The sequence below is a fragment of the Euleptes europaea genome, chromosome 14 (genome assembly GCF_029931775.1).
Source record: "Euleptes europaea isolate rEulEur1 chromosome 14, rEulEur1.hap1, whole genome shotgun sequence".
NCBI classification, from domain to species: Eukaryota; Metazoa; Chordata; class Lepidosauria; order Squamata; family Sphaerodactylidae; genus Euleptes; species Euleptes europaea.
The window spans coordinates 60702122-60844570 of record NC_079325.1 but is presented as its reverse complement, the minus strand read 5'-3'; the positions used below and the strand labels follow the sequence as shown (position 1 = coordinate 60844570).

The following is a 142449-nucleotide window of genomic DNA, read 5'->3' as shown; positions in this document are numbered from 1 at the left end:
TCGGGGCATCAGCACCAGCACTGAGGGCACTTGATGGCCTACTGGTGCCCTGGGGACCACCCCTGACTGCAGCTGTGGGTGGGCGGGTTGCAGGGGGTCGAGGCAGCGGGGGGGGGGTAGCCATGTAACAGGTCAGGTTTCCCAAGGCACCCAGTAACCTGCCTGATGCTCTGCAATGGTGCCGGTCAGCTCCAGCATTGTTGACAGATGTCCCCTGGAGGTGGTGACCTCGGCAGCCAATGTCCCCATCCACCGATCACTCTGGTCACTCGTCTCCTGCCACTCGCGCCTGGCCTCCAGGCACTCCCTCTCAATTGCAGCCCACACGGAGGAGAAGGTTGGGGGGATGGGTTGAGCAGGCCGGGGGGTCAGGGTCCTCCTTGGGGGCTCGTGAGGCAGCTCATGGCGGCGGCGGCCTCGCCGCCCTCCTCCTCCTCTGAGGAGTTCCCAGAGGTCACAGGTGTTGGCCGCCGGGCGGCAGCCGGCCCACAAAACCCTGGGATGGCCAGTGACTCCAGCACCACTTGCCCAGCCTCAGCCTGCCGCTCCTCGGGGGCCACGGCGTGGAGACGCTGGATGACAGGGTGTCAGATAGGGCTTCTGACAGCTCCGTTCCCAAACAAGATGGTTTCCCCGCGAACAAGATGGAGTTCTCCGTGCACTCCTCCCCCCCCCATTTTGCACATGAGCTTCGGCCAGGGATTTACAATTGTATTGGGACCCGCCCATGTAAATCCCCGATCTGATATCGGGTCCCGCGCACAAAAAGCTGAGAGTCCGGCCATCTCCTCCACTGATTGCTCACAATTGTTTCTGTCCAGTTTTACTTAAGTCGTTACCGGCAGGAAACAACTACATTGTCTCTTTGTTCCTGTAACCCTATTGTATCAGCCCTATATATGTATCCAGACTTCCCCAGTCATGTATTCCAGCCTTGCTCGTCTCTTTACTGAAATCACTGACTTTCGGAATAAATCGTTGAATCGCTGCTCTGTCTGGATTTGAGTTCTATTGCCTGAAACGCCGTGCATTTGCTGAAGCCTGACACAGGGGCAGTGAGGGTCATGGAAACTGGAGCCACACCTGCAAGAGAGGTGACCCATCACTATCAGGCCACCCTGCAGGGGACTCCCCTCCTGACCTACTGCCCCCCAACTGCATGGTCCATCCCAGTCTGGCCTGTCTCAAGGGGATGGGAGACATCCGGGCCAGGACCCTGCAGGTGTTGGCTGTCACCGTGGCAGCATGCTCTCTTGCACCTCTCGCCAAGAGGCCAAACCACCCTCATATGTGGATGCTTGGGAGAGGCAGATCATAGGAGAGATAGGCCAATGGAGTTGGCCAGGAGCCTACCCCGCCCCCCAAAAGTGTGTGCCGTGGTTTGGGCATGCTGTCCCTCTTAAGCATCCCTTCAGGGTTGACACCTGGGCTTTGGGTGATGAGGGTGGCGAGGATGAGCCGACAGCTAGGTGGTCGGAAGGAGGAAGAAGTCAAGGAGGCCCTGGTGGCTGGAGGGGCAGATGCCCTGTGGCAGCCAAGAGAGCCGCTCCTCCACTCCTGCCCGGAGAGGGGTCTGGGGCAGCTGCCCTGGGCAGCCCCCACTGGTTCACCACTGCTTGCTGAGGGGGAGGATGCCAGGGCGAATCCTTCTGAAGGCCGCCCCACCGCCAAACGAGGGCTGGCCGGCCAGTCAGTGCACCCTGGAGAAGGCACTACACGGGCGAGCAGCACACCCAGTGGGGGGGGGTTATCGCTCTGTCCTTTGTCTTGCAGGGTGGTAAGGCGCCTGTCTATGGGTCACCAGGATGTCGCCCAGGGCCACACCTGCTGGAGCCGCAGGGGATTTTTCTGCCAGGCTGGCTCCTTCTGTCCCCAGACCACCTGGAGTTCAATGCCCTGAATGCCCTAAAATATTACAGTCACATTTATACATATTATTAATGATTTAAACTTATAGTTCCCCTAAAATATTCTTGCTATGGCAACTTTGGAGAACTTGGACTTTTGTATTAGGCACATATCCTTATCAGTTTCTTTATCAGCAATCCATTTCCTGATATCTTTTGGGTCCCATTAATTTAAGATTTCCAGTGAAGGCAAGTTATACAATTGTAGGTTTGGTATAAGGACCTTATCCCAATGATTTTCCTTTGAATAGAACATATAACCGTAATACACCAATTTGGAGTTAGTAGACGTTCTCAGTTTTAGGTAAAAAAGTAATATTCTTAAATGTGCTCTCATGGCAACTGACGGCAAGCCTGCCTCAGCTCTAAGGAATGCTGCAGGTGCCCCAGGAGGCATTTTAGCTTCCAGAGAGAGTTCAGGTTTGATTAGATCTAGAACCCATTTATTTGTCTTTTTTGGTATTCCATGGTATCTGTAAAACTCTCCTCCAATACCAGATTTCAAAGGATTCAACTTGCATAGGGGTTGCATAGGGAGAGAAATTCAGCTCATAATGTGGGTTTAATGGAGATAAGGGATGTTTTCCTGAGCTCGTTTTAGCTTTGGCGTTTGGCCAACTTTGTGTTGCACTATTCATTTATTTTTTTACTTCCTCCTGATTCTTCTTATCTTATCTAAGTTCATTCTCCCACCTGTTCTGTAGGTTTCGGTAGTGAGCTTAGTCACTCCTATTTTGAGAGTGAGTTTTCTCATCTGTTAGGATTCCTAGCCTACTGCACTGATTTAATTCATTAAAGAAACTGGGGCTGCCAGCTGTAAGACAAGTTTGAAGAGTGTTTGGGAATGAGCAGTAGTGATGGGGGGGAGAATAGTTTAGCATACAATTCCATTTATTTATATTGTTTCTTTATATTTGACATTTTATATTTTAGTTTATATCTGATTTATATCTCACATTTATTTTCTTCATATTTGAGCATATGGGAAGAGGGGGAGGCAAGAAAAAAAAGGAAAAAAGAGAAGGAAGTAGAAAAGGGGTGGGTGGGAAAGGTGGAACGGGGAGAGGAATATAGGAGAAGTGAGGGGGGGAAACATGCCTACTTTAAATGGGTTGCAAACATCCCATAAATTTTTCTATTCTTAAGTTCTTCCATCCCAAGCAGCAGAAAATAGATGATCTATAGACCTTTCCAACTAGCAATAAATACACTGCCTTAGCCTCTGATGTCCCTGCTTCTTCTAAATTTAACAGTGAGGGAAAACCCAATTATTCTGAAGATGGATCCCGAGATAGAAACAGTCTTGACTCATTCATAAACTATGTATTAGATAATATTGTGGACTCAACTGTAATTCCTCCAACAGTAAGATCAGTGAGGGTTCAGACAGACAATCCTAGGATGATTGCTCAAAGCTCTTAAACCAATTTACAGATGGATATCTCTGTGAATACCAGCAACTAAGATTATAATTTATTAGCAGAATTATTATTTATTATTATTATTTATTAACAGAAACACTTAATTTCTGAAATGGTCCAAAAAGTTTGGGACTTTGAGATCAATGGCTGATAGTATTGATAAACTACACTCAACTTGTATAAGGAAGGTAGTAAATTAATGTGCCTCTGAGGAAAAAAGGAGGAAATAAACCATGTAATACTGACCATCGAAATGTAGACATAGAATTATCGCTAAGTGTCAGGAGCAGGCCATGAGGATGGTATGCGGTAGTGCGATTGTGCTGCCTCCAGGTGCTGTTGTGCTATTCTGTCCAAGGTCAGTCTATGCCCCGTGCTTAGTCTTCATAGATTCCCATACTGTGGGAATCGCCATGTACTCCTTCCTGCCTCTGGGAGGGGGGTTGCCTGGGTTACCAGTTATCTCCTTTTGCTTTTCCATATATGCCATGTACCTTGCCTTTGCCCCTTACTAGTGTCCTTTTGAATATGGCTTCTGAAACCTGTCGATTCTAACCAATAAAACTGCTTTCGTGGACTTGCCGTCTGCTGGAATCTGTTTATGGGTTTGCCGCAGGGCTAGAGCTTACATTAGAACACTAGTCCTATCCTTACTTGCTGACCTTGGCTGGAGCCCTGGAGGGTTCGCCTAGACACTCGTCTCCTCGGTTTGGGGCGCCGGACGAGCTCCCTGAGGACCCCGACTTACTGCATGCCATCTTGGAGGAGGCGCAGCGGATTTACATGGAGTCCACCAGGCTGGTTGGGCTGGTGATTGATCAGTGGCGTCGCTTGGCAGTGGCGACCCCCTGGAGGACTCAGGACACTGATCTACGTGCCCACAATGACCTTTTGGGACTGGATACTTTGCTGGAGGAGTCCCGGTTAGCGCAACAGGACTTTGCTCTGCTAACCCGGTTATTCGCTGAGCTTACGCTCCATGGAGCGCAACAGGAGTCGGCGGCCCCAATCCAGGGGCTCGAGTTCTGTTTCCCAATGGCGGGGGCTCAGGAGGGAGACATTCCACAAACTGTTCTGGATCCCACCCTATGCCGCCAAGAAGCACAGAGCGCTGCCGCCAAAACAGTCCTGGTCCTCATGGACTTACCACCAACCACGGCAACGGCGGCTGATGTCGAGAAGGTACTAAAACCTGAGTTCGGTCCTTCCTCTGTGGATCTTGCTCAACAGGTCCAACCGCTGTTGGGCCAACACAAGGAGATCCTAATGCTCTTGGAACAAGCGGCCGAACCGAGGAACAAGGGGGACCGAGCGCTCGCTGACCAGAGGTGGGCGGAGGAGCAACTGTTGGTGGATGCAGGCACCGCTTGGGCACGAGCGACAGCAGGAACTGGAGCACAGTCAAAAGTTAGCGGGGGACTGGACTGGTCTTTCCCCTCATTCTCTCCGGGCTCCCCAGAACCTGGCCTGCCCCGGGAGGTAGCGCGCCGGCAATGGCACACCTTTGCTCCTGATGTGCAAGAATATTCGGAGGTGGACTTGTATGCAGAGGAGGGCGACTGGAATACAAACTACCGAGTCAGCCAAGCCCGATGGACTGGGGGGGCTGAGGAGGAGATCCATGCCTTGAGATTTCAAAACCAAGAGCTGTTGGATCGTATGGCCTGTATGCAGGACCAAATGGACGTGTTGATGAATGAGTACGGTCGCCTACAGCAGGCTCAAGCAGTGCCTGCGCAGGCACCGGTCCCAGGCCAACAACCCCCTGGCTAGCAGCCTCCGCTACAGCCGGCCCCAGGCAACCTCCGGTGCAACCGCCTCCGGGACAGCTGGCCCCGGTGCAACCACCTCCAGGGCAGCCGGCTCCAGTACAGCCGGCCCCTGGGCAACCACCGGCACCACCCTCTGTGGTCCCTTTTGTGCAGTGGAAGCAACCCCGTTTGCGAGTGACATTTGATGGCTCCGCAGACGCGTTGCCCTGTTTTCTACACCAATTGTCTACACCAATTCTACACACACTATGTGACAATAAAGTATCAGCCTGTGCTTTTCCTATAATCAGGAATTGTCCCTCTTGGAAAGTCCATCTGGACTGTTAAAAATCAGTTGAGTTTTTTTATTACAGACACCAAAAATCTGGGTTGATTTGATCTCCATTGGCCCTCTTCCTTGCTTTGTTCTTCCAGAAAAGGTAGTTCTAACATTTAAAACCTCTGAAATTGCCAGAATTATTTTTAATAAACATAAGATGTTATTAAATATAGAATTCATATTAATCGAGATTTTTTTAAAAATCTACTCTCTTGGTGTGACAGTCTCATGCAATGGGGAGAACCAGGTATCTACTACTAACTAACAAGCATCCAAGGATACAAAAAGAACTCCCAGATGTAATTTCTGAGCCTCTGTTCATTATTTTTGGAGAACAGGAGAAGTGCCAGAAGACTGGAGGTGGGCAAATGTTGTCCCCATCTTCAAGAAGGGGAAAAAGGAGGATCTGGGTAACGACCGATCCATCAGCTTGACGTGTATACCTGGAAATGTTTTAGAACAAATCATCAAAGTCCTGGAGCATTTAGAAAGGATGGACATGGTTACTAAGAGCCAGCACGGGTTTGTCAAGAAGAAGTCATGTCAAACTATTCTTATCTCCTTTTTTGAGAAAGTTACTACCTTGCTGGATCAGGGAAATGCTGTAGACATCGTTTATCTTGATTTCAGTAAGGCTTCTGATAAGGTTCAACATAATGTTCTTTTAAAAAAATTTATTGTTTGTATTAATTTTATTTACGTATAAAATAATACAAAATTAAGAGCATCAGTAAATTAATAGGTATAGTAGAGGCATTAGTTAGAAAACTACATCAGAATTTAAATATTAGTAACTTGAACAACTAAAAAATCTGATTTTACAATATAAATCAAAATGGCAAAACCAAATCTCAGAATTCAAAAGGTACACAATATTAGTTACATCTTGGGATGTAGGCTTGATGTTTTATTCAATTCCTTTGGCACCAGGCCCTTCCTCCTTACATTTTTTTTCTTTTTTAATTAAGGGTTTTAGGGATTCAGAAGATGAGGGGGAAAAGGAAAACAAGGGGAATTTACTTCACTATCTTGTGGGATCCCTGTCTTCATTGTTCTTGAGCCCCATTATTCATCATTTATAACGTTCTACAATGATTACGTATAGTTCTATTTGGCTCTATGTATTCGGATCCAAAATTACCTTTATATAAGTTCTACTAATTAATATTAATGCTAGTAAACTTCCGATAGAGTCTAACATGGCTCTACTTTTACTCATTTATATTGACTAAAACTATCGTCTTAATATACCACATTCTACATTTATTTATCATTGCCCAGATTGTCTTCTGTTGTCTCCCTTTTCCATGTCATAGTCTTTGCATTTGGTTTATAGTCCATACGTTTGGTGTTCCACAACGAGCAGGTCCTTTTACTGTTCACAAGCTTATAGCCCAAAATTATTTAATTTGTAATCCACATATATGATTTATTTTCTTCCAATTTGTAATCAACAGGTTTGCAACCCAATATTATTCAATTTGTAATCCTCAAGTTGAATTTGTAATCCACCTTGTGTTTTCTCACTAATCTTTGGTGTCAGCCCGGATTCCACTCCAGCTTTATTGTTCCACATAATATTCTTGTTGACAAGTTGGTAAAATGTGGTTTGGATCCTATTACCATCAGGTGGATCTGTAACTGGTTGACAGATCACACCCACAAAGTGCTTGCTAATGGCCCTTATCATCTTGGAGAGAAGTGACAGCTGGAGTGCCTCAGGGATCTGACCTGGGCCCTGTGTTGTTCAATGTCTTTATAACTGATTTGGATGAAGGAACAGAGGGGGATGCTTATTAAATTTTCAGATGATTCTAAATTGGGAGAGGTAGCAAATATGGTAGAAGGCAGAGCCAGGATACAGGATGATCTTGACAGGCTGGAAAACTGGCCAAAACTAATAAAATGAATTTCAACGCGGATAAATGTAACGTTCTGCATTTAGGCAGGAAAAATCAAATGCATAATTATAGGATGGGGGAGGGTTGTCTTGACAGTAGTATGTGTGAAAGGGATATAGGGGTCTTAGTAGACCATACACTGAACACGAGGCACTGGCTGGCTATTAATATTATTTTTTTCCGGTAAGAGTTGTTGAACAGTGGAGTCAGCTACCTAGGGAGTTGGTGAACTCCCCCTCACTGGCAGTCTTTAAGCAGAGGCTATACAAACACTTCTCATGGATGCTCTAGGCTGATCCTGCACTGAGCAGGGGGTTGGGCTAGATTGCCTGTATGGCCCCTTCCAACTCTGTGATTCTATGTTTAGCCTGGAGAGGAGATGACTGAGAGGGGATATGAGAACCATCTTCAAGTACTTGAAGGACTGTTATATAGAGGAGGGTGCAGAGTTGTTTTCTGTTGCCCCAGAAGGTCAGACCAGATCAAAAGAGTTTCTGGCTAAACATTAGGAAGAACATTATGACAGGCTGAGAGTGTGTGTGTGACTAGCCCAAGGTCACCCAGGGAGTTTCCATGGCACAGTAGGGATTCAAATCTGGGTCTCCCAGATCCAGATGTATTTTTATTGTTATAGCAATAAAATGAGTTTAGGTTCCTAGCATTAAATCTGTAACAGAAGGGAAGTAGTAAGGAAGCTCTTTACTCTGCCTGTGAGTGACAGCCCAAGGAGCATATTGAACATGCAGTTAGGGTAAGAAGGGAACGGTGTGCACGAAGGGGCTGTCGTTTTACCACTGGTCTGGATTCAGGCCTAAAAGCACTGCCAAAATATCAACCATGGACAGGCTTGCTGGGCCTTCTACTTCAACAGGACACCTCCGACCCCCCCCCCTGCCCCTTCCTGCTGCTGCTCAGCTCAGCAGTTGGAGATGGGGGGAGGGGATGCAGCCATTGGTGTTGTTGGGGCCATAATGATGTCTCTTCTGTGGTGACCAGAAGTGATGTCATCACAGTTCCACAGATACTCTAGAAGTAGGGTTGCCAACTGCCAGGTAGTAGCAGGAGATCTCCTGCTAATTCAACTGATCTCCAGCCGATAGAGATCAGATTGCCTGGAGAAAAATGGCTGCTTTGGCAATTGAACTCTATGGCACTGAACTCCCTCCCCTCCCCAAACCCCGCCCTCCTCAGGCTCCTCCCCAAAAACCTCCTGCCGGAGGCGAAGAGGGACCTGGCAGCCCTAATCACTATGGAACTGGCAAGGCCCCAGCAGACTGGTTGTTAGGCTCTCATTGGTTGTTAGGCCTCCTGCTGGCCACCCTATATATGAAACCGGTTGCTGGACCAGATGGACCACTGGTCTGCTGGTTCTCCTTATGTTCTTAAATGTCCCGAAGCCCTAAAAATCACAGTAGGAAGGCCTGCACTGCATATGACACCTGGCCAGGTGTCTCAGCCTCCAGACCTCGTCCTGAGAACATTTCCACCCAGCCAAGTGGCTTTCCAGGAGAGGAAACAACCAAATTGTGTCTGTGCCGTCATCTTCCCTCTCTTTCTATGAATAGATCAATATTTTATTGTCCACCTGACTTAATTCTTTGTTAACTGCCACAAATTCCCAATTCATCAAACCTCCAACTGGTTTGACTCTGTCCTCTGACCTCTCATTCATCTCCCCTCAGCCCCGCCTGAGCTTCACCCCTGACAGGAACTAATGGCTCATAAAGATTCCCCCCGACACTGACAGTTAGCGTGATGAATGTTTCACGTGGCACAAGACGATTATGACCTGGTCTCGGAGGAAGAAGTTCAGGCCCTTTTTCAAGCAATCCATTAAAACAAAGGGAAAGAAAACTATTTTATATTTCATGCATTTTAAATAGGTCTGGGGTAACAAAAGACCCTTCTGGTTGGAGCAGCGGCAGCCGCCACATTTTGATAGGTAGGGGCTGTCACTTAAAATGCTAGTTTGGTTCCCCCTTCCCTCATGAGGCGAAGAATTGTGAGCCGTTTTTTCAGATGCTTGGGAAGAGATAGTGCTAGAGGCCTTTATTTGTAAATATAAAGTGAGAGAGGAATAATATTGGAACAGCAGCAAAACAGTAGAATTAGAGCCGCCCCCCAAGTGTCAGTCAAGCTCAAAACACAAAAAGCTGCTACTCCCAAAGCATTCTGTTCTATACATAGTGTTGTAAAATTACACTTTACACACAAGTCTGTCTAAACAAATCATAACTGTGAATGGTAAATATACAATCTTCAATTTGTTAATGCTCAGAGATCACCTTCACAGGTAAGAGAAAAGGTTGCAGGTCAAGTTTTGCTAGCTGTCTGGTTGGCTGAGGAAAATGGCCTTTCCTATTCAGATAGCCTGTTAAGAACAGTGGCCAAGAGAGCCAAAGACTTGCCTCCTGTGCCTCGTAGCCCACGCACCCCCGGATTCTTTACACAACCCTCTTTACACATGCCTTGCCCCCCACTCCAGCTGGATAGGGCCTCCTGTCACTTCCTTGTCCCTCCAGTCAGTAGTGGCATTGGCTTAAAAGTGTAAAGAAACGCTTGACCCAAGAAGTCCAGATTGGGCTTCTCCAGAAGGTGAGTGTTGTTGCAGCCAGGTCTGCCCTTGGGAGCTGCCCTTCCTCCTCTGTCTTCATCCACAGGACATGGAAAAAGACAGTCAACTGCAATGTTGTCAGGGCTTGCTGTGAGACTTTTGCAGAATGTTTCCCCTGGCGCAACAGAAGGCGGCAACAACAGGCAATGCTGGCCTACTGGACTGATTCCAAAGACTCACCTGTTAAAGCGAGGCTGAAACCAGGGCTGGTCCAATGAATCTAAAGCTAGACCTGGTGAGCTTCCCCTTGCTCAGCATCCCCGGGTGAGCTCAGTGGCTCAAGCTGGAGTCTGAAGTGCAGCAGGTGCTGCCGTGCTGAGCTGGCAATGCCAAGTCCTTGTTCTTCTCCTTGATCTGGAGAAGCCAAGAGGCTACCAGCCACCTGCCATTTTCAAGGGCCAAAGTGGTGTCCATCGCTTGCTTCCCAGGCCTGGAAGCTCACTAAGCATTTTGAGAACAGGCCCAACACAGGGGCAGTGGCAGTGATTGGGACTTTTACCCAGGATCCCAGAGTCACAAAGTCCACCCCTGCTTCTCTCAAAATGAGTGTTGTCCGTTTAGGTGACACAACATTTGGCCCCTGTCTGAAAGGAGGGCATCCCCTGCAGAATCACATCAGCTGGTGGGCTTGCACTGATGATGAGAAGGGACCCTTCAAAAGTTCTGGTCCCAAACCACTTCCGTTTGTGCCCAGAAGCAAGCTAGCAGCAAACCAATATCGAGCCTTTAACACTGGTGCGTGTGGCTGGGAGGTGTCACTGCCCATGTCCTCACCATCAGAAGATGGCAAGGAGGAGCTGGAAGAGGGGAGGGAGCTACCTGGAACAGTACAAGGCAAACCTCCCCCAGGCCAGGTGGAAGAGGCAGGGCAGCAGGGGCCTGGGAAGAGGGGAGATGGCTGGTTGTAGCTGCTGCTATTGGAGGAGAGGGCATTCCCTTAGGGTTTGAAGGACATGGGACATCGGGGGGGGGGCAGGCTTGACACAGGGAGCAGATCCAGATGATGGGGAGGGCCCTATAAGCTGTTGTCTGGAGATGACTGGGGTGGACGTAGGAGGCAGAGAGATGGGAGATGGCAGGGCAAGGGAGAGTGCATCTGCTTACGTGATACCTGTAAGCAGATGCTGAATTAAAGTTATTGACCAGTCTCCACTTGTCAGTGGAGTTCTTCTGGAAAGTGGCATGGACCTACAACCTCCCCCAAGTCTGCTGCACTCCCTAATCTGCATGTGGCTCCACGTCCATCAACCCCTCCTCCAGTGAGATGTGGTCTGAACCTTCAACCAGCCAGCTGCTTCGCCTCCATGTTTGGAACCAGGATGACGCAACTTCCTGACCTGCCTGGCCAATAACTTCCTTTTTCCAGTGATGGAGGAAACTACGAGGGCCTCAGCCATTCTTGACTTAATATTAACCAACAGGCAAGAATTGGTTGATGGCGTGAAGATGGTGGGGACCTTGGGGAAAGTGGCCATGTCCTTCTAGAATTTCTTTTGTAGTGAATGCCCAAGGAAGTTCGTAGCCAGATATGTATGTTAGTTGGACAGATTTGAATGAACTCAGAGACATGATGAGAGTAATTCCATGGGCAAGACTGCTGGAAGGAAGCAAGTCTATTCCAACAAGACAGAAACATGTTAGGGGACCGAAGAAGTCAATGTGGATGAACAGAGAACACCATGATGAACTAAGGAAGAAAAAGGAAATGTTCAAGACCTGGAGGCAAGGGCATAACTCTAAAGAAGAGTATCTTGCTACAAGAAGAATAAATTTCAGATATGTGAGGAGGTGGTGAGCTTCCCCTCTCTTGCAGTCTTCAAGCAGTGGCTGGACAAACACTTGTCAAGAATGTTCTAGGCTGATCCTGTATTGATCAGGGGGTTGGAAGAAGAAGAAGAGTTGGTTTTTATACCCTGATTGGGTCATTGCGTGGAGAGGACGGTGAGTCATTGCGTGGATCGGGTCATTGCGTGGAGAGGACAGGGGAGGCAGAAAAGGCAGAATTATTTAACTCCTTTTTTGTATCAGTCTTCTCCCAAAAGGGAATAATGGAGCAGAGGACGCAATAGGGGAATTACAGCATAGTATAGACACTGAGACAGTATGGGAATACCTGGCTACTCTCAATGAATTCAAGTCTCCGGGGCCAGACGAACTGCATCCAAGGGTGTTAAAAGAACTGGCTGAAGTAATTTCAGAACCACTGGCAACAATCTTTGAGAATTCCTGGAGAACAGGAGAAGTTCCCGCAGACTGGAGGAGGGCAAATGTGGTCCCCATCCTTAAAAAAGGGGGGGGGGAGAAATCCCAGCCTGACATCAATACCAGGTAAAATACTAGAGCAGATAATTAAACAGACGGTCTGGAAGCACTTAGAAAGAAATGCCGTGCTCACTGACAGTCAACATGGGTTTCTCAAAAACAGGTCTGCCAAACTAATCTCATATCTTTTTTTGCAAGAGTGACAAGTATGGTAGATGAAGGGAATGCTGCAGATGTAGTGTACCTTGATTTCAGTAAAGCCTTTGATAAAGTCCCCCATGATCTTCTTGAAAAAAAGCTAGTAAAATGTGGGCTGGACACTGCTACTGTTAGATGGATTGGTAATTGGTTGACCAACCGAACCCAAAGGGTGCTCGTTAATGGCACAACTTCATCCTGGAGAGGAGTGACCAGTGGGGTACCACAGGGGTCTGTCCTGGGACCGGTACTATTTAATATTTTTTATAAATAACTTGGATGATGGGATAGCGAGCATGCTAATCAAATCTGCAGATGACACCAAGTTGGGAGGGTAGTTAATACCCCGGAGGTTAGGGTCAGAGTTCAGAATGATCTTGATAGACTGGAGAGCTGGGCCATAAGTAATAAAATGGATTTCAATAGGGAGAAGTGTAAGGTACTTCACCTAGGCAGAAACAACATAAGGCACAGGTACAGGATGGGAGTTGGCTTGACAACAGTACATGTGAAAGAGATCTGGGAGTCTTAGTGGACCACAAACTGAGCTTAAGTCAACAGTGTGATATGGCGGCTAAGAAGGCCAATTCAATTCTGGGCTGCATCAATAGTATTGTGTCTAGATCAAGGGAAGTAATACTATCACTGCATTCTGCATTGGTCAGACCTCACTTGGAATACTGTGTCCAGTTTTGGACTCCACAATTTAAGAAGGATGCTGACAAGTTGGAGCGTGTCCAGAGGAGGGCGACCAGAATGGTGAAAGGTCTGGAATCCATGCCCTATGAGGAGAGACTTAGGGAGTTGGGTTTATTTAGTTTGGAGAAGAGAAGGTTGAGGGGAGACATGATAGCCATGTTTAAATATTTGAAGGGATGTCATGTTGATGAGGGAACTAGCTTGTTCTCTGTTGCTTCAGAGACTAGGACACAGAGTAATGGATTTAAACTAAGAGAAAAGTGATTCCACCTAAACATTAGGAAGAACTTCCTGACAGTGAGGGATGTTCGATGGTGGAATGCACTGCCTCGGAGAGTGGTGGAGTCCCCGTCTTTAGAGGTCTTTAAGCAGAGGCTGGATAGCCATCTGTCGGGAGTGCTTTGATTGTGGAATCCTGCATGGCTGGGGAAGGGTTGGGGTCACTGGGGATATGGGGGGGAGGTAGTTGTTAATTTCCTGCATTGTGCAGAGGGTTGGACTAGATGACCCTGGTGGTCCCTTCCACCTCGATGATTATGATTCTATTCTATGATTTGGAATTCTCCTCCCAGAGCCTCAAGTGTGAAGCAGAAGCAAAAGAAGACAACTCACCCAAGGAAAGGACCTGGGAGCAGCACAGCTATGGCCGTCCTCAGCAATTTCCTTGAGGAAAATCCTCTGTCCCACACACCTGTCTGGCTTCAAAGTGGTGGCCAGCCCCCCCCCCTCTTTGCTCTAGCCCCATTCATTTGGGCTCTTGCAAAAAAATCCACCAGTGAAAACTCAGTCTTTTCCTCTGAGGCAGTAGCCCACACAGAATCCATAACACTTACATGGAGAGAAAAGAAAGCTCCTACCACCTCACATGCTGCAGTTGCACCGGGGTGGGGGTGGGTGGAGGCATGAAGTTTTTGCACAGCAAACCCCCCAGTCCCAGTAGGGGCAGTCAAACCACTGGAACCAATGATGTGTGAGAATAAAAAAACCATCTGCCCAGGATAGTTTCATCCACACAATAACAGTGTCCAGCAGCTTAATGTTGGTGTTCCCTGCAGCAGTAGCAACCGGAGAAGAGCTTGTGCCAGAAACTGAGCTTTTCAAAGGACATGCTGGGATGCTGCGTCTATGCACAGGTTCCCACCCTTGACACCAGCATCCAGTTTGTGCCAGGAGCATTCAGGCAACCCACTAGACTAATCTCTGCAAGCTAGAGCAGCAAATGTTGGGGCCATTTGCACAGGGGTCCCCTCCACTCCCAAAGGTTTGTCCTCTTGTCCTCTGCATCTGGAAGGACATGGCTGCCTCTGGGCTAGGCTACTCCTGCTTCTGCAGCTTCTTGTCATTAGGGCTATTTTCCTCACAGCCTCCAACTTCCAAACAAGGTAAGTCCCCAGAAGAAGACAAGGGGTGGCAGAAAGGGCTGCCTGGTGGCAGGTAGTGCCTTCACTTCCAACTAGGGTTGCCAACCTCCAGGTGGTGGCTGGAGATCTCCTGCTATTACAACTGATCTCCAGCTGATAGAGATCAGTTCACCTGGAGAAAATGGCTGCTTTGAATTCCCTCCCCATTCCAAACCCTGCCCTCCTCAGGCTCTGCCCTCAAAATCTCCAGGTATTTCTCAACCGGGACTTGGCACTTCCAACACTGCTGACCAGAATGCAAGAGAAGGCAGGGAGAACTGGAGGGCTCCTTGGTTCAGTGGATGAATAAAATGGACTTGGCAAACTCTAGTCCCATGGAGGAGAAAAGGTAGGAGGTGAGACTGGGGGCCCCTGTGGAGCTCCAGGGCTCCCCAACTTCATTACAGAATCAGAGGTGCTTCTAAGATGGTGCTGGGAGTGAATTTTCTCTCACAGCTCAGCCCCCAAGGAACTGCTCCTTTGGCCTGGGTGGGGAAAAACTCGCAGGGGCACCTGGAGTCCCCCCAAGTCCCACCCACCGGGCCCTTCCCATGTTCAGAAGAGGCAATTCCATGCAGGTCCATAATGAAAGCCCCCTGTTGAATTTTCCAACTCTACACAACGGATCAGGGTGCAGGAGGCCTGCTGACCGGCCCCTCTGTCTCTGGTCACTCTCATCATCCAGGGCTCAGTGAGGACCCACCTAGACAGCGCTTGGAGCCAGGCAGTACCACAAATGGACACGGGGGGGGGGGAGGAGGCTGCTCTGGTGCTAGTTTTCAATAAGTTTACTTCCAGTTGCCTACATGTGCAATGAAACTTTCCCACCACAAGGGGGCAGCAGACAAGCAGCCTAGACAGGGTACCCTGCTGGCTGGAGGGTAGCATCCCTGCTGTTCAGTGGGGAGCTCTCTATGGTGTTTTATGCATGGTCACTTTAACCTCCTTTATTCCCCGTTTCAGCCAGGATCAAATTTTTTGGTATCTCATTCCTTGGAAGCTCAATGCTGTTTCAACGCAAAATGAACCCGGCTTTTCCCATTTCTCTTCTGGCCCGAATTAAACTGTTCATCCTGGCTCATTCCGGAGTGACAGAGCGTGCAAACTCTGTTCTCGGGTTGAGCTTCCCCGCGCCATCATGCCCCCACCCTTTTCCAACTCCCTCCTCAAAGCAGCATGCCGGTGGTTAAATAGGGGGAAACTGAAGACTGGCTTCTCTCACAGCCAATCACGAAGCACTGTGTAAAGAGGCAGGGATTCAAGTGTTTCCTGCTACCTTGGAGCTCTTTCTGAGCAAAAGAAAGGCTTTTTTAAAACGAGGCTTGGATTTCTCTCTCTCTCCTTCTTTCAGATTGCTGTTTTTTGCTTTTTGTTCTTAAAATGCTTTTTAATGCAGCAGTTGGGTTTGGGGGGAAGGAAATCTTCTCTCACTGGGAGCGCTACAAAGTTAGCCAATTACAGAGCAGCATTTAAAGGGGTGGGACTTGATTGAACTTGGGAGACTGCTTTTCTGTATTCATGCCTCCATCAGCACACAGTTTTGTCCCTGATCATTCAAGCCAATGCATACAGTTTCCCCCAACCCAGGTTACTTTAATGTGCGATGAACCCAGGTCCAAGCAGGGAGACCCAACCCATGCATAAAAGACCTTTGACCCAGAATCCATCCAGACAGCATCTTCTTGTCCTCTGGTGAGCTCTAAATAGATCAGATCCCAGAGCTGCTTTAAAAATTGAACGTGAATTAAAGTGGCAGAGGATGCCGCACCAGCTGGAAGTCCCACGGAATAAAATGGGAATTCTTCTGAGTAAACATGCATAGTATTATGCTGTAGGGCAGGGGTGGGGAACCTTTTTCCTGCCAAGGCCCATTTGCTCATTTATAACATCATTTGGGAGCCATAACCAGGTGCAGATCTCCCGGCATGGGAGGGGGGGGGGAGAGGCTAGGGTTGCCAGGTCTCCAGCCACCACGGTGGTGTACCTTCTTTGCGCAAGGCGGCTGCTTTAAGTCCCTGTTCTACGCCATTTTGTAGGAACTCTAGGATCCTAGGTACACCTGGAGAGAGCAGATCTACGTGTTTACACCTACACCATAAGATGAAGGCCTTCCAGGAGGTGTTGTAAATCCTCCTGGTGGAAGTCTTCCTAGACTCTATCATAGTGTCTACTACATCTGTGTTGTAACCGTGGTTTAGGAGACGGTTCCGCTCAATTTCCACATGGTTAAGTGAAGCCATTGAGGATCGGGGTGAAACAGGGACCCTGATGAAGAAGTTCTGAAATGGCTGGTAGTTCCCAATGTTGCTGGACCAAAAGCTCTTTTAGGCTGGGAAACCATGGTCTCCTCAGCCAGAGGGGGGCGATGAGAATGACAATTCCCCTCTCCTTCCTGATCTTTCTGATTACCCTCGGGAGAATTGGTATAGGGGAAAAGGCAAAAAGGATTTTCTTCGGCCATGGCGACAAGAGAGCGTCCATCGACTCTGCTTCCGGATAGAAGTACCGAGTGAAGAATTGGGGAAGGAGGTGATTGATTGCCAAAGCGAAGAGGTCCACCGTGGGGGAGCTGAACCTCTCACAATCTGAGTGAAGATGTCCCTGTTTAAAGACCACTCCCCTTCGTCCAGGACTTGCCGACTTAGCCAGTCCGCTTGTAGGTTGAGGACTCCCCTTATGTGCTCTGTCGAGAGAGATGTCAGGTGAGACTCTGCCCAGGAGAGGATGATCACTGCTTCCTGGTGCAGCCTGGATGACCTTACTCCTCCATTTGTTGAGATGCGCCTTCGCAGACATGTCTGTCCGAATTAGGACATGTCTGTGAAGGATGAGGTGTTGGAAATGCGAAAGGGCCAAACGTATTGCTCTGAGCTCCAGTAGGTTTATGTGTAACTTTCTTTCTCTGACCAGAGACCCTGAGCCATGTGGTTCTGGCCAATCGCACCCCATCCTTCTAGGCTGGCGTCTGTATGTATCTGTATTTGTTCCTCTATGGCAAACTGCACCCCTTTGCTGAGGTTCTTCTTGTTGCACCACCAGAGGAGGCTGTTCCAGAACTCTAGAGTTAATGGAATGGTCTTGTCCCTGCTCTGGGTGATGAGAGCCTGATAGGGTTGGAGAAGCCGTTGTAAAGGCCTCAAATGAGATCTGGCCCAAGGTACAGAATTTAGGCAAGAAACCATTTGGCCCAGTAACTTTACCAGGAACATGATCCTGCCCTGTTTGGATTTGATTGTGTTCTGAATCATGGATCTGATCTTCATAATTTTGTCGGGGGGGGGGGAAAGGATTATTAGGTTCTTTCGTGTGTCCAGGATCACCCCTAAGTGTTGTAGTCTCTGGGTTGGGGTCAGGTGGCTTTTTTTCTAAGTTCGCCATGAACCCATGATCTATCAGGACATGGACCACCCTGTCTGTGTGTGTCTTTGCTTCCTCCCTGGACCTGGAACAGATGAGGATATCATCCAGGTAAGGAAATATCTTGATCCCCTCTTGTCTGAAGAGGGCTACCAGAGTTACCAAGATCTTGGTGAAGACACGTGGTGCTGATGTCAACCCAAAGGGGAGGGCTCTGAACTGGTAGTGTCTTGTTGCATAAGTGAATCTGAGAAACCTTCGGTGGGTGTGATGTATGGGGACATGAAGGTAGGCCTCCTTTAGATCTAAGGAGGTCATGAAATATCCTACCTGAAGTGCTTCTACAATGGACTGTAAGGTCTCCATGCGGAACTTCCTGTAAAGGACAAATTTGTTTAGGTGTTTTAGGTCTAAGATAGCCCTCCAGTCCCCATTTTTCTTGGGGACCATAAAAAAGATGGAATAAATTCCTTGACCCACTTCCTTGAGGGGTACCGATTCTATTGCCTGTATCTGGAATAAATGGTCTATGGAATCTAGTGTCCTTAGATGTTTTGGCCTATTTAGGGGCTTTGGCGACCTTACAAACTTGTCCTTTGGAGTGCCGGTGAACTCTATCAAATAGCCTGATGAGACCACCTGGGATACCCAGGCATCTGTGTATGACCTTGCCCACTTCTGATGGAATTGTAAAAGTCTCTCCCACCCCCCCACCGGTGATGGCCTGGCATCACTGTTTTGAGCTTTTGGAGGACTTGTCTCCCTTGTTGCTGCCGAATTGTTGTTGTCCCTGTGGGGAACAAAAAACCCTTTTTCCTCCTCTGCGAAAGGAGCCTCTACTGTTATTCCAGGCTCCCCTTCACTGATCTGGTCTATAGCGTGCCATGGAGTGAGCCGATCTGAAGTTGGGGAAAGAAGAGGAGGACCTGCCATCCTTCTTGTAGGATTTAGGAAGTACTTTTTTCTTATCCTTGTTCTTCACAAGTATTTTCTCAAGTCTTTCCCCAAACAGTTTTCCTCCCATGAAGGGATAGGACAAGGTAAATGCCTTAGTTTTGAATTCATTCTGCCAGGGACGGATCCACAGAGGCCTTCTGACTGTGATGTTGGAGAAGGTGGCTCGAGCTGCAAAGGACATGGCATCCAGAGATGCATCTGCCATGAAGGCAGTGGCTTTTAGGAGTCTATTGAGCCCTTCCGAGATTTTACGGTTTTCTCCCGGGTATAGCTGGATAATTTTTCTAAGCCATACAATGGAAGCTCTGGCCATTATGGAGGTGGCTGCTGAGGCCTGAATGGCCAACATGGACACCTCGTGTACCTTTTTGGATAGAATTTCTGCCTTCCTATCTAAGGGGTCCCTTAATGGTTCCCATCCCATCCTCAACGGGTAGGTCGGGAGATTGGACAGCTGCGAATGGGGCATCTATAAGAGGGAGCTGGAAAAGGGTCATAGCTTGGGGAACCATGGTATAGAGCCTTTTATTACTGGCTGGAAATTGTCTGTTAGCCAGAGGTTTGTCAAACTCTGCCTGAACTAGGTTTTCAAAGAATTCTGGAAATGGAATTTCAGAAGTTTGAGGCTTGATTCTCGGGGGAAATTCTTTAGATCCCTTTTTTCTGGATTTAGGTTTGAATTCCGTGTCAGGGTCAGGATCCTCATTGAGGTCCAGGGCCACCAGCGCCTTATTCAGAAGCCCTTGACAATCCTCTGCTTGGAACAGTCGGGGCTGCTGCTCCTCCAAGATGACGGAGGCCTCCTCGCCGGAATCAAACTCTCCCTCCTCCCTGCTCTCTCCCTCTGACCCTACTGCCGCAGAAGAGCAATCATTGCGCGGGGGCCTGGTCTGTTCCCTGAAAGGGGCCTTCATGGCTGCCTTGGTATGCCAAGAAGTACCATAAGACTCCCCATTCCCTTGGCCTTCCCCACTGCCTAAGGGATAGGATTGGTGGTGAAGGAGGGGAGCTGATGAAGTATTGTATTCAGTCCCCTGTAGGAGGAGGGAGGGAGAGTCTCTTAACAGTTGCCGCTGGCTAAGCAAGCCTACAAGGAGGTCGCTGATTGAAGACGCCAACTTGGTGAGGACCTGAAGATTGGAGATCTGGTATGGTTTTCCACCAAGCACATGTGGAGCCAACTGCTATCATGGAAGTTATATGCCTGGTTTATTGGACCCTGCCCAGTCACCGAACAAATCAACCCTGTGGTATATTGCCTACTAACTCCCTCCAATGATGCGCATCCACCTGCTCTTTCACCGATCCATCTTGACCCTAGCAGTTCTCTTGCACTTACCACATGCTCCTGCATCACCTCCACCACCAGTCCTAGTAGAAAGACAGAAGGAATATGAAGCTGCCGAGATTCCAGACTCCTGCAGACAGTGGGTATAGCTGCAATATCTTGTACAGTGGAAGAGTTATGGACCCAAGGACCGCTCCTGGGCCTTGTCAAGAATCTGCATGCATCGGACCTCCTACGTCAGTTCCACCGGTTCTACCCACAGAAACATGGTCTGGCCCCATCCATGGGGCCCCTGGTGGCCAAGAGTTAGCTCAGCCTCTGTGGTGCTGTCACCAGTGCAGGAGGTACGCAGACCTGCCAACTGGCCACAGGGAAGGAGGCAGCAAGTAAATCGATACTTGCTGCTGCCGTTGGTCATGTGCAATCCCAGCATTCCCTGCTGTTTTAATGGCCCAAACACTCCCTGAAGCTGACCACCGCACTGTGCTTTTGGTGCAGATCTCAGCTTTTCACCTGACACCTAAGACCTGGAATCCAAGTGTCACAACGAACATGGAAGCAACCGTTCTTATGATACTACCAATGTGCATTTCTTCCCCTGCCCACACAGCCTTCTGCTGACGGTGCCCATGCCAAGAAACAACTCATAACGTCTTTTTACAAAAGAGATAAATGTACTGCCCCGTTCCCCACTCACCAGGGCTTCTGCCCCACTTCCGACATCGCCTAATATTTGGTGACCTGGCACGCCACCGCCCTTGATGGGCAGATTCAGTTCCAGCTCCCTGGAGCTGTACAGGGAGAATGGAGGGGGAAGCATGCTTCCTTTTCCCAGGCAGAACATATGGTACATTTCATAGCCTTTTGATTGCTGGCACCCAGCATGATGAATGTTTTAGTTCACAGCAACTGTGTGTACAAACGCTTGCACGCCCAGGCAAGAAGCTGGCATTTTTGACTGTTGGAATGGCAGAGGAACTTGGGAGAAACACCTGCTGTGGCCCACTTAAAGCAATTCTTACCATTGTCTAAGTCACTGGGGCAAACTGGAAGTGCCTGCCTTTTCCAGAAATACCCACTCGCCCTGCCCCCTTATCTGCCTTCTCCCCCATTGCAGCGGAAGCAACAGCTCTTTTGCCTGCTTGCAACATGTCTTGCTGTGAGCCTGACCTTTGGTTCATGGTCCAGCATTGTCGGCTCCAGCCAACAAGGGCCCTCACTGCCAGGACAGCGTGCAGAGTAATGCTTCCCCTGGCTCCTGTGCAGTGGGGGCACTCCAGCCCCTCAGCCTCACTGAGGTTGAAGCAACAGCGGAAGAAAAGTCCAGCAGCACCCGAAAGACCAATTGCATTTCAACAGGAGCTTTTGCCAGTCACAGCTGGGAATTCTTCTGGCGGAGAAGATGACAAAGGGTGGGGTGGGGCGGAGGCAGAGGACTGGCAGGATCCCTGTTATGAATCCTTCAAGTATGAATTCTCTATGGAAAGGGGAAAGGGAAGAGCTGAGATAGGGAGGTTAGGTGTGAATTCGGCCATAAATCAAAAGAAAAAGCAGCTACTCATGATGGATGATGAGAGAGGCCAGAGGTTTGAACAAATAAGCAAAATGATGAGGTAGTAAACAAAGAGGGTAAAATAACAACTACCCCGGGAGGAGGAGTCCAAAGTTTAAGTGAAAATTAATTGATATTGCTACACATTTATTGACTGAAAACATGTTAAGAGTAGCCAATTAAAATTTCTAAAAAGTGGGTTCCGGAGAGCTTTACTGGTTGTAGTAAGGAAGTCCAAGTCTCTGTTTAAGCTAGGATGACAGGTAGTGTTCAATTTCTTGAGTTCTAATTCAGCACTTTCCTGCCTTTGAAGTGTTTCTGTAGAACAGTGACTGTCAGATCTCTGACAGGATGTCCAGGGAGGCTTAAAATGCCCCCAGCCCAGAGCGGGTGAGGGAGGCTGGATGGGGTCAGGCCGAGAGCCCCCCACATGTGTCAAGCAACCTCCCTCATGACCTACTGGCTTCCCAAAGGCAAGTCCTGCACTTTGGTTAGTGTGAGCCGTAGAAAGGATTATTTTTTAAAATAAAGTACATTTGCAAGTGACCAGAACCTCAATGAAAGAGCCCGTTGGGGAGAAGACACTGTCTCCTCCGTTCCAAAAGCAGACCTGTCGCTGGGGGCTGGAAGGAGAGGTTGCCTCGAAAAACTGGCTTGGCTTTTCCTGTGGTTGGAACACTGGGTGCTTTCCGCCCCCCACCCCATGCTCAGAAATCCACGTGTGTCCCCAGCAGCCCCCCCTCAATTACAGTGCCACAGCTTTTGTCTAGCAACACAACCAAGCGGGGTCCAAGGGCAACACTGGGTGGGCCTCCAGGACAGGACCTAGGGCTGTTGCCAGCTCACCCGATGCAACACAGGGAGGCCTGCAGGGAAAGGAGGGGGGCTGCGGCCCGAGAGACACGTGCAGCCCGCAGAGCAGTTCCAGAGCGCGACTGGTGCACAGCTGCTCTCCCTCCTCAGCGTTGCTGCTTTGCATTTTGCCACCAGGCTCTCAGGCATCTTCAGAGGAGCCCCAGAGCCCCGCATCACCTCTTGCACCAACTAGCCTGATGGGGGGGGGGGGGGGGGCTGAGCACCAACCGAGCCCTCTGCGCCCCGGCATCTCATTAGCCCACAGGACTACCTGGCCAGGATCCTCAGCCTGCCATTCCCACAACCAGACTGCTGCACCCGTTGCCTTTTGACGCCACAGCCTCTGCTGCTGTGTCAGCCTTCTGTGGTTCTCACGTGGCCCCCACCAGCAGTGTCCAAGCAGCGCTGGCTGCCACAGGATGACTTGGTGGGCAGGCTGTCTTTCTCACGTGAGCAATGCTTCCTTGGGTGTGAAACTTATAGTCGCTCTTGCTTTGGCCAATGGACAGGGGCATGCTTGAAAAGGTGCCTTTCACACATGGCCAAAACTCAGTGAATGCTTTATAAAGTCATCACAAATGCTACTTCTTATGCAACTCTTGAGGGAAAGAGGTGCACTTCTGGCGCAAGCAGGTGGGACATTTTGCCCCCCGGGAGAGCCAGCAGAGAGGCTGGACTTCTGTGGGAGCAAAAGGCCCCTTCTGGGCTCCTTCTCTGCACATGGCTAGAGAAGCTCCAGCTATCACAAAGAATCTGTGAAGAAAGAGGAAGCTGTTCCCATTGCTCCACACTTTCCTTCCTAGCCACCCAGTGTCGTGATGTGTGGGGTGCGAGTGTCCTTTCTGGCCTAGTTTCGGAAGTTATGGTTGATGCCGCAAAGAAGTGGGGGGAAACCAAGATGGCGCCTCACACGTCTTCCCAGGCTGCCCTGCGCCTGCAAACAGCCTCCCAGGGACGTGTCGCCGGGCTTCCCCGCGGCCTCCTTTGGCTCTCGCACCTCCCCCACTCACAGCGGCCGAGAATCGCTGTTGCCCAAGGGTCGTTTCCCCACACGAGCTCCCTTTGGCGGTCGGGCGACACGGACGCCTCCCTCCCTCCCTCCCTCCCTCCCTCGCGGGCCTGCTTGTGGGGCTCTGTGGAGAGGAGGCCCTAGGCCCAAGCCCCCGGGGTGGGGGGTGGGGGGGAAAGGGCGGCCCCGCTTTGGGCGCTTCTGGCCCGCGTGACAAAGAGGACGGCCACGTCGTCGCCTCCCCCCCCCCCCGCCACGCCACCCCCATTTCTGCCCCTGAAGCCAACGGGCCTGGGGCCTGCGGGTCAGCCGGGAGACCGCGCGGACCTGCGGCCGGGCGCCAGCGAGGACCCCCCCCCGCCTGCCCCCGCGGCTGCTGGCAGGTTGGCCGGGGGCCTGTCGGGCGCCTCTCTCGGCTCCCTGGGCTTGGGCCCGGCCCGGGGCCCCGTGGCCAGCGCGGCGCCGGCCTCCGCTTCTCCGTGCAGGTCGGGCAACACCCGCCGGCCGCGCCACAAGGCCGCACCCCGCCCGCGCTGGGCCGCCGCCGCCGGAGGGGGAGGAGGGGGAGGAGGGGGAGAGCCCGCCCGCCCGCCCGCTCGCCCGCCCGCCCGCCCGCCCGCCCGCTCTTGCCGGCACCCGGCGGGCCGCTGAGCAGGGTCTGGGGCGCGGGCGGGCCGGTCCAGCCTCGCTCCGCACACTCGCCGCCCGCCAGAGGGAGCCGCCGGGAGGGGGAGGGGGAGGGGGAGGGCGCCGCCCGCCCTCCGTCCCCCCGTCCCCTCGGCAGCGAGCGGGCGGGCGGGCGGGCGGCGTGGCGGGCCACGCGTGAGTGGCGGCGGGCGGCCTGGCCTGGCCTGGCCTGCGCGCGGAGCGGAGCGGCGCCATGGCTGCGCTGGCCGCGGCGGCGGCGGAGGAGGCGGAGGAGGGGGGCTCGTCCGCCCGCAGGCTGCACGCCAGGTAGGCAGGCAGGCAGGCAGGCAGGCAGGCAGGCGCAAGGGCACAGGGCGGCGGCGGCGGCGGCGACGCCCGCGGGGAGCAGCCCGGCCTTGGCGGCGCCCTCCCTCCCTCCCTCCCTCGGTGGGCAGCGGGCGCCCGGGGGGGGGGGGCGCTGCGCTGGGCTTTGGGGCCCGGAGGCGGCCGGAGGCGCGGAGAGCTCCTGGCCGCCGCTGGGCCCGGGCGGGTGGGCGGGCAGCGGGCCACGCGGCAGCTGTCGGCCCCCTCCTCCCCGGCAGCCGCCACCGTCGGTGCCCAGAGCAGAGGGCACCTGGCAAGAAGGCCCTCCCAGCCTGGGGGGCCGCCAGCAGCCCCCCCCGCCCCCCCGCCCGGTCCTTGAGCAGAGGCGGCCTTTCCGCCCCGCCCCCACCCCTGGCCCTCCCGTGCCCCCGCTTCCCGTACGAGGGGCTCCGGGGGTGGGCGGGCCCCTTCTGTGCCCCCGCCGAGGCCGCCCCGTGGCAGGGCGGGGCCGGGCATCCCTCCCTGGCCTTCGCTTGCCTGCCACCTGTGCACAGCACGGCTGCCCAAGCGGCCAGGCGGCTCACAACGGGGAAGGGAGGCTGTCCGGCCAACGCAGCCGGGGTGGGCGAAGGCCCTCCTGGCACTCGGCAGCCATCCCCAGCAGTGCCCGGCGGAAGCGGGTGGAGCGGGTCTGGCGGCCCGGCCCAGGGCATCTGGCCAAGGGGGCTCTGCCGGTCCGGGGAACCACCTTGGTGATCTGGGCCTTAGTTACTTAGGACCTCAACATCATTTTAGAGATGACCTTAACACAATTATTCTGCAGCTCACAGGTAGATGTCGGCTTCGTTGTTTAGAAGGTACACACTGCCTTCAGATTAATTTCGTCGTGGCACCAGACCACTGAAGGATGATTTGGTGGTGGTGGTGGTTTTGTTATTCAGGCTAATTGAAGCAAATACCTGGGAGGTGAACCATCTCTAAGTCAAGTTAATCGTGGAGAATATTTGGGGGGTTAGTTTTGTCACACTGCATGAGGGCAGTGGTTGTCACCGAACAACCATTGAGCTTCAACTAGAACAAACAGCTTATGTGTTCGGGGTGGTTTTCCTCAACAACAACAAAATATTATTCTAACAAAACAAGCATATGTGTTTCTGAATGTTGTACTTGTGCCCTGACCGGGATTTTGTCAGACCTTTGTCAAATTTTGTCAGATCTTGGGAGCTAAGCAGGGTTGGCCCTGGTTGGTACTTGGATGTGAGACTACCGAGGAAGACTGGGGTCTCTACGTAGAGGCAGATGATGGCAAACCACCTCTGTTTTTCTCTTGCCTTGAGAACCCTGCATAGTGGGACATGTGTTGGCTGCGACTTGGCAGCCCTTTCCACCACCACACATACTTGCGCTACCCACCAATAGAAAAGTTTCATCAAAATATTCCTAAATAGGGTTTCCTTTACAGCTTGCTAAGGTTTCCCTTTCTCAAGTCAATGGAGGCCTTTCTCAGACTCTTATCCCTAACGAATTTCAGAAGATTACAGTCAAACCATTTCATTGGTGTTTCTACTGCCTGTTTCGCCTGCTGGGAAAACTCCTCATCCTTGCCCAGACTTCCTCCATCCCACCAATCGTCTATTCCTTCACTTTTAGAGAGAAGGAAGGGGTTGGCTCTGCATGAACAAAGTGGCCGAGAGGCAGTGATCAAGTCTGTTATCTCCATATGCTGAGTAAGAACATGATAGGAAGCCATCTGGCAGAGTTGTGACCATCTCTTCAGCGTCAGGGCCGCCACCGTGGGCAGCAGACCCAAGGGAGCTGGGGACATGAAACACAGGCTAACCTCCAGGAGGTGGGTGGGCCATAGTGAGGAGCACGTGAGCATCCGAGCCAGTGAGGACCCATCTCCACGGATCTCACCTCTCTGTCCTGCTCTGTTCAGCATGCATTCGGAGAGAGGCAGGGTACAAAGCAACCGGACAGCCTACGCAGTGGGTCCTTTTAAATGGCAGCTCTTGAGCTGCTCGCAATCCCAGCAGAGAGAGTCCTGACTTACGGGCTGAAGGCTGCTGTTCTGCAGTGAGCACTGAGTACAATGGTTGGTCCTCTAAACCAATCAGAACATGGATAAAACACCCTCTACCCACTTTCTCCACTCTGTTCATAACTTTATAAACCTCTGTTGCCTCCCCAGGAGGGAAGATAGTCCGGTATAGCGTCATCTTGTCAGATTTCAGAAAGTGTACAGGATTGGTTCATGGATGGGAGACCTCCAAGGATGTCTCTGCAGAAAAAGTCAAGCCACCTCTGCTTCTCACCTGCCCTGAAAGCTCCTTGCTTCCTTGCATAAGTTGGTAGCAACTTGATGGCACAGATGTATGTACATGTTGTATCCCTTCCCCTTGCCTTATTTTTCCAAGCTAAAAAGTCCCAGACACGTCAACCTTTCCTCATAGGAACACCTGCATGAGCCCCTTGATCATCTTGGTTGCCCTCTTTTGTACATTTTCCAGCTCTGCGATATCCTTTTTGCGATCCTACAACCAGAATGGCACATAGTATCCCAATTGGGGCTGCACCATACAATATTGGGGCTGCATTACAATATTGGCTGTTTTATTTGCAATCCGTTTCATAAGAATCGTCAACATGTAGTTTGTCTTTTTCACTGCTGCTGAAAACTGAGTTGACATTTTCATTGAATGGTCCACTATAACCCCAAAGTCTCTTTCATTTTTGGTCTCAGTCAGTTCAGAACTCATCAGCATATATATTTAAAGTTAGGATTTTTTGTTCCACTGTGCATCACTGTATGAACTTCATTTGCCATGTTGTTGCCCACTCACCTAATTCTGATAGATTCTCCTGTAACTCTTCACAATCCATTTTGCTTTTCACAATCCTGAATATCTTGTTATTGTCCACAAACGTGGCCACTATACTACTTAGCCCCAATCCCAAAATAATGTAAACAGTACTGTTTCCAATACAGATCCTTGTGGGACTCCAGTACTCACTTCCCTCCATTGCAGAAACTGTCCCTTACTCGGCTTCCTGTTGTTTAAGCAATTTTTAATCCTTAAAATGACCTGTCCTCTTACCCCTGACTGCTAAACTTTCTCAGGAGTCTTTGGTGAGGGACCTGGTTAAATGCCTTTTGAAAGTCCAAGTATATGATGTCTTCCAGATCTCCCTTTCCACATGCTTACTAAATTGCTTAACTCCAGAAGGACATTGAGGCAGGACTTCCCTTTGCTGGTTTTCCCTCGGCAGGCTTTGTTCCTTGATTTTAAAGAGCGGTGCTGCCCTCTGGTTCAATGGTAAATATGCAGAACTGAGTGCAGAATTTTAGTCTTAATTTGAAAAGCCGATGATTATTATTTTTTAACTGATGCAGAAATTAGAATCCTTTGGCAGGGTCCAGGTTGGTGCCATGCCTGGCATAACAAGTGGCAGACAGATGGAATGAAAGACGGGAGCGGGTCAGGCAGCTGCTTCTGACTGCCAGGTCCTCTCCAGCCCTGCCGTTGCAACGGCCCTTAGGAAATACTGCCCACTTTGCTGCATATTTTTCTGCATAAACATGAAGTGTAGGAATCAAAAGCGGAGATTTTAACATTTTGCCTACCCTGAAAGATCAAATCGAAGTCAGACTAAGAACATGCGAGGTTTTCCTCTGGATCATTTTCCAGGTTTTTAGATACTAGGATTATATTTTGGTTTATTTCTGCAGGATGGAGGCTTCCTGTTTGGAGTTAGCCCTTGAAGGGGAACGTTCCTGCAAAGCTGAGGATTTCAGAGCTGGCGTGGCCTTCTTTGAAGCAGCTGTGCAGGTGGGGACGGAAGATCTGAAAACACTGAGTGCCATCTACAGCCAACTGGGCAATGCCTACTTCTACCTGAAGGAGTACTCCAAAGCTCTTGAGTACCATAAACATGATCTCACACTAGCAAGGTAAGTGCCCTGCATCCAGGAACACTTCCTAACGGGAGGGACAAAACGGCATCTCTGGTATCCGTGCAGAGCTGACGCTGCTGTAGGCCAAGGAAGCTCTTTGTCTCGTGGGCTACCTTGCAGGGATACCAGGAGAGCAGTAGCAAAGATCAGCTGCTGCTACACATAAGGGAGGGAATGTTCTCTAGGACTCCTTCGCTTTGGGTCTCAGTCGTTACTTTGTTCTCTAGAAGCCGCTTCTGTCTTCTGCCTCCACAGAACCATCGGGGATCGCACCGGAGAGGCCAAAGCCAGTGGGAATCTTGGCAACACGCTCAAAATTCTCGGGCAGTTTGATGAAGCCGTTGTCTGTTGCCAGAGGCACCTGGACATTTCTCAGGAGCAAGGGGATAAGGTACTGGTGACCATGCATTTCCTTGGACCGTGGCAAGAGAAATGCCACAACAAACTCTTAGGTGAAACTAGCAGGACTCCTTAAATGTTGTGTTTGGAAGTCGTCTGCTTAGGTGAGGGAAGCTGGAAATAAACCCACTCGATAGATAGGACTGCTTGGTTTGGGCTTCATATTCCCTCCCTGGCCTTCTGGTTGTTTCCTGTCCAGCCTGACCTGTCTTGCAGGCGGGGGGCCGAAGGGTTGTGGTTGGAGGTGACCCGGGGGCCAAGGTGCGGGAGGGGGCCCAGGCAGCAGCAAGGCTGTAGAAGGCACAGAGCTGGAAGTGTTTCACACACATCTATTGAATGGGTTTTGACCTGGCCTCTCAGACAGGGGCTTCCAGAGTGGCCAACCAGAATAAAATACACACAGAACAAGACATTTTTTATATATATATATATATATATATATATATATATATATATATATATATATATATATATATATATATATATATATATATATATATATATATATTATTTATATTTATATATATATATATATATAAAATATCATTACTAAAAAGTAGCAGTTAACCAGTTGCTGATACAAACACAATGGCACAGTAAAATAATTACTGATTCAAGAAACAAGGGTAAAGGGGGGAAAACCCACATTATGTGTTGGTTGGTTTATTTAAAATCCCACTTTTCTCTCCAAGAGGTGGCTTGATGCAGCTAACAAAGACAGGTTCAAAAATCTGGGCATCAGTAACATTTAAAACCCATAATTAGTAAAACAATGAAAACAACACATCATAAACTGGAATCTGGCACATTTCACCAGAGTAGCTGCCAGGAGAATCTGTCTCCTTCAAGTGTTCTCCTGCTTTGTGGCGTTCTCTAGAGACATCCCAGGTCAGGGCCCCTTTGGCTTCTTTTGCAGGCCCGCCTCTGGTGCCAAATGTGTCACTGAGGGAAATGCTATCCGTCCAGTGGTTAACTCGGGTCGGTGGAGCTGGTGGTTTTACTTATGCCTTAGGGGAACCAGTGTCATAACCTGCATTCTGGCCCCGTCTGAGTATTCGACACACTTAAGACATTTAAAAGTTTTCAAGCCCAGTCAGCGTGTGGTGGGAGGGACCTGGCCATGGCCAAGCGGGGCTTGGATTAGTGGCTCCTGGGACTAGCTAGGCCTTCCTGCCCGTGTGGGTGCTGTGCGAAGGAGGTTGCCTGGAAACACGGCAGGTCACGGTTCAAGCCTGATGGAGCCTGATACAGCCCTTCTGTGAGGATAACCTAAAATGAAAATCTGTGTAGCCCATCCTTCTGCTAAGCCAGCTGAGCAACTCTTCTGTTTGTTTAGGTAGGGGAGGCCAGAGCACTATACAACATTGGCAACGTGTACCATGCCAAAGGGAAGCAGCTGTCTTGGAGCCTGCCGCAGGAGCCAGGGCAGCTCCCTCAGGAGGTCAAGGAGACTTTGGAAAAGGCGTCCGCATTTTACTTGTGAGTGGTTGAGGACCAACCCCTTCTCCCTGTGGTGAGCAAGAAGGGCTGTCAACAAGAGGATCTATCCTGTGGGGTCTCTGGCCAAGTGACTGGGACCCACCTCAGGGTGCCGTCTGGGGAACAAGCAGAGGTGCTGCTTTCTCAGGTTGGGAGGCAATCAGTTCTAACCTCACGGAGTGCTTGGTGGGACTTGAGATGCCGTTTTGAGATACCCGCTAGTCCCATTTCTTAATTCTCCAACTAGTGGCGAAAGCAAAATGTACTGATTTGAATAAAAACTCCAAATGCCCTTGACACGGCCTGCCGAATGTGCCGAGATCTGCTGCCTTTGAAGCGGTCTTCACTCCATGGGCGGGTGGCGGCCCCAGCCGGCCTCACCACCGTTGGTGCTGCGCTCTGCTCTGTTTTGGACACGTGGGTCACGACCTCTCCTCCCTTCTTGGTGTCCTGCAGGAGGAACCTGTCTCTGGTGAAGGAGCTGGGAGATAGAGCTGCTCAAGGCCGGGCATATGGCAATCTGGGCAACACCCAATATTTGCTCGGCAACTTCAGCAAAGCTGTTGTTTTCCATAAACAGGTAAGGCCTGGTAACTGATTGTTATTTTTATTTTATTCCATTTGTACCCCACACTCGCCTGACAAAAAGTATTTCTAAGAAGTTCTGGAAGCTTCTTTGTTTCAGTGATCTGCCCTCCCCCCACTGCTAGTTGTAGTCTAGTTACTGGTTGTTTACCCTCACTACCTGATGTTTTTTGAAGCAAATATTCATCCCTCCTGTTTACAGAGCTTTTTTTTTTTTAATTTCCTTGAGAGTAGCTTGGGGATGGGCCCTGCTCAAGACTTAAAAGCAAACCAGGAGTCTGGGCGGAGGTCGGGATGGAGGCTGGGGTGTGTCCTGCAGCCCCATCTTCTGGTGGGCCGGTGCTGCTGCTGAGCTTTCGGGATCAGCTACTGGGCTGATCCTGTGCCCCCCCCCCCACGCCCCGGCAGATGAGTGTGCAGTTGTGGGGAGAAGCTGCAACCTGAGGGGTTGCCCTGTTCCTGGACATCCCCTGCCAACCCAGCGCTGGGGGGAAAAGGACCCTCTGGCCATCTGTCGGGGGGGGGGGGGGCTATCAGGGTTGCATGTCCTCTGTGACACAAAGTAGTCTTGGGATGAGCATTCGTGTGAACAAGGCGTGCTTCTGGCCTGTGTGTACGTAGAGAAAATGCCCGCTGCATTCTCAATATCTGCAGCAAGTGAATAAGGTTTCTAGGTGGGGAGGGCCCCCCACAATTCCCCCATTTAGCTCTTTTCTCATGCCTGCTAGAAGCAAAATAACTTTATGCAAAACCAGCTTAATTTTGGAGCACTTCTCCAGATTGCATGAGTGATTGCTTTCCTTGGCACAGAATTTTTGTCTTCCTTTTTCAAGTGCTGAGTGCCCCCCCCCCCGGGCCTTGGCTGTGTGGGGCTTCAGTGGCTTTGCTGTTTGCTGCTGCTGCTGTGCGTGTATTGCGGTGTGGGGGGTAGGGAAGATGCTTCACTGGCAGATGTTGTGACTGCAGCTGAAGCCGTCTGCCTTCATCCATTTCAGAGACTTGCCATTGCCAAGGAGTTTGGGGACAAGGCTGCTGAAAGGAGAGCACACAGCAATTTGGGCAACGCCCACATCTTCCTGGGAAGGTTTGACATCGCTGCCGAGTACTACAGGTAAGCAGCCGGCACCCTTTTCTAGCTCTCTGCTAGGCTGCTCTGATTGAACCATTTGTTGGGCTGATTTGACTTAATATAGTCCATTGCAATTATGGGAGCAGCTGTATATTTTTGCCCTTCAACACAGTTTCGGGACCTATCTGTGTTACAAGCATGAACCGGCCGTGGCTCAGTGGTAGAGCATCTCCTTGGCATGCAGAAGGTCCCAGGTTCAATCCCTGGCATCTCCAGTTAAAGGGACTAGGCAAGTAGGTGATGTGAAAGACCTCTCTGCCTGAGACTCTGGAGAGCTGCTGCTGGTCTGAGTAGACAATACTGACTTCAATGGATCAAGGGGGGGGGGGGTGTCTGATTCAGCATAAGGCAGCTTCATGTGTGTTCATGTGTTCTCCAGAACTCTGGGTTCTGTGAAGAGGACAAGAAGAAGACAAGTATTCTCACAAATGTACAGGTCTGTTGGGGGAAGCAGTGGCATATGAATCTCCCTACTCCAGGTTGCTGCCAGAGCATCTAGGGACTCTTGTCTCCCTAGCCTCTTGCAACTAGGATTGCTCTTTGGACATCTGAAATCTAGGTGGAGACAGAGGAGGCCAGAACAGGAGCCAGGCCTGGAGGTGGGCAGCAGGCAGGGAGTTAGGCTGGGATGAGGCTCTGCTTTCCAGCACAGGTGCACAGAGCGAGTACCCCAGTCCTTCTGGGCAAGAGGTGAACGTGGGCCGGCTGCAGCAGTCGATCATTCAGGCCGGTGCTAGCTGTCTGGAAGAACAACTCTCTCTCTTTCCCATGCTGTGGGTGGAGAGAGAACACTGGACCCCCCATCCCCCACTTATATAGCTGGTATGCATGGAGGGCCAGGGGTGGTGAATGTGTGGGTCCTGCCCCCTCCCTTGCATGTATACTCAGTTTGTGCTCACGTGAGGCAAACTCATGCAGACAGGAGTGGGGCCGGGGCATGCACTGCACACCCACGTGCATGCCATGTACAGGGCTGAGGCAAGCCCCCTGCTTCATTTTCACCCGGGGCAGCACCCCCATAGGAATAAACTGTTTTTTTACAGGTGTGATCCATCCCAGAAGGCCTCAGTGGGATACGGCAATCGCTGTGTCGACCGTGTCTGAGCACTTCTGTCCTTCACTGTGTGAATGACCAGCTCTCCATGGTCCTGCTGTAGAAAAACGTAAACTTCAGGAAAAATCTTGTGTCCTCTCCACCTCCCTCCTGCTCCAAACCTCCCGCTTGCTGCGTGCCGCCTCCTGGTGGCGAGGAAGTGGTGGTGCCCAGTTCACTCATTCATGTTTGACCTCAGATGAGAAAATCCCAAACTGATGTAGAGTTGTGTGAATGCATTCCAAGTTTACTTTTCCTTTAGCAAACCGGAAGGGAAAATTCTTGTAGCTATATCTTTTTGACAGACTTCACAAGATGAAGCAGGTTCTCCAGAAGGAGCACAAAGCCCCGAGGCAGCTGCTTTACAGCCTCCAGAGGGCCTTGGGCTGGAGACCCACCTAAGGGACCCACCTGCCTTCTCATCACTGTGGGAGCTTCTCAGAGGACAGAGCCACTGGCCTCCTTTAGCATCTCTGCTGTGGATGGCCAGAGTTGGTCTCCCAGCTGCCGCTCACCAGGGGTCACGTAACCCGAGGGTTCCCTGAGGCCTGTAAAGCTGCTGAATCCGAGCTGGCTTCTCAGTCTGGACAACTCGCTGTTGGACAGTTTTCAGAATATCAGTCCCCACCTGCCAGTTCTGAAATTACTTGTCTCCAAACAGGAGGAGGAAGAAAGCTTTGTTAAGAGCAAATTACTTGAATACTGAAAAGGTGTACGTTAGGGTCAGTCGGCCTGTTGGCTGTCATTTAGATTTGGGCACATCCCCTTTAGCAGGCTGGGCACAGAGCCTGGCCGGAGAGGAGGGTGTTGTGTCAGAGGGGGAGTCCCCCCCCCTTCGGACTGGCCGCCCTCAGTCACCCTTTGATGCAAGGAGAGGGGTGCTTTTCCCCCAGCGTAATTCTCCTCCTCCCTCCCTTTCCACCATTCTTTCAGTCCGCTGACCAGACAGCATTTGCCACAGTGGTGTGTGTGTGTGTGTGGGGTTTGCTCTAGCTTCCTTGGCTGCCTTTCCTCCACTACCTCCATCGTGTCTGTTTTTCATCCAGGAAAACTCTACAACTCTCCAGGCAGCTGCAGGACCAAGCCGTGGAGGCCCAGTCTTGCTATAGCCTTGGGAACACATACACCCTCCTGCAGGACTACGAGAGAGCCATAGAATACCACCTGAAGCACTTGGCGATTGCCCAGGACCTTGAGGATAGGTGAGAAATACCAGATAGTGTACAAATTTAGTTTTTTGTTTTTTGACTGTATGTCTCTGTTCTACTAGGGGATGGGAGATCATCGCAAACCACCTCCAGTCCCCCACCCCCCCCAATATTTCTTATGAGGGATCCTTTCAATTAGAGGCATCCAGTCCTTCGGCCATCTGGCAGAAACATTGGTGTTTGGTGCATTTTGGCGACAGATGTCCTCTGTGTCCCTCTCATTCTTGTGACACCTTGGGCGTGTTCCCCTGTTGGCGGCTAGGTTGTTCTCCCAAAGGAATGGGTTCATTGCCTTCCTGTGGAGGGAGGAGGATTTGGTCCTGTGTGGTTCTCCCCTCCCCCCGGCTGCCTGCTTTTGTGATGGGATGGGGGCTGCTGACGACTCTTGCTCTGCTGTTGGGAGGCTGGCGGTGCTTGGGCGAATGGCTCGAGGCCCCCATCAGCTGATGCTCTGGGCCCAGCTGCCTGTGGACACCCGGGCTTTGCATGGTGCAGAATTGCTCTGGGGACTGGTGTCTGTGGTGACCAGAATCCTAGCTGGCTTCTTCTGGGTCCTCCTCTGGGAAGAATGCCCAGACCAGCAGCCAAATAATTGCCTCACCAAAATTAGGACCCAAATGATCACCTTGCTCAGATGAGGTCTGGAACTTAGAAAAAGGCTGACAGGAACTGAAGCTACCCTACAGAGAAGAGGCCTCTGTCAGTGAGCTCATGCCATTGTGAGAAAGGTTCGGAGGTGGGAAACGATGCCTCCTCCCCTCACTGTGAGGTTACACAGACCAGAGAGCCTTTATTCAGGGGCTTCTTTTCTTGATAAAACAATAGGAATGTTTCAGGCTTCAAGTGGCTCCAGCGCCTCCATTTCTCTCTGGGAACAAATAGAAGTTGGCAAATCCTGCCCATGTTTTTGGTGTTCAGTTGATGCTGACTCAGATTTGTGAGAAGCACATTTTCATATCAGGTCAAGTTGTATTCTTCTGGAAATTGTTTGATCCCAGAGTAGTCCAAGACTTCCCTTGGCAGAACATGATAATCAATGTACTTCCTTCCAGTGGGTTGAAAATGCTTGGCATCCTCTTTCCACATAAGCCCTCTGGTTGAGTGTGCCCCTGCTGTTGTTACTCTGGAGGCTTTTAGCCCCGCTTTCCCTGAGACTGAGAGCAGGAGGCCTTTGCTCCCCGGGATCCCGGTCTGCTCCACGCAGCATGGCTTGATGGAGAATTCACTCTGGAGGCCATGGAAACTCAGAAGAGAGGCGTTTGAACTAAAGGGGCTTCAAGGGCTTACTTGTAAAGCCCTTTCTGTTGTCTGAGAACGTCAGACCAGAACCAACAGGTTGAAATTAAATCAAAAGAGTTTTCGGCTAAACATTGGAAAGAACTTCTGTTAACAGAATGGTTCCTCAGTGGCACAGGCTTCCTCAGGAGGTGGTGGGCTCTCCTTCTTTGGATGTTTTTAAGCAGAGCTAGATGGCCATCTGACAGCAAGGCTGATTCTGTGAACTTAGGCCAGGGGTGTCAAACATGAGGCCCGGGGGCTGGATCTGGCCCCTGGAGTGCTTTTATACGGCCCGTGGAGCTGAGGCAGCTAGTCCCCCTTTCCCCCCCACCCGACCTTTTCTGAGCTTCCCGGGGCCACAGAAGTCGTTCACGTCTTTGTCCCCCTCCCCCGCCAAAAGAGCCAAACTCACTGCTCTTTTTGCATTCATTCAAGACACAGAAGCAGGCCCACGGTCCTGGGCATTTACTTGCGAGGAAGTCCTGTTAATTGAATGGGACCACTGACAAACAAGCACATCTCCCCAGGCCGTTTCCACTTGCCCTGTCACGCCTGCCAACACCTCGTCGCTGCAGGACCTGCCTCCCATGGCAGTGGCTGGGGGACCATCCGTGCCTTCGAGGACCCCACGGGGGGGGGGGTTGCGGAGCAGGCCTTTGCCTGGCTGGCGAGCTGCAGGGTGCCACACTCGCGCAATGCAGCCGGCCTGGTGGTGAGCGCAGCTCTCCTTCGCTTGCCATGGTTCACTGCTGCCATCGAGGCCTGTCTGCAGGTCACGGCAGAGCCGGCCCCATGGGAGGTGGCTTCTTCAGACTGGATGTGGGGGTGTCTGGGTAAGGGCCTGTGTGGCTGCCTCCAGGGGCGGCAGCAGCCGGGCTCTTGGAGGTAGGGTTGCCAGGTCCCTCTTCTCATCCGGTGAGAGGCTTTTGTGTATAAGCGCACATGTGTGTGTGTGCCGACGCACCCGCGTCACTTCCGATTTAGAACCGGAAGTGCCGCTTCGCAAAGGGCCTTTACCTCTTAGTTTGAGTGGTAAAGGGCTGCTTTGCCACTCAAACTAAGAGGTATAAGGCCCCTTGCAAGGCGGAACTTTCGGTTCTAAACCGGAAGAGATGCGCGCGGTATGCACGTGCGCATGCCCATTTGCCCGCCGATCCTCAGGTGGTCGGCAGGCAGAGGGGTCAATTGCTGGGGGTTTGCCCGCCACCAGCGGGCACCTGGCAACCCTACTTGGAGGGCAGGGCGGGGGCCGTCTTCCTCCCTGGTTGCTGGAGCCGTCTTCCTCCCTGGTTGCTGGAGTCACTGCTCGGGCCCTGTGCTGGGTGCCGCTGAGGGCTCGACTCCTTGTGCCAGCCAGGCAAGAGAGAGTCTGTGAGGGGGCGGCTTGAGCCCGGTTTCCCTCCTCCTTTCCCTCGGGGCACACAGGCGCTTGGCCGGGTGGCTAAAGGACAAGTGAGTGGTGGTCCTGCAAGCCTGTGGTGCTTGGGGGCTGGTTTTGCACTGGAGGGAGCCGCACCCCAAGGGAGGCAAGCCGGCCGAGGGGGGAGGCAGACCAAAAGGTGCCTCCCCCTCTGCTGCTTGTTGCCAATGCCAGGCGAAAAGGCAGCGCAGGGGGGGGGAGCCGGGCTGTCAAGGAAACGGCTCGGCGTGGGGGGGGGGCAGAACTTCCTCACAAAGGCAGCCAAGTGAATAAAAGCGCTGGAGTCGGGCAGGGGGGGTCATCAGACAATGGAGCTCAATGGGGGGGGAACCGGCGCCCCTCGGGTTCCTTCACCTGCCCCCTTCCTTGGTTCTGTTCCTGGTGCTTTTTTCTCACCGAACACGCCGAGACACCCCCCCCCGGGGGTTGGATCGGACAGTGGGGGGGGGGTTAAGTCCTTGCTCTTCGCCCCATGGGCCAAAAAGTGGAAGGGCTTCCTCTTTACGTGGGATACTCCAGCAGTGGCAGGGTGGGAAAGTGGTGCCGCCGCCTTCCCCCTCCCCTCCCATGGTGCGCACGGGCGGAGCGACCCAGCAAGTGCAGCCAAGATCGTTCCCCCATCCCTCTTTGTCTTTCTCTCCCTCTTTTTCTTTCTCCTCACTTTCTCCCCCACTTTCTCCCACTCTTTCTTTCTCCCCCTCTTTCTCCCCCTCTTTCTTTCTTTCTTTCTTTCTTTCTTTCTTTCTTTCTTTCTTTCTTTCTTTCTTTCTTTCTTTCTTTCTTTCTTTCTTTCTTTCTTTCTTTCTTTCCCTCCCTCCCTCCCTCCCTCCCTCCCTCCCTCCCTCCCTCCCTCCCTCCCTCCCTCCCTCCCATCTGTTTCACTCTTTCTATCTGTTTCTTTCTCCCTCTTTATTTCTCTTTCTTGCTCTCTTTCTCCCTGTCTTTCTGGACTGGGAGAGAGCTGCAGGCTCACCAGTCAAGGCAGCCAGTCCTCCCCCAGTCCAGATCTGGGCTGGTGAGTCTGCTGCAAGCTCATCAGCCAAAGCAGCCACCCCCCTGGTTTAAATTTTTTAACAAAATTAATGGCAGGGACTAGAGATACAAACTTCATAGAAGACACTTTCAAATTAATTATATTATTTTTTTACGTTATTTTTTACTTAAAATATAAATATACTTTACAAAATAACAATAAGACTGTTAAATAAAAGAAAATACTGTAAGAATGATATTGTTGTAAACTTGTTTGTGTTTTAAGTAAAAAAACAATATTATTAATTGACTTTGCCTGTGTCTTTTGTAAAGTTTGTATCTCCAGTATCTGGCATTACATTTTATGGTATTTATTTATGTACACATGGCCCAGCCCGACCAAGTGACATTTATGTCATACCTGGCCCTCCTAACAAATGAGTTCGACACCCCTGACGTAGGCAGATCATGAGAGGGAGGGCAGGAAGTGACGAAGTTGGCCCTTTCTCTGGGGCCCTGGCCAGGTGGTGCCGCCTACTGGTCACCCTGGAGGAGCCTCCTCGGCCTCAGACCATTTGGCAGGCGAGTCTGTGCTGTCCTCGCCTGCCGTGTCAGCCAGCGTGCCTTGCTGCAGCCTTCCCAGCTGCTGCCGTCTGCTCATGTCTGACAACCTCCTCCTCGGCCTCCACTCTCTCTTCCCTTTTCTACCTCACCGCCTGTGTGTCCCCACCCCCTCCACCATTCCCGAACTTACAATTAGCTCTGCCTGTTTCCGGCTCCGCCCCCTTCCTCTCCGGCCGGTGGCCTGGTTGTGCGGCCCGTCGGGTGCCCTCCCGGGCCTGTCCTCCCACGGGCCGCCCTGCCCGAGAGTCACCTCCCCCCTGGGGCCCGTCAACGTCCCCCTTGAAGCTCCCCCTGCCCGTTGCTGCTGTGCCATCCCTCTTTGACTCCCCTCTCCCTTGTTGCTGTGGGAGCCAGATGCTGGGGCTATCGGCGTCCATGCGCTGGCCCGCTGAGCCGCCGCTGCACCCCAGGCCACTCCTGCCCCCACCTCCCAGCCCTGACACGCCGGCCGGGAGTGTGCAGCTCTGGCCTGTCCCCACTCCGTGGCCGTCCACCGGGGGCCCGGCCCCTTGCCTCCACATCTCCCCGCTTGTCCATTCCTCGGGCCTGGAGGTGAGTGGGGCGTGGGGCCCGTCTTTGCCCAGCCGGGGAAGTCCTGGGTCGGGACTTGGGGACGACCCAGGACACAGTGTTTGGCTCTCGTGGCCCTTTCTTACATACCCACAGAAATGCCGATCCCCATTTTGGGGTCAGGAAGCAATTTTCCTCCAGGCCAGATTGGCCAGGGATCCTGGAGGTTTTTTGCCTTCCTCTGGGCATAGAACGGGTCACTGGGGGAGTGGAGGGTAGTTGTAAATTTCCTGCACTGTTTAGGACAGTGGTTCCCAACCTTTTTCAAGTCGTGACCCCCTTTTACAATTGCCAAGTAACCTGCGACCCCCGCCACATTTGCATAATAAAGCCATAAATGACATTTGCATAATAAAGCCATAAATGATTTTCAATAGGATAAAGAAAACACAATACAAATAGATTTTTCAGAATATAATTCCAACATAATATTTAATTAACTAATTTCATTAAATAATTAATTAATATTTAATGTGATGGTTGTGCTTGCATCTGGCTGAGTGTTTGTTAAAGCCAACGTCATGTCATCCTCAACATTTAGTCTGTTTCTTGTCTTTGAGCAAATAAATAGCAAATAAATATGTAGTATTGCCAACCTCCTGGTGGGGAGATCTTCCAGAATTACAACTGATTTCCAGATGCCATAGATCAGCTCCCCTGGAGAGTGTACTCTATGGTATTATACCCCACTGGGCTCCTTCCCCTCCCCAAACTCTGCCCTCCCTAGGCTCCACCCCGCAAAATATGCAAGAATTCCTCTACCTGGAATTGGCAACCCTAGGGATCAGGGTATGGAAAGAAAAAGGCAAGCTCAGAGCAGGAGAGAAGCAGGCAGGGATGTTAGAAGAGTTTTTTGAAAGGGAAGGAAAGAAGGAAGGAAGGGATGGAGGGAGGGAGGAAGAAAGGATGAAAGGAAAGGAAAAAAAGGCAAGGAAGGAGAAAGGAAGAAAGAAGAAGAAAGAAAGGAAAGGAAGGAGAAAGGGAGAAAGGAGAGAGAAAGAAGAAAGAGGAAGAAAGAAAAAGGAAAGGAAGTAAGAAGGAAGGAAGGAAAGAAAGAAAAAAAGGAAGGAAAGAGAGGGAGGGAGGCTCCCCCCCCACCGACACACACGCACTCGCGAGCGGCCTGGGGATCTCGAGCACACACACGTACATGGGGAGGGCTAGGGGGGACTCTCGGGCGGCCTCAAGGCGCCCTCTTATCCTCCAAGACCTGAACGGGCCGAGCCAGGGGAGCTTCCTCGGCCTCCCACACATCCCGCTGCGTCATCCGACCGACAGAGAGGCGAGGTGAGGAACCAGAGAGAGGCGAGGAGAGAGGTGAGGAGCCGGCCAACCGACAGCCGGAAGGAGCCGGGCTGCAGAGATGCGGCGGCTCGCTGCCACACACCAGCTGTAGCCCCGCCGCCCAGGGCAGGCCCGCCCGCCTCTCAGCTGGGCGGCGGGGCTACAGCTGGTGTGCAGCGGCGCGCCGCCGTGTCTCTGCAGCCCAGTTCCTTCTGGCTGTCGGTCAGCCGGTTCCTCACCTCTCTTCTCGCCTCTCTCTCTCCGGTTCCTTGCTTCTCTCCTTCCGGCTGTCGGCCGGCCGGTTCCTCGCCGGCATGGGGGCTGTCCCAGGACAGTGGCGGCGACCCCCAAGGGGGTCGCGACCCACAGGTTGAGAACCACTGGTTTAGGAGGTTGGATTAGATGACCCTGGAGTAGGGTTGTGCAAAAAAAAACAATTTGGTAAATTTCAGGTTTGGGTTTAATGGGCCCAATTTTTTCTGTAAACCCAGAATAAGCCGATTACTCATACTGGTAAATATGGGTATTCGCTCATTTCTGGGTTTACTGAAAAAATTGGGCCCATTATAGTCTATGGGGATTTCCCCCCGAAGCTCCTATGGGGGCATTTTTGCAGGGAGAGTCAACAAATTTTCAGCATGGCTGCAAGGGACTCTCCTTACACGGTCACTAAAGTTTGGTGAATGTTCGGACAGGGGGTCCAATTTTATGGGCCTGCAAAGTGGTTGCCCCCATCCTTCAGGCCTTTGTGAGCCGAGCTGTCCATCGGTTTTCAGGTTCAGAAGTTCAGTGTTGCCGAGGACTGGTGGAAAGAGCTGATTGGCAGGCTGGCGCCTCAATGTCTGGAGCTCCCTTCCTATCTGGGGCGCATAGCATGATGTCCATGCAAATTAGCTTCCAAACTGAGGGGAAAGGCTTAAATGCAAGAAAAATAAGTCACAGAAAACATTTCTTTTGGTGGCAAATTTATTTTGAACCTTTATTATAGTAATCAAAAATCTTATTTCAAGAGCTGAAGAGAGTTTATAATTCCAGAAATTAAAAAGCATGCAAAATACAATAAACCCCATCATCTCCATCCTACCTCCAAGAAAATGCGTACAGGTTAAATACCATAAAAAACTTTCACAAATACAACAGAGCGCTTCCTTAAAACTGATAAGGACAGCGCCCCCTCACCTTGGCAGGGGCCATGATAGAAAAGGAAGAGGCAATGCCAAGTGGGCCTGCTTAAGTGGGAGAAGAATCAGAAGGTGTGGCAGCCAGAAGACCCTCCAGGCCCTGATCTTGCCTGTTTTCCCCCCATAAATATGCTGCTCTAGCGAAGCGGTCATTGAGGTCTCAGTATGGAGGTTCTAGAGCTGCAACTGGAGCGTTGGCCTCTGGGACTGCTAGATCCAGGAAACATGGAGGGGGGTGATCTGTCAGGACAGACCTGTTTACCACCCTTTTAAAGAACTGATGGGGGGGGGCTATCCTGGGACTATGCACAAAATTCCTCCTATCTAAATGGGACCTGTGCTATTTGACACATGAGGATGTAGAATCACCTTCTGAGGCTTCCAAATGCTCCCTGCCCGGGAGGGGGTGCTCTGTACTTTCTCCTGAAGAGGTATTATCAAGAGTAACATCAGTCCCTCTTGGAGGGTTAAGTGGCACAAGAGTCTTCTTGTGGAGCATTAAATCCTGACACAACTGGGGCGGGGGAGGGTCTAGCTGTCCGCACTTCACAGTATTTGCTCCCAGCAGGAATGTCTGGGGGAAGCCTCTGCTTGTGGGGTTGGAAGTCACCACAGATCTCCAAAGCAGAATGAAACACCCCCCCTGCAGTGGATTTGCATTTTGGGGAGCTCTATTGGCAGCTCCTGTAGCCCCATGGGGAGAAAGCCAAGCAAATTGGGGCTGGGTGGGGGGAGAAGTTGTGTGGCACCCTCTTTGTTGCTTCTGGAAGCACAATTTTCTTTCCTGGAGCCTCCTGGTCCATCAAGTTCTTCAGATGTCTGAGGGCTGAATGCAACGGAAGCTCCAGGAGGTCACTCAGATGCATCCTTCCCCTCCAAATTGGCGTATCTGCCAGATGTGGAGAGTTCCTGGGCTGAACACGGAGGACACCATGCTGTCTGAGGAGGAGCTGAGGCTGTTTCACTTGACTGCGTCCCCGTACCCCATTTCTGTCAGTCCTCCAGCAGGCACTCCCCCCGGCCCCAGAGGAGCTGGCAAGGAAGTCCTGTCTCCTGCCCCTATCTGGGGCATCTCAGTGACAACAAGGGAAGGTGGCCATTTTGATCCCTTGTTCTTTTCCAGTGACATGGTGATCAAGCTGAGGCCATCTCTCTCTAAAGAGACAGGAAGGATTAGGGGAAGGAGCCTTTGTTCTTCTCTCTTGTCATCATCCTGGGGAAAGGGCCTCCCTAACCATTTCAGTGTGTCACGCAAGAAAAACAGGGGAGCTACTGGGCCTCAATCCATGCCCATTCTTCTTAAAGGTCCACTTGCTCACGACAAACCTGTATTTTTATCTCAAGTGGCCAAGTGGAACTGGAAGAACTGCAGGCCACTTGGCCTTTCGACTTCCAAGGTTCCAGTTTCCACTTCCAGCTTTATTTTGAGCAGGGCTACTATGCTAAGAAGATATGTGAGAAACTGTCAGGCTGTTATCTCGGTTTAGATGTTTCCTTTCGTTTCTCTGCTGAACCGTCCAGACTCAAGGACGGCTACACATACCAAAGCCTGGGAACGCCACTCCTGGGAAATAATGCTCTGTTTATGCTTTGTAATCTCCCGCCGTTTCTCTGCCTTATATTTCCAAATAACGGGCAAGACAAGCCATAGCTGTCATCTTGCCTTCCATGCACTGTATTGCCTATTTGACCAGTAAAGCCATCTGCTTGGAATCTGATTGTCTCTGTGGTGATTTCTGGTTCGATGGGTCAAGAGCTATCTCTTCTTCATCGATTCTTTAGTCAGGCTGGAGCCCTGGAGGGTTCGCCTGCCACTCGGATGGAAGCTAGGAGGGCGCTCTCCGAGTGAACCGTGACTACTGCTTCTTGGAAACCTGGAGTCCTCCTCAGAGGATCCTACCCTCCTACGGGACATAGTAGCTGAACTCTTTAGGACTAATTCAGAGGTTTGCCGCTTGAGTGGACTGGTCCAGACGCAGTGGCGATCTCTAGTGAGGGTTCTCTGGATGTTAACGTCGGAGGATACTAATGCTTGTTTAGACCTCCAGGATTTTGATCAGTTGCTGGATGATGCCCGGCTGGCAACTGAGGACTTACAAATACTAACCGGTTTATTGGATAAGCTTATTGCCCGTGAGACTCTCTCATCCACGGCTCTAAGGCGTCCTGTCGCCTGGGGGGAAGGTACCATGGCGGGAGCCGCACCGGCAGGTTTTTCTTTGGTACCCAATGCAGCTGACTGTCAAGCTGAAGCCAAGAGGATCGCTATCCAGACAGCCCTCCTCTTTGCGGATTGTACAAAGGATACCACGATAGCCACCTTGGCTCAACGTTTGACCCCGACGTTCGGGGCCGATGCACCCGCGGTCGCGGTCCGAGTGCAACCATTGTTAGGTGGGGAGCCCGACCCCCTACTCACGCTCCTGAAAACGGAAGTTTTACCGCACATTACCGCAGCTGCCGCTCTGAGACTTGAAAGTGCACAGGCTCTCGCGGATAGGGAAGCTGCTGAAGCGGCTAAGGCGGAAGCCGAGGCTCAAGCCGCAAGGGACAAAGAGCAGCAATTGGCTGCGGATCGGGCGCGGACAGGCGGCCGCCCCAAAGACTCCGTACGGAGCTGTCCTCCATTGGGTCTGTCGTTTTCCCCGGTATTTGCCCCGTCACGCACGACCCAACGCGCACGCCGCCTCGCAGAACGACGCCAAGACTCCGAGGAGTCTGAGGAAGAGGACTTGTATGGGGACAGTTCTCAATGGGCCACAAGTTTTTGGACAAGCAAACCTCATCGTACAGGTGGCCCGGGTGAGGACGTTCACCTGTTACGAGCTCAGAATCGGGAGCTATCTGGCCGTGTAGATCAACTCCAGGAGCTAATGGAACGCTTGCTTCAGGACAACAGGCAGTTACAGCAGGCCCTGACAACCCCGGCACAACCCGTTCCACAGGGGGCCGCACTACCGGTTCAACAGGGAGTGCCAGCCCAGCCACCCGCTAATGTGCCTGTTCAACCCCTGGTTCCCGGAGGTCCCGTTTTACCTGCACCCAGGGCACCCGTGCAACCGGGCCAACCCATGCCCGGTCCTTGGAAACAACTCAAATTGAAAACTACTTACGATGGATCTCTCGAAACCCTGCCCTGTTTCTTGCATCAGGTAGACAGCTATATGCGAGAACAAGGACAGTTCTTCCCTACAGAGGACAGCCGGGTTCGCTATGTGGCTTCCCTTTTGACAGGTAAAGCAGCCGACTGGATGGTCCTCCAGTTCGACACCCGATCCCGCTCTATCCGTTCCCTCAACAATTTCATGACTGCCTTACGGAGGAGGTTTGAGGACCCCTTTCTGGGGGAACGAGCCAAAGCGGAGCTTCTACAACTAAGACAAGGCTCTACTCCAGTTCGAGAGTTTGCCGATGAATTCCAGAGACTAGCAAGCAGAATTGTGGGCTGGCCCGAAGCCACCCTAATTCACCATTTCAGGGAAGCCTTACACCCTGACTTTCTGAACTGGTCGTATATGCGGGGTGATCCCGACACCCTCGAGGATTGGATTCTATTAGCCGAGGAGGTGGAAAGCCGCCGGCGCTTTATTTCCCTTGTCCGCCAAAGAAACAAGGAGAAAAGCGTCCAAAAACCCCAGCCCAAGGCACCGCTCCCCAATCCACGGAAGCCCGCGCGTCTACCCCAGGATTGCGAAACACGGTTTCAAAGAGGAGCTTGCCTCACTTGTGGGGAACTGGGCCACTTTGCGGCAGTCTGCCCACATCGCCCTGAACCCTTTCGCCCCAGCATGGCAACCCGAGCTCGAGGACGACCTCAACGCAGAGGCACCGCGGCCACCCGCAGCGCAGCGCCAGGGAGACCCACACCCTCTGCACTTCACGTTGAGGACTCATCTAACCTTCCTACATCGAGTGACCCCGCCGGGTCCCGGATTACAAATGCCCCATTGGGGGACAACTCTCCTTCTTCTGACGAAGAGAACCCATGGGATCCTCCAGCTTTGAACCTGGAAACCCCCCTTGATTTGTCAAAAAACGGCTCCGGTCTGTGGTGAGTGGAGCGTCTCCACAGACCCCTGCAGAATCTCCTGCTAAACCGAAAGCTCCCACCAAGGTGAAGGAAGTGGAAACCACCGTTTACGTGGACGCAGTTTTACAACACTATAAAGGTGGTCCCCAACTACCCGTTAAGGCACTCATTGACTCCGGTTGCGGTCGCACTCTAATCAATGAGGCCACTTTTGCAGCACTCAAAGGCCTTTTCACTTCGGAGCCCGTGCTACGGCACCCAGACCCGAATCAAATGTTCATTGTGCAAGTCGATGCCTCCGACGTGGCTATGGGAGGGGCCCTTCTCCAAAGAGGACCAGATGGTCTCCTTCACCCTTGCGCTTACTTCTCAAAGAAGTTTGCGCACTCCCAATTGAACTGGCCCATTTGGGAGAAAGAAGCATCGGCCGTTCACCATGCACTTACTCTGTGGCGACAATTCCTGGAGGGGTCTAAAGTACCCTTTGAAGTCTGGACCGATCACAAAAATCTAGCTGCCCTCACGGGGACCCATAAATTGTCCGCGAAACAACAGCGTTGGGCGGATTTCTTTGCTCAGTTTCGTTTTGTCCTGAAGCATGTCCCTGGAAAACAAAACGTTCTCGCAGATGCTCTCTCCCGACTGCCTCAGTACCCGGTGAAACTCGATCGGCCAACAGACTCTTTATTTACGCCCGCACAAAGAGAAGCCCTACCCGTGCTGGCTGTACAAACCTGATCCCAAACACTGCCCCCACAACGGAAGCACACAGTGGCCGACGCACCAACTCCTCCAACCCAACCGGCCGCCAAGCCGCCTGCAGTCAGTGCACCACCGCACGTAAGCGCTTCCCCCTCGTCGACCCCCATATCTGCTCCTGCTTCCACCGTAAAAAAGGGGTTCCCGTCTCCGAGTCTTTCTTAAATTCCCTTCGGGCACAATGCCTAATGGAACGCTCCGCTCAAACCCTGCCTCCCGGTGTAATCGAACGAGGAGGTTGTTGGTACAAAGACTCGAAATTATACGTGCCCAAAACGCTCCGAAAAGAAGTCTTACATTTGGCTCATGGAGTAAAAACAGCTGGACACTTTGGGTTCCTAAAGACCCTTCACCTGTTGCACAGGCAGTTCTGGTGGGGGGGAATGCGTTCTGACATTGACTCTTTCATTCGCAGCTGTCCTGTTTGCACCACGGTCAAACGATCTCAAGGCAAACCCCCAGGACTACTGCAACCACTTGAAATACCCAGCAAACCCTGGGAAGTGATTGCTATGGATTTTATGACGGATCTCCCTCTCAGCGGGGGAAAAACGGTGTTATGGGTTATCACTGACTTATTTTCTAAGCAAATACATTTGGTTCCATGTGCGGGGATCCCCTCCGCTCAGAAGTTGGCCCGCCTCTTCGTGTCACATGTCTTTAGACTACATTCGTTTCCGCGCAAGATAATCTGCGACCGCGGAAGTAGTTTCGTTGCTAAGTTTTGGAAAGCTTTTCTCAAATTGGTGGGGGTGGAACAAGGGTTGTCTAGTGCATACCATCCCCAAACGGATGGTCAAACTGAACGTGTCAATGCTGTACTCGAATGTTATTTGCGCTGTTATGTCAATTACCACCAAGATGACTGGGTAGAACTGTTGCCTTTTGCAGAATATGCCTACAATAATGCTGTACATCAATCCACAGGTTTCAGCCCATTTTATGCGGTGTATGGACAGGACTTCGGTCCTATCACCCCTGTAGAAGGATCAGAGGGGGAGGGGGATGCCGACATTGCCTCATGGGCTCACACCCTCCGTACAACATGGCCCTGGCTGATTAGCAACCTGGACCGAGCCAAGCGCAAATACAAGGCGCAGGCTGACAAGCATCGTTCCCCAAATATGGACCTGCAAGTGGGTGACCTGGTATACCTTTCCACCAAGAACCTGCGCTCCACCTGTCCTTGCCATAAGCTCAGTGCTAGATACATTGGCCCATTTCCCATCACCCGCCTCATAAATCCTGTCACGGTGGAACTGTCTCTCCCCAAAACTCTGAGGCGTGTGCACCCCGTTTTCCATGTCAGCCTTCTAAAGCCCCATGTTGCTTCCCCACAATGGCACCCGGAGCCGCCTCCTGAACAACCCATAATGGTGGGGGGGGGGGGGGAGGAACATTTCGAAGTCTCCAAAATCCTGGATTCCCGCATACACCATGGGGCCTTGCAATACCTGATCCGCTGGAAACACTTCCCCCCTGCCTATGACGAGTGGGTTCGCGCGCGTGATGTCTCCGCCCCCAAACTCGTCAACGCCTTTCACAATGCCTACCCGGACAGACCAGCCCCCTTGCCGGATGGGAGGGGGACTTAAGGGGAGCAGGATGTCATGCTGTTATCTCGGTTTAGATGTTTCCTTTCGTTTCTCTGCTGAACCGTCCAGACTCAAGGACGGCTACACATACCAAAGCCTGGGAACGCCACCCCTGGGAAATAATGCTCTGTTTATGCTTTGTAATCTCCCGCCGTTTCTCTGCCTTATATTTCCAAATAACGGGCAAGACAAGCCATAGCTGTCATCTTGCCTTCCATGCACTGTATTGCCTATTTGACCAGTAAAGCCATCTGCTTGGAATCTGATTGTCTCTGTGGTGATTTCTGGTTCGATGGGTCAAGAGCTCACAGAAACAAAAACTTGCTCCGGGGTCACTGTTAGGGGGTGGGGATGTCTCTGGCTGAATGGCTGCCTGCCGTTCAGGGCAGCCCTGACTCAGCAGGGTTCAGTCTGGTTGCCAGGTCTGTCCCACACCAGTGGAGCTGCTTATTGTGGATCCGGGGTGGGGTGCTGGTTTAAGTCCCCTAACTTCATCCAGAACTTTGGCAAGGCTTTCGGCAGAGGTGCGCTTCTCTTCATGAAAGCTGGTGTGAGGGTGACTCTGAATATGTCTTAATCACAGTCACCAGGGGGAGACAAAGATTTCATCTATGGAATCAAAGGATACTTTACTGAAGGGCTGTGAGAGAAGCTTACTTTGTGGAACTGCTTCTGTCCAGTTGGCCTTCAGGCTAGGGGGGAAAGTTGCTGCTTCCCATAACAACACTGGAGACCCAAAGCACAATGCCCCTTTTTCTGTGCACCGTTTGGATGTGTCTATCCCAACACAGCATGGCAAAGCCATTTGTGAAGATGGGGGTGGGCCCTACAACAGTTCGTGTTTGGCAGTCGTAACACCACTGATTGCTAGTGATCAAGTACTTGCTTTGCTGTTTTCTGCACACTACAGATTGGGCCTTAACTTAATCCACTCGTTGATTCCTCCCCCCTTAAACTTGAGGACTATTAAGCCCCTTGGAAAAGGAATTATCTCCTGTCCCCACTGAAACTACTGAATTGCTACAATCTGTGTACTGGTGTAGTTACCCACACCCTACTGCCAGAGCCTCTTTCTGCTGCATATGTACATGTGGACTCCACCTTCTATTGAATGTCCCACCGTGCTGATTGCAGTGACTAGGCGAATTTTAAAAGAACATTTTAGACTTGCCAGTAATGGCTGCTCGTCTGCTTCCTTCCCCATGGTTGACTGCAGATGGGCGACCTTTACTGGCAAGTCTAAAAAGGCAGACGGGCGGCCATTACACAAGTCTAAAATGTAAGTACTTTTAAAAATCTCTTGGGGGGCATTTTTTGAGGTATAATCTCCAAGTTCACAGCATAACTTGAAGGGGCTTTCCTTGCATGACCCCTGGAGTTTGGTAAAGATTGGATCAGGGGGTCCGATTTTATGGGGTCTGGAAGGAGTCACCCCCTCTGCCATAGAGAAGTATGGTAAAGTTTACAATGCTTCTCTATGGAGGAGGGGTCGACCCCTTCCGGACCCCATAAAATCAGACCCCCTGACCCAATCTTCACCATACTTTGGGAGTTGTGCAAGGAGAGTCCCTTCAAGCTATGCTGTGATTTTTGGGGCCCTACCTCAAAAAATACACCACCAGGAGCTTCCCAAAAAAGTTCCCATAAATGGGCCCGAATTTTTCCGGTAAACCTGGAAATAAGCCGAACACCATATTTACCGGTATGGGTATTTGGCTTATTTCAGGTTTACTGGAAAAAAATTGGGCCCAATAAACCCAAACCAGAAATTTCCCGTGTTTTTTTTTTTTTGCACAATTCTAGTGACCTATTCTGTGGAATCTGCATTGAATTCTAGAGAGAAAGGCAGACTGCAGAGTGGAGATGTTGATGCATCTCACTGGGTATGAGACAATAAAAATGATTTCCTGGTTTTGCAGAGTGGGAGAAGGAAGAGCCTGCTGGAGTTTAGAAAATGTCCACCTCTCCGTTGGCAGCCACGAGCAAGCCTTGCGCTTTGCAGAGAGGCATCTGGAAATCTCCCAAGAGGTGAGTCGAGGGCCTCCGCTGCTGGCTGCATATTGTTTCCCTCCTCCTGTTGTGGCTCCACTGGGCTGCTTCTCCAAACCTTAGATGATGTTTTCCTCGGGGGGGGGGGGAGAAAAGGACAAATTCCCCCATACTCCCCCAAGGGCAGCAGGGCATGGGAAATTCCCTGCAAAGGGACCTCTGTACTCTTTCGGTTTTTAAAGAATGAAAGGAAGTCTGATTATTCTGTAAAATGTTCTTCTTAATGTGTCAGTTAAGGTAGTTCTGTTGAGGAGTTCAAGGGCTTCTGCCTGTGGATCAGGCCTGTGGTGGCTGTGGGAGACAGCCCCCCCCCCCATGCTCTGCAGCAAGGCTAGGCGTGGCTTTCTGCCAACTCAGGGTGGCCAGGACGGAGCAACCCATTCGATGCAATGCAATGGCTGGCATGCCATTCAGTCACTCCGGATTCCTTAAGTCAGACACGCAAGAGTCAGGTGCGTATACAAGCAGGAGGCTGACTCCAAAGATTCCCTCCTCTGTGCAGAAGGGAGAGAGAGAGAGCTGCAACCTAGAGACAGGCTGGGTGCCACCGGTAGCCAGTCTCTCCAGTGCTGCCCAGCACCAGTTAGAGGACTGGGGGAAGTCACCAAGGGCTTTACAAAAATCGACAGCGGCACCCTTGTGAAGGCGGTGGCCAGGTGTGTAGGGGCCTGGAGGGTGTTCGTTGAACGGCCCACCTCCTGTCTGGGGGCCACAGGATTTCTCAGGTGGAATGTTGACTGGTGGGATGTTGCCCCCCCCCCTGGTGAACTGCAGCCGTGTCTGCTGGAGACCTGCCAGAAGACCGTGCCCCACTTCTTATGCGGCATGAAGACCAGCTGGTGCTACACGTAGGAGCCGTCAAGGCCAGCGTGCCGGAGAGCAGAGTCTGACCAGAGACCGACTCGCATGCTGGAACTTCACCCATGCCGTGACGGAGGGCCTGGTGGAACAGAAGAGGGTCGTGGAGGCCACAGCACCCGCACAGTTCTAGACGGTGGCTGCTCTGAGGTCCTTTGAGGACTGCTCCGAGGCCGTCAGCTGTGGCACAGCCAGCCTGGCTCAGGTCATTCTCTTGGTCCAGATGCTCCAGGAGTCGGGGGCTTCCCTTTCTGACCCAGGTCTGGTTGGCATCCAGCTTCATCCAGTGGCAGCCCTGGCCGAGAACACGCAAAGGGGCATTGAGGCCTGAATGCAGCCACTCACCTAGAAGACTGTTTACATGTTGGTGACCACGGGTTGGTGACCCTCGTGTCAAGGGGCAGCGTCATCCTGCACGCCCAGTGCTCTCATCCACTGGAGTGACGAGCTCTCCAGACGAGAGCCAGCCTGGCGCAGTGCTTAAGAGGGGCAACTATAATCTGGAGAACCAGGTTCGATTCCCCACTCCTCAACATGCAGCCTGCTGGGTGACCTAGGGCCACCTACAGTTCTCTCAGAACTCTCTCAGCCCACCTGCCTCACAAGGTGCCTCTTGCGGGGAGGGGAAGGGAAAGTGATTGTAAGCCGCTTTGAGACTCCTTAAAGGTAGAGAAAAATGGGGTATAAAACCCAACTCTTCTCCTCCTCCTCCTCCCCCCTGTATGTGAGGCCAAGAGAGGCCAAGAGAGGCACTTGCGGAGGAGGAGGCGGGGGAAAGCAGCAGTACTCCCTCTCAGACCTTCTGCTGGCCAGCTTGCCCCCCTTGCCGCTGTGGGGCAGGCCGTGTGGCATCTGGTGGGAGACGGTGTAGGCATCAATGGGGGACTCCCTTGCCGAGTGGCCAGTGCTGACCCACTGAACTCCTGGGCCTGGAAAGAGACGATGGGGCCCACCTGTCCCTTGGGGCCCACCTGTCCCTTGTGGCCCAGGAGCTCCTCTCCTGCCCTCCTGCCAGCATGTGGAGTGGTGGGTCTTTTCCCCGGTGAAGGACCTTGCCAGCTCCCACCATTTGTGGCTGCCTCTCTCAAGGGCAGAAGCTCTTGATCTCCCAGAAGGCCACCGCTTTCCACTCCTCCACTCTCCAACCGTGGCTTTTGAGAGCAAGTGAAGTCCGTGTCTCACAGCGGGACTCCTTTGTGCCCAGCTTCCGTCAATATCTCAAGGCTGAGAAGATTGGGGTTGGGGGCTTTTCCCTCTGCCTCTCTCTCCCATCCTGATGAATAAAGATACTTTCAGGCTTGTGAATCTTGTGTTCTTCTTTGGTGGTGGTCGGGGCGGCGGGGTGGGGGGGGAGCTAAAAGCTGCATTACATCCCCTGTTCTCACAACCCCCAGGATGGCCAGTGAGGAAATGGTGGCTGGAGATCTTGAGGCTCCTTCAAGCCAGGGAGAGGAGAGGCTGCAGAGTGTGGAGGGATGACGGCGCTGTGTGTGTGTGTGACCCCAACCCTCCCTCTCATTTCAAGAGGCCTGAATGTGTGTGTGTGTGTGTGAGTGAGAGAGAGGGTGTATGTGAGAAGTGTGAGTTTGGGGTGTGTTTAACTTCTGTGCCCCTGCTTTGTTGCCCCCTTGGGTCTGCTTGGGAGGTGCCCGCTGGCTCTACTAGTTTAGGGTACATTGAAATGTTGATACAGAGATTTGTTGTGAAGGATTGTGCTAGAAATCCCTCCATCTTGGGGGAAGGGGAGATGCAGGCTTTCAAGTCATCAGGCTGGCTGCTGGTTATTAAAACCCAAGCTGGGGCAGGTATTTCAGGCCACCTTTGTCTTTCCTCCTCCATTTCTTCTGGGGGGTGGGGGTTAATAATAAGCACACAGCCTGATATATGCAAAGTGGGGACTGAGGTAGAGGGAATGGGGAGCCACCCCTTCCCCACATGCTGAGGCCACGGGGCTTGGCACAGAGGCGCAAGGCTGCCCTGGGGCTCATGCGTCAGCTGCTCCAGACCAATATTGCTTGTGGGCCTCGTAGCAGGAACATGTTCTTGGTATTTGGTTTGCAGGCCTTTGTGGAGGGCTGATTACTCAGTGCCAGATGGGCATGGAACAGTGAGACAGATCCTGGAGGCGGGTGGCTGGGGACGGCCCTTGAGCTTGGCATTCTGGGAGGAGGAGGGTCTCCTTGATTACAGGGCAGAAGTGGCTTGGGGTGGGTTACACTGACAGGCCCCTTCCGTGTTAGGAAGGGGTGTTGTCTGTGAGAGGTGCAGATCAGAGTGCCCACTTGTTAAGACTCATGCACTGAGAGAAATGCTTTGAGGGGAAAAAAGGTTTGCCAACCTGCCCCTGTGAGCTCTCTGTGAACTGATTAAGTTACATCAAAAGGATCATAAATTACATAGTTTTGAGGGTCTTACAGCTGAATCTGCAAAAGAACCCCATTAGCACGCTTGTTGCCATTCTGGTTTTCCGTCCTATGTCTTTCCTGCGTTTCTCCAGTCCCCTGTGGTTTTCCAAAGACCCTGTTCCCTCGCCAGATCCTTTTCTACCCGCCATGTTCATCCCTTGCTGTTTTGATTTCCTGCTCCCTCCAGCCTCCCTTGAGGCAAGAGCCTCGGTCCTTAAAAGCTGGGCCTGTAAGGAGTCCTCTGGTCAGTTTGCCCAGAGAAGATGCAAGCTACAGTTGGGAGCTTCCTTTCTGCGATCACCTGGAGAGCCCTGCAGCCCTCGAACAATTAGGAAGTTGCTCAAAGGAACAGAACCTTTTCTCTCTGTGGGATGGCCTCCTTCAGAAAGCGTTCTGGGCCAGCTGCCTTTCAGCTTAGATGTCCTGTGGATTCGGGGGCTGCTGCAGGTTACTCTTTTAGGAATTGCCATTTGCTCATTTATTTGCAGTTGACTTTCAATGGCTTCACTGTAAATTTTAATGTATTTTTATAGTGTTTTGTTTCCGTAGCTGCACTGAAATGGGGTATAAATGTAATTAATGACAACATATGTGTTGCTTTGCAGATTGGCGACTTCATCGGGGAGAGAACTGCTCGCACAAACATTGTACACTTGAAGTCTCTCTTGGGTTTGCAGCCAAGCAAGGATGAACAGGACACACCTAGTTGTGGCGCTGGCTATGAAGCGCAAGGTGAGATTCATTCTGGTTTGATCCTGCTGTGCTTCCTCCATCCGCAGCCAACCTAAGGGGGAACCTGCAGATAACTTGTGTTTGTCCAGCTTGGTGGATCCTGGCTGCATGTGATGCTACTGTCTGTCTTTCCGTTCCTCCTAATGTTAAAGCACGGGTGTCCTGGTTAGGACCATGAAATTCGGGCAAATGTTTTCAGTACAGACAAGACAAAGATGATAATGGTAGCGAAGTCTGATGCCCTAGATGTGGTAGATTCTGGGTGGTACACAATTATTTTTACTTAAGTGACATTAAGAGTCTTGGTGTTTTATTAAACCCTACATTGCTGCAGAAACCAGACCTCTTTACTTTATCATCACCTGGTTTGCAGGGTATTAGCCCTCTTGGACCAAGCTGGCTTTGTTGTGCTGATCCAGACTTCTGTAACATCTGAGCTAGAGTACTGTAATATGTGGGGCTGGCTCTTGAACACATTGTGGAAGCTTCTGGTCAGTTGAAAATGGGGTCACTTGTTGGCTGCTAAGGGGGTGGAGCCCAAGGCCATTTTCAGAGCATTCCCTCTGGCTTCCTGTTTGCTTCTGGGTTTAATTCAAGGTCCTGGTTCTCATCTGAAGGACCTTCTCTCCCTGCATGAGCCTCAGCACTAATTGCAGCCCCCCCCCCGACCAAAACCTGTCCATGGTGCCCTCCTCCAGAATGGCCATTTGGGCCAATAGCCACTCCCATTCCTTTTATATAGTCATTTCACTGCCTTGGAGTGAGCTGCTCTGGAGATCTGTAGGATGCCGTTGTTGTTTGCTTTCAGACTTTTTTATTTCAGATGTTTTTGCCAAGATTGTATTTGGGTTTTTTTACATACAGGCTGTAATTTATAAGTGTTTTTCATTTGATGAGTTTTATATGAGACAAATGAGGGACCCACAAGGACTCGTGTGTGTGTGTGGGGGGGGTTCCTCGTTTTTCCCAGTATCAGCCTCTCCCTCTATTTCCTCTTGCCCTTCCCTGGCAGTCGCCGTAGCCTCTCCCCCCTTTTCCTGTTTCCTTCTCTCCTTCCTACCAACCAGCCAGCTTACCTTTGTCTGCCCCATCTTTAGCTTTCCCTCTGTCAGATAGGGCTTCTGACAGCTCCGTGCTCAATCAAGATGGTTTCCCCGCAAACAAAAAGGAGTTCTCCGTGCACTCCTCCCCCCCCCGTTTTGCACATGAGCTCCGGCCAGGTATTTACAATTGTATTGGGACCCGCCTGTGTAAATCTCCGATCTGATATCGGGTCCCGCGCACAAAACCGAGAGCTCGGCCATCTCCTCCGCTGATTGCTCATGATTGTTTCTGTTTCAGTTTTACTTAAGTCGTTACCGGCAGGAAACGACTACATTGTCTCTTTGTTCCTGTAACCCTATTGTGTCAGCCCTATAAATGTATCCACTCTCCCCCCAGTCATGTATTCCAGCCTTGCGCGTCTCTTACTGAAATCACTGACTTTCCGAAATAAATCTTTGAATCGCTGCTCTGCCTGGATTGAAGGTCTATTGCCTGAAAAGTGTGTATTTGCTGAAGCCTGACATTAGTCTGGAATCACAATTTTTTTTTTTTCGACCAGTTTGTTTTTGTAAATATGTTTTCTATGTCGTCCCGATCCGCCGAACTGATCCGGCGGTACGAGCGTATCTGCCAGTCAGAATGGCAGAAAGAGGCACTACTCCGGGAAGAAGCAGCCCCAGAAGGAGCTGGCCCGCTCTGGGTGCCCCGCAGAACTTACCGAGGGGGCGCCCCTAAATGAACTCCGCACTGGACAGTACGTCCACCGATCGACAACGACCCCAAGCTTCGATCACCTGTACCGAGGCCCACTGGATGACTGGTACTCTGGGAGGGAGACACCACTTCGAGACCAGGCGCCAGCCACCTTGACCCCTTGCCCCCGGGAGGAGGAACACCATCTTCTACAGGAGCAGAACCACTCACTGACCCGGGAGAATTGGGACCTTCAGGCCCAGCTGGGAGCCCTGCAGAGGGAGATGATGGCGCTAGCAGGGACGGTGGAAGGACTCCGATCGTCCATCGGCGCTGCGACTACCCTCCCCGTTCATTCTCCACGCTCAGTCGCCCGGGACCTGCAGATCTCCTTTGACGGGACCTGCGCCCAGTTACCCCACTTTCTACTGCAACTTTCTGGCTTCATGAATAATCAGGGTGAGACTTTGCCTTCCGAAGAAGCCCGGGTGCGGTATGCCATCGGGCTTCTAAAGAAGGAGGCAGTAGAGTGGGCAGTGGCAGCAACAGAAGTTAACCCTGGACTTTTGCGCTCCCTCGATGATTTCCTGGAAGCCCTGCACCTCCGGTTTGAGGACCCTCACCGGGCAGAGAGGGCCAAGATTGCCATGCGCAGATTGAGGCAGGGGTCCCGGTCTGTGCTAGAATATGCCCAGGAGTTCCAGTCTCTGGCGTGCAAAGTGCGAGAGTGGAGCGAAGCCACCAAGGTCCAACACTTCCGCGAGGGACTGTGCTGGGAAGTGTTGGACGGCTGCCTGACTCTGGGAGACCCTGACATTGTGGAGGGCTGGATCCGGCTGGCAGGGCAAGTACAACACCGCAAGCTGACCCTGCAGTTCGCCAAGGATCGCCCGGGGAAGGAACCCCCCTCCAGAGGCCCGACCAAGGGGAACACTGCGACAGAGGTACACCGAGGCGAAGGGAATCGAGGCAGGTTCCCGGACAAGAGAGCGCACCGCTTCAGAGAGGGGTCCTGTCTACGTTGCGGAAGGTTGGGACACTTCACAGCCAAGTGCACCAGCGGATCGCCCAGGCAGTCGACAGACAAGAAAGCTCAGACCGGCTGCCAAGTTCTGGACCTGAAGAGGACGGAGGGAACACCCCCCCGGCGTGGAACAGTGGCTTTAAGCGCGGACCTGGAACCTGTCCCGTGTGAACATCGCTGCTGTTCCAGAGATGTCTCACCGTCAAAAAACGAAGGAAGCTTCCTGTGAGTGAACCGGCACAGGAGGCTACCGCACAAGAAACCTGGGTGAGTGACCAGAGAGAGATTCTCTTGATACCCGTGGTGTTAAAGAATCCCCAGGGAGGGGATCCAGTTGCAGTAGTGGGTATTTTGGACTCTGGTTGCTCCAGAACTTTGATAGACCAAGAAGTGTTTGACAATTTACTGTTGGGGGCGGTGGAGTTGGACCAGCCCCTTCTCTTCCATCAAATGGACGGGAGGGACCTTCAGGGGGCCCCTGTTCATTTGCGCTCTAACCCTGTCTTGTTAGGGGTGGGGGATCACTGGGAGCAAATCAGCTTCACCATAGCCCCTGGGATCGCTTACCCGGTGGTTCTGGGAAGCAATTGGCTGGCGGGTCACAATCCCAGCATCGACTGGGCACAGCGTCAAGTAGTGTTTGGATCCCCCCAATGCAGGTGGCATTGCAGGGAGGACATGCCCGATGGGGAGAGGGTTACTGCCGCGACAGCGATTCCCGTAACGCTGCCCCCAGAATATCAGGACTTTGCGGATGAGGGGAGGGACTGTGACTTACTACCCCCTCACCACACTACGGACTGTGCCATTAAGTTAACGGCGGACATGAAACCCTCCAAGGCTCGGGTTTACCCCATGAGCCCCCAGGGAAAAACCGTACTGCGGGAGTTTCTGGATAAGAATCTGGCTAGAGGATTCACCCGTCCGTCCACGGCTGCGTTCTCCTCACCCTGCTTCTTTGTGAAGAAGAAGGGGACTTCGGACCTCCGGTTGTGTGTGGACTACAGGAGGCTTAATGCAGTTACTGAAACCAACGCGTATCCCATCCCCCTCATCCCTGACCTTCTCAGCCAGCTACGGGAGGGTAGGGTGTTTTCTAAACTGGACTTGGAGGAAGCCTACTACCGGGTTCGGATCAAGGAGGGGGATGAGGCTAAAACAGCCTTCTCGTGTTGCTATGGGCTTTTTGAATTTAGAGTTATGCCTTTCGGTTTGCAAGCTCCGTCTTGCTTCATGCAACTCATCAATGAGTTCTTGCATGTTCTATTGTTCCAGGGGGTCGTCGTGTATTTGGACGACATTTTAATTTATTCACGAGACACGGAAAAGCACCGGAAATTGGTGCGGGAGGTTTTGCGCCGGCTGCGGGAACACCACCTGTACGCCAAACTGTCCAAGTGTGCCTTTAACCAGGACAAACTTACTTTTCTTGGGTTTGTGGTGTCCCCCAACGGGTTAATCGTGGACCCCGAAAAGGTCCAGGCGGTCCGGGATTGGGAACCCCCCCGGACCCGCAAACAGGTTCAACAATTTCTGGGCTTCGCAAATTTCTACCGGGGTTTCATCTTGGATTTTGCCGAGATAGCCCTCCCTATCACGGAACTCCTTAAGACCAAGGGGAGGGGTCAGGCGGCCACGGCCGCTAACTATCAGCGTGGAACGACTGCTGCCAGGCAGCGTTTGACTTGCTTAAGAGCCGGTTCACGTCTAAGCCCCTTTTAGCTCACCCCGACTGTTCTCAGCCTTTCGTCCTGCAAGTAGACGCTTCTGATAAAGCAATGGGGGGAGCGCTCCTGCAGAAGGATGCTCAGGGGAGGCTCAGACCCTGTGCCTACTTTTTCAAGAAGTTCTCTGGGGCCAAGCTCAACTGGCCAATTGGGGAGAACGAGGCCATGGCTATCAAACATGCCCTCACGGTTTGGCACCAGTTCTTAGAAGGGGCGTCGGTGCCGTTCGAGGTTTGGACGGACCACCAGAACCTCGAGGCCATCTTGGGGCAGAGGAGGCTCTCGGCCAAACAGCAGAGGTAGGCGGATTTCTTTTCTAGATTCCGCTTCACCATTAAACATGTTCCCGGAAAGGAGAATTGCCTGGTGAATGGCCTCTCCCGCATGCCGCAGTACGACTGCAGAGTCGAGTGGCCACTTGGGTCCCTTTTTACCCCAGAACACCTGGGCTTGGACCCGGAGGGGGCAAGCGCGGGTGTTCTGACCCGGGCCCAAGCCCGGGCGGCGCCCCCCCCCACCTGTCCCTGTTCTTCCGCAAGGCGGCACGAGCGGTGCCACCCGTCCCCTAGGGGTTCAGACCCGGGCTCAGGCGGCGGTTACCCTGCCTGTTTCAGACCTCCAGCAAGAGGGAGCACCCAATGCCTCCCCCCCGGGGTGTCCAGACCCGGGCCCAAACCCAGGTGGCGGGTTCTCCGCCTCCCCCGGTCCTCCCGCAGAGGGACACTCACGATTCCCCCTGCTCCCAGGGGGTTCCTGGAGATCTGCCCACTGCCGCAAAGGCCAGATGGGAGGAGGTTCTTCGTGAGGAACAAAGGGAGCGTCCCCTTGGGGTGGAGGAGACTGGGACCCTGGAAGGAAAGACTTATGTTCCCCAGAAGCTGCGACGGGAAGTTGCTAGAATGGAGCCACAGCTCCAAGACGGGGGATCACATTGGGTTCATTAAGACCCTACACCTGGTACGGCGGTGCTTTTGGTGGCCAGGGATGCGCCAGGACATTGATGGTTTTGTAAGGTCCTGCCCAATGTGTGCTACCAATAAACGTCTTATGGGAAAGCCCCTTGGACTGCTGAAACCCATGGAGACCCCAGAAGCTCCCTGGCGGGTGATTGGTATGGACTTTGTGACCAATCTTCCCCCTAGCCAGGGGAAAACCATGCTTTGGGTCATCACGGATCTGTTTTCTAAGCATATCCACCTTATTCCGTGCGAGGGGTTACCCTCAGCCCACAAGTTGGCCCGCTGTCAGGCCTGCTTTCCACAGCTCTAAGCAGCCTGTCAGACTCTGACTGTTTTAGTTTCGATTCTACCAGGTACCTCTCAAGGCCAAACTGCTAACTGCTGCATTCCTGTTCCAGTGCTATCTCCCGTGGGAACGACTCCTCAGTAGAAGGGGGGGCGCCTTGACCTTTTGTGACTAATACTTTCCCTTATAGGCCTACCCCGTGCTCCCAATTGCCATTCGTGCCAATGTACCTGTAAGCTCTGCATACCTGTATGTTTTCCATTAAATCAGCTCTCTTTTCGACTCTTTGTCTCTGGATGTTGTTTGTGGGATTACCACGGGACAAGTGCTCACATTTTGGCACGAATCTCTTCTCTATTTTCCCTGCCTGGCTGGAGCCCTGGAGGGTTCACCGGGTCCTCGGATTGGAGCAGGGGACGTGCTCTCCTAGTGAATTACCTGTGGCTGGAGCCCCAGAGGGTTCGCCTAGGCCGAAACCCTGGAGGGTCCTGAACCTTGGTACCCTCCGTTGGATCTGTTGGACGAGTACCCCGATGATCCTTCTTTGCTAGATGACATTCTTGCTGAGGCGCTGCGGACAGATTCGGAGATCAATCGCCTGATTGTACTCCTTTGAGCTCAGTGGTGTCGTCTAACTGATACGACCCCCTGGATGGACCCTGGCGCAGATCAAAGTGCCCAGCACGAACTCCGCGTACTGGACGGTTTGGTTGAGGAAGTTCGACTGGCACAGGAAGATTTAGTGACTTTGACCCGCTTGCTAGCGGGGATAACTATATGTGAAGGACAACAAGAACCGGTAGTGGCCCCAATCCACCCCGTTCCGCCCCGATCCATGGCGGGATCACGGGCGGAGGAGACTCCGGCCCCAACCGCTCCTGATCCCAACTTGTGCTTGAAAGAAGCACGGGATGTAGCGGCCCGAACAGCCTTACTGTTCCTGGGGCTGACCTCGACTACAGCCACGGTGGCTGACCTCACGAAACCTTTAACCCCTGAGTTTGGAGCAGACGCTGCTGCTCTGGCAGTTCGGGTTCAACCGTTATTGGACCTAACAGATTCCTCTGAAGTCCTTCTGCTTTTGGAGAACAAAGCTCTCCCGATTGTCACTATGGCGATTGCCACCAAGCTCGAGGCCGACCAAGTGCTCGCAGACCGACAACGGGCCGAGGAACAGTTGCGGGCTGCGGATGCGGCGGCTTGGGTGCGGGCTGCACAAGAAGAGGAGCAACGTTTGGCAGCCATTCAAGCCCGCACGCTCACAGACGTGCGTCCCAAAGACAGCACCGACTTTGGATTTATCCCCTCATTTTCTCTGAGTTTTGGTCCATATCGCGACACATCGGCGTGCAGGTAGCTTCACTGAGCCGGACTTCTCGGATGAGGAAGACCTATATGGTGAGGAACCTCACTGGTCTACTGGTCTTCGGGTCAGCCAGTCCCGACGCACGGGGGGGGGGGGGAGCTGGAGATGAAATGCGTCTCTTGCGGGGCCAAAACCAGGACTTGAATGATCGTGTGGCCCACCTGCTGGACCAAATGGAACAATTGCTTCAAGAAAATGAAAGTTTGCAACAAGCTCTAACTACCCCAGCCCAACCAGTGCCAGCTCAGCTGGTTTTACCGGCCCCCGGGGCCCCGGTTTTGCCGGCCCCTGGAGCCCCAGTTTTGCTGGCCCCTGGAGCCCCGGTTTTGCCGGCCCCTGGAGCACCGGTTTTGCCGCCTCCAGGGCAACCGCCTGACCCCCTGCCCATACAATGGAAGCAACCTCGGTTGAGAGTGACCTATGACGGCTCGGTCGAAGCCCTACCATGTTTCCTACACCAAGTGGACAGTTATATGCAGGAACAGGGACAGCACTTCCCTACTGAAGACAGCGGGTGCGCTTCACTGCCTCCCTCTTGACTGGAAAAGCCACTGACTGGATGGTCCTCCAGTTTGACACTCGGGCCCGATCCATACGCTCGCTCAACGAGTTCATGCGAGCATTACGGCGGCGCTTTGAGGACCCTTTCCTGGGAGAAAAGGCCAAGGCAGCCCTCCTGCAACTTCGACAAAGCTCTACGCCGGTGCGGGAATTTGCAGACGAATTCCAAAGGCTCACCAGTAAAATAGTGGACTGGACCGAGGCTACCCGAATACATTATTTCCGGGAAGCCTTACATCATGACATATTGAACTGGGCTTATATGCAACGTGACCCAGACACTCTTGAAGAATGGGTCTTATTGGCCGAGGAAGTGGAGAGTCGTCGCCAATTCATTTCGCTAGCCCGCCGTCGTGCCAGGGAGGGGGCAATCAAAAGCCCCTGACCAAAGCCACAGCTCCTACACCGTGCAGACCTGCTCTACCCTCGCAAGACCGCACGTCTCGGTTTCAGAGGGGAGCCTGTCTCGTTTGCGGAACCATGGGCCACATTGCAGCCGCCTGCCTGCTTCGGCCGGACCGGTTGGTCCCTTCTCAGCAAGATGGACCGCCCCAGAATCGGGGGCAACCTCAGTGCAGAGGCACCACGGCCAACTGTAGCGCTGCTCCTGGACGGACCGCACCATCAGCTCTCCACGTCGGAGAAGCGCCCCTCAATCCTGCACCAGCGAACCCATCGGGGTTCAGGATTACAAGTGCCCCACTGGGGGACAACTCGCTGTCTTCGGATGAGGACAAAGATCGGGACCCCCCCCCCGGCTTTGAATCTTGAATCTCCTCTGGATCTGTCAAAAAACGGGCTGGGTCTGCGGTGAGTGGAGCGACACCGCGGACCCTCACAGCTATTCCTGCAAAACCCAACGCTCCTGTGAAGGTGAGTGAGGTCGAAGAGAGTGTATACGTGGATGAAGTATTACAACGCCTCAGAGGCAATCAGCTCTATGCTAAGGTGTCTAAATGTGAATTTCACCAAAAACAGTTAACCTTCCTGGGCTATATAATTTCACACCATGGACTTACCATGGATCCTGACAAGGTGCAGTCGGTAACCGATTGGGAACCACCCTCCACCCGTAAGCAGGTTCAGCAATTTCTTCGGTTCGCTAACTTCTACAGGGGGTTCGTTCCCAACTTTGCTCAAATCGCACTCCCCATCACGGATCTCCTTAAGACTAAGGTGAAGGTCACCGCCGCCACGTTGCCCTCAGCCAGAATCGACTGGACCCCCCAGTGCCAAACCGCCTTTGATACTCTCAGACGACTGTTTACCTCTGAACCAGTGTTGAAGCATCCCAATCAAATGTTTATAGTTCAGGTTGACGCCTCAGACGTGGCAATGGGGGGGGCACTTTTACAGTGGGGGAGGGATGGTCTTCTGCATCCATGCTCTTCTCTAAAAAGTTTGCGCAGTCTCAGCTCAACTGGCCAATCTGGGAAAAGGAAGCGGCTGCCGTCCACCATGCCCTTACGGTGTGGAGACAATTTTTGGAGGGGTCTAAAGTCCCTTTTGAAGTGTGGAGCGATCACAAGAACCTGGAAGCACTCACGGGGCCCTGGAAACTGTCCGCGAAACAAGTTCGCTGGGCGGACTTCTTTGCTCAGTTCCGTTTCGTATTGAAACATGTGCTGGGGAAACAAAATGTCCTGGCTGATGCTCTATCCAGACTTCCCCAATATCCAACCAAGGTTGAACGCCCCACGGAGACCCTGTTCACTCCTGCTCAAAGGGGTTTGCTACCCACTCTAGCAGTCCAAACCCGAGCGCAAACCCGGCTCCCACGGCAACCCCCACAGGGGGGGACACTTCAAGCCCAACCACACCGGTCAACCCGACAGCGCCACCCCCCTCGCCTCCTTCGCCAGCTCCTTCGGCACCCAGTCACTCAGACAATCCAGCCGTCCAACCCCCCTCAGGGACGTCCCCTCCTTCCACCACAGAGCCCACACCGCCAGATGGGTTGGATCTCACAGTCTCTTTTTTAACCTCAGTTCGTTCCGCGTACCAAGCCGAACTCTCTAAGCGAACCTTCCCCTCCGCTCTAACTGAACGTAGAGGCTTATGGTACAAAGACTCTAAGCTGTATGTGCCTAAAGAGCTCCGAAAAGAAGTCCTACAGCTGGTCCATGGAGCCAAGACTGTGGGACACTTTGGGTTTCTAAAAACATTACACTTGTTACTGAGGCAGTTTTGGTGGGCTGGCATGCGGACTGACGTGGATTCCTTCATTCGCAGTTGCCCAGTCTGCGCTATGGTAAAAAGGGCCCAGGGGAAGCCTCCTGGATTGTTGAAGCCATTAGAGACCCCCACTAGACCTTGGGAGGTTATTGCTATGGATTTTATGACTGACCTCCCCCTCAGCGAGGGGAAAACTGTACTTTGGGTCATCACGGACCTGTTCTATAAACAGGTGCATCTGGTCCCTTGCGCAGGTATCCCATCCGCCCCAAAACTGGCCCGCCTCTTTGTGTCACATGTCTTCCGTCTGCATTCCTTTCCTCACAAGGTGATCAGTGACCGCGGAAGTAGCTATGTGGCTAAATTCTGGAAAGCTTTCTTAAAATTAGTGGGGGTGGAACAAGGTCTCTCAAGTGATTTCCACCCCCAAACCGACGGCCAAACCGAACGGGTGAATGCTGTGTTGGAATGCTACTTGGGCTGTTATGTTAACTATCATCAGGATGATTGGGTTGAATTGTTACCCTTTACTGAATATGCGTATTATAATGCTGTGCATCAGTCAACTGGATTTAGCCCCTTTCGGGCCATTTATGGGCAAGACTTTGGCCCCATAAGCCATAACGATGTCTCCGGGGTGGAGGGGGGAGAAAGTGTTGCTGACTGGGCGCACACAATTCAGACTACCTGGCCTTGGCTGGTATGTAATCTAGAGCGAGCTAAACGTAAATACAAAGCTCAAGCCAATAAGCATCGCTCACCAGGCAAGGACTACTCAGTGGGAGACATGGTTTATTTGTCCACCAAGAATCTACGGTCCAACCGCCCGTGTAACAAACTCAGTGCCAAGTACGTGGGTCCCTTCCCCATTACTCGTATCATCAACCCAGTCACTGTGGAACTTTCACTCCCAAAATCACTCAGGAGAATCCATCCTGTCTTTCATGTCAGTTTACTAAAGCCACATGTGCCTTCCCCCAAGTGGCATCCTGAACCACTCCCTGATGTACCAGTGATGATTGGGGTGGGGGGGAGGAACATTTTGAGGTTGCAAAAATCTTGGACTCTTGCGTCCGTTATGGGTCTCTCCACTACCTAGTCCGTTGGAAACATTTTGGTCCCGCCCACGATGAATGGGTACGTGCACGTGACGTGTCTGCATCCTGTTTGGTCCGCCAGTTCCATACCGCCTACCCTGACAAGCCTGGACCGGTGGCAAACGGTGGGGATGGGGGCTAAAGGAGGGCAGAATGTCAGGCCTGCTTTCCACAGCTCTAAGTAGCCTGTCAGACTCTGACTGTTTTAGTTTTGATTCTACCAGGTGCCTCTCAAGGCCAAACTGCTAACTGCTGCATTCCTGTTCCAGTGCTATCTCCCGTGGGAACGACTCCTCAGTCGAGGGGGGCCCGCCTTGACCTGTTGTGACTAATACTTTCCCTTATAGGCCTACCCCATGCTCCCAATTGCCATTCGTGCCAATGTACCTGTAAGCTCTGCATACCTGTATGTTTTCCATTAAATCAGTTCTCTTTTGGACTCTTTGTCTCTGGATGCTGTTTGTGGGATTACCACGGGACAAGTGCTCACACCCGCCTGTTTGTTCAACAGATCTTCCGTCTGCACGGTTTTCCTCAGAAGATCATGAGTGACAGAGGCTCGGTGTTCCTGTCTAAATTCTGGCAGGCGTTTTTGGGAATTGTTGGGGTACAACAGGGTTTATCGTCAGCCTATCACCCCCAGATGGATGGGCAGACGGAGAGGGTGAATGCTGTTGTTGAATGCTACTTGTGCTGCTTCACCAATTATCACCAGGATAATTGGATCGACCTTTTGCCACTGGCGGAATACTCCTATAACAACTCTGTGCACTCTGCTACTGGGCAGAGCCCCTTCAAGACTCTTTGGGATGGAATTCAACCCTTTGGGGGCGGTCCCCCTTCCGCCGGGGGGCGACCCTCCGGAGGTGTCGGCATGGTTTAACACCATCAGAAATACTTGGCCGGGACTTGTCAAGCAATTGGGCCAGGCTAAGGAACGGTACAAGGCGCAGGCCGACAAACACAGAGCGCCTCAGTGGGATCTTGTGGTCGGGGAAAAGGTGTACCTTTCCACCAAGAACTTAAAGTCCCTGCGTCCTTGTAGAAAGCTTTGCCAAAAGTATGTGGGTCCATTTACCATATCCCGGGTAATCAATGAGGTCACTGCTGAACTGGACCTCCCCAAAACTCTGCAGGGGGTACATCCCGTGTTTCACGTTAGCCTCCTGAAACCCTTTTCTCCTGCCCCTAATTGGCACCCCGAACCCCCAGAGGCAACACCTATCATGGTGCAGGGGGAACAGCATTTTGAAATTTCTAGGGTCCTGGACTCCAGGTTGCAGAGGGGTCAGCTGGAGTACCTGGTACTGTGAGGTTCTCCTGCCGCCCTGGGCAATTCCCAAAAAGTCACTCACTCAGACGGTCAGGTCAGAAGCAGGTAAACTTTATTGTAGAAGCAACAGGCACAGCTAGGCACACGCAAAGGCAAAGCTGCTAATGACTACTTAGAAAATACTGCATAGCTTTAAGCATGTCTACATCACAGGTGCATAACCCAGAAGCCTGCGAAAGGAATTGATAACACAGTCTTGGCCAGGAAGGCAAGGCAGACATCAAAACAAAGGACTTGCTCGTTAGCAGTTGCTTGCTAGCAGTCAAGGACACGGGGAGGAGGGAAGCACTGGGAGTGAGAATATACTGACAGAGGCCTGACTCATGTCAAGAGCCAGACTCTCGTACCAGACTCTAGCCGCTTGTATGATCTGAGCCAAGAGAAAACCAACACAGTACCTCACAGGTACACTGGAAACATTTGAACTCGAGTCATGATGAGTGGGTCGCAGCAGAACACGTGAACGCTCCCTCTCTGATCACCGAGTTCCATCGGAGTTGTCCCGACAAGCCTGGGAACCCGGGGAGGGGGTCTTTGGAGAGACGGAATGTCAGATAGGGCTTCTGACAGCTCCGTGCTCAAACAAGATGGTTTCCCCACAAACAAAATGGAGTTCTCCAGGCACTCCCCCCCGTTTTGCACATGAGCTCCGGCCAGGGATTTACAATTGTATTGGGACCCACCTGTGTAAATCTCCGATCTGATATCGGGTCCCGCGCACAAAGCCGAGAGCTTGGCCATCTCCTCCACTGAAAGCTCATGATTGTTTCTGTTTCAGTTTTACTTAAGTCGTTACCGGCAGGAAACGACTACATTGTCTCTTTGTTCCTGTAACCCTATTGTGTCAGCCCTATAAATGTATCCACTCTCCCCCCAGTCATGTATTCCAGCCTTGCGCGTCTCTTACTGAAATCACTGACTTTCCGAAATAAATCTTTGAATCGCTGCTCTGCCTGGATTGAAGGTCTGTTGCCTGAAAAGCTGTGTATTTGCTGAAGCCTGACACCCTCCTTCCCTCCCCTGGCAGCCTTTCCCTGGGAAAACTCTGGCTGAGTTGTGTGCTGCCAGTTGTTGGAGTGGGCCGAGTTGTGTGGTGCTGGCCAGGCTGGCCCCAGTTGCATGGTAGGGAAGTTGCAAAGATTTTCTTCTCCCCCACTATTTCCTCTTTCCCTTCCCCAAAAGCCCCCCTAGTCCCTCTCCTTTTCCTGCTTCCCCACCTACCAGCTGACCTACTTTTATCTGCTCCCCGTCTTCAGCTTTCCCTCCTCCTTCCCTAACCTGGCAGCCTCTCCCTGGGAAAAACTGAGCTGCGTTGCACAGGGGTCACCAGCACAGGGTTGGTCCCAGTTGTGCGGTGCCAGACCAGGCCCTGCGGCTACCATCACCAGCCAACCTACCTTTTCTTAACCCTTCATCTCTCTTCAGTTTTCCCTCTTTCTCTACTCCAGCAGCCTCTCCCTCTCCCCAGGAAAAGTCAGGCCAGGCGTCATGGTGGCCAAATTTGGTAGTTGAGTGGCGGCCGCCAGGCCAAGTTGTGTGGGCCATGAGCTTCTCACATTTGCTACTGTGCCTGAGCCTGGCAAGTCCTCCTCCATCAACAGACATGACCGTGGAGGCCTGCTCCCCCACCCCACACACTTGACTTTATAGAAACCAAGGACTGAAAGGCTTGGCAATATTGTTGTAGTTGCCTAGCAACCCCCAGCTGCCACTGAGGGTTCAGTTGGCATTCTTTTCATAAAGTGGCAGGCATTGTGTTTCTTGTTATTTTGGGGTTTTTTAATCCCCTGGTTTTATTTATTTATTTTAGAATCCAGATTTTTCTACAACTTTTGGACTTCTTCAGGTTTTTAGAAAAATCCCCCCCAGCTCCATTTTGTGGCTCTGTACATCATATCCTTTATGGCACAGTTTAGAAATAGATGCACTGATGTTTCATCTGCTGTTAGCCGCTTGGCCCTTGGGGAGGAAAGGTAGATTATGGAAGTTTGAAAATCAGTCAATAGCTTCTCAAACCATTGTGATGTGGGGATGGACCTGGCCTTACCAAGGGGTACCTCAGGTGGTCATGTTTGGGTGACATGAGGGCAGATGAATGGGGAGAGGGGGAGAGGCATCTGAGACGTCCTCATCAAGGCCAACTGCAATGAACTGCCCAAGAGCATGGCAGAGATTGGTTTTGCTTTATTTACTTCATTTTCAGCCCCTTGCCTGATCACTGAAGGCCTCCTTCAGATACCCTGCTCCAGTCCTCCGAAAGAGGGGGTTGCCCAGCAGGGAGCATGCCACAGGCCCCCGTGATTCTCTCCCCCACACCCCAATTCTCTGCTCCATTGGGAAGCTTCCTTTAACCGTAATTTGACATCAACAGGCTGATAAAGCCTTAGCTTGATGGTGTGCAGTTTATCTTTGGCAGAAGTCAGTTCAGAGGCTGGTGCTAACTCTGGTTACCCTGTTCAGATGTTGCAAGATGCCTAGAAGGTCCCCGGGTCTGAGTGGGAGGCACACAGTGCAGCCATCTTGCTGAAGCGAAGCCCAGCTCAGGGCGGCCAGCACCGGGGTGGGAGACTGCTGGGAAGTCCTCTGCCCGGATTTGGCTGCCTGGGTGGTGAGGCTTTCCTGTAGGCAGCCACCACACTGGAAGTGAGGTTGGGAGGCCTTTTTCAGCTGCCCCTGGCAGACTCTGCAACTCCTTCCCCCAGAGGTGAATATTGATCCTTTGGCACATGATGAAGATAGTTTGTTCAGAGAGGTCTTTGGCATGAACTGAGAAGGGGCAGTGCAGAGGAGTGTGTTTGTGCCGCCTGTGTTCTTAATGGTTGCATAAGATTTTGGCTGCTGTTGTTTTTGTTATCTTTTATTGTTTGTAAGAGCCCCGTGGCGCAGAGTGGTCAGCTGCGGTACTGCAGTCCAAGCTCTGCTCACGACCTGAGTTCGATCCCGGCGGAAGTTGGTTTCAGGTAGCCGGCTCAAGGTGGACTCAGCCTTCCATCCTTCTGAGGCCGGTAAAATGAGTACCCAGCTTGCTGAGGGTAAAGTGTGGATGACTGGGGAAGGCACTGGCAAACCACTCCATAAACAAAGTCTGCCTAGGAAATGTTGGGATGTGATGTCACCCCATGGGTCAGGAATGACCCGGTGCTTGCACAGGGGACCTTTACATTTTTTATTATTTGTAAACTGGATTTTTAAAACAGTTTTGTTAGCTGATTTGAGAGCCTGAGTGGGCTGAATGGTGGCATATAAATATTGTAAAATATATGACTAGAAGAAGAAGAGTTGGTTTTTATATGCCAACTTTCTCTACCACCTAAGGAAGAATCAAACTAGTTTACAATCACCTTCCCTTCCCCTCCCCACAACAGACACCCTAGGTGGTAGGTGGAGCTGAGAGAGTGTGACTAGCCCAAGGTCACCCAGCTTCATGTGTAGGAGTGGGGAAACAAATCCAGTTCACCAGATTAGCCTCCGCCACTCATGTGGAGGAGTGGGGAATCAAACCCGGTTCTCCAGATTAGAGTCCACTGTTCCAAACCACCACTCTTAACCACTACACAATGCTGGTAAACATGCTTTTGTGTTCCAAGATGGAAGAAAGGCAGGGCACATATATAATACGTAAATGAAATCATGGAGCCAGAAACCCGGAGGATGTGCGGCCTCGACTCTCCGCCGAGTGAGCCCTAGCCAACCTGGGAAGGGCTCTGAAAGAGACAGCGGGCCATAGAGCAGCAACTAGAATGATGAAAAAAAGCAGTGCATGAATGATCAATTCTAAATGTTTAAAAATTAAAAGTCAAGAAAGGGCCGTTCCTTGGGAGTCAGCCCCGCTGAATAAAACAGGACTTATGTCTGAGTAGACCGCTTAGCCTTGCTGCCAAGAGTCACTCTTTTTATTTGGGCTCCGTTTAATTGATAGAGCATGCATAAGGCTTTGCACTCTAGGCACTGGTTGTGACTGGGGCTCTTGCAAGTGGATGTGGTGATGTGTGCCTCGCTGGATCAGACTGCGTCTCAGCTAGTTTCCAGCTGCCCCTGGAAGCTCAGTCGCAGGGCATGAAGGCCTCCCCCTCCCCCGAATTATCTCTCCCAAGCATCCAAGACTCAGAGTGTCCTGCCTTTGTACATGGTGGGTCCAGCTAGGCCCTTCGGGTAGCTGATGTTGCCGGCTGCTTGCTGAAGCTTCCTTCCTTCCAGTCACATGTTAATTCTGAGTTGTGAAGACGCCTTTCCTCTCGCCAGTTCTTTGAGCACCTTCATGGGGCGATTCTGCAGTACAGCCACAAGAGATGGGTTTTGAGGGCAGGGGGCTGCCTTCCAAAGTGAGGCTGGGGCTCAGATCGGCCTGGAAACTTGTTGAGATGGTTTAGTGGTGAAGGAGATGCATTTTAGGTTTCCTCCTGATCTTTGTGTATGAAAAATCTTTTTGATATGCTCTAGTCATACTCTGTGTTTGTTTCTTCCCCTTCTCTGCCAAAATGGGCTAGATGTACTGGCAGTCCCACCCAAATGCCCACGAAGAGGAGCTTGGCATGGGGTGGCTGGGCAGGATGTGAGAGGGTTGTGATGCCTCCACGGTGGCAGTTGTTTCCTTGGGGTCCCTCTGTGGATTCACAGAGATGTTTGAGAACAGATAATGCACAAGATCAGTGGGGACACTGGAAAAGCGCATGTCTCCTTGGGACAGGACAGTTGGTTTTGAATCAAAGGCAGAAATAATCTCCCATCTCCAAGGACTTCTGACAGCTTCAACTTGACGCAAAGGCGTTGTCGGAGGGTGCGGTCCCACCCCACCACCCTTTGCGTGGCCTGAACACTGCCGTTTTCTGTCCATGAGGGTTTTGGCTGTGGGCGTTGACAGGCAGCCCAGCCCGTGGGCTTCATCGGAGTCTCTCTGAAGGGTTTAGTTTTCTGCCTTAATTACCATTGTTTAGCTGCTTAGGTCAGAATTGGCTGGGGTTTCTTTCTGTGTGTGTTTGGACAGGGAGTATGGGAAGCAGCTCATCACTGTGGGAGGCACAGAGTGTTCCTAAAAAAGGGCAGAGGGAAATCTTAGTGTTCTGTCCTTGAATAATGCTGAGTTGATTACCCAAAGCATCTCAAAGCTCTGCTGCTACCAAGCTTGTCCTCGGGCAGCGGAGCGGTGTGCTCGGTCTCCCAACTGCACGGGACATTTTGCACATAAACACTTCTGGTTGCTGGTAAGGGTTGTGCCCATCTGGCCAGCCCTAGATCCATCACGGCTGCCCCATGGAGGCCGACCACCCGTGTGGCAGGCAGGATGGCAATGGAGAAGCCTGCTGCTTGCTCAGGGCTCACCGAGGGTTTCAGCCTGTGAAGGGAGGGGGTTTCTCTTCCTGCTGCCCCTTCCCCCTGGCCACTCCTTCTGTGTCTGTTGGGGGGGGGGGGGGCTTCCAGAATCAGTCAGGAAGTCTTCCTCAGCACTGGACCAGGGGTGTTTATATATCCTTTGCTGGGGCCCTGGGATGGGGAAATGCCAGAAGTCCCTGTTGGCTAGATCCAGGAAGAGGGCAGACCGAGATCCACGGCTGCCACACCAGAAGGGCTGGAAGGGAATCTTGAGAGATTACTTTGGGGTAAGGGTGCCAGGGGGCCTCTGCAGTGCACAGCATGGGAGTGATTTTGGCCATGGGGCATCTGGGGCATTGACCCCAGTCCCTGTGCTTGTTGCCCCAAGTTGAGGGTTCCCCCACCCCCCGCAATAATGCATTCTGGGACACCCCAGACTGCCACGCAGGCAGCGAGCTCAAAGCTGCCATCTCTGGTTGCCAGGCTCTGTGAAGAGAGGGAGGGAGGCTGGGGGCCCTCCCACCCAACAAGCCCCTCCCAGCCTCTGCTCCTGAACGCAGCCACAACACCTGCCCCTTGAGTAGCACCTGCATGATGCACCTCTCTATGCAGGTTGCAGTGCTAATCCCAATTGGGCCTCTGCGCACCTGGGAATTAAGTTCCAGAACAGAACTCTTGCCTGAGAACTCCACATAGGAGTTCACAACCGTGATGTCCTGGCTGCAGGTCTCTCCAGTTCTCTTTGTATTTGTTTTTACATATTCTTCAAATGGTACATTCTGTTCTTAATTAAAAAATAAAATCTAGACCCGTATTGCAGGAAAGATCCATTATGCAGATTCTTCCTACAAAACAGTTCTTCAGTAGATGCTCTTGATGAGGTTGTTGTTAATGCTCCCGAGTTGTATGCATCCGTAATGCCAATTTATTTTTTCTGGTTGAAAGTGATATTCTTCTGAGAATCATGGGGGTAGAAGCGGCAGATTAAGGAATATGCCTCTGTGCCAGGGCAGAAAAGCCTGCATGGATTGGGCAAGGGAAGTTTGCCAGGATCTTTTTTAAAGTACCCTGTAAATGTTTAAATAAGGGTGCAGGATGAGGGCACTGGATGCTGCCCTGGGGGGGTGTAGGTCCCACACTTTCCTTTGGCTTTGGATGGGCGTTCTGAAGGGAGAGAGAACAAGAAACATTAAGAGAGAGTGGGGCCTTTTGTGCACGGGCTGTTTCCACTGGATCTGCTGCTCTCTTAACTGCATGGTATTTGCAGTCGAATTCTCAAAACACTATGCACAGGGGCTTTTTGCCCCAAAGAAATTCCAGGAGTACCTTGTGGTGAATTATGCATCCCCAGAGAAAATGCGGAGCTTCTGAACCACGTGTGAGTCCCTCCCCCCTGAAAACACTGGCCGTGGTGTATTTTTTAAAATACTTCACCAGCCCCCACCAGACCCACAGCAGGATTCTTTCATTCGATCTGAACCGAGTGGCCATTTTACAGCCAAAATTCAATGCAAATCACTAAAAGAATAAGAACATAAAAACACTCACAAGGTCATTTGTGACATTTATTGTTCCATCAATAGTCTTGCACTCGCAAAAAAAAAAAAGGCCTTCATGCCTATAAGAGGATGCGCATAAGGGGAGGGCGGCAAATCAGCCTGCCTCTGTTCCATCCTGCAGAGAACTGAAACTGACCCACACACACTGTGAAACTGACCAAGTAAGCAGCCTCATGGTATTCCAGCACTATTCTCTTGCTAGTTCACTTGCAAATGGCTGCCAGGGGAGGGAGGGATGAGGGGGACAGACACGTAGAAGGGAGAATGGGCATGGGGAGAAAAACCCAAAGTGACAAGTATGCACAAGACTGGCTTTCGATTTGGGATCAAGGCAGACTTTAAACTCGGGGTAAACAGCATCCTGAAACCACGAGGGGAGAGCAAGGCAACTTCTGAAGGTTGGAAAATACATGCATAATGAAAACCAAACCCCGAAGTAGTCAGGGAGTGACTGCGAAGGGAACAGACCATGCATAAAAGGCCTCAGATTGTCTGAGCCAATGAGGGTGAATGTGTCACAGTGAACAGATAGTTGAATTGGGATTTTGGAGGAGAGACCGGGGTTCAAGTCCCATCTCCAGATGTATTATGCAGCTTTTGGAAAATCACACTCCAATCCCGCTTTCCCATCTGCACAATGAGAATATTAGTTATCTCACAAGATTGTTGAGGATAGGAAACATTGTGAGTTGTTTTGAAATTAAAAGTACCGTATGAATCACTACAAGTATTTGTAAGAGAGTGAACTGAACAAAATGGTCAACTTTGAGTGAGGATCCTGGTGGAAGTGTTCAGTGTTTGGGGAGGTTGTGCAGTTGGGGTAAGATCTTCTCATTAGATGGCCAACTGTTTGTGCTTGGGGTAGAGGTGGGAGCAGATAGGAAACTGTGTCTTCATTGCGTTTTTAAATGTGTTTGAAAGGGGTGTGTGTTCCTGTGTGCATGTTGAAGAATCTTTGTACCTTTTCAAAATCTTTAGGATGCTATGAGTATATAGAGCTCAGTAACTAAACTGCCAGCTAATAAATATGTTCCAAGGCAAGCACTGGAGTTCACCAGACAACTTTGTTAAAAATCCTATCAACAGCTAGAGGTTATTGCTTGGTATTGTTGCTGTTTTCATTTATAGTCAGCCTTTCCCACTGAGACCCAAGGTGGATTACAAGTACGATAAAAAACTTTCTGTCAAGCAGATTACAAAACAAGATAACATTTGACTCTAACAGCGAACATTCCTACTAAGACAAAATAATGCAGCTGAGCTGGGATTGTACAATGGGTGAAAACCCCAGACAGCACACACAAACCTCTCTGCTTAAGCACAAGACAATTAGTGTAGGAAAGAGTTTTTCCGTGATAAAAATCACCTCCTGTGTATTGCACCACATGATCATCCAACATGAATTGAGCATTTGAATGCCTGTGATCGGGCGTGCTTCTTTTCCTTAGACCAACCAGTCCTTCGTAAGACTGGGAAGAAGGAAGGTCTGAGAAGAGCACCTGGCCAGGGCACGGCGCACAGAGTTGGTGACCGCCTGCCCTGGGTCGTGGAATGGACCCCCTTTGGCACCTGGGTTCCCAGAGCCGATGTTGCTGTGGCCGTGATCCCAGCAGCTACAAGCATCCCTGGAGGCAGTGTCACCAACTGCAGCAGAGGGCAACCCCCCCCCCAAGGTGGTAACTGTGGGCAGTTCTAATCTCAGTTACGATGTGGCAGAACTGGATGAAGTGCAGAAGAGTCTTGAAATTGAGGGGTATATTATGCTCAGCCCAATCGGAGGTGATGTCACCTGTCATGTGCCTCTTCCTCCCATTTCTGAATTTAAAACTGTTTACATTCCTCCAGATGGATATGTTACCAACTTCTGAGGTCGTCTTGTTGGTCATCATGTGACAATTGATTGCTCCTTGATCCAGTGCTTGTTCCTGTTTGGACTAGTTCTCCTTGAAGATAAAAAGACTTGGCCTTGCATTGTCTTCTTACCTCATCTGTTACTATTATCTGTACTATTAATTTCTTCTTTCATTTGGTTCAACATTTCATGATACTTCCTTAATAGCCAAGTGTTTAATTTTCTAGGTTCCTCGGTTGTAGTTGAAGTTAATAAAGTTGAAGTTTGGTTTACAAGAACTGAGGAGTGGGGTGTGAGTTAAGCCTCTGGGATAGAGACCCAGCCAGAACATATTCTTTGTTGAGCCCAGAGCATATTCTGTGACACTTTCTACAGACTTTCACACTTCTTTGCTGGCAGATTCCTGGACAGAAATAAACTTCTTGTACAACTTCTTGACTGTCTTTGGCCCATCAGCTGTTCATTCACCACCTGGAACTTCTCCGTCCCTCCTGAATGGGAATTGGTCTTGTGGATGGATGAGCAGGTCAATGATGTTGCGAGGACTGCCTTCTTCCAATGACCTCTTGCTTAGACTCTGTATACCTACCCGAACTGATCCCCACGACAGTAACTTTCAGATTGGACTTCTGTCATGTGCTACATGTGGGACTGCTTTTGAAGATGTTTTGGAAGCTTCCATTGGTACAAATGATACAGGGACATTCCTCACACTGAGATTCCAAGCACTAGTTTATTTGCCGGGTTGATTGCTGCAAAGCCTCCATTTGCCATGAAGTTTTCTAGTAATTGGCTTCAAAACTATATTGTATGTCATCTATTTACTGCCTAGGGAGGGAAGGTAGCATGATATAGCCCGATCTTGTCAGCTAAGCAGAGTCAATACTTGGATGGGAAACCACCAAGGAAGACTCTGCAGAGGCAGGCAATGGCAAACCCCCTCTTCTTCTCACTTGCCTTGTAAGCCCCTTGCTGGGGTCACCATAAGTCTTCTGTGGCTTGAGAGCACTTTACACACACACTCAAACACAGATTTGCTGCCTTTGATTTCACCTCAGCTGGCTTTGCTACTAGTGGAACATGTTTTCAAGCAGCAACTGCATTTGTTTTTAAGAGTGTCTGGTCCTTTGTTCTGGCAGACTCACAGTTTCTTTCCAAGGAAACAGTTTAATTCCTGACTCAAGTGTTATGCACATCCCTCTTCTCCAGGTAGTAAGAAGTTCCAGGGAGTAGCACTTCTCCAGCTTGCTTCCCTTTGAGGGAAAGAGCACGGGAAACCTGAGGTGTTTGCTTTGCAAACAAAGAGGCACTCCTGCGGAACAGTAGACCTGCTATCCCACATCAGACTCGCCAGAGAGAGAAAGAGATCCCCCCCCAAAGTGCTTCACCCAACTTGTGCGTTGCCTGTCTGCTTCTCTCTCTCTTCCTCCCAGGGTCAAAACTGAGCTTCCTTTTCACACAGATACACACCTACCTACCCCTCTATCTAGCCAGGAAGCTCCCCTCTTCCAGTCCCTGAGGGCCACTTGGCCAAAACCATTTTCCAACCCTCAAGGCCCATTAAGGAGAATATCTAAAGAAATTCAGACATATCACCACTCCTTTTGCCATCTAGGGTAGACTGAGGCACAGTGAAGCCACAGCCTGCAAATATATCTAATTGCTTCAGTAGGATTGTTTTTAGAATCCTCTGGATTCCTAAGGATGATGTTACAACATCCTGCAAAGGTCCCATGAGCAGGAGTTGAGAAGAGTCTAATATCTTGCTTGCAGGGCTGCCCCTGAGCAACCCAGAGGTGTGACTCCATGAGCCTCAGTCCAGAAGCATCAGTCCTTGGGGGAACCAGTCCTGGGCCTTTCTGGTGGCATGTTGTGTCCCCGGAGCTGGGGCTGTCAAGACAGAGAGGCCATCTTAAAACCATTTTGCCTCCTTGACATCTGTTTTGTTCTCCTTGGCTAAATCAGCCTGCAACTTTTCACTCCCAGGCGTAGCCTTCTCACAAACACCAGATGTCCGTTATCAGCAAAGGCCGGATTCAAGGTTCCTTCTCACACCACTGTTAATTAGTTCACAAAGAACATCTGATATGATGAGATGGGAGGGGGGGGAATTTGCTCATCTTCCCTTGTGAACCCAATTCTGGTTCAAACCAGTCCAAGACACCTAGAAGGTTCCAGCCAAGAACCCCTGTGACTGGGAGCTAAGTGTCACCTGCTTGTGGCCCTGCTTTTCCCATAAGTTTCAGCATTCTTCCTTCTTCAACTGTCTCTGCTGCCAATTACTGTGTGGCTTTGAACCAGGATTTGCTTATCAGGCCTTAAGAACCGGCTAACATCTTTAAGTAACTATTTAGCTAGACAGACTTTGTTATTTTCTTGTTGCATCAAGCCATTGACCTTGAAACTCGTGTTTTTAAGTCTTTTTGCTTATTTATACTCAATAAGCTTTTTTGCTATTATTGTGAGTTTACTGACCAAACCCAGAACCGCACAGTTATGTTACCAGGAAAGAAACAGGGGCTGTGTTTCCACAGGGGCGCATGTCTGTAAATTCTGAACATGCAGAGCAGCTCAGCACTGACGTAGGGTGCAGCTTACTTGGTCTTTTCAAGATGTAAAAAATGCCATAAACCGAGTATTGTCTGTTTGTCCTGAGACCTGAATTTTGATGACGGCTGCTGACCTGACTTTTTCCAGGGGCCCGACCAAAGAAGATCCAAAGGAACGGCGTGAACAGCCCAGGCACCCTTCAGTTCCCCGCTGAAAAGGTAATGGGAGTCTGCCTGCCAAGGAGCGGATAATGCTCCTCTTGGCTGCCCCGCAAGCTGCTTGGCTGTCTGTGATAGCAGGAGGGAAATCTGCAATTAGCAGATAAGGCTCGAGTCAAGGGAGTTAAGCTGGGAGAGCTCTGAGGCAGTTTGGAAACCACTTAGGGCCATGTCTTGGTCTCGATCACACAAGATCCTTTGTGGGGAAGATGAGAGCCCTCATCCTTTTTGCTCTTTGGTGGCATTTCAGAGTCCAGTCTGAGATGTCTTCAGTGTGTTCTGGGAAACAATAGTCTAAGCCTGCCTTGATGCAGTACAAAGCCGAGGCTCAGAATTTGGAGAGAGGGTCATTGGTAAATGCCAGCTAACAAAGTGAATGGCTCCAGTGATCTGCTTTTCTGGGGTGTGAAGTTAAGTTCAATCCACATGTTAAGCCCCTTCTGAAGAAGTGTAATACTTTCTCTATAACTGCTGGTGCTCTCCAGCAGTGACAAAAGATCACATTCTCCGCCTCACCCCTTTGGGTCTGGCAGCCCTCCCGTTTCATTACATTCGCTGGGCCCTGATGAAGGACATGTCCAGAGGAGGGCAACAAAGATGGTGAGGGGTCTGGAGACCAAGTCCTATGAGGAAAGGTTGAAGGAGCTGGGTATGTTTAGCCTGAAGAGAAGACTGAGAGGGGATTTGATAACCATCTTCAAGTACTTGAAGGGCTGTCATAGAGAGGAGGGTGCCGAGTTGTTTTCTGTCGCCCCAGAAGGTCGGACCAGAACCAACGGGTTGAAATTAAATCAAAAGAGTCCGTCTAGACATTAGGAAGAATTTTCTAACAGTCAGAGCGGTTCCTCAGTGGAACAGGCTTCCTCGGGAGGTGGTGAGCTCTCCTTCCCTGGAGGTTTTTAAGGAGAGGTTAGATGGCCATCTGTCCTCAATGCTGATTCTGTGACCTTAGGCAGATCATGAGAGGGAGGGCATCTTGGCCATCTTCTGGGCATGGAGTAGGGGTCGCTGGGTGTGTGTGGGGGAGGTAGTTGTGAATTTCCTGCATTTTGCAGGGGGTTGAACTAGATGACCCTGGTGGTCCCAACTCTATGATCCTAGACCTCTTTTGCCTCCAGGTTCCCAAAGGAAATCCAGTTAAAATGCTTAAAAGTTATTTCCACCACCATACTGCACTTTAGCAGTGTCTGTTTAAAAACAGCACAGAAATAGTATACATAAATAAATACATTTTGTTGGAGCAACAGCCACTATTTCTTCTTCTTTCTAGGACCAGAATGGAGAAAGTCACCACGTGACTGACCTGAAGACCACTGAAAAAGAGTATTTGTCACTGCCTGCTGGATCCAGTAAATACAGGGAAAGCCAAACCCTTTTTGAAACAAAATCTCCAATGTCTTGCGGATTCCCATTGGAAGCCAGTGATGTCCGAGTCCAGTTGGTAAGATGATGCTAGTGTCTTTTTAAATCAGTGGTTCCCAACCTTTTTTTGACCAGGGACCACTAGGACTTTTTTGTTCGGTGCAGGGACCCCAAGGTTCAAAATAAAAATTCTGGGAATTTGAAAATAAACTTTAATCATAACTGTTAGTTAAACATTAAACTTAGAATTATATTTGAATATATATATTTTATAATAGAGAACTTTTAATTGAAAATATTAATTTATTATGGGTTTATAACTTTGTTTCGCAGACCTTAATTTAGTTCTCGCGGACCCCTGAGGGTCCATAGACCCCTGGTTGGGAACCAGTGTTTTAAATGAATGATGTCCATGTAAACATGGGAAAGTTGCTTTTCTTCCTGGCTTCATTGGTGCTTTACTGTGTTATATTATGAAGAAAGAAATATAAAGCACAGCCAGAGAAACCAGCAGACCAAAAAGCCCCGGGCCACTAGTCTGCATGCTGTGGGATCTCAGGCCTAAGCAGGAACAGTGGAAAGGGATTGCATTGGTCACAGCCCATGCCAAGTAATGTTCAGATTAAAGTGCTATAGTTCAGCAAGAGGCAAAAAAAGAAGCAAGTTTCTAGCAAAGCAAAAGCACATTAGGTTTTAGACGTGCTTAACTCCCGAGTCTGTCATTTTTCTGGAGTTTATTTTACAATTATTTCACAAGAGTGATTTACAGTGAAATTTTCATCTAACTTAACTGCTGAACTTTGGAGTTCATGATATGGAGCTAAGTGGCTGCTGAAGCCATTCAAAGGAGGGTGATGCTCTTCTAAGCTCAAAGGGCCTTACTCTGCTTAGAATTGCACCGTGGATCTGGCTGGTGGTGTGGTTCAACACTTCCACCCTTTTGAGTGTTCCCTGGGAATGTTGCCGGCTGAATGCCTTGCAGTAGGCTTCTCATTCGGGACGGCCTGGCCACCATTAATTATTAGCAGTTGCCTTCAGGGGACCACGTGGTGCTCATAACCTTTTTGCACCAATTAAAGCCCAGCATATAAAGTTTAAGAAAAGGAAGCTGAAGACTCACTGCCCCGAGCCTCATCAATGCTGGGGAGGGAAGAGCCCCAGAAGAGGGGTGGTGTGGTAACCGCAGAGCATCCTGCTTGCCTGCAGTGCTCAGGAGCTTGCTGATCACATGTGTAGAGCTGCAAATTGGTTTTCTGTTTTTCTGTTCTGACTTCTCAAGTGCACAGCTTTAGGATCCTAACATTGGTCTCAAACCTCTGGCTTGAAACCAGATACACGTGTGGTAGATACCCATCCACCTGCCCCCCCCCTCCCCGAAACAGCAGTAGCTGCAGCTGCTCTCCCGGAATCACAACGGATCTCCCAAGTACAGAGGTCAGTTCCCCTTAGGTTTGCCAACTCTAGGTTGGGAAATTCCTGGAAATTTGGTGGTGGAGCCTGGGGAGGGCAGGGCTTGGGGAGGGAAATGACCTCAGCAGGGTATAATGCCATAGAGCCCACCCTGCAAACTGACCATTTTCTCCAGGGGGGCAGATCTCTGTCATCTGGAGATCAGTTGTAATTCCGGGTGATCTGCAGCCCTCACCTGGAGATTGGCAACCCTAATTTCCATGGAGGAAATGGCTGCTTTGAAGGGCATTATGCCTCTCCGAGGTCCCTCCCTTCCTTTAACCCCACCTTCCCCAGACTCCCCCTCCCAAGTAAGGTCAGTTCCCCCTTAGGTTTGCCAACTCTAGGTTGGGAAATTCCTGGAAGTTGGGGGTGGACCCTGGGGAGGGCAGGGCTTGGGGAGAGAAGTGACCTCAACAGGTCCACCCTCCAAAGCAGCCATTTTCTCCAGGGGGACAGATCTCTGTCATCTGGAGATCAGTTGCAGTTCCAGGTGATCAAAAGATAGCGTCATCAGGAATGGAAATTCTGGGTGACCTCCAGCCCTCACCTGGAGATTGGCACCACAGGACTGATAGCAACCACTGGGTGACTTGATGCCACCTGATTTGCATGACTCAGCCAGGCCTGGCTGCTTGCTGCTCTTCAGCCGCTACAACACACCGGCTTTCGTTGAGTGGCTGCTGCAAGCAGCCAGGCCTAGTTGAGTCACGGAATGCAGGTGGTGCCAAGGTCACCCAGACTCCGCTGCCAAGCCTCGGGCAGCCAGCCAGCCTCCAGGGGATCCTCCGCTATCCCTCCTCCAGTGGAGCTGGTACCTGCCCTCATGAAGAAATATGTTTACAGTTCTCTCCGGCAATGTCAGAAAGTAAAAACAGGCTTCCTTTTACTAATAGATAAGAGATGAACTACTAGATCAGTAGATGAGAGATGTTGGACACTCTTCCCACGCACCCTGTCGGCACCTGGGGTAGAAATCCCGTGTAATGAAGCATGACAAGGTGCCAGTATTACTTCTGGGGTAGACTCTGTCCTGGCCGCAGCATCAGTCCTGGTGGGGCTTGGCAGATCTGCAACTGGGCAATTACTGGAACCCACCTCTCTCGCTGCTTGCAGGCCTTGCCTAGCCCTCGTTTCTAGCACTGGAGACTGTAGCAGACAGTAACCGCACGTGTGTACAGTTTCCCATGCAACCGGAAGGACTGGCGTTTGTAATACTGTGCAGGGAAATGCCAGTTCTCAGGCTTTGCGTGGAACCTCCAGCCTCCCCTTGTTGGGCCAGCTGCTCTCCCTTTGGAGCACCAAGAGGACGGGCTGTACCCATAGGCGTACCCAGTGCCCACATGAGTGGCTCAGTTACAATGGCAGCTGAAGCTCAGTCCTGTCCTACCTTCCTGTTATATTACAGTGTCCATGATTCTTTGGGGCTTTGTTTCTGTTTGCTAGTATGTATTTGTGTGTATATTGAGAAAGGCACTGCTGACAGTTTTAGCATCAGTAAGGTACCTTGCCTATCAGGTATAGTGGAGTACAGGCTCTTGTAAAGCATGAGGAGCCAAGAGCACCATATGGTCATTGTTTTGCACATGTTGTAAATAGGGTTGCGCCAAAAAAAAAAAAAAAGTAAATTTTGGGTTCGGGTTTATTCGGCCGAAAGTGTTTAAACACTTTCAGCAGGCAGAGAACATAACTCTGAGACACTTTTGCCCCACTAGGTGGACTGTTGGAGAAGCTTCCGTACAGTCAGCGGATTCAAATTATAGGGAGTTGATTCAGTTCTTGGAGAATGTATCATAAGAAAAGAACATAAGAAAAGCCCTGCTGGATCAGACCAAGGGCCATCAAGTCCAGCAGACTGTTCACACAGTGGCCAACCAGGTGCCTCTAGGAAGCCCACAAACAAGACAACTGCAGCAGCACCATCCTGCCTGTGTTTCACAGCACCTAATATATTCAGCCTGCTCCTCTGATCTTGGAGAGGTATGCATCATAACTAGTATTCATTTTGGCTAGTAGCCATGGATAGCCCTATCCTCTATGAACATGTCCACTCCCTTCTTAAAACCTTCTTCTGAGCAGAGATTTTGGGGAGGTGAGAATGAGGAACTGGGTCAAATAGCGGTAACAAGGCAGGAAGTCCTAGAACATCTAGACAAACTGCAAACTAACAAGTCACAGGGGCCAGACGGTATTCACCCTAGAGTTCTTCAAGAACTCAAATGGGAAATTGCTGAATTAACAGTGATATGCAACATGTCCCTTAGATCAGCCTCTGTACCAGAGGACTGGAGAATGGCCAATGGAACACCCATTTATAAAAAAGGTTCTGGGGGGACCCAGGAAATTACAAGCGAGTTAGCTTAACGTCTGTTCAAGGTAGCATTATTAAAGATAGAATTGTCTCACTAACCTTTTAGAATTTTTTGAAAGTGTCAGTAAGCATGTAGACAGGAATGAGCCTGTGGACACTGTATTTGGATTTCCAAAAAGCTTTTGACAAAGTCTGCTAAGCAAGTCCTCTTATAGATTGAGAGCTGGTTGAAAAATAGGAAGTAGCAAGTAGGAATAATTGGTCAGTTCTCACAATGGAGGGATATGAGCAGTGGGGTCCCTCTGGGATCTGTGTTGGGACCGTTGCTTTTCAACCTGTTCATCAATGACCTGGAGTTGGGGGTGAACAGCAAGGTGGCCAAGTTTGCAGATGACACCAAATTATTTGAGGTGGTTAAAACAAAATTAAGGAGCCTGTGGCGCAGAGTGGTAAACTGCAGTACTGGGGTCGTTTTGGGTTAAGTGCTCACATTTTGGCATTTACCACACCTTTTCTTTTACCTGCTTTTGTCCCTGGCTGGACCCCTAAGGGGATCGCCAGGGCCTCGGGTTGGAGCGAAGGCCGAGCTCCCCAAGTGCAGTGCTCGTGGCTGGAGCCCTGGAGGGTTCGCCAGCACATACGCCTTCGCAGGTTGGGAGGACAGACGAGCGTGCTGGAGACCCTGACCTGTTGTGGGACATTGTGGAAGAAGTGTTCCAGACTGACGCGGAGGTCACCCGGTTACTGGGCTTTCTACGTATCCAGTGGAATCGCCTAGCAGAGGTGAGCCCCTGGAAATCTCAGGCCGCTGACCATCGTGCTCGAGTCGATCTTCAGCAACTGGATTTTTTGCTAGAGGAGGTCCGGCTGGCGCAAGAGGACTTAGAGGTGTTGACTCATTTGTTGGCGGGGCTGACGCTCCACGCCTCTTCGTCGCCGTTAGCAGGCCCGATTCGGACAGTACCCGTAGGGGCCATGGCGGCAGCTCAAGGGGGAGCTGGTCCTCCAACCGCACCAGATCCTGAACTATGCCTACGGGACGCACAGAACGCTGCAGCCAGGACGATCCTGACTCTTTGGGATCTACCCCCGGCCACAGCAACGGTGGCCGATGTGGACAAATTGTTACGCGCTGACTTCGGTTCCACCTCGACGGATCTGACTCCCCAAGTCCAACTGTTGTTGGACCAGACTAAATCGAAAGAGCTCAAGGTGCTCTTGGAACAAGTGGCCTTGCCCCTCGTAATGGCAGCGGCCGCTGCCAAGCTTGAGAGGGAGCAAGCACTCGCAGACCAGCGACGTGTAGAGGAGCAACTTTTGGCTGAGGCGGCTACCGCCCGGGCACGGGCAGCAGCGGAGACTGATGTGCAGCCAAAGGAATGCGAGGGACACGGTGGATTGTTTCCCACATTTTCCTCGGATTATAGCCTACCTCGAGACGCGGCGTGCCAGCGGCGTCTCGCCCATGCCTCTAACGTCTTAGAGGACTCAGAGGAGGAGGACTACATTGATTACTATAACCACAGGAACAAATGGAATACAAACTTCAGAGTCAGTCAGGCTCGACGTATGGGGGAAGGGGGTCGGACGAGGAAGTCCACTTCCTACGATACCAAAACCGGGACCTAATGGAGCGTATGGCCCACATGCAGGATCAACTGGATTTACTGATGCGCGACCAAGACCGCCTACAAACCCAACCACAGCCGGGGCAGCCGACCCTGCCACCACCGACCCTGCCACCACCAGGACAGCCAGCCCAGCCAGAACCCGGGGGGGGGGCTCAGCCACAACCTGGGGGGCACCTGGGGGGGTGCCAGCCCAGCCGCAACCGGGAGGGGTCCCGATCCAACCACAACCCGGAGGGGGAGTGCCGATCCAACCCCAGCCGGGGGGACCGATCTTGCCGCTACCAGGGTAACCGCCAGCGGCACCACCCCCCGCGGCACCGATTGTGCAATGGAAGCAGCCCCTACTACGAGCAACCTTTGGCGGCTCGGTGGAGGCTCTGCCCTGCTTCCTACATCAGGTCGATAGTTACATGAGGGAACAGGGGCAACACTTCCCCACGGAAAACAGCCGAGTATGATTCGTCTCCTCACTTTTAGTGGGTAAGGCCATGGACTGGATGGTTCTCCAGTTTGATACCCGAGCCCGTTCCATAAGGTTGCTCAACGACTTTATGCGAGCGTTGCGGAGACGTTTCGAGGACCCTTTTCAAGGGGAAAAGGCTAAGACAGCCCTCCTCCAGCTTCGTCAAGGGTCCTCCTCGGTACGAGAATTTGCAGATGAGTTTCAAAGACTCGCTAGTAAAATCGTAGATTGGACTGAGGCTACCCAGATCCATTATTTCCGTGAGGCTTTACATCCCGAGATTTTGAACTGGGCTTACATGCAATGGGATCCAGCCACTCTGGAAGAGTGGATTCTACTGGCTGAAGAGACAGAAAGTCATCGCCAGTTTATTTCTTTGGGCCAAGGAGGGGGGAACCCAAAAAGCCTCTCCAAAACCCGCAGCTCCTGTCCCGCGGTCGGCTCAACCCGTGCAGGACCGTGCGTCGCGGTTTCAAAGGGGAGCCTGCCTCACTGCGGTGCCATGGGTCACTTTGCTGCGGTCTGCCTGTTGCATCCAGGCCAACCGTCCCCACTCCCTGGTCGGAGGGGACGCTTCGCGGTAGAGGACGCGGTCGGAGGAGCACCGCCGCGGATCGAAACATCGTGCCAAGACGGAAAGCGCCCCCAGCTCTCCATGTCGAGGAATCTGCAAACACTCCTTCACCAGCGGACCCGTCGAGGTCCCGGATTACAATTGCCCCAGAAGGGGAAAGCTCGGTTTCGTCAGAAGAGGACCACCAGTGGGATCCTCCTGCTTTAAACCTGGATTCCCCCCTGGATCAGCCAAAAAACGGACTGGGTCTGGTGAGTGGAGCGACACCGCAGACCCCTGCAGATGGTTTTGCAAAACCCAAGGCTCCTGTGATGGTGAGTGAGCTAGCAGAGACTGTATATGTAGACATTCTGTTACAACATTGTAGTAAAAAGGGCCCCCAACTACAAGTCAAAGCTCTCATAGATTCCGGGTGTGCCCGTTCTTTGATTAATGAAGCCACTTTTAAAGCGCTGAAAGTTAAATTAGTGTCCCTACCAGCCCCTGTTCATTTCGCCCAGATGGATGGCAGCGACTTTAAAGGTGGCCCAGTGGATCGTCACACACGGGGAGTAGCGATGGGCATAGGCCACCACTGGGAGCAAATTGACTTCACTATAGCTCCCAACATTCGTTACGAGGTGGTACTAGGGATTAACTGTCTTAAGGGACACAGCCCCTCCATTGACTGGGGGGCAGAAACATTATCTTTTTCCGATCCGGGCTGTGACCGGCATCGGTATGAAGTGGCTGTCAAAACCGTACTTCCCCCACGTTCAACTCCGGCCTTAGCTACTGACTCGCCCCAACTACCTGTTGAATATTCAGATTTCACGGATGTCTTTGATGTACAGGAGTGTAATATGTTACCCACCCACTGCGGGATGGACTGTGTGATTGAGGTGGTGGGGGACGGACAACTGTCCAAGAGTAAAATATATTCCATGAGCGCCTCTGAGAAGGCCATGCTGTGAGAGTTCTTAGACAAAAACCTAGCTAGAGGTTTCGTCCGACCCTCTAAAGCCCCTCATTCAGCTCCCGCTTTCTTCGTGCATAAGAAAACCGGTGACTTACTGTTGTGTATTGACTTTCGGAAACTTAATACAGTCACTCAAACCAGTGCATATCCCATTCCTTTGATTTCGGATCTTTTGGGGCAACTCAAGGAGGGACGCATTTTTACCAAGTTAGATTTGGTCGAAGCCTACTATAGGATCTGTATTCGGGATGGGGACGAACCCCTAACAGCCATTTCTAGTTGCTTTGGTATGTATGAATTCTTGGTGATGCCTTTTGGATTAAAAAAGGCTCCAGGGGTCTTCATGCAGCTCATTAATGAGATCCTACATGACTTATTGTTTAAAGGAGTGGTGGTTTATTTAGACAACGTACTTATTTACTCAAAATCCATGGATGAACATGTCGGCCTGGTTAGGGAAGTGCTGCAACGTCTAAGGGACAATCAACTCTATGCAAAAGTGTCCAAGTGTGAGTTTCATCAAAAGCAATTAACTTTTCTTGGCTATATAATCTCACACCACAGACTCACGATGGACCCGGAGAAAGTTCAAGCTGTCGTCAGTTGGGAACCACCCTCCACTCGCAAACAGGTCCAACAGTTTTTAGGGTTTGCTAATTTTTACAGGGGGTTTCTTCCCAAGTTCACTCAGATTGCGCTCCCCATCACAGACCTCCTTAAGACAAAAAGAAAGGGAAGCACAGCCACCTTGCCCTCGGCTAAAGTGCACTGGTCCCCTCAGTGCCAAACTGCATTCGATACTCTTAAACGTCTGTTCACCTCTGAGCCGGTGCTATGACACCCCGATAACTAGAAAATGTTTGTGGCCCAGGTAGACGCTTCGGACGTAGCCATGGGGGGTGCACTGCTACAGCGGTGGGCGGACGGTCAACTGCATCCATGCACCTACTTCTCCAAAAAATTCGCACCGTCCCAGCTAAACTGGCCGATTTGGGAAAAAGAAGCGACTGCAGTGCAACATGCCCTCACGGTGTGGAGACAGTTTTTGGAAGGGTCCAAGGTTCCTTTTGAGGTATGGAGCGATCACAAAAACCTGGAAGCGTTAACAGGACCCCATAAACTGTCCACAAAACTTGTCAGTTGGGCGGACTTCTTTGGCCAATTTCGCTTTGTGCTCAAGCACGTACCTGGGAAACAGAACGTACTGGCTGATGCCTTATCCAGACTGCTCCAATAGCCTACCAAGCTTGAGCTCCCCACAGAGTCTCTGTTCACTCCAGCTCAGAGAGGTTTACAACCAACTCTAGCGGTCCAGACCCGATCGCAAACCAATCACCCTGCGCCCCCTCCGACAGGGGGGCCCGTCCAAAGTCCGACCGTGTAGAGCGGCCCAACCGCTCCGCTCCCCCCTCCACCACCACCGACATCAGCTCCTGCCCCTATGAAAGAACCCAATAGCTCGGAGCCCACAACCCCGGCTGTTGAAGGTCTGACCGAGTCCTTCAAAGAGACCCTCCAGCGTGCTTGCCAAGCCGAATTTTCCATGCAAGCCCTCCCAGCTGCCCTGACGGAACAAGGGGGGTATTGGTTCAAAGATTCTAAGTTATATGACCCCAAAATACTACGGAGGGAGGTACTGGAATTAGTCCATGGAGCCAAAATGGCTGGTCACTTTGGTTTCCTCAAAACGTTGCATTTACTAAGACGACAGTTTTGGTGGGGGGGCATGCGTTCAGACACGGACTCCTTTGTCCGTGCTTGCCCAGTTTGCACTGCTGCGAAACGCCCCCAGGGCAAACCGCCTGGACTATTACAGCCCTTGGAAGTCCCCACCAGACCCTGGGAAGTGATTGCTATGGATTTTATGACTGACCTACCACTTAGTGATGGGAAAACTGTGTTGTGGGTAATCACTGACCTTTTCTCTAAACAGGTTCATTTAGTACCTTGTGCAGGTATGCCTTCTGCTCAGAAGTTGGCCCGCCTCTTTGTGTCACATGTCTTCCGACTACATAGCTTCCCACGCAAGGTGGTCAGCGACTGCGGCAGTGTTTTTGTGGCTAAATTTTGGAAAGCCTTCCTGAAATTGGTTGGGGTGGAACAGGGATTGACTAGCGCCTTCCATCCCCAAACGGATGGTCAAACGGAACAAGTGAATGCTGTTTTAGAATGTTACTTGCAATGTTATGTTAACTACCATCAAGATGATTGGGTTCAACTGTTACCTTTTGCTGAGTATGCTTATAATAATGCTGTACATCAGTCCACTGGATTTAGCCCTTTTCAAGCCGTCTGTGGTCACGACTTTGGCCCCGTCGGCCATATTGATGTGTCAGGGGAGGTGGGAGGTACTGATGTAGCTGAGTGGATGCAACCTGGCCGTGGCTGGTAAAGAATTTAGAACGTGCTAAACGTAAATATAAAGCTCAAACCGACAAGCACCGTTCACCAGGTTCTGACTATGGGGTGGGGGATATGGTTTACCTGTCCACTAAGAATTTAAAGTCGACTCGTCCCTGTGGCAAACTCAGTGCGAAATACTTGGGTCCGTTCCCCATTAGTCGGATCATAAACCCAGTAACTGTGGAGCTCAAACTCCCAAAAATGCTGAAGCGCATCCATCCCGTGTTTCATGTCAGCTTGCTAAAACCATATATCCCCTCCCCAGAGTGGCATCCTGAACCATCGCCCGAGGCGCCTGTGTTAGTGGAAGGGGAGGAACACTTCACTGTTTCCAAGATCCTGGATTCATGTATACGCCATGGTTCTCTTCAGTACCTAGTTCGCTGGAAACACTTTGGTCCGGGCCATGACGAATGGGTGCGAGCACGTGATGTTTCTGTCCCTTGCCTTGTTTGCGAATTCCATACAGCTCATCCTCATCGTCTGGCGCCCAAGGGGTGACGGGGGGGGCCTTTGGGGGGGCAGAATGTCAGGCCTTGCTTCTGCAACGGTTTCCCAGCATGGCCTGACACTGTTTAGTCTTCCTCCCAGATGCCTAGTCAAGGCCGTTTCTCTAGTTATGCTTCCCAGCTTTGAAGTTCCTGTGAACTTGCCTCCCTAATCCAGGGAGGGGGTTTCATGCTCCCCTTTGCTATGTTCCCCCACATGTCTTAATATGCCCTGCTCGATGCCTCTGTTCTTTGTAAGTGCCAACTTATTTGCAGCAACTGTGTGCCTCTGACTGTTCCAATAAATCAACTCTCTTTTGGACTTTTGGTTTGTGGATGTTGTTTTGGGATCGTTTTGGGTTAAGTGCTCATAGTCTGCCACTGGAAGAGAGTGAACAGGGAGAAGCTTTCCCCCCTCTCACATAATACTAGAATGCAGGGTCATCAGCTGAAGCTGGAGTGTAAGAAATTCAAAACAGATAAAAGGAAGTATTTCTTCACACAACGCAGTTAAATTGTGGAACTCCCTGCCCCAGGATGTAGTGATGGCTGCCAACTTGGAAGGCTTTCAGAGGGTAGTGGACATATTCATGGAGAGGGGTATACATGGCTACTAGTAAAAATGGATACTAGTCATGATGCATACCTATTCTCTCTAGTATCAGAGGAGCATGGCTGTTATATCAGGTGCTGTGGAACACAGGCAGGGCGGTGCTGCTGCAGCCATCTTGCTTGGGGGCTTCCTAGAGGCACCTGGTTGGCCACTGTGTGAACAGACTGCTGGACTTGATGGACCTTGGTTTGATCCTGCATGGTCTTTCTGATGTTCTTATATGTCATTTAAGTACAGGGTATTTTGAATTGCTACATCTTAACGAGTGGGTTATACCTAGATGACACAATTTGTATACCACTAATGATACCAACACATGCCAACTATTCGGGTGGGGAGGTGAAGAGAAATTGGGAAGGATAGGTGGAATATGGGAGGAGAGGATGCTTGTGGGTGCAGCAGAAGGGGTAACGGGATTAGAAGAATATTTGAGTGCACTGTAATTTTAAAAATGTAAATAAAGAAACAGTTTGCATTGTTAATTAAAAGTTAAAGTTGTATTTCAGCTGTCTGAAGATCATTTGTTGAAGCCTCTCTGAATTTCTGGGAAGCCCCCTTAAATTTCTGGGGAGCCCCTCACTAAATCCCCCATGGCCCCGCCTCCATAGATAGTGGCACAGGAAGCCCCTCCCTGTGACGTCATAGCAATGCATCTGGCCCAGCCCCCACCCCACCCCGGAAATTGGAAAGTCCACGCCTCTGGCTGTGCCAAACAAGGCTTGCACTCTTTTCAGTGGAGCCCTGTGCCCAGTGCCAGCTCCTCTGTCGGGGAGGGTGGCGTGCCCTGCTGCCAGGCCAGGCCCAGGCCCTCTTGCCTTGTGAGCTCTTCTCAGCTGAACTGGCTGCTCCTCGCAGCTGCCAGCAGGATTTGTCCTCTGAGCTGCAGCCCCCAGGAGGTGCCCTGTCTTCATTAGGCACTGCAGCCGCTCCCCTGCCCCCACTCTGGTCTCTGGGGCAGGTGGGGCCAGCCCTGGCCATAAGGGCTGGCTTTTCTAAGTCAGAGCAGCTGTCAGACTTCCCTCTGCGCTTGAGTTGTGGCGGAGGCCCCCTCCGAGCCTTATGGTCACAATCCATTCCTTCCCTCTCCAAGCAGCTATCCAGTCAATCTCTGGCCACTACCTGGAAAGGCTGAGGGGGGACGTGATTGCTCTCTTGAAATATTTGAAGGGCTGTCACTTAGAGGAGGGCAGCGAGCTGTTCCTGTTGGCAGCAGAGGAGAGGACTCTCAATAATGGGTTTAAATTGCAGGAGGAAAGGTACCTGCTGGACATTAGGAAATATTTTTTTTACAGTGAGAGTTGGAATAGACTGCCTAGGGAGATGTTGAGCTCCCCCTCACTGGCAGTCTTTAAGCAGCGGCTGGACAAGCACTTGTCAGGGATGCTCTAGGGTGATCCTGCATTGAGCTGGGGGTTGGACTAGATGGCCTCTGGGGGACCTTCCGGCTCTCTCATTCTGTGATCTAGATCTATGTCTGCTGTTCAGATCCAGCCAGGCATGCCGGGGCGGCTCTTCGGCTGCTTGGCAGAGTTCCAGCCGTGGGGGCTCTGGAGCTGGCTCTCCTGGGCAGGAGCCCCTCTTTGCTGTTGCTCTCAGGAGGTTCTGGCCAACCAGCAGGCTCGGAGGGCAAAGGAGGGCTGCGTCGCTGCATGCCCCTTGTGTAGTGATTTTGCAAGCGTGGCAGGTGGCAGATGTTCATGGTGGTGTAAGTTGCCCTCCTTTGGCAACATTCCTATTCTGAAGCCACAGTGTGGAGAACACAGACACATCAACACTTTGGAGACAAACAGGATCCCGTCGGCTTTTCTCCACTGCTGCCCTTGGGGATGTTGATGGCTGCTGAAACCAACAGAACTTCAAAATAGCTGGCTGAGGCTGGGTCCTGGCCCCCAGGTGGCGGATGAAAACGTGGCGTGGTCTTCAGTGGAGGGGTTCCAAAGCTGCATGTGGAAGAGCTCCCCAACCTGTGGCTCACTTGCTGGAGCTTCTCAGGGCCTGTCCTCTCACCTGCTGGGCCTGGAGAAATGGGGGGGGGGGCTGCTGCTGCCCAGGGCTGTTTGCTTCACTGCTCCTGCATTGTGTGTGATTGTTGGCTCAATCTGATTTATTCAGGGTATTTCTTATCCTGATTTTTTCTCCCCCGAGTAGCTTACAAAAAATGCCAGTACTATTTTAATAAGCAAGCAGTTTATACAAAATACAATCTCTGCCAAACTTGCTCTCCTTCTATTTATAAGATACAACAGGAGGAGTGGGTGGGTGGAGAGGTGGGAGAAAATCTAAATCTTCTCTGAACTCATGGGTGGGTTGAAGAACATCACCAGCTCATGTGCAGATGGCGGCTCCTGAGGGTGGCAAAGGTGTCTTGTTCAAGGGGATCTGTCTGGAGGGAAACAGGTGTCTGCAAAGGCTGGCTGTGTTTGTGCCGAACGCAGAGCAGCCAAGAGCAACTCTGTCACTTTAAGCTGAAGCCCAGCCTAGATCGGGGGTCACTGGTGTGCTCTGCGTTTCTCACATGGCTGAGCGCCTCGCATAAATCTCTGCTCCAGCAGCAGCCTGCGAAGGGTGAAAGCCGAGGAGCTGTGACAGGGGAGCGGTCAGGTCTTGCTCCAGGCCGCCAGCTGTGGAGGACTCCGGGTGATCTCTACTCCCGGGGATGCAGGAGCCCTTGAGAGCCGCTGGCATCTAAAAGTAAGTCTCCAGCTGGTGAAGGTGCCCGTCCTCTAATGGGGGGGGGAGGGCCTGTGGCAGATGGGTGGAGGGAACCGGGAGTTTTGATTGGCTGAGCAGTGGGTTGCAAAAGCCAACTCCATTTGAAGTCTGCAAGAGCCTTTCCCTTGGAACTTTGTGGTGACTTTTCTTGGGAGTAACAAAGGAATGAAGCAGCTCCAGCATGCAGCTGGCAACCCCCGGGAGGCCGAGGGCCCCTTGGGTGTGCTGCCAGTGGGGGGGGGGGGCTGTTGTGGTTTGTGTGTAAAGTGCCATCAAGTCGCAGCCGACTTATGGCGACCCCTTTTGGGGGTTTTCATGGCAAGAGACCAACAGAGGTGGTTTGCCAGTGCCTTCCTCTGCACAGCAACCCTGGTATTCCTTGGTGGTCTGCTTGGATGCAAAAGCCAGAAGAGGTTTCCCAGCAGGGACCAGCTCTGCTACATGAGAGGAAAGGAGACGCTCCTCCAGTGCAGACCGGACCCGCTGGGCACTTTTTCCTCTCTGCAAAGATGCCCATGCCATTTGCTGGTGGGGGAGGGGGGCCGAGAGGTCGAGGTCCCATGTCTCACAGCTCCAAGCGCAGGAAGGGCCCGCAGGTTCTTCTTCTGAGCTGGCGGTTTATGTAACTCTCTGCTCTGTTTGGATCTCTCTGGTGGGGTCTGCTCATTGTCTGTTGTGTGGTGTTTTTTTCCATAACAGATGAAGGGTGCTCAGAGCTGTGGGTGCCTCTTCCAGCAGTCTCTTGCATTATGCTCATTGCCTGGTGTTGGGATGGGGGGGCAACCCCATGCTTGCCCTTTCTCCCCCCCCCCCTTTTAGCATTTTAATGAGTTGACTCCTGACAGGCCGGCCCAGGAGACTGGAGGGAGAACCTTTTCTAATCACAAGTTCTCCAAGGTGGCCCACATTCTAAAGTGACCAAGAAACAAAGGGCAGCTGGTGTTAGGTCGGGAGGGGGGGGGGTCACCAAGAGCAGGCACCAGTTTGGTGCCCTCTGTGCCATCGTCTCCCCAGCCACTCATGAGCTGCCATTTGAGCCCTTGAGGGTGGATACACGTCTGCAGTGAAAGGCAGACCCTGCCCCTAACGCTGCCCACCCATGTAGGTGGCTGCATGCACCCGGGGGGGGGGGGTCCTTTGCAACATCAATTCTCTCCTCCCTTCCCACTGCACACATGCAGCCTTTCACTGCACAAAGGGCATTTGAAGAAGAAGAGGAGTTGGTTTTTATATGCTGACTTTCTCTGCCACCTAAGGAATAATCAAACCGGCTTACAATCGCCTTCCCCTCCCCACCACAGACACCCGGTGAGGTAGGTGGGGCTGAGAGAGCTCTAAGAGAGCTGTGACTAGCCCAAGGTCACCCAGCTGGTGTCATGCGTAGGAGTGGGGAAACCAACCCAGTTCACTGGATTAGCCTTCGCCACTCATGTAGAGGAGTGGGGAATCAAACCTGGTTCTCCAGATTAGAGTCCGCCGCTCCAAACACCGCTCTTAACCACTACACCACGCTGGCTTTCATTTGCTAGCATGTCAACTGTTTGACCATTTGGACCCTTTTAATTGGTTCCTAAAACTCTGTCCCCTTCAGCAACCACAGGAATCAGTCAGCCCAGAGCCAGCAAAATAGGATGGAAATATCATGAGTGATTCTAACACGGATGGCTTGCAGTTCTTGATTCCTTCCCATGAGTAGCTGGTGTGGGGGCAGATGGGTGGATGGGGGCATTAGACCCAGGAGGTCCAGTCTGGAGTTAGGCTCCCGATGCAGGTGAGAGTGTCTAGCTCAGAAGCGCAACAGAAGCCAGATGGAGAGCCCTGTTGGTTCAGAGGCCGGGCGTGAATCTCCTCCTGCCAGCATCCAGCAGTCTCTGAACTCGCCTGTGCTTGCGGCTGGCGTGGCCCTCTCACTGCTGTCGGCCCCTTTCTCCAAAGGCCTGTCTCGAGCCAGGGCTTTTAGTGGCCGTAGCAGCATCCTTTCGAGCCCAGGACAGAGCCCCGGCCCAGTGGCCCACTATGATTCTGGCGCCTGAGTTGAGCTGTGAACTGGGTTTATTCATGTGCGTGCTTGCTGTGCTCTTAGAGAGCAGCTCTCAGGTCCAGTGGAGCAACGCTAGCCTCTCAGGTCTGAATGTTCTTTTGAAGGAGGAAGGGTTCTCTTTTTCCTGAGGTGGAGAAAAGCAACACCGGCCCATGCTTTGTGCCCCACCACTCTGATGTGTGCATCTGTGAGCACGCATCCTCTTGAGCTGGTAACCACCAGTGGCTGCCTTTGAGTGTGTGGCATGATGTGCCATGACTGGAAGGGAGTCGGGGTGAGACTTTGTGGCTTTTGCTCTTCCCATTCCAAATCTGCAGAAGTGGGGCGGACTCCTGCCCGTGCTCCCGGGGGAGCTCCTGCTGCGGGGGAGAAAGGTCAGTGTCAAAAGCCGTCCCTCAATAGTGTCAGGCCTTTGCCTTTTAGCTGGAGCAAAGGCTGTTGACATGAGTTAGGCCAGGTTCTGGCCACACGTCAAGTCCTTGGTTCTCATGCCTCTGAACGTCTGTGTACAGTTTCACTCATCCTGTTTTCTGCAGCTGTGATAATGTTTAGTCTGCCTTAGGACTGTCGATTCGGTTCCATCCGAACTGAAAAACAGCCGAATTTCCCCCGATTCTGTGGTTTCTAGTTCGGATAGAACCAAAGTCAAAAAAGGCGGGAAAACAACAGGCCGAACTCGGCGAGCTCAGGTGGACGTCTGATAAATTCGTACAAATTCGGCGCCCCCGAATCAGCATTTTCCCACGGCCATTAGGTGGCCAAGCTGGGTCTTCTGGCCAATCAGTCGCCGATGAGTGCGTGAGGGGATAGAAAGAGAGAGCGTCTGTGTGTGTGAGAGAGAGATCCCTGTGTGGGGGGGTGCGTGTGCATGGTCCCGGTTTTGCTGCGCGACCCGGGGGCGGGGGGAGAGAGAGAGAGGCCATTTATGCATGGGAGGTTTTGCTTTGGATTTGCCGCTCTCTAGATGCACATTTTTCCCATCCAAATTCTCAAAACTCAACAGTAAGACCCCATGCAGAGTTCTGAGAATCTGGACGGGGGGAATGTGCATCTAGAGAGCGGCAAATCCAAGGCAAAACCTCCCGTGCATAAATGGCCAGAGAGTCTGTGTGTGTGAGTCTGTATTCCTTCCATTGCTGCTGCTCCTGTGATGCTCTTGTGCTGATCGTGAGAGATCCTGAGCTGAGCTGACCTGCTGCTGCTTGCTGGAATCAGTATGGATTACTCCTCCTGACACCTGCTTCTGCTGGAAGAGAAGACATCCACAGTTTGACCCATTTTGGGGCTTTTCTCTATAACTTTTTTTCTGTGTGTTTGTGGGGGGGGGGGAAGCCAAAGGGGGGTGGGTTTACCTGTTCTGGGGGGTGGGCTTGATTACCTCTGTGTGGGACTGTGCTTTCTGCTGTTTTCACCGGTTGCCAACTTCGTGTGGAGTTAACTGTGGGTCAGTGAGTCTCTCTCTGGCTGGCTCCTATTGTTTCCAATGGGCTGTGCAGCCGCTCCTGTTGTTTCTAATGGGCTAGCTTGTCATTAGTTTTAGTACATCCCATGTCAGTGAGTCTCTCTCTGGCTGGCCCGTTCTTCTCCTTCGTTTGGAATTTGTATCTTCTGGTTGGGGGGAGGGCTGTTCTGCTGGGGGGCCTTGATCTCCTCTTTGCAAGTGTGATTTGGGGGGGGTTACCTGTCCCGGGGGGGGGGCTGATCTCCTCTTTGTGAGTGTGATTGTTGCTGTGGAAGATTTGAATCCAGCAGCATGAAATCTATCAATCCTGAAGATATGCAATTTGTGCAGGTCGCACTTACGCTAGTAGCCTTATAAGACGCACTTTGGCTGTGTTGAAATGAAAAGATATGTTACCCATGCTAGTTACGCTGTTTACTTACGCTTTGAGTGGGATGCACTTTCGGCGTAATTACATTGGCTTAGAAGCCACGGTCTGGCTTCTACTGTGTGTGTGGGGGGGAAGCCAAAGGGGGGGGTGACCTGTCCTGGTGGGGATACGGCTTGATCTCCTGTTTGCGAGTGTGATTGTTGCTGTGGAAGATTTGAATCGAGCAGCATGAAATCGTTCAGTCCTGAAGATACGCAATTTGCGCAGGTCGCACTTACGCTAGTAGCCTTATAAGATGCACTTTGGCTGTGTTGAAATGAAAAGATACATTACCCATGCTAGTTACGCTGTTTACTTACGCTTTGAGCGGGATGCACATTCGGCATAGTTGCATCGGCTCTTAGAAGCCACGGACTGGCTTCTACTGTGTGTGTGTGGGGGGGGGGGGAAACCAAAAAAGGAGGTGACCTGTCCTGGTGGGGGGACGGCTTGATCTCCTTTTTGCGAATGTGATTGTTGCTGTTTTGTCTGGTTGCCACCTTCGCCTGGAGGTCAGTTAGGGTCGGTGAGTCTCTCTCTGGCTGCCCCACAAACAATGGGAGGTTTTGCCTTGGATTTGCCGCTCTCTAGATGCACATTTCCCCCATCCAAATTTCCAAAACTCAACAATAAGCCCCTCTGCAGAGTTTTGAGAATTCAGATGGGGGAAATGTGCATCTAGAGAGCTGCAAATCCAAGGCAAAAAGCTCCCATGCATAAATAGACAACGAGAAACAATGGGAGGTTTTGCCTTGGATTTGCCACTCTCTAGATGCACATTAAGGATTGCCGGCTCCCATTCATTCCAATGTGCTTTTTATTACCTTAGGCAGATGATGAGAGAGAGGGCACCTTGGCCATCTTCTGGGCATGGAGTAGGGGTCACTGGGGGCGTGGGGAGGGGAGGTAGTTGTGAATTTCCTGCATTGTGCAGGGGGGTTGGACTAGATGACCCTGGTGATCCCTTCCAACTCTATGCTTCTATGATTCTTTACCTTGTTTTTTTGGCTGTTTCTACTTCAGCAGTTACGTCTGGTAGTCAATAAAATTCTATAATTCATCTTTCAAATACCATTAATTCTCCCTTTCTTATAAACATAATCAACAGAAATGTTAAGCTTCCAAACATTAGTTAGTCCTTCAGTCTCCATCCACTTTTAATCCTCAAATACATAATAAAGAATTTTGAAGCGTGCTGAGACAGCTGTGAGTCCAGCAATAGTTGTGTCCACTTCCAACCAAACACATTTCAAGGAACACCAATTTAACAAGTGCTTGCCATGAAGCGGCAGCCCAGTAAACTCAGAATGTCCATATAAGCGCTCACGTCAATCTCTATTGGAGCAAAGGAGTCTCCAGTCTATGGTCGGGTCTCACTTTACCACATTAGAGTAAACTCTGATCTTGCGCAAACAGCATAACCTGGAATCTAGGCCCTGGTGCATGACTGTGCCTTCTTGAGAATCATAGAATCATAGTCGGAAGGGACCACCAGGGTCACCTAGTCCAACCCCTTCACAATGTAGGGAATTCACAACTGCCTTTCCCCCACACCCTCAGTGACCCTTACTCCATGCCCAGAAGATAGCAAAAAGCCCTCCAGGATCCCTGGCCAATCTGGCCTGGAGGAAAGTTGCTTTCTGACCCCCAAGTGGCTATCGGCATTACCCTGGGCATGTTAGAAAGGCCACAAGAACCAAATACTGGCACAACCCTTCCTGCCCTCCCTCTCATAATCTGCCTGTTCACAGAGTCAGCATTACTGTCAGATGGCCATCTAGCCTCTTCTTAAAAACCTCCGGAAGGAGAGCTTACCACCTCCCGAGGAAACCTGTTCCATTTAGGAACCGCTCCGTTAACTGAAGTTCTTTCTAATGTTTAGCTGAAAACTCTTGATTTAATTTCAACCCATTGGTTCTGGTCCGACCTTCTGGGGCAACAGAAAACAACTCCACACCATCCTCTCTATGAGGATTTGAAGATGGTTATCATATCTCCTCTCAGTTGTCTCCTCTCCAGGCTATAACATATCCAGCTCCTTCAACCTTTCCTTATAGGACTTGGTCTCCAGACCCCTCACCATCTTCGTTGCCTTCTCTGGACACGTTCCAGCTTGTCTACATCCTTTTCAAATCATGGTGCCCAAAACTGAACACAATACTCTAGGTGAGGTCTAACCAGAGCAGAGTAAAATGACCATCACTTTGTGTGATCTGCACACTATACTTCTGTTGATACAGCCCAAGATCGCATTTGCCTTTTTAGCTACCACATCATACTGCTGACTCATGTTCAGTGTAGATCCTTGTCATGGTCTCTGACATAATTATGGTATTTTGTGTACATGTGCAGAATTAATTCCATGTCGAGCTTGAACACAACATACAAACTGAACCACAAACTGCAGAGGTTTGTGTAATGAAAAGCCTGGCAACAGCTTGCAAAATGCAAATGTCCTTAGAACAGGCTGACTGAATTCTCTCAAGGTCTGAATTCTTTCAAGAGCTAACTAACTTACCCTGGTCTTGTCCTTGAAGGGAGAAGAACAGAGTCATTCTTCACTATCTGCCAGAAAGGTGTATCTGAGATTACCCTTCCTGATTCAGCTGCCAGCTGTCAGCTGCTCATATCTCAAGAGCAGAAAAGTCCTGCTATCCTCAAACCTTGAGAAGGTCTACTCAAAGACCTCAAGGCTATAAGTGCAGTAAGCTTCTTCCTTTCTATAACCTTGCTGAAGGCTATGTTTCCTACTGACCAGATGGTTACATGTTACAATGTGAGCAATAATTGTGTTTTATGATTTATATAGTTATATATTGTATTGTAGATTTCTAAATAGTCTCATTTAATGCGTATTGTACTGAAGATGAGAATGGTATGAAAATTGAGTGTATATATATATTCCGTATAATTTGACTGTTATATTTTAGGAGTTGGATTTTGAAACTGAATAGTATGTAAGACTTGCTTGCTTTTACTTCATACATTGTAAATACATACATTGTACTTTGACAAGAGTTTTTATAGAAATGTTAAAGACTTGATAATCTGCATTTACACATATTTTACTAGAAGTATATCAATAAAAAGACTTGCTTTTTAAAAGTAGGTAAAGTTGTTGAGTCCTGCTTACTCGATGACCGGCTGAATAAGATAACTTCACTTCTCAGTAAGTTATACATTCTAAGAGCCTGTCATCTGAACAGCACGACCCGCTTCATCCTTTTCACACATACTACTGCAAAGACATGTCTCCTCTATCCTGTATGCATTTGATTTTCCTACCTCAATGCTGAACTTTACATTTATCTCAATTTTCCATCCTGTCAAGGTCATCCTGTATCCTGGCTCTGTCTTCTACCACATTTGCTACCCCTCCCAATTTAGTATCATCTGCAAATTTAAAAAGCATCATCTCTATTCCTTCATCCAAATAATTTATAAAGATGTTGGTCAACACAGAGCCCAGGACAGATCCCTGAGGCACTCCGCTAGTCACTCCTCTCCAAGTGGATGAGAAACCATTAACAAGCCCTCTTTGGGTTCAATCTGTCAACTAGTTGCAGATCCACCTAACAGTAATAGGATCCAAAACACATTTTACCAACTTGTCAACAAGAATATTATGTGGAACCTTATCAAAAGCCTTACTGAAATCAAGATAAACTATGTCTACAGCATTCCCCTGATCCAGCAAGTAACTTTCTCAAAAAAGGAGATAAGGTTAGTCTGACATGACTTGTTCTTGAGAGAAACCCCGTGCTGGCTCTTAGTAATCACAGCATCCTTTCTAAATGCTCCAGGACTGACTGATGATTTGTTCTAAAACCTTTCCCAGTATAAACATCAAGCTGGTGGGTTGGTAGTTACCCGGATCCTCCATTTTCCCCTTCTTGAAGATGGGGACAACATTTGCCCGCCTCTAATCTTCTGGCACCTCACCTGTTCTCCAAGAATTCTCGAAAATAATGGACAGAGGCTCAGAAATTACACCTGCAAGTTCTTTTAATTTCCATGGATCCAGTTCATCTGGCCCGAGGACTTTGTTTCATTTAAGGAAACTAGATTTTTATATACTACGCCTATGCTGATCCTCGGCCTTCCCTCATCATGTGTTCTGTTTTTGCCATGTTGAGCACCGTTTCCCTCTCAGGAGAATACTGAGGAAAAGTGGGAAATGAGCAGTTCTGCCCTCTCTTCATCACCTGTTGCAATTTCACTTTCCTGTTCCTGCAATGGGCCTACCGTGCCGTTGTTCTTTTCATTACTCTGAACATAACCAAAGAACCCTTTTTTGTTGTGTTTAGCATCTCTCGCTAGCCTAAGCTCATACTGAGCTTTAGCTTTTCTAACACTCTCCCTACAAGCATTGGTTATGTGTTCATTCATCCTAGGTTATAAGGCCCCCCTTCCATTTCCTGAATGAGTCTTTTTTATTTGTCAGATCTTTAGAAAGCTGTTTATGGAGCTTCTTTAGGCTCCTCCCATTTTTCCTTGTCATAGAAATCACTGCTATCCACTGAAAAGGCAAAACCAAATTGCAGAGAAGCATATGCAAATGTGCAATAACCGTCTGCTGAAAGTTCAGAAAACTTGTTTATGTGGTGGTGTGCCATACTTCTTTGAGCAAAAACCAAAATGAAAGCGTGGAAAGTCAGTGGGCGCCAATGAAGTGCCCCCCCATTAACGTAGAGTCCAATGGAGTAATGAGGGCAGGAGGCTGGGTTTGAGCTTACGGCTTTCTTTATTGATCAAGGAATCATAACCGGGTGAGCCAGGATACAGACGATGACCTCTGTAATCCTGTCACACCAAGGGAGGGGCAATGCAAGAGGTTTTATAGACATTTGAGATTCCAATAACATTCGATGTTAGCTTGTCAATGCAACGTCATTAGTTTCTACAGCGCCTGCGTGAGCTTTGCTACATTAATGTATAGAGCTCTATTGTTGTGAGCACTTGCCCTATCGAGAACCACTAGCCACAGCAGGAGACGTAGTTGTCCAAAGCAGTTGGTTTTAATGGTAACAAAGGCAAACAGAGCTTAGAGAACCCAGCAATGGAGAAAACTGGCATGCACTTGATAATATAAAAGCATTGAAAAAAGCACTCAGCAGTACAGTCTCATGAGATTATTTCGAACACACTACAAACAGTACAGAGGCGCTGCTGCTCCCACGGACATCTGCAAGCTTCAAAGGGAACAGGAATGCAAAACAGTCCTTGAAGGAGAGTCAGTGAGAAAACGAAACTAACTGAGACACAGGCCTGACAATTGTTCCCTTGCAGGGTGAAGCGAAACTTAAAGGAGGAATAGGTGGGAGGAAGGCTGTTCCCTTATGTGAGTGGAAAGATTCCAGCCTTTGGCATGTGTGTGTGTGCCTACTTGCTGAAGGAAAGGGGGGCACTGACAAGCGGCTTCTGTGGCTATGCGTGTAGCTTGCGTGTCTGAAGGTGGTTAGGTCGGCACCACACTAGCAAAGGCAGAAGTGTGTGGGATGGGCGGGTTTTTCTCAGAGGCAGGGGTGGTGCCGCCCGCTCAGCCCTTGGCAGCGGCCTCCTGGGGGAAGGAGGGTCGCCAGGGCCTGGTGTTTGCCAGGCCAAAAAGCATGATTTAGGTGATGTGAAAGACCTCTGCCTGAGACCCTGGAGAGCCACAGCCAGTCTGAGTAGACAATACTGACTCTGATGGACCATGGGTCTGATTCAGTATAAGGCAGCTTCATGTGTTAATTGGGGAGAGGCCGTGGCTCAGTGGGAGAGCATCTGCTTGGCATGCAGAAGGTCCCAGGTTCAATCCCTGGCTTCTCCCATTAAAGGGACTAGGCAGGTAGGTGATGTGAAAGACCCCTGCCTGAGACCCTGGAGAGCCGCTGTTGGTCTGAGTAGACAATACTGACTTTGATGGACCAAGGGTCTGATTCAGTAGAAGGCAGCTTCATGTGATTGTTTCCTGCTGGCTTCAATATGCTGATTCTGAGGCTGAACTATGAATTAGTTTGTGAATGGCAGGTAGTTTGTCATTAGGGGGTTACAGGTTGAGTTTTGCATCTTCGTGCAGTGTCACGGCTTAGTTTTACTTTGTTGTGGTTTTTGACCTTGTAAGCCACTTTGCACACCGAGCAGAGAAAAGTGGGCCCCAGGGCCTTCAATTTGGAAACAGGTGTGTGGTCAAGCTTTGTTTCGCTTCATGAGTGATTCGCATCTGTCCAGATCCAGGAAATGGCCAGTCTGCTGGTGCTCTCTTCTCTCAAGGGCTCGCAGCCTACAGATTACTTGGAAGGTTTCTTGTGTCTTTTCTGGAGCATCCTCAGGTAGCAAGAAGAAGCCGAGGTTGCTTGTCTCAGAGCTTAAACCTCAGGGCTGTGAAGGGGTTTGCAAATTTCCCATCTGTTTAAATGAGTCAGCATACGTAAATGAGGGCAAAATGGCCACCACACCAAAAATTAGAGAGCCATTTGGGAGGGACGATGGGAGGGGCGGATGGAGGTGCTTCTGAAGGGGAAGTGGCCCCTTCGTTGCCCTGCAAGAAGAAAAAGTCCCCGTCCCCCCGCCAAGTCTCCTTTGGTGGAGCAAGCCCTGCCCAGGTTTGAGCCTGGGGGAGGTGCTCTTTTTTGTCGTGTGCCTGTCAGAGACCCGCAAAGCAGGGATGGGGTTGGGCGTTCCAGGGGATGGGGGGGGGGTGGCTCCTTCGAGCCTCAGCTTGGCCACAATAGGAAAGCGGGACTAATCCAAACAACTAGGGGTGAGCAGGCCCCACGGCGTCATCCGGCCAAGACTCGGGTCCTCTTAACAGCAGCGCCCTGAGAGGGGGATTTCCATGCCGGCTTTTCAGGAGGGAGACGCTACAGCATCCCTGGGCCAGATACCTGATATGTGAGGCCTGCTGGCCTTGGTGTGAAGAGGTTGCTGCTCAGTAGACCTGGAAGTGCGGCAAACGTCACCGTCTCCTGGGAAGAGCCCCTGTTGTTAGTCCCTGCCAGGTACGAATGCGGTCTGCTTGCAGGGAACCAGCTAGACACAGCACTGTTTCCTCCTGAGGGGCTAGTTTACCACTGGAAGGAAACATTTCATCTGGGGGTGTTTGAAAATAAGACCCACACCTCACCTAAGCTACGGAACAGGTGCAGTCCAGAATTCTCCCATCTCGTTCGGTAGGATGTTTGGGTTGGTTCTCTTCCTAGAAGTTGTGATGTGTTTGGTGTTCATTCTTTGGGACATCCATGTGTGTCTTGATTTTTTTCTTTTTATTAACTAGCTGAACCCTTAGCAAGCCCTGAAAGGGGGGGGCACTGAAACAGTAGCTTAAAGAGAGCAACTCCCCCCCAGCCAGCCTGGGGGCCCCAGTCCGATGTGGCAGAGCTGTAACAAACACTTGCTACTTCAAAACACCCACAAACATTGTGTCGGGGGGGGGGGCTTTGTGGGTATGGTTTCATTAGCGGACATGGCTCTGGTTTGTTGGAAGGAGAAAGTTTAATTTCCCTCCTGATCAGCTTTCAGGCTGCTCAGGGCCATTTTGCACTGCCCCTGCTGCTAATTTTGAGGTTGCCCTAAATAGAAGTTGAGTGCGTATCTTGAATCGGCTTTGCTTTAAGATGAATTATTTTCCTTCATTTACTACATCTGGGCTGGGAACAAGTTCTTCTCTCTATGCCTTTGATCAGAAGCTCCGTGTCTCCCCCCCTCCCCGCTGAGTTCCCTTTGTCCTGATGATGTGGGGCGGAGGGGGGCTGGGTAGGGGGGAGATGCCAGTGGAGCTTTGAGACCTGCTGCAGAAGACTAAATTTTACAGGCGGTGCCGAGGGTGGGGGCTCCTGGCTATTTGTTTCTTAAGATAACTATGACCATGTTTCCCAGTTCAGTGGCTGGGGCCGGGGGTGGGTAGGGGGGAGATGCCAGTGGAGCTTTGAGACCTGCTGCAGAAGACTAAATTTTACAGGCGCTGCCGAGGGTGGGGGCTCCTGGCTATTTGTTTCTTAAGATAACTATGACCATGTTGATAGTTCCCAAGAGTAAGGTCTGAGTCCACCTGTCAAATCCCAAACAACAGAACATCCAGACAGAGTCGTCTAAGAAGCAGTTTATTTGGGAAGCATAAGGTGTGTAGCAGCAACTTACAGGAAAAGGTACGAGGACTCAAGTGGGGGAAAGCGGGCAGGTTGAAACATATACATCAGAAAGGCACCGTTGGATTCCAGGCTGAGCCTGGTTCCCATGACAGATTACAGTTATCGCGCCGGGGCGCAGGCCGTCATAACAAACCTCTGAGCTACTCGACCTTGACTCCAGCTGCGCTCTCAGCCTGGAGCTCACATTCTGCCCCCCCCCAGAGCCCCCCCCTCCCCACCTCAGCAGATGGGGCGGGTTTATCTGGATACGTAGCATGGAATTGACGCAGCAGGCGAGGGGCGGAGATGTTTAACCCATTTGTCATGGGCGGGACTGAAATGTTTCCAACGGACTAGGTATTCCAAGCCCCCCCCCCATGAATGCGGGAATCAAGGATCTTGGAAACCACACAGTACTCCTCTCCCCCACCACCATTTCGGGAACCTCTGGAGGCTCTTCTGGATGCCACTGAGACGTGGGCACATACTGTTTTAATAAAGTGACATGAAAAACTGGATGGACCCTTTTCAACTTCTTGGGGAGTTGCAGCTCCATTGTGACTTCATTAATAACTCGGGTGATAAAAAAAGGACCAATGTATTTTTCACTCAGTTTTTTGGAGGGTCGCAGAGAATGTAGATTTTTGGTAGAGAGATATACCAGATCACCCACCCTCAGCGTCCAGCCGGGGGACCGATGCTTGTCTGCTTGAGCTTTATATTTTCTTTTGGCCTGTTCTAAGTTTTCAGTTAACCAAGGCCAAGTAGACTGGATGGTTTGAATCCAGTCTAACATCTCCGCACCCCCCCTCCCCTGACACATCCACCTGCCCGACGGGGCCAAACTCCTTGCCATACACAATGCAGAAGGGGCTGAAGCCTGTGGATTGATGAACAGAATTATTATATGCAAAAGGCAATAGATCAACCCAGTCATCTTGATGATAATTCACATAACATCGGAGATAACATTCTAGTACAGCATTCACTCTTTCCGTTTGTCCATCTGTTTGGGGGTGGAAGGCACTTGACAGACCTTGTTCAACTCCTACCAGTTTGAGGAAAGCTTTCCAGAACTTGGCTATAAATATAGAGCTGCGGTCTGAGATTATCTTGCGCGGGAAGGAATGATATTTGAATATGTGTGTCACAAATAAGTGAGCCAGTCTTTGAGCAGAGGGCATGCCTGCACAAGGGATTCAATGCACCCGTTTGGAAAAAAGGTCCGTAACCACCCACAGGACAGTTTTCCCTCGACTTAATGGTAAATCAGTCATGAAATCCATGGCAATTACCTCCCATGGCCCTTGAGGTACTTCTAACGGTTTTAGTAGCCCGGTGGGCTTGCTTGTCAGACGTTTTGCAGTGGCGCATACTGGACAGCTGCGGATGGAGTCCAGATCAGAATGCATACCCGCCCACCAGAATTGACAACGGAGCAAATGTAGTGTCTTTACAAACCCAAAGTGTCCAGAGGTTTTTGCTCCATGAGCTAGTTCTAACACCTCTGCTCGCAAAGTTTTAGGCACATACAATTTATAGTCTTTGACCCATATTTCTCCCCGCTGCTCGAGACCTGAAGGCAGTACATTGTTATTCCTCTCGGTTAGGCACTTACGTATCAAAGTGTCACGGAAAGACTGGGGCAGTCCTGCTGGAATGACAGGGTCGCCCCCCGCTTGGGGTTGGGTTGGAGAGTCACTGCTAGCGTCCTCGGGCAGCGGCGGAGGACTAGGAGGGACAACTCCCTTAGTGGGTTGCAGGGAATCGCTCCCGGCCTGGGCTTGCCGCGCCTGGGCGTGTGTGAGGACTGCTAAGGTGGGGAGGATACCTCTTTGCTCTGGAGTAAACAGGGACTCTGTGGGTCGCTCCACCTTAACAGGATATTGAGGAAGTCTAGAAAGAGCATCAGCTAAGAGGTTTCTTTTGCCCGGAATGTGTTTGATTACAAAACGAAAGCGGTAAAAGAAGTCCGCCCATCTGATTTGTTTTGCGGTGAGTTTGTGAGTCCCAGTTAAAGCCTCCAGGTTCTTGTGATCCATCCAAACCTGGAAGGGAGTCTCAGAACCTTCTAGGAAGTGCCTTAACAGTGTTTCACTGCTGCCGCCTCTTTTTCCCAAATGGGCCAGTTGAACTGAGACTGGGAAAAATTCTTTGAGAAATAGGCACATGGGTATAACTGGCCACCTTCTGTAAGCCCTTGGCCCGAAGAATCCCCAAAAGCAACAACCCAGACAGGTAGTCCTAAGGCAAGTTGACTTTATTGGAAAAATCAAACGGGTTAACAGTGCTTGCAAACTAACTAAACCAAGAATGGCTGGCTGGCGCAAATCAGTAATATATGTTAGCACAGCTGATATGGCAGGTTGGCATAGTAACTCAGTTTCCCACGGGAGAGGAATGCACGAGATAAAGTGTCTGTTAGAACAACAAAGCGAGGCAGCTGCGAGAAGCCGCGAGAAAGTCATAACACCTCAGAGGAGCAGAGGAGCCGAACAGGCCCGCTCCTGACACCTTCCCCCTCTTGCATGAGGGCCCCTCCCATGGCTACTTCAGAAGCATCTACCTGAACAATGAAAGGGCGGTCACAATCCGGATGCTTAAGTATCAGTTCAGTTGTGAACAAACGTTTCAAAGTCTCAAAGGCTACCTGACAGCCCGGGGTCCATTCTATTTTAGCGGAGGGCTGGGTAGCGGCAACTCCTTTACCCTTGGTTTTGAGTAAGTTAGTAATCGGAAGCGCAACTTTTGCGAAGTCTCTGAGGAAATGGCGGTAGAAAGTAGCGAACCCGAGAAATCTCTGTACTTGCTTGCGAGAAGTTGGCGGCTCCCAGTCAACTACTGCTTGTACCTTGTCTGGGTCCATGGTTATTCCTTGGTGTGAAATTCTATAGCCCAGAAAGGTTAGCTCCCTTTTATGGAATTCACACTTGGAAACCTTAGCATAGAGGTGGTTCTCTCTGAGCCGTTGCAGAACTTCTTTGACCAGGGTGATGTGCTCATCCAAACTCTTGGAGTAGATGAGGATGTCGTCTAAGTAAACTACCACCCCTCTAAACAACAAATCATGGAGGATCTCATTAATCATTTGCATGAAGACCCCCGGGGCCCCTTTTAATCCAAAGGGCATTAAAAGGTACTCAAACATCCCAAAGCAACTGGAAAAAACAGTCAATGATTCATCCCCCTCTCGAATCCGTATGCGATAATACGCTTCAACCAAGTCCAATTTGGTGAAAATGCGTCCTTCCTTTAGCTGGCTTAGGAGATCTGGAATGAGGGGAATGGGGTAGGCATTAGTCTGGGTGACTGCATGAAGTTTGCGAAAGTCTATACACAGTCTTAAGTCACCTGTCTTTTTACGCACAAAGAAGGCAGGAGCGCAGTGGGGGGCTGTGGAGGGGTGGATGAAGCCCCGTGCCAGATTCTTGTCAATAAAGTCTTTCAATACTTCCTTTTCTTTGGGATTCATAGGATAAATCTTACTCTTAGTTAAACATTCCCCCCCTCCACTTCAATAGCACAGTCTGTGGCGCGGTGGGGGGGTAGTACATCACACTCTGACATCGAAAACATCTGCAAAATCTCGATATTCGGGAGGCAATTGCGGATCAGCATCTCCTGCCGTCAAGTCAGAACCTAGGACAGCTACCTCTTTTTGGTGCTGTTCACATTGCGGTTTGACGAATTCAAGTGTTTGGGCTGCCCAGTCAATTATGGGGCTATGCCCCCGAAGCCAATTTACTCCCAGGACTACTGGAAAGTGGAATGCGGCACTATAGTGAAGTGGATCTGTTCCCAATGGTCCCCCACTCCATGGCGACTATGCCATTTCGCCTGTCAACTGGGCCCCCTTTAAAGTCACTCCCATCCATCTGGGCCATGGGTCGCAAAAGTGCGGCTCCCGAGCTGCATGCGGCTCTTTGAGCCCTTGAGTGCGGCTCTTTCCACGTGCGGGCATGCAGGCACGCACGGGGTGGGTCGGTCAGTCGACGGGAGAAGTGGTGCAGGCGGGCCGCAGTTGCCAGGGCGACCCAATGGAGGCATCTCTTCTTTCCACCGTCCCCTAAACACTCAACCCCCCCTCCCCGTCCCATAGCTTGTCCTTAGTTGAAGGTTACTCGGCGATGAGCATGCTTGCCCTGGAGCCGCCGCCGCCCTCCTGAACTGGCCTGTCCAGCACGCTGACGCAGGCCGGCAGGGGGACAAAGGCCTGGCTTCCCTCCTGTTGCGCATTGTTCCGCGTCGCTGGTTGCCAGGCGAGACGCCGAGGTTACAACCCCCAGCCCGGCGGCGGCCTCCTCCGCCTGCTCTCTCCACGTGCCCTTCGGTGGCTTTTGCAGGTAGGCTGGCTGGGGAGAGGCGAGGGAGGTCCAGCGCGCCTTGCAAGCTCCCTCCCTGAGCGGCGACGAGGGCGACGCTCCCCTCTCCCCCTCCAAAGGCAGCCCTTGGCCTGCTCGCCCTCTCGCCCGTGAGGAGGGAAGCCCCAGCAGGCTCCGACTTGGTCCCGCGTGAGGCTGCTGGCAAGCCACAGAGGGGAACGGGGGGAAGGCCCGGGACCCAGCGGGAAAGCGTTTCGTCCCCGACCGGCCGCCTCTTTCAGCTTGCATACCCGGGTTTGAATGCGCCCCGCCAAACCCCACCGGAGCCTTCTGCCTGGCATGCAGGGCGCTTGTGGAGGGCCAGGCAGCCCCTCAACAGTTGCGCATCCACCAGAGAAAGGCCTGCCATCCCCCGCCGTCCTCCCCCTCTCCTTTCTCCCCCCTCTTCTTCCTTCCTTCCTTCCTTCCATCCTTTCTTCCCCAGTTCCTTCCTTCTCTTTCCTTCCCAGTTCCTTCCTTCCTCTTTCTTTCTCTGTCCCTCCCCCACTCTTCCTTCCTTCCTTCTTCCCTTTCATCCTTTCTTCCCCAGTTCCTTCTCTTTCCTTTCCCAGTTCTTTCTTTCTTTCTTTCTTTCTTTCTTTCTTTCTTTCTTTCTTTCTTTCTTTCTTTCTTTCTTTCTTTCTTTCTTTCTTTTTTCTCTGCCCCTCCCCCTTCCTTCCTTCCTTCCTTCCTTCCTTCCTTCCTTCCTTCCTTCCTTCCTTCCTTCCTTCCTTCCTTCCCCAGTTCCTTCATTCTCTTTCCTTTCCCAGTTCCTTACTTTCTCCATCCCCCCCACCTCCCTTCCTCTACTAGGGTTGCCAACCTCCAGGTGGTGGCTGGAGACCTGGCAACCCTAGCATCTCCCCCCAGTGTACCTACAGTTTAATTAAGACTTAAAACTTTAATTAAAGTTTATTAAGTTAATAAACAGTGTACCTACCTATATAGTTTAAGTTTAAGAAATTTGGCTCTCAAAAGAAATCTCAATCGTTGTACTGTTGATATTTGGCTCTTTTGACTAATGAGTTTGCCGACCCCTGATCTGGGCAAATCGGAGGGGCTGCGGTAAAACGCTTGCTTTCATGTTTAGGGTTTTAAAAGTGTCCTCACTGATTAGGGTACGAGCACATCCAGAATCTACTAGAGCCTTAACCGCTACTTGGGGACCCCCCTTATAATGTTGCAATATTATTTCAAGAAACATAGTGTCTGTGGGGGGGGTGCAGTCACTTTGGTCCGCAGTGGTGCTCCGTTCACTGCAGACCCTGCTCGTTTTTTGTCTGCTCCTGGGTGGGAACGAAATTCAGGGCTGCTAAGGATCCCCAGGTCCTGTCTTCTTCTTCTGATGTATCTGCGTCGGCGGGACTAGAGGTGATTGTAATCCTTGGCCCAGATGGGCCTTCATTTGTAATCCGAGCCCCCGACGGGGTAGGAAGGAGTGCTGACGACCCTTTACGAGCAACCTCGTCGTTCATGTGGAGGGTGACGGGTGGCTTGCGCCCGGCTGTCCTCAGTGGGGAACCACTGCCTTTGCTCTCTCATGAAGCTGTCTACCTGATGCAAAAAATAGGGTAGGGCTTCCGCAGAGCCGTTAAAAGTCACTCGTAAGTCTTTTAAGGATGCATGCGGACGGGGCGGCGGGTACTGCCAATGCAGAGGGAATCCCCTCGGCCATCCCGGCGGGACTTGCGGTGGCGCTTGCGGCAGGACTTGAGGAATGCCGGGCTGTGGCGGCAGCGGTGGCAATCTCACCGGGGATTGTTGCCTCCGTCTCCATTCACGGCATAGAGCATCCATTCGCTCTTGCATTTGGGCCATCTGTTGCTGTAGTTCTCAGTTCTGGAAGCGCAAACGAAAAACTTCATCTGCCGGTCCGCCTCCGCGCCAGCTCTGGGAAACGCCGAACTGGGCATTCCAATCTTCGGCTTCCTCTCCACCGTACCACCCCTGAGAGACATTGAAAGGAGCATTCCAGTCTTCAGCATCCTCTCTGTCCGAATCACCCTCCCCCAGGTATTCACAGATATCTTGGGTCAGGGCATAGTGTACGGTAGCTCGTTGACGACGAGCTTGGTGTCTTGGGAGAGCCATAAAAGACCAATCGGAAGAGAACGAAAGCGTGAGGTCCTCCTCTTCCGATCCTGGTCCCGAGCTCAGCCATCCAGTAACCTTGGATCGTGCTCCCAGGGCTTCTGCTGTGGTTGTGGCGGTTTCAGATGCCCGGCCACGACCAACTCCGCCATCTGAGCCTCGGCTTTGGCCACAGCCGCTCCCAATTCTGCCGCCTGAGCCATGGCGGTGTCTCAGAGAAGTTGCTCCAACAGGGGAGTTAGAAACAGTTTCACCTCTTCCAGGTTGGTAAGCAGTGGCATTATTTGCCGTGCCACGTCTGTCGCAGCGGACCCAAAATCTGACAACAACAGTTCTTGGATTTGGGCTTCCGAAGCCGATGGTGGTAGTTCCATGATGTGTAACACAATTTTGGCGGCGGTGTTACTCGCCTCGAACTGAAAGCGGTTGCCTCCGGAGCCTTCAGCCATAGCGGCCCGTAAAAAAGGACTGTCCAATAAATCCTCAAGAGCCGCGGTGTGCGCGATCCACTGCGTTAGTAAGGAAGTCCCTTCTTGGGTGAGCAGGGTTTGCTCCTCTGGTGCACCCCCAGTGGTACTGTTATTCAAGTGACGGAATTGGTTTAAAAGGTAGGACCTGGTGGCCTTCTTCCTTTCCTCATGCAGGTGCCGGTCGACCTCCCTCTGGGCATTCTGGAGTCGATCCTCAGTCTCCTCTTGAACGAGCTGTCGGAGGATTTCTCGAGCCGTGGAGGCCTTTGGTTGACACACACACCCCCCAGTGGTCCTCGCCCGATGAGGAACCAGTGGACCTAGGTGCTGTTGCCATGCACTTTAGGAATGAGGCAAGAACCACATTCCTTGGAATAAAAAAAAGAAACTAAAATAAAAAAGAAAGTGAAAAGGACTTGAGTCCTATTGTAAGGTCTGAGTCCACCTGTCAAATCCCAAACAACAGAACATCCAGACAGAGTCGTCTAAGAAGCAGTTTATTTGGGAAGCATAAGGTGTATAGAAGCAACTTACAGGAAAAGGTACGAGGACTCAAATGGGGGGAAGCGGGCAGGTTGAAACATATACATCAGAAAGGCACCGTTGGATACCAGGCTGAGCCTGGTTTCCATGATAGATTACAGTTATCACGCCGGGGCGCAGGCCGTCATAACAAACCTCTGAGCTACTCGACCTTGACTCCAGCTGCGCTTTCAGCCTGGAGCTCACACCAAGGGCCGCCATGTTGCTCTGCAGTAGAACAGCCAGACTGGAGTCCAGGAGCACCTGAGAGGCCAACAAGATGTTTGGAGGATGAGCTTTCGAGAGTTAAAGAGCTTCAAAAAATCTTATTGGCACCAAAGAGGCCTTGTTCATTGAATCTGGGGTTCCAAAGAGGTCCCAGGGACTGATGCCACCCATTTATCCCAGCATGGGTGTTGCCTCTTGAGAAAGAAAACGGGCCCTAATATTTGGATCTAGCAGGGAAATCCCTTTTGCCACTGTCCAGGAAACAACAGATAGCCAAGTAGCACGGCAGACTGTGTGAGGTTGTGCTAGCTTGCATTCATTGGGAGGGGGGAGGATCCATTAGCATCTGGTTTGTGATTGCAACAGATCCCCCCTCTCCCCCCCGCCTCGTGCACATACACCTGCACCTTCCTGGTTGCTTTCTCTAACGGAGACTTGGGCTGCAAATCCGTCATTCAGGCCTGGGTAAAAATACCATCACTGTCTAGAAAAGGTACTTATTTGGTTTTCTTGTTTTTTTCCTGAGGAGCTGTAATTTTAGTCACACTGTGCTGCTGTGGTTTTCAGACCCAGCAAGCAATTCCTGTGGTGAGGCCAGAGTCAAAAAAGAGTCATACAATTTCTCCAGCTCCTTGAAGGGCATCCTGGGAGGTGAAAGGGTAGCCGCCTAGCTGCTTCGCCATAGCCGGGGGTAGTCCAGCTGTTCTCAAAACCCCTTTCTTCTCACCTCCTCTACCCTTGGCTGGTCTTCTCATTACTGTCCTTCCTCTGCTAGTCTCTGGCTGGAGTCCAAATGGTGGCTCTCCAGTGTGCTGTATGATCCCTCATGATCACGTCCCCCCTTGGCATTTCTCCCACAGCTCTTCATATGAGTAAACTGTGTCATACTGGATCCAATTACAAAATGTGTTAATTTTACCACTTTTTGGAAACCCACAATCATCTCTATTAAACCTAGCATTAAATGTAACTGAGGCGATAGGAGGTTTATCTAAGACACAGTAACACCCTCTCCCCCCTCCCCAGAAGATGAGTAATGAAGACAAGAGAATACTTCCATCAGAGAGGGAGATTCTGCCTAGCTTGGTGTACTGTTGAAACCGGTGCCATGAAGCCCCAGGTTTGCAGAAATTATATATATATATGGGGGGGTCTTTAGAAACCCCAAATAATGCATGCACCATATGTCGCTTAAAAAGTGAACCCCCATCGAGATCTCCCCTGGCAATACAGAGAGAGTCTGGTGGCCACAACTGTATTGCTGAGGCTTCCAAGCTTCATTTTGTCGGAAGCTAAGCAGGATCGGCCCTGGTTAGTATTTAGATGGGAGACCACCAAGGAAGTCCAGGGTTGGGAAGTCTCTTGCCTTGAAAACCCCACGAGATCGTCATAAGTTGGCTGTGAATTGACAGGCAAAAAAAAACAAAAATGCGTAGGAGTATCTTTACTAGACAGACTAATATGTTGTTCTCTTTGAGATGGCTAAGCCTGTCTGTCTGTACAGCTGAGAAAGGCACAGGGGCCTCACTGGACTGAGGGAGTTGGCAACCCCATTTATCAGACATCCCCACAGCTGTCCCAATGTTCTTCAGTAAATGTCTGCATTGATACACATCTAGTGAAAGTTGTTAATATGTCTCTTGAGTGAGGCGGCTCTCCCCAGACGTTTGAAGGAGGCAGTTACTAGACCCCTGATCAAAAAGCCTTCCTTGGCTATGGATGATGGGGCCAATAACTGGCCAGTCTCCAATTTACCTTTTCTAGGGATGGGTGTGGTGGCACATCAGCTTCTGGGTTTCCTGGATTCCACATCCGACCTTGGCCTTTTCCAGTCTGGCTGCCGGCCCAGGTTCGGTATCAAGACAGCTTTAGTTGCACTGGTGGACGATCTTTGTTTAAAGAGCAATACTATTGGATATTTTAGTGGCCTTCGACACAGCTGACCGCTCCATTCTTAACCATTGTCTTGAGTATGGAGTTGGGTGTCAAGGGCACCGTGGCCCCTTGGAGGCTTCAGTCTTTTCTGTCTGACTGAAGACAAAGAGTGTTGCCGTTGGAGGTGCCAAATCACTCCGGTGGGATTTATCTTGTGGAGTACCATCAGAGCTCTGCTCTCTCACCCGTTCCCTATAATGTATATAATGGGGCTGCTGAATGAAATGGTCCAGAGCTTTGGGGTTGGGTGTTACCAACATACAGATGACTCCCAGCTCTGCATCTCATTCAATCCTCTATGTTGGCTCTAAACTGGAGCTTTGAGGGTATGATCAGGTGGCTAAAACAGAATAAACTACAGCTGAATCCAGACAAGACAGAGGTAATGCTTGTCAGGAAGGCTGGATTTACGTCCGCAGGCATGACGAGTTCGCTGAGGACCACATCAATGAGTACCTGATGTCCATTGCAAACCAATTACTGACTCAGGACGCCTTTCGTTGGTCACTAAAACAGGCAGATGTTCTCTCAAAGTTATGTTGAAGATCTTGAGGTGTGGAGCCTTGACCAGTTGAATACTTCCTGCAGAATTCACCTTATGTTAAAATTGAGGGTTCTTCCTCACCCCATCCAATCTTCCAGTAAAATCCTTCTAAGGTGCTTTACTGTGGGTAATTATTGAGGTAATTAGTCAAACTAGCCCCAGGAGCAACTTTGTGAAGCACTGAAAATAGGACTAGCTCCTGCAGGGTATTTCAGTGACCCATTTTGAAATGAAGAAGGGAACAGTTGAGGTCTACCAGTCTAATTCTGGGATTGTCTGATTTAAACACAGATGGTAGAAAGCCAGCTATGGCTTGCGCTACAATGTTTGTCTTGTTCTTTCCAGAAAATCAAGCGGGTCTCTTCGGAAGAAGAGTGCTTCTTTGACCTGCTGAGCAAATTCCAGAGCAACCGGATGGATGACCAGCGCTGTACCCTGGAGGAATGCCAGAAGGATACGGGGGACGCTGCCTCCACACCACTGCCTGTCCTGGAGGAGAGGATGCGTAAGCGACGGCTTTGTGGCTATAGCACTCAGTGAAGGAATGTGGTCCCTCCTCACTCAGGGGCTTTGGAACCCGCATGATGAATGGGGTTTGCGGGGACATGCAGCCATTGTCTGTGGGATGCACACACCTGCGAGGAGACCCTCACAAGCATTTGTGGCCCCCATTTCTGCCTTGCCTCTATCCTGACATGATAGGAAAGCCCTCTGCCAAGATTTCGGAGGCATTCATTGGCTGCTTTTTCTCCTCCTTTTTGTTTTTCTTTCTTCCATTTCTGCCCCCCTGTGTCTTTGTCAGCTTTGGAGGGGAGAGAAGGGTTATGGATGTGATGGTAATGTACCGTATTTTTCGCTCCATAGGATGCACCTTTCCATAAGACGCACCTAGTTTTTAGAGGAGGAAAACAAGAAAAAATCTCCTCTAAAAATCTCCTCTTCCTCCTCTAAAAACTTGTCTTATGGAGCGAATGCCGGCTGGGCGCGTGCGCATCGGGACGGCGCGAACCGGCGTTCCCCCGCCCCGACGGCCAGCTGGCAGGGCGCACAGAGCCAGCTGGGCGTGTGCGCGTCCGGACGGCGCGAGTCGGCGTTCCCCGCCCCGACGGCCAGCTGGGAGGCGGGCGGGGCTGCACAGAGCGGCTCGTTCTGTGCGGCACCGCCCGCCTCCCAGCTGGCCGTCGGGGTGGGGAACGCTGGCTCGCACCGTCCCGACGAGCACACGCCCAGCCGGCATTTGCTCCATAAGATGCACGCATATTTCCCCTCACTTTTGAGGAGGAAAAAAGTGTGTCTTATGGAGCGAAAAATACTGTTATGTTTTTGAAAAAGCTTTAAACACACAGAAGGGACCTGCCTGTCTCCAGGAAGCTTTCTTGCTTCCAGTGGGGTCCTTCCAGTGCCACCTGGGCACTTGGCATCTGCCGTCTCCCAAGCACCCAGGTTGGCACCGGTCCTGAGAGAGAATGCACCATGAGCCTGGGGGATTTATTGTTAGCGGATGTCGTGAAGAACCAGAAGCATTAAGCACCTTTTAAAAAAGGATTCGATTAAATGTTTTCTCTCCTTTGAAAAATTGGTGCGCCTCCTCCCTCCCTCCTCTCCTGATATTTAGTAGGTTGGGGGGGAGTGAGGGCCCTGGGGACTAAACAGCGCCCCAGAAAGAACCGCTTGGCATGAGGACGGCATCTCGTGCACGTGGGGGTGAGTGGAGGGGGCATCAGCCAGGGAACAGCAAACCGGGTGTAAAGAGACGTTGAGCAGGACAGGCGTGTGTGAGAAGGAGTGCAGCTGGGCCTGGCTCTGCAAAGAACCGAAAACCAGCCGTGCTTCTGCCTAGATCCAGGGCAGCTTCAGATAGGGAAGCATCCTTAGGGCTCAAGGCAGATCACACAATCCAAAAACAAAGCAATAGGACAGAATCACAAAATTAGAAAAATAAAGTAATAAAACTGTGTAAAGGCACAGAATAAACAATGCATTGAAAGCTGCCTAAAGTTTTCACAGATATTAAAGGGACAACCCTGTTCTCTTTTTTAAAATACCCTCCTGAACAATTCCATTCTACACAATCCGAGGAGCCCTGAAGTCCGTGGCCCTTGCAAGGGAAAGAGGGCCTCTGCGGCACAAAGTGGCAAGTGGAGCCCCTGGAAAAAAGTCCGTAGCCTGCTTGCCCCACTCTTCAGAACTGGATGGATGGGAAGAGAATCTCCGCCCCCCCCCCCCACACACACACACAGATGTGTGTCTTCTGCAGTCTGGAGCACCCAGAGTTCTAATGGGTTTCTTTTCAACGGGGAGGGGGCTGTGGCACAGTGGTAGAGCAACTGCTTGGCATCTGCTTGGCATGCAGAAGGTCCCAGGTTCAATCCCTGTCATCTCTAGTTAAAGGGACTGGTAAGCAGGTGACGTGAGACCCTGGACAATACTGACTTTGATGGACCAAGGGTCTGATTTAGTATAAGGCAGCTTCACGTGTGTTCATGTGTTCAACGTCTTCTTTTTTCGTTTTGCCTTGCACTCCCGTGGGGATGGCTTCTAGCTAGAAATGTTAAACAAATCCATTGAGGAGGAAAGGACTAGTTAGAGCTCTCAGCCAGCCCAGTGCCTTGGGACGGCCACGTCTTCCGCACTCCAGGTCCTGCAGGCTAAAGGGGGCATGCTCCACTGTGCCCCCTGCGGGAGTGACATCTGGCTGGCCATGGCTGGAACCAAAATGCCGGACTAGGCAAATCCCTCCCTCCCACCCCCACCCCCCGGTTTGTGGAATCCTGCAGGAGCAGCCTCACAAGCCTTTCCCTGTGTGGGATACTGGTGCTGTTGTTTTAAGGACAACTCCTGGAGGCTCTCTAGAAAGGAGAGGCATAACTGGAGGAGGCTAGATTTACTGTGGCCTACTGGTGGTCTGTTCAGTTAGCTGGCCATTGTCTTCCAATAAACATGGTCTTTATGGTCGCTACTGCCTCCAGCACGGATCCTTTCCCTCCCTGAAGACATAATGCCCTGTTCCTCCCGATTGGCCCTGGGAGGTGGGGAAACCCCCACCTGGCAACTCCACCCCTTCCCCTGATTCCCCAGGTGGCTAGAAACAAGCTGGGCAACCAACTGCTGCCACCTGTGACTCTGAGAGTCTCTCCTGCCAGACAAAGTCATCCGTCCCTCACGCTGCACCTGGGATGCCAGGGCTGCTGAGGCTGCTGCTACACTCCTGTGAATGTACACAGGTGAGCGATCACAACTTTGCACATGAGAACTATCATGTTCCAGGGGTGGCGGCCCTTCTCTGCTGCCCCTCCCTGTGATCACAACAAATAGGCATGGTGTTTTTCCAGAGATCAGTCATACAGCATTTAAAATATAAGACAGTTTAATAAATGGACAAAAACATCACACATTCACACATTTCAGGCTGAGCAAGGGAACAAAGAAAAGTTCTAATTCTTTCACCAGGTCTAATTCCTTCACGCATTCTACCGGCCAGTTGCAGCCGACTTATGGCGACCCCAGCAAGGGGTTCTCGAGGCAAGTGAGGAGCAGAGGTGGTTTGCTGTTGCCTTCCTCTGCAGATCCATCCTTGGTGAGATAGATCCATTTGGATCCTCCTGCCGCAAAAGGAAGAGTTGACTTTCAAGCTGTTTGGTTCTGAGCAATCTCTGCCCCTTTAAGGTGTGACCCAAAAGCAGGGTGTGAGGTACGCAGCCATTGCCCAGCTTGGCTAAACCTATTAGCCCAACGAAAGGCTTGAGCGCTCTGTGCTGGGAGCTGGACAACTCCTTTCTTCAACTTATTATTATTATTATTTGGTTATTTATAGTCTGCCTTTCTCCTTGGGACTCAAGGTGGATTGCATAGTATAAGTAAAGTACGAGCAGCGGGATCGAATGTGCAGCGAACAGTACAAGAGGGTTTGGATGGCAGCAAACAGACAGAAGTCTCGGCGAAGGCTGGAGGCCCTTTCCTCTCTGACTGCTGCTACTCTGCTGCTGTGCAGGGGTGGATTCTGGGGTGGGGGGACGTTTCTCCACCGGCTGCTTTTCTGTTTTCCCAGTTCTGAAATTCATTGCTATCCTAGTAGTTGGGGGGGAGGGGTTGCGCGTGTGTGTGGTGGATGTCTGAATGTGGCTTACAGTGGGCTGAAGAGGAGGCTTGAACCCGCTCCGCTGTTCTCTAGCAGTTACCCTTTACAGACCTGTCTTCACCTCATGCTATTTCCCCCAAATTTTTCAAATAGTGAGGGTGCTCCTCTTGCCACAGTGTTCACTCCTGCCTCCCCACACACCACGTGAATGAGCAAAATATTCCTATTTGCCTGGGGCTCTTCCACTGCTGAGGCCATCCATCCATCCCCTTCCCCATTCAGCTAAGAAGAAACCTAGGCAGAGAGGGAGCATTTTGCACTGGTGTACGTTATAGCTCTTCACTGGTGGTCTCCGTGACCTCGGAGACAGTTTGTTGCTGAAAAGTGAGAAAATATAGCCACTGTTGGGTGATACAAGCTGTGACCCTCAAAGGAAGACAGAATGAGGGTTCCTGAGGCCTGGTGCCCAAATCCTCCGTTTCAGGGCGAGGAGTCTCACCTCTCTCCCTGTCCCGCTATATGAGTCTGGGTTCCCCACGTGCTGCTGTGCAGGTCTCGTGCGCGCAGAGTTCTCTTATGGAGCCAGAATAACAAGCTGATCTGATCCGTGTTGCCCAGATGCCTTCCTTCAGGCTCCGCTTGCTCTCAGCACCCAGAACTGGTCAGTTTGTGAAAAGAACGGTCCCAGCTAATGAGGACTGGCAGACCCATCTTTGTTTTCTAGTGTTGTACAAGAGGCCCTGCGGGCACCCCTTTCTGCCACTGCAGATGTGGAGTTCACTCACCTGGCCCAGGTCTCGAGCAGCAAGTCCCTGCGAGCCCACCCCTCCAGGTCTATGCCAACATCCCCCTGAACAAATAGGATTTACTCTCCACTGCCGTCACCAGGCCAGTGATGGGAGGTGCATCTGTCTGGTGGCACAAGCGACCAGCCCCCGTGGTTCAGAATCCGGATTCCTCCCCTTTCTCCATACTGCCATGTGGGTTGGGGGGGGGGAGGGGGAATTCCTGCTGCATGAAGCATGTTCTCCTTACATTTCTCTTGTTCCTTGGTAAGTGTGGGTGAAGTTTAGGATTTGAATGTGGTACAAAGACCAAATACTCCAATTGTAGAAAAACAATTGGGGAAGGCACTGGCAAACCACCCCACAAACAAAAATCTGCCTTGGAAACGTCGGGATGTGACGTCACCCCATGGGTCAGGAATGACCCGGTGCTTGCACAGGGGTCCTTTACCTTTTACCTTTTAGAAAAACAAAATGTTTATCTTTAACTGTATAAGAAGTTATTAGTTGCAAAAGAATACAGGTGAATAGCAGTAGTTTCACAATAGCAAGCACCATCTTCTCTCCCTAGATCTGAATTTATCCCTGTAATGTTAAAGAGAAGGAGGCTGAAATATCTAAAGAAATTTCTTAACCCAGATTTGTTCAGACTCATACGTTCCTCTGCCATCAAAATGGCTGCCACAATTTACCTTCAGGCACAAAGCGAAGAGCCTTTCTAACAATCTGCACAGCTAATCAGTCCCCACGGCCAGTCAGAAACGTGGTGGGCTGAAGCCCCACCTGGCCTTGCCCCCTTTCTAAAAATACTTGGCGGGCACCACGTTGTGGACCTGTGGATTAGACTAAAGGGAGTTTGTGCTTAGCCTCTCAACCTTCACAGAATTCAGTGTTCACAATGCACAGTGGAAAATATTGCCAGATGCCTGGGGTGCAATGTCATCTCACCACCTCCAAAGCTATCTAAGCTCACCCGTCGCCAGCTCCGCCACCTCTGATGGGAACAAACAATGCATTTTTTATTTGTTTGTAGTAAATAACTCTGTTGCACCTTAGCTTCTTTCCCCAAATCTTACATTTGCTCCTTCTACCTTTCACACCTCCTAGCTCAGTCCTCCTCCATGGCTTCTCCACAGACTGAGGAGCTCTTTGACCTCATTGCCAACTCCCAGAGCCGGCGGCTCGACGACCAGCGGGCCAGTGTGGGGAACCTGCCCGGCCTGCGCATCACACACAACAACATGGGCCACCTCCGCATGGAGGGTGATTCACAGGAGCCCGGTGACGAGTTCTTCAACATGCTCATCAAATGCCAGGTCTGCGGGTGCTGCGGAGCCTCCTGGGATCGGGGGAGAGATTGTGGGCCAAACTACCCGTTATGTCTGCCACTTGACCTCCACAGGGACTTGCAGCAATGTGCCAAATGGGAGTTCCCTGTGGGAATTCAATTTAGAAAGACCACAGGGGTCTACTTCTGGTCAGGACTGTGATACGGGTGGAAAAGGGTTTCCTGCTCCCCCCACCCCCAGCCATTTCCCCTACACAGAACAGAGCCAGGAGGGCATTATTTGCCCTGCCAAGAGGCTGTATGTGCAAGCAATCACTACATGTGCAGCCCCCCCATGGGGCAAATAATACTCTGTAGGGTCATCTTGAGTCAGAAAACAGCACATGAGGTCAGGCAGGTGCTCCCCGCCCGCACCACAGTCATACCCAGAAGCAAACCCCTGCGGTCTTCTAAACTGAGTTCCACTAGCATCCTTCTGCGAGTCCTCCTAGCAATCACATGGCAAGGGTAACATGTAGTTTGGCCCTGTGTTGGTTTCAGGATTCTCGCCCAAGCATTTGGACATTTTTGTACTAGCTCTTTATGTTGAAGCATTACAGCATGTTCAGAAGAGGACATGTCAGGCTTCTGCAAATTCACAGCGTTTCAGGCAATAGACCTTCAATCCAGGCAGAGCAGCGATTCAAAGATTTATTTCAGAAGTCAGTGATTTCAGTAAGAGACGCGCAAGGTTGGAATACATGACAGGGGGAGTGGGGATACATTTATAGGGCGGATACAATAGGGTTACAGGAACAAAGAGACAATGTAGTCGTTTCCTGCCGGTAATGACTTAAGTAAAACTGAAACAGAAACAATCATGAACTATCAGTGGAGGAGATGGCCGACCTCTCGGCTTTGTGCGCGGGACCCAATATCAGATCGAAGATTTACATGGGCGGGTCCCAATACAATTGTAAATCTCTGGCCGGAGCTCATGTGCAAAACGGGGCGGGGGGGAGGGGGAAGGAGTGTATGGAGAACTCCATTTTGTTTGCGGGGGAACCATCTTGTTTGAGGACGGAGCTGTCAGAAGCCCTATCTGACAGGACAACATTGCCAGATAAGTCCGAAGTTCATGGCTCCCCAGAACACCGTCTCTGGCAATAAGCAGCCAGATGACCTGACCAGGAAGGGCATTGGATAGCCACCCCCTGGGGCTTGTCTTTGACAGCTGGCTATTAAAGATACACCAGTTGTGATCACTGAGGTTCCACATCCAGTTGTCACTGACAGGCTTATTCTCCAGGAATTGACATGGTCCTGTTTTAAAGTAAGCTGTGCCGCCGCCTTCACCTTCCCTACAGCATCCTCTGGAAATGGGCTCCAGTCATTGGGTCAAGCCCCTCTTCAACGTATTTGCCTATCAGTTTCCTTCTGAGTTGCCAAAGGCAAATCCAATTCTGGTTTCTGCACGTTTGCTTTGTGTGCAACAAATCAGTTCGTGTAATACAGTTTCATTGCACTGAAAATTTATTTAGTTACAGCTACATGTCACAGGTTCAATCCCTGGCATCTCCAGTTATAGGGACTAGGCAAGTAGGTGATATGAAAGACCTCTGCCTGAGACCCTGGAGAGCCACTGCCGGTCTGAGTAGACAACACTGACTTCAATGGACCGATGGGGTCTGATTCAGTATAAGACAGCTTCATGTGTTCAATAAAAGTGGATGACCTGCAAGGACTTGTGTGGGTAAATGACATTTCCCCCTCCACCGCTGTTTCCTCATTCCCTTTCCTCCCATAGTGTCTCCCCTTTTTCTGCCTCCTTTTCTCCTTCCCATCCACCAGCCTACCTTTATCTGCCCCCTCCTCCAGTCTTCAGCTTTCCCTTCTTCCCTCCCCTCTGCCGGACGCAAGATAGCTATCATGCTATCTCATGATAGCAAGTTGCCCAGTGGTAACTACCTTTTGGTAACTACACTGCATTACCTTTTGCCAGCGCAGGGGCATCCGTCTTTTTGATCCCAGGTACAATTTAGCCTACTTGGAAGTGTCCTCTGTAGGAACCAAACAGCCAGCATCTGTTCCACGTTTGCCCTGTTTCCCTCCCACTTCCTGAAGTCCCGTTTGTTTACTCCTCTGCAGTCATCCCGCATTGACGACCAGCGGTGCGCTCCACCCAGCTCCATCCCGCATGGCCCCACTGTGCCAGATGAGGACTTCTTCAGCCTCATCCAGCGTGTCCAAGCCAAGCGCATAGATGAGCAGAGGGTGGGCCTGGCCTCAGCCCAGGAGGATGAGGAGGAAGAGCAGCCAGTGAAAGAGGAGGAGGAGGAGCAGGCGAATCAGCAGCAGAGACCCGGCTCCAGCTAAGGAGCCAGTGCGGGGGCGGGGGGGGGGCAAGGCTTGGCTTTGGAGTGCTTCCCACTGAATGGAGGAGCCCAGCTGCCCCCCCCCCCCGAAGCATCAACTCCTCTTTGTGCCACCTCATCTTGGACAAAAAGGGCGGGGTGTGCGTGAACGGCATCTTGGCAGCATCTTGCCCTTCCTCTGCTCCTCAACAAGACAACAAGATCAGTGGGAATGGGGGAAGGGCCGTTTTCTTGAAGGCGAGTTTTCATTGCAGCCCACCCTGATCTCTGGAGGAAGAACTTTGCTAAGAACAGAAGATGAAGGAGAAACAGATCCACTGGGAACATTCAGGGAGGACAGACCTGTCATTGCTTATTAGTCTTGATAATAGAGAATGGAAACTTCTTTGGGTGGGGTGGGGGGGAGACAGCCTTTGCCTTCATGCCATGCTTGCAAATGCCTGCTAGCCTTTGGCTGGCTGCTCCTGGAACCAGTGTTCTGGGCCAGGAGGGGCTGCTGCAGCCAGCCCCTCTTTGAGCCTCATGCCAGTGGGTAATCCCAGGCAGCAAAGGGCCTGCAGCCAAAACCCACAAGCAGGCCCTTGGACGCCTGAACAGGGCAGCCCGGAGCACCTCCTCTCACTTCAGTCTGTGCTTCTGCTCCCATAAATCCCAGTTCCAGAATTCTCATATAGACAGTGGTAACCACTGCGCTATCTGCAAATGAGTTTGTTTTGCATGAACATGGCCAGTTGGCTTTGCTTTGTTCTCAACTCAATATTTGAGTTGCTTGAAATAATTGGGTTTTGTGGAAGTGGAGCAGCAGAGTGCCACGGTGAGGGATGCCAAGAGGAGCGTAGGAGAGTGTGAGGCAGAAGTGGGCACCTCCAGTATCACCAGGAAGGACCCTGTTCAGAAGGGTCCCTTTGCCACCAAGACGGCCTGGGGTTGTGATGCTTCTCATAATTCTTCCCAAGTAGCTCATTCCACATGAAATCCATTGATGGACAGAAGGCTGTGTTACCCTTCAGCCTCCTCAGTTGCCAATTGAACGTAAGTTGATTTAAAATCCTCCGTGGCGTACTCAGCACTTTCCCGTTTTTAGATTGGCTGGGGGGTGGGCAGATATTTCCTCTTGCTGCCTTGGCCTCGATTGTACTTGACTCCTTTGGCCTGGCAATTGCCCCGCCCCACATGGAGTGGGCCGAAGCGAGAGAGAGCTGCGGTGCAGCTGGCTGCCTCTGCTCTCCTCCTCTCCCTGCTGCCACCTCTGCCTGCCCCCAATGGAAGGCAGTGGTTCTGTTGCATTCCAACCCCATGTGTGGCCTCCGTTGCTCACAGACCACTAGCAGGTGCCTAGACCCTATCTATGCAATGGAAGAAGTTAAGAGTCAGCCTTCGCTCCAGCATTGGGAGTTGGGCACGGCCACCTTTGGCTCCAAGCAGGTCCCCCCACTCTCTCCTGTTTCCTTCTCATCGTGGCTTCGGTTGGTTTGGATTACAGTGCAGTTCTCTTTGCATTTGCATCTCACCAGCTCTGGCAGGAGCCAAGAAACCCATGCTGGAAGACTGCCACAGAGTGTGTGTGTGTGGGGGGCAGTCCTTTGCTCCATCTCTGTTGCCACGAGGAGGAGGGCAGCATAGCCCCCACCTTCGTCCCTCTGCTCTGGAGGAAGAAACGAGGCACTGCTGGGAGGGTGATGGTAGGCAGGGAAGTTGCCCAGCAGCACCCTCCTCCTTAGACTCCCTCCTGGGCTTGCCAAGACCAAGGGGCAACTGTGTTGTGCCCCCACATGCATGCATACACCCCCCAACCTCACACTTGCCCAGGGGATCAGGCCCCGTAGTGGAGCTGCCCCTCCCTCCCTCTTTGTGAAGGGTTGGAGGTGTTACAAGACCACCAGGTTGAGGCAGGGAAGTTCAGCAGGGAAGCTCGCCTCAGAGAGGGCCGAAATGGCCCGGGCCTGAGCGGTGGCGCCAATGGTCTTGCCTTTCATTTGTCTCTAGGAAGAGCCGCCTCCCTGTCCGTCACAGGCCGTGCCTTTCCCAGCCACCTCTACATGAGGAGGGGTTTCCAGCTGGGTGTGGGGAGGGTCAGGGTAGGAGGCGCTGGGCCAGGGGAGCCTCTGCCGCCTCCTGTGGGCCTCTCCGTTCCTTGCCCATCTGCTGCTAGTTGGCCTGATGACACGGGGGGAGGGGGGGCACGAGCTGCTGGGCCACAAGGCTGCACGGGGGCCACCGAGGGGGAGGAGTCTGCCATTTCCTGACAGATTGCCCCCCCCCCCGGCCCTCCCAGCCAGCAGAGAACTGAACTGACTGTGGAAGAGACTCCAATGTATTGGCTTATTTCTTTTTTAAAAAAAAACATGTGCTTCTGACAATGTAACTTACAGTAACATTTTTTCATAAAAAAATAAGCTGCTAAATTAATTCATAACTAAATATGGGGGGGGGGGAAGCGGAGTTAATAAACATTTTGTGGCCAAGCTCTTTGGGTTTTATTTGGTCAGATCTCTGGCCCTGGCCCACTTGCCTCTCGTGTACAAAAGCGAAGCTAGAGACAGGCATTTGGGGTCTCTAGAGAACCAGAGCCCTTCTCTATAGGGGAGGCTGCTCTAGTGGCAAGTCAGATTGTGAGTCCACCTACCACCCTCTTGGCCATGGTGGTCAGCTACTCCAGGGTTGGGCAGGAGGAAAACTTTCCTGGCAGAGACCCTTTTTATTGGTGATGCCCGTGTTGCGTGTGGCACCTTTTGCCCAGCGGGGCTCTGCTGCTTAACTACAGCTGCTCTTAGAAGACTCTCATGCAGACGGCTGATGAAGCCCCTGGAGCCTGAGGAGCCCCCCAGTCTACTGGTTCATCCAGCCCAGTGAGACTGACTCCCAGGCAGGATCAGGGAACCTACTTCGTGGGACCAGGGACCAGGTATTGCGGTGTGTGTGGGGGGTCCTATGGGAGTTCATGGGAGCAGCCATAGGGGCAGGGAAAGAGGAAATACTGTGGGAAGATTCTCTCGTGAGTTCCCACACATACAAGCTTGTATTCAGAAAAGGAAAAGTCCCTACATGTGTCCTGTTGGATCTCTGTACAGAAAACAAGAGAGCTTCACTGTGCAGAAAGCAATGTGTGAAGCAGTTCTCCAAGCAAGCCCTTCTGGGAAGACTCAAGCAGTTTAGCACTGGCTTCATCAGACCATTAAGACACTGCCAGCTATTTAGTGTGTGCACGCGTGGTTTTTAAGAAGTCACTTTGTGCCGCTGCCATCTACCAGGGCAGCTACACGCGGCAGGAAGGATCACCCAAAAGGAGTCCGGTAGTGGAATATGCTGCCAAGTCACCACTGGCTTATGGCAACCCCGCTGGGCTTTCAAGGCAAGAGATGTCAAGAGGCAGCAGTGTGCCATTCCATGCCTCCGCGTCACGGAGGTCTCCCATCCAAATACACGCCAGGGACGACCCTGATTAGCTTTTGAAATTAGTAGCACTTTAAAGACTGCTATATTGAGGCGCCAACACCTCAGGCAACACAGAGAAAGGCCATATGGTGCCCGAACAAAAATATCTTGTCCCCTTAGTAGAGACTTAACAAGTGGGGGCCTGTGAAACTTGTGGGAGGGCAGGAATCCCATCCCCCCCCAGCGCTCACCTTCCAGCCTGGCTGCAGCAGGGCTCCCAGGTGCTGCTGCTGCCACCATGGGGGTGGGGGGGATGACTGGTAGCAGTTTCTGGGCTCCACTGCTACAGTGGCGTGGTGGCTGCACACCCCATGCCTGGCTGGGCTAGCGGGGTCAGAGGCAGTTGCTCCAGGCCCAGCCAGGCCGGCGTGGGACAGAGGCAGCCACGAAAAGTAGGGTATTCTCTGCACAGAGGAGGCTTTTTTATTTGGGGGGAGGGCTTAAACCACAATTTTTTTAGATTTTTCTGCAAACTTGGGGAGTACCCCAAGTTTGAAGAAACATCTGTTGGAGGTCAGTGTGCCCCCTATGACTCCTATGAGAAGGAAAAATGGGAGGAGCCTAAAGAGGCCAGGGTGGCTCCATCTATTTCCTGGAAAGGTTTTAGAAGAAATCATCAAACTGCCAGTTCTGGAGCATTTAGAAAGGATGGCTGTGATTACTAAGAGCCAGCACGGGTTTGTCAATAACAAGTCATGTCAGACTAACCTTATCTCCTTTTTTGAGAAAGTTCCCACCATGCTGGATCAGGGGAATGCTGTAGACCTAATTTATCTTGATTTCAGTAAGGCGCTTGATAAGTTTCCACATAATATTCTGGTTGAAAAATTGGGAAAATGTGGTTTAGATCCTATTACCGTTAGGTGGATCTGTAACTGGTTGACAGATCACACCCAAAGAGTGCTAAAACAGAGTTGCACTTACCTGTAACTGCTGTTCATCGAGCAGACACACATTGGGACTGCACCTGCGCGCAGGCCAACTGCCGGAAAATGTTCTTTAGTCTAAGCCCTATAGGGGGCGTTCTTTCCGAGGCGCGTGTGAGCAGCTCCATGCCTACCTCGGAGGTGCGCCCCCGCCCTCCTCAGTTCCTACGTGCCGCCACTAATTAATAAAATATATCCGTAAGATAGCTAGCAGCGGGATAGGTGGGAGGGAATGTGTGTCTGCACCGGGTCCCTCGATGAACAGCAGTTACAGGTAAATGCAACTCTGTTTTCATCTTCGGTCCCGGTGCAGCCCCACATTGGGATATTAGCAAGCTACTCATGTACCCAAGTGGAGGGGTGCGATCTTACTGGAACATAGAATGCAGTACAGCCTTTCCAACATTCGCTTCCCTTCTTTCTTGCAGGTCAATGGCGTAGTGCTTCATGAAGGTTTAGTCTGATGACCACGTCACTGATTGACAGATCTCCCCCAAAGGAACTTTTTCGGAAAAAGCTGCAGAGGAACCTTGGGCCCTAGTTGAGTGAGCCCTCAGTTCTAGAGGACAGGGAGTCTTACTAACCTCATAGGCCTTTCTGATAGTTGACACCACCCATCTGGAGATGGGGCCAGAGTGACAAACAAAAAGGGTATTAGTGACTCTAAACTCTCTAGTTCTTTGTAGATAATAAAGTATTGCCCTCTTCAAATCAAGTGAGTGTAACTTCTCTGTTTCTGAAGTGGGGTTCGGAAAGAATACGGGTAGTCTAATGTCCTGTTCTAAATGGAACTTAGAAACCACCTTTGGACGGAAACTAAGTCTAGGATGGAGTACTACCTTCTCATTAAATATTTTTAGGAATGGAGGATCAATGCGTAACACGGCAAGCTCACTCACCCTATGCATAGAGGTGATTGCTACTAGGAAGGTAACCTTCATGGAAAGCAAATCCAAAGGGCAGGTTGCCAGTGGTTCAAACGGGTGACCTATCAGGTGAGTGAGGACCAGGGATAATGACCACTGTGGGGTTATTGTGGGAACAGATTCAGAAGACCCTTGAGAAGTCTCTTTGAGAGCGGGTGAGAAAATACCGAATACCCTTCTATAGGCTTGTGGAGAGAAGATATTGCGGCTAAATGTATTCTGATGGATGACACTGCCAATCCCCTGTGGGCTAGTGACACTAGGTAATCGAGGATCACAGAAATCGCGCATGTAAATGCGAAGAGGTTTTTCTCTACACACCACTGATCGAATTTGTCCCACTTTTTTGAATAAGAATACCTCGTAGAGGTCTTCCTAGAGTGTTTTAATGTCTGTATCACCCTATCTGAGAATCTATGGACTAAGGAGTTATTAGCCAGGCTGTAAGGTGCAGCTTGGTGATATCGTGATGTAACACATCCCCCCAACTCAGTAGGTCTTGCGCAGCTGGAAGTTGGATGTAGCGGTTGTGAGACATCTTCAGTTCTGTAAACCACACCTGGTGGGGCCAAAAGGGTGCTATTAGTATAGCGACCGAGCACTCAGCTTTCATCTTAGCCAATACCCTTGATATCAGGGAAAAGGGGGGGAAGGCATAAAATAAGCATCCCTGCCAGCAGATCTGGAATGCATCCCCTATAGACAGGGCATCTTCCCCTGCCCTGGAGCAGAACTTCTTGACTCTCCTATTGTCCCTAGAGGCAAAAAGGTCTACCTGGGGTGTACCCCACATACGAAAAATGGGGTAGAGATATCTGAATTGGAGCGCCCATTCGTGGTTGGACAGGGTGATTCTGCTTAACCGGTCCACTGACTCTGTGAACTTAGAGGGATGGCAGGAAGGGTTGCGTCAGTGCTTGGCTCTTGTGGCCCTTTCTTACATGCCCAGGGAAATGTCGATGGCCACTTTGTGGTCAGGAAGCAATTTTCCTCCAGGCCAGATTGGCCAGGAATCCTGGAGGATTTTTGGGTGGGGGCATCTTCCGGGCAAGAAGTAGGTGTCACTGGGGATGTTGGGGGGAGAATTTCCTGCATTGTGCAGGGGGTTGGACTAGATGACCCTGGTGGTCCCCTCCAACTCTATGATTCTGTGAAAAATCACACGTACGCCCAATACATCAGAGGCTCCAGTTCGTTCCTGGTTTAGCTCAGTCAGGGCTCTGGAATCATGAAGCCGATGGATGGATGGATGGATGGATGGATGGATGGATGGATGGATGGATGGATGGATGGATGGATGGATGGATGGATGGATGGATGGATAGATAGATAGATAGATAGATGGATAGATGGATGGATGGATGGATGAATAGATGGATAGATGGATGGATAGATAGATAGTTTTCTGAGTTGTTTTCTGTTGCCCAAGAAGGTCAGACCAGAACCAACGGGTTGAAATTAAATCAAAAAAGTTTTCGTCTAGACATTAGGAAGAATTTTCTAACAGAGTGGTTCCTCAGTGGAACAGGCTGTCAGGCATAGGTCTGAGAAAGGAATGTTGTGGTTTCCCCAGATGCCGGCCAAGGCCAGCTCCATGTCTGTAAAGAGTGTGTTTAGACTCCCAATGTGTGGAAACTCTCCTAGCACCTCCTGACACCTCCGAGGAGGGAGGGTTGCCATGGTATCCAGATCTCCCCGATTTGCCCTGTGCCTTTCTATATATGCTGTACCCTTAGCTTTTACTAGTGTCCATTTGCTTCTGGCTTCTGAAAACCTGTAGATTTTCTAATAAATCCATTTTCTTTGGCCTGTCTGTCTGCTGGATTCTGTTTATGGGATTATCACGGGACTAGAGTTTACACAGGCTTCCTTGGAAGGTGGCAAGCTCTCCTTCCCTGGAGGTTTTTAAGCAGAGGCTAGATGGCCATCTGTCAGCAGTGCTGATTCTGTGACCTTGGGCAGATGATGAGAGGGAGGGCATCTTGGCCATCTTCTGGTCACTAGGGGTGTGGGGGGGGAGGTAGTAGTGAATTTCCTGCATTGTGCAGGGGTTGTACTTGATGACCCTGGTGGTCCCTTCCAACTCTATGATTCTATAGTGGTTAGTGTTGGGCTGGGATTCAGATTCTAATCCCCACTCTGCCATGATGTGCTGATTGACCTTGGGCCGGTTGCGCGCACTCAGCTGAGCCCCCCTCACAGGGTTGTTGTGAGGATAAAATGAAGGGCAGGAGAATGATGTCAGCTGCTTTGGGTCCCCACTGGGGAGAAAGGTGGGATATAAATAAATAAATAAAATACAGCATATAGTGATTGTTCATTGTTATAAGCACGGGAGGAGAGATGCGCAAACACTGGCCACTATCTCCCGCCTGGCAGCCCAGCATGAGGGCCCCTGCAGATGCCCCTCCCCGGGTCTACTCACTCCTCTTGCTACTGCAGAACATTCGTTAGTTAGTCCAGTTCTTGTCTCTCTGGATTCTTTGCAGGCAGCCACCCAACAGGGGGAGCCTACAACACAGCCAGTGGCCACAGGGTGTAGCGTACTCAAGGGTTGCTGGCTTCCTTGTTCCAGCCCAAGTCCTGGACCACTGCAAGTGGCATATTTGGGGGGGGGGACACCTTTGTACACCCAGCACTGCTGAATGCTTGAGGCTGCCTTCTGAGTCAATTCACTGGTCCATCAAGGCCGGCATGGTCTGCTCAGACTGGCAGACCACTTGCATCTTTTTCACTGAAGGCTCCGGGGACTGAACCTGGGACCTTCTGCATAGGTGCTGCGCTACTGAGCCACAAACCCCTCCCCCCCGGGCCAAACGTTGTCCCTCTCTTGGGCATACGGTGTTAAACATGGCACTACTTGCAGTCGGTCAGTGCAGCTTGCAAAGGCGCAGGAGCCTCGCCAGAAGAGGTGGCGGCCCACCACCCACCCCACCCCTCTCGACCGCTTTCAGTGTCATTCAATGAATGGCTGGTCAGCCCAGTCTGACTGGGGTTTGATGGGATGTGGTGGGGTCACAGGCTACTGCCTCAGCTATCTCCGACATGCAGTTCCTCCAGGGGAGAGGGGGTCCAAGGTGTGCCCACTATGCTCTCGCAAGGAGGGGAAGGGTTCCCATGTAGCACACGGGCACACCCATCAGCACTGGCAGCAAATAAGACATGCAGCTTGCAGGCACTGAGGAGGTAGAGCAGGAAGGTTGTTGGGGTGGTTGGCAGTCATGGGCACTCTGACAGCAGCAGGGAGAAGGTGCAGATGGAGCTGCCAGCCAAGAAGACGGGCACGTGGGGCTTCCCAGTGGTATGAATGGGCAATCCCACATGATGACTGCAAGGGCACACTCTCAGCAGTGCCCAAGACTCTTCTCTAGCCTTCTTAAAGAGGGTGCGAACCAGCCACTGGGGCCTGCAATGCCCAAGCCTCCCCCTGCAGCCGTCCTCGACCGTATGCCCTGCTTATTCAAGCCTCATTACCAACACCAGGATCCCAGACTCCTTCTGCAGCGCATTGACCTGAGTGCTCAGTTGGGTGGGTGGCTAGACTGCTGCTGTCAAGCGCGAGAGCGTCGAGTTCCATCCTGGCCATTTCTATGGCTGATGATGTTCAGCACACTGCCGGCAAAAAGGTGAGTTGTGCTCGTCAGCGTCCCCTTGGCGGGACCCAAATCCACGGCCCCTGGTCGACAATGGGGCTGCTTCTCCAGAGAACCATTGGACAGATTACAAAGGTGTCATTTCTGTGTTTGCTGGTTGCAGCCCCAGCCTGATTCTCTGTGTCTTGTGCGAGGCTGGTGCTCACTTCAGAGCCCCAACAAACCCAAGAGCGGGCCCCTTGTGCAGGAGAAATCCTGCCCTTTCCGTTAGGGTTGCTTGCCTCTGCTGAGTGAACTACAGAAGGGGATGTTGTAACAGGCGTAGTCAATGTGTGTGTAAAGTGCCGTCAAGTCGCAGCTGACTTATGGCCACCCCTTTTGGGGTTTTCATGGCAAGAGACTAACAGAGGAGGTTTGCCAGTGCCTTCCTCTGCACAGCAACCCTGACATTCCTCGGTGGTCTCCCATCCAAATACTAACCAGGGCTGACCCTGCTTAGCTTCTGAGATCTGACAAGATCAGGCTAGCTTGGGCCATCCTAGCAGGAGGCAACGCAGATTCACACGCACGGAGCTCCCTGGAGTACCTGTATACGGCAGCATCTCTCCTCAGACCCCCTCTATTCCCGCCCTGGCCATGCTCTGCGCTGGGCAGCAGTCCTCTCCCTGATGGACGGCCCACAGCAGAGTCCACGTGGATGCCGAGGCAACTATCTTCTCCCTCCCCCCCCCCCACTGGGAGTGTTTCTGCCCCCTGGAGCACCACCTAGCGGTGCCCTCTGAACGTGTTGACAATGTGGGGGGGGGGCTCACAACTGAGAAGTTACTCTAATCTGATAAGTTATTATTCTAAAAATGAAACCTTCATCTGGTTGTAAATATTAAGATGATAAAGAATGGGTTAAATCAAACCCATGATTTAAATCAAAACCACCCTGCTACAGTGCCTCAGCCTAAACTGGGAGGCGGCAGTTTCTTCTCGGGAGGCCAAGGCGCTGCACGGGTGCCGATTGTGCGTGGCAGACCGTGTCCCCACACCAAACCATCTGTGGCCCAGGGGCAGGATGTTATGAACTGCACGCCAGTGGCAGGGGAACTCAAGTTCCGTCCCAAACACTACTCGCAGGCTACACAACCCACATTTTGACCAGTTTTTCAGATCCAAGATTTCAAATACAAAATATGTCAGAAACCACTGCTGGCGCAACGCAATCTGCGGGTCTCCTGCCGTCTCAGGGGTTCATAGCAGCAACAGCAGCAGGAAGGCCTAACGGAGGCTGGGACCACGGCTCCAGCATCCTCCTTTGGCACTTACAAAAAGTCCTACAATATAGTACAGGTCATATCACCATTTTAGTGGCTTCTCTCAGCAGGAGTTTTGTTACATTTCTTTACGTATTTATAACGCAACTTGTTTACTTAATCATTTCAAGAATAATTCATTTTAAATTGTTTTTGAACTTCTGGAATAACAGATCTCCTGGTGAACTCCTGGAATAACAGGTCTCCCAACTACAGAGATTGGTTTCTCCTTGGGGTCGCCAGCTCCAGGATAAGAAATTCCTGCAGATTTTGGGGTGGAGCCTTGGAAAGGCAGCAGCCTCAGCAGGGTATAATACCATGTTGGACAAGTGTGAACCTGTGATACTTGCGGGGTGGGGGGAGAGAGAAATCCCTCCCCCTATCATGCTTACTCCCTATACCTGATTCTCTTACTTCTGGGGGGGATTCCTGTGGGGGGAATTGCACATTCCCTCCCCCCCCCACCCCCATTGCCAAGCCTGTCACAGCTCTAGGACCAACACTACTGGTGTTGAGCACCGGGCGGCAGCCTGTCTGCTGCTGCTGGTTCTGAGTGGCTGCCAACTTCCTCCTCCTCCTCCTCCTCCGCTGCCCGTGAGGCATCTGCCAGCGTCTGCAGCCGCAGCTGGCCTAGAGTGGCTCTCAGCGTCCTCCTCCTCCTCCTCCACGGCTGCTGCTGCTGAGCCTGGGGCGGCTGCCGGCATCCTCCGCCACCGTGGCCGGGCCCTGAGTGGCTCCAACACAAATGTATTTGGGGGGGATTTGAACCCCCCCCCAATATATTTTATTGTTGATTTCAGATTTTTCTGCAAACTGGGGAGTTCCCCAAGTTTGGTGGAAAATCTGTTCAGTGTGAATGTGGCCCCAATTCATGGATTTAGGTAACCATAGATGGGTGGGGGGAGTTGCACATTGCTATTAGATATATAGATGGGGAGAAGTTAGTCTGGGGGTTAGCTTTTTTGCTGTAGCAACAACTAGGGCTATCCCTACGTTTATTGATATACAGCACTTCTACCATAGCTTTAATAAAAGAGGTTAGGATTAAGTTTTGTGGTAGCAATAATTAGAAATACGGGGATTAATATACCAAACTCTGAAGAGTGAAACACAAGCCTGGCGCCTGGATTTGGGGGCTGGTTTTTAGAGCCAAACAAAACCTGTCAGGGCCCGGGTCAAAGAGGAAACAAGTGGGGACCCTGCATGAAATGTGTGGGTACAGCGATCCCCTCCCCCCCCCAGCACTGCTTCCCCCCCCGTCTCCCCCTACTTCTCCCAGTCTCTCACTCTTTCTCCCTCCTGCCACCCCTTTTCTTACTCTCTCCCCACTGCAGCTGTTACTTTCTCTCTCCTTCTGCCCCCCCACCCCCCACCCCCCAGCTTCTGCCCTTCTTCCTCTCCCCCTCCCAGCGGCTGTCCCAGGGAGAGGGGTCCGCTGCCAGCCCCAGGCGGGGCCAGGGGAGCTTTGGGGCGGCCCCCCTCCCCCCCAGCAGGTCCAGCGCCTCCGACCCCCGCCCGCCGCAGCAGCCCGTTGCCCTGCTTGGCGGCTGGACCCCGCGCCCCCGGGAGGGGGGGAGGGAGGGGGGGAGGGGCTGCTTCGGAGGAGGAGGGGGAGGGGGGGCGCCTTTGGCATCAGACCCCCCTCCCCAGGCCCCCCCTCTCAGTCTCCAGGAATTTCCCAGCCTGCAGTTGGCAACCCCATAGCCCTCGTACCCGACAGCCAGCCGCGCCCTCGGGCCCCCTCCCCTCCCCTCCGATCCATCCGCAGCCCGGCCTGGGCGGGGTCACCCAGAGGCGGGTTGCCAACCTCCAGGTGGGACCCGGGGATGCCCGGGAACTGCCGCTGAACTCCAGACACCCGGGAGCTGCCGCCCCCCCCCCCGCTGCCTGGAGGTCGGGGGTGGGCTGGAGGGCCCCAGCGGGGCCAAAGCAGGCCTGGAAAGGGGGGCCCGCCCCTCCAGGACGTCTTCAGCAGGGCGGGGCTCCCGAGCCGCAGCCCCCCGCTGTGGTGGCACGTCGACCCCCCCGCCCCCGCCCCCCCCCCCCGCCGCTTCCCGGGGCTCACCTCCGGCCGGCCAGGTGGGCGGGCGAGCAGGGGGCCGGATCCGGCAGCCGGGGCCCCCCGGGGGGAGAGAAGAGGGTCAGGGCCGGAGTGGGGGGGCCCGACAGCAGCGCCGCAACCCCCGCCCGCGGCGCACCTTGCAGGGGGGGCAGGCCGTAGCGCGGGGGGGGGCGACGCCGCCCTCTCGCGCCAGGAACCCCCCCGCCCCCCCCCCCGCGCCGCCTCCCAGCCGAGGCCCGCACGTGTGGCGGCGTGGACACGCGTCCCCTGCGCCGCGCCGCCCCGGCCTGCCCACGGGCCCCCCGGGGGAGGGGGAGGGGTCGCGGCCCAGGCGGGGGGCGGGGCTCCAGGGGGCCGGCCGGGAAAGCCCCCCCCCCTGTTTTGCGCGGCTTTTCTCCCCCCCCCCCGGCCGCCCCCTCTGCGTCGGAAGGAGCCCCGTCGCAAAGCGGCCCGTCAGCCCTGGGGAGCCCCGACGGACGGGCCGACCCCCCCCGCCCCCCCCCCGCCGGGCTGGGCGTTTTCCTGCAGAGCAGAACCGCGCCCCGGCTGTGGCCCTCCCGCGGGGGGCTGCCCTGCAGGGGGACCCCCGCCCGCCCGCCCGCCCGCCCGCCGCGAGACAGCCCCAGGCGGGGGGGGGGCTGTGGCTGGGGCAGCAGGAACCCGCCCAAGGGGGGGGGCACACAGCGCAGGCAGAGCCCCGGCGGGGCGAGCGCGCGGAGCCGGCCGCCCAACCGGGTCCCCAGTCCGTCCCGGTCCGAAGGGCCGCGCAGGCCGGGAGCGGCGCTGCGGGGCTGCGGGCAGCGCTCGTCGGCATCGCCCGGCGCCCCGGTCTTTCGCGTGCAGGCGCCAGGGACTGGCACTGGGCCCCTGCGCGCCAAGCACAGGCTCAACGGCCACCTTAGCCCACGGACATGAGAAGTGTTTATTGACTTGCCTTACGCCCCACCTCTCCCCCGCCCCCCCCCCAATTGCTGTCGAATCATTCAGGTATAGATTAAACAAGAGAGGAGCGAGGAGGCAACCTTGTCTCACTCCCTTGACCAGCTCAAAGGGCGCGGTTAGTTCTCCTTGGTTGCCACAGCCAACCTGAGCTGTGAGGTCGGTATGAAATGGCGGGATAAGCCATAGTGACCTCCTAGCCATAGTAGGATGTGATAGTTTCAACCATAGCCTCTCCCTCGGGATGGGATCAAAAGCTCCCTTAAGATCCATAAAACCCCCATAAAGGGTGCCGTTTCGGGGGGAGGGATATTTCTCAGCTAGATGGGAGAGCGCTAAACAGTGGTCCGTGACAGACCAACCCCTTCTCAAGCCAGTCTGTTCCCAGCCAAGGATGTCATTACTCTCAACCCAGTCCAACAGCCTCTTTAATAAGTAGGAGGAATACAATTTGCCTAAGCAAGACAAAAGGCTGATTGGACGATAACAGCTTGGGTCAGAGCGCTGACCCTTTTTAAAGATTGGGACGATAATGGTTTGTCTCCAAGATTTTGGAATAGCTCCTGAGGCATTAATTTGTGTGAATACAGGAGCAAGAATGTTGGCCCACCATTCGCTGTTGACTTTAAAAAGTTCGTAGGGAATTAGATCGGGACCTGGGGCTTTGCCTGAGCGTAGGCGATCAATGAGCGGTTTAATGTCCTTAGGAGACACATCTGGCCAGGAATTCAACAGAAGGTGCTACAGGTATAAGTCCCTGGTTTTCCACAGAGTAGGAGAAGAGGTTCTTGAAGTAAGCTACCCAGACCAAAGATGGGATAGATGCGAGGACTCTGACATAGCCATTACTTAAAGAGTTCACAGTCCGCCAGAAGGTTGAATTATCATTGTTGTTTATAGCTGTAATCAAGCTCCTCCAATTTTTATATAGGGCCTCTTTTTCCCTCCAGTTTACCAAGTCCTTGTAGTTCTTTTTAATATTTAACAATTCCTTCAATACTGAAATAGTATTGTTCCTTCTGAGTTCTCTATGTTTCCTGGTTATTTCTCGTTTGAGTAGTCTACACTCGCAGTTAAACCAAGAATTTCATTTGTATAAAGCATGCAAGCTTGAGGGGATTTCTTTAGTAAATAAAGGTTTAAATAAATCAATTAATCTGAAAAAAACATTTAAGACAGTAGCTGCAGACTCTTGCTCAAGCAGGCAGCTTTCAATGAAGTCACCTCCAAAAGCTGCATTTTGCCACGCACCAAGGAATCAAGCTCAGGGCCCCAGTAAACACGAGCTAGGGCTTTTTGGGATTGGTGCAATATTTGATGGTAGGACGGTATTAAGTGTGGAACGCATAATTGGTTGATCGAAAGAGAGATAGGGAGATGGTCACTGCCCATGTAATCGCAGACTTCCACATTACTGATTAGAGGTAAGAGATCTAATGAAACCAGAAAATAATCGATAACACTGGCACCATTTTGGCTTAAAAAAGTAAAATCTCCATTAGGGTCGATTCGCGATCGCCCATTTACTATTATTAGGTTCCTCTGAATAGCGAATTGGGCCAGACTTAAGCCGGAAGAATTAATTACCGAGTCCCTGGAAGTTCTAGTATACCATAGGGAACTCAGGAAAGATTCATCAAAATTCCCTATAAGATTTTGGAAGAGAGTATTATCATCCGGCCCTATTCATGCATTAAAATCACCAGCCAGACCTCGTGTTCTAGTATTACGGGCGAGGGAGAAAAACTTCTCCCTGTCCACTCTCTCCAAACCATGCATAATTTTATAGACCTCTATCATGTCTCCCCTCAGCCACCTTCTTTCCAAGCTAAACAGCCCTAAGCGTCTTAACCGCTCCCCATAGGACAGTTGCTCTAGTCCCCTAATCATTTTGGTTGCTCTTTTCTGCACCTTCTCAAGCTCTGTAATATCCTTTTTTAGGTGTGGTGACCAGAACTGTACACAGTTTTCCAAGTGTGGTCTCACCATAGATTTGTACAAGGGCAGTATGATATCAGCGGTTTTATTCTCTATTCCTCGCCTAATTATGGCCAGCATGGAATTTGCCTTTTTTACAGCAGCCGCACACTGGGTTGACATCTTCATTGAGCTATCCACTACCACCCCAAGATCCCTTTCTTGGTCTGTTGCTGCCAGCACAGATCCCATCAGTGTATATGTGAAGTTGGGTTTTTTTGCTCCCAATATGCATCACTTTACACTTACTCACACTGAATCTCATTTGCCATTTTAATGCCCATTCTTCCAGTATGCAGAGATCCTTCTGGAGCTCTTCACAGTCCGATTTTGTTTTAACCAACCTAAATAATTTGCAAACTTGCAAACTTGGCTGCTTCACTGTTTAACCCCAACTCCAGGTCATTGATGAACAGGTTGAAAAGCTCCGGTCCCAACACATCCCTGAGGCAGCCCACTGTTCACATCCCACCATTGTGAGAACTGACCATTGATTCCTACTCTCTGCTTCCTATTTTTCAGCCAGCTCTCAATCCATAAGAGGACTTGTCCTCTTATCCCGTGACTATGAAGTTTGCTTAGCACTCTTTGGTGGGGGACTTTGTCAAAAGCTTTTGGGAAATCCAAATACACAATATCCACAGGCTCATTCCTGTCCACATGCTTATTGACGCTATCAAAAAAACTCTAATAGATTAGTGAGACAGGACCTACCTGTGAGGGCCATATGTCTTTGACTCCCCTTCCCCTTTGTGTGTCCTTCATCTCTCTCCCCTTTGAACTCGTACAAGCAGTTCACACCTCCCCGGGTCCAGGCGCCTCGTCTGTCTTTCCCAGGTGCCGTCTTCCCCTCCCCTGCTTCCTGTATGCACTCCCTCGGGCCAGATTCGGCCTTGGGGTGCTGATAGTCCTAACAGTCTCTCTGAGACCGTTTGATGTTTTGTATTACACCAATCTATCTTGTAACTTCCCATAACAGAAGTGTGAACCCTGATGCCCTGTAGGAGATATATTCTGTAACCCCGATTGTTAGCTCACTTGCAACTTTCAACTCGTGTCTGCCCTGAACTATCTGTAGCTTTCAATAAATCTTGGTTTCTGCATCCAAGTCTGAGCAAGTGATTTTGCGAAGTTGGCATAGTTTGGTTGGGACTCTCACATTAAGTTGCAAGTCATTGCCTCTTCGTTCCACGCCTGTACCTTTCCGGACAGCCATGCGAGACGAGGAGGAGACACCCTCTTCCCCCGAAAAGCCGAAGGGACCTGCAGCCCCGGAGTTGCCTGACCCTAACCCACCGGAAGGTGACACCAAGCAGAAGGTGCCCAGCGGAGGGGGAACCAGGCCCAGGACCACCTTTAATTCCTGGTTAGACTCCCCCAAGGGCTGGTCCCTCTCCCGGACCGAGGCGAAGGCACGCCGGATGGCATTCCCCAGCGCGGGGCTCGAGGACGATCCCGTGCGAAAAGAGGTCCTAACGCTACTCCAGATGGACGAGGAGCGGAAGCGGTGGCAGGAGGAACGCCAGGGTTTGCTGGAACGGATGGATACCATGCAGACCCTAATGCTCGAGATGGCCGCTGCTATGGATGCGTTAAAGGTACAACCCCCCTCCGGTAATCCTCCAGATGGGACACCGGCGGCACCACCCGCTCCCCCCAGCACCCCGGCCCGCCGTGACTTGAAGATCACGTATGATGGGTCGGGAGACCAATTGACCTTCTTCATGGTCCAAGTGGACATTTTTATGCGGGAGCAGGGCCGAACCTTTACCTCCGAGGAATCCCAGGTCCAGTATGTGGCCTCCCTCCTACAAGGCGAAGCAGCCGCGTGGATGGTATTACAGTACGAGCTCCGCTCCCCTGTACTACGGAGCCTGGATGAGTTCATGATTGCACTCCGAAATCGGTTCGAGGACCCGAACCTGGGAGAACGAGCCAAGGCGGCTCTGATGCAACTACGCCAAGGGACTAAGTCGGTGGCGCAGTATGCAAGCGAATTTCAGTCGCTATCGAGCAGGATTTTGGATTGGAGCGAAGCGACCCGTGTGCAGTGCTTCAGAGAGGGGCTGAACCTGGACCTGCAACATTGGGCCTTCATGCAAGGTAATCCCCCGGACGTCGAGGGTTGGGTGCGCCATGCCGCCGATATCGAGAATCGGAAGCAACTCCTGACCCTGTCTAAACAACGCACCGGCCGCGACTTTAAGCCCAAAGGGGACAAACCTGGCAGTACCCGAGACTCCCGAACCCCAGGCGGGGGCGGCCCCTCGACAGCCGAACGCCGCAAGCATTTCGAAACCGGTGTGTGCCTTGTATGTGGGGGTAAGGGTCACTTCGCCTCGCAATGCCCGTCCCGTTCCGGACGCCCGGCTCCTCCTCGCCCGACCCCGTCCGAACCGGAGAAGACCCCGGCAGAGAGCCAACCTCGACGACGGAGCGGGGCTCCCGGACGTCGGAGCGCACCCTCCGCGCTGCACGCACGCACCCAAGAGGGAGCCTCCACCTCAACTGGTCCGTCGGGACCCAGGATTACAAATGCAACCTTTGACTCGGCCGAGTCACGGATTACAACTTCCACGTCCCCTTCATCCAGCGAGGAAGAAGAGTGGGAAGTGTCGGCAAAAAACGCCGTCGGTCTGCTGTAAGGGGGGCTCCTCAGCAGACCGCTCCAATTGTTGTGCAAGGAGCTCCACGGATGGTAAGCGCCCAGAAAGAGAATGTGTACATTAGGGTCCACCTTTCCCTACCCAAGGGGGGTTCGGTGTTAGAATTCCCCGCACTAGTTGATTCTGGGTGTGCCCGCACCTTAATCAGTGAGGAAGCAGCCAAGAGATTACGTGTCCAGCGCAAACGACTCCCGGGTCCTCTCCATTTCTCTCAAATGGACTGTAGTGACTTTAAAAAGGGACCCGTTACCCACCGCACCACTGCGGTGGTTATGGCCATTGGGGAACATTGGGAACGGCTTTACTTTACCATTGCCCCCATAGTCGCTCCCGTGGTTTTGGGGATGAATTGGCTGCAAGGGCACAACCCCTCCATTGACTGGGTCAAACGAACACTCACCTTCCCCGAAGACCCCTGCGGATTGCACGATAAGGACCGAGTGCTCTGCACCCCGGCCACCGCTTTGGTGGGGTCCCCCGCGCCCGTCGTCACCCCACCCCAACTACCCCCCGAGTATTCCCAATTTGCAGATGTTTTTGACGTGAGGGAATGCGATGAGCTGCCCCCACACCGAGAGACTGACTGCGCTATTGAGATTGTGGGAGATGGCAAATTATCCAAGGGGAAAGTTTATCCCATGAGTCCCAATGAGAAAGCCGTGTTGCGGGACTATTTGGACACCAACTTGGCGAGGGGTTTCATACGTCCTTCGAAGGCTCCGTACTCCGCCCCAGCCTTCTTTGTCAAAAAGAAAACGGGAGATTTGAGACTGTGCATTGACTTTCGTAGACTGAACGCTGTCACTCAGTCTAACGCTTACCCCCTCCCTCTCATTCCAGACCTTCTTGCACAATTGAAGGAGGGCCGGATCTTCACCAAATTGGATTTGGTGGAAGCCTACCACCGCATTCGCTTTAAGGAGGGGGACGAATCCAAGACGGCCTTTTCGAGTTGTTTTGGCATGTTTGAATATTTAGTAATGCCGTTCGGACTTTCAGGGGCTCCGAGTGTGTTCATGCAATTGATTAATGAAGTTTTACATGATTTGTTGTTTCGGGGGGTGGTGGTATTTTTGGACGATATTCTCATTTATTCTGAAACCATGGAAGAGCATGTCCGACTGGTGCGCGAGGTCCTCCAGTGGCTGCGGGAACATAAG

At 51.5% G+C, this 142449-nt stretch overlaps 1 protein-coding gene across 1 annotated transcript; it reads left to right on the top strand.

Moving 5' to 3' along the window:
* The first annotated feature begins 28193 nt into the window (after positions 1 to 28193).
* On the top strand, positions 28194 to 123465 carry GPSM1 (G protein signaling modulator 1). The gene is made up of 13 exons (XM_056860209.1): positions 28194 to 28414; positions 28673 to 28808; positions 30153 to 30295; positions 30752 to 30875; positions 31876 to 31991; positions 34149 to 34304; positions 49943 to 50051; positions 53941 to 54067; positions 77751 to 77821; positions 79092 to 79262; positions 115305 to 115464; positions 120930 to 121138; positions 123238 to 123465. Exons 1-13 carry the CDS (start codon positions 28194 to 28196, stop codon positions 123463 to 123465), a joined length of 1971 nt encoding a protein of 656 aa, XP_056716187.1.
* The last annotated feature ends 18984 nt before the right edge of the window (positions 123466 to 142449 follow it).

Bases quoted from the DNA above. Each gene is read 5' to 3' on its own strand.
- GPSM1 (XM_056860209.1), top strand. From the start codon at position 28,194: ATGGAGGCTTCCTGTTTGGAGTTAGCCCTTGAAGGGGAACGTTCCTGC. The intron at 30,876-31,875 runs GTAAGGCCTGGT...CATCCATTTCAG, and splicing joins CTGTTGTTTTCCATAAACAG to AGACTTGCCATTGCCAAGGA. The intron at 50,052-53,940 runs GTGAGTCGAGGG...GTTGCTTTGCAG, and splicing joins ATCTGGAAATCTCCCAAGAG to ATTGGCGACTTCATCGGGGA.